The sequence below is a fragment of the Ursus arctos genome, unplaced genomic scaffold, assembly GCF_023065955.2.
Source record: "Ursus arctos isolate Adak ecotype North America unplaced genomic scaffold, UrsArc2.0 scaffold_24, whole genome shotgun sequence".
NCBI lineage: Eukaryota > Metazoa > Chordata > Mammalia > Carnivora > Ursidae > Ursus > Ursus arctos.
The window spans coordinates 3,247,930-3,369,825 of NW_026622919.1; the positions used below are offsets into that span (position 1 = coordinate 3,247,930).

The window sequence follows — 121,896 nt, forward strand, 5'->3', positions numbered from 1 at the left end:
TCACTGTGTTCTGGCACCATGAGTGCCCACCCACGGTCAAGGTCCACCCGCAGCCGCTGTCCCCTGATGCTGCTAAGCAGATGTCCCCCAGGCCTAGGCCCAGGGGGTGGGAGTGTCCCCTCCATCTCCTGGTCACCAGCGCCCAGGCCTCGCATCTCTAGAGAATACAGTGTCTCCAGCAGGGCATAGGACTTGTCCAGGGTCCAGGCGAGGCCACCCCTTCCCGCCACTTGACCCTGGCACGGAGGCTCCTCCCGGCATCAGCTCAGGCCAGCAGACCCCAGCTGAGGTCCCAGGCCCAGCAGGCTGAGCTCAGTCAGGGCACCAACAGAGGCTGGGGGTCCCTTCTGTGGGACGTCTGGGGTTTGTGGTCTGTAGTGGCAGTTCTCCTGGGTCACAGATCCTGAGTCGGGAGGTCAGGAGGGCCAAGAATCGCATTTCTAACTGCTCCCAGGCCATGGGGTGCTGCTGGCCTGCTGGCCCCACCTCCAGGACCTTACCGTGTCTAGCTGTAAAGAGCCACGTACCCTGCCGTGCATGGCCACGAACACCCAAGTGTTCTGTCCCCACCAAGTCGCCCCTCCCAGGGACACTGCATCGACCCCCAGCTCCCAAATGTCTCCAGGGAAGAAAGGACACCAAGGGGAGTCATCCCAACAGACGGATAAGCCCACAGTTCTCAAACCAGATCCCCAGTGGGTGTTTGACTGTGGGGCATATTATGTAATCTTCGTTGCCAGGAAATTTACCTTCCTAATTACATTTTGCGAATTTTCATTTGAGTATGCCTTCACAGAGCTCTCAGTAACTAGGAGAAGGGCACGTGGGAGGGAGAGGGGGACGTCTAGGACCCGAGGCCACTGGGCTCAGACCCCGGGCTACACCCAAGGGTGGGTCCTGCCCACCGCCCACACCCCTGCCTGCCCACCTCACGTCCGGGGCACTGTGCTTAATATCGTGTTCCACTTGGTACATGAAGATCATGGGCCATTAATAATGCTAATATTCCTTAATGAATATGCAGGAAACAGACCCAGGGATGCCACCGTGGGTGCAGAAGGCTTTTCCTAGAGGCGTAGGGCAGCTGCCCCAGACTGTGGAGGGGAGTGGCCAGGGGGCTGCTCGCTAACACTTGTGGTCAGCATGGGTGGGTTCTCGGTGGTACTCCTGCTGGGGGTCACCTTGACAGCTGTCCTGTAGCTCTGTCCTCCCAAGGCCCTGGGAGGGAGCTTTGGCCCAGACTGTTCTCTCCATCCCACCGAGGAGGAGCCTGGCTCGGTGAGCTCACCCCATTATAAACTCACAGCAGCATCTCAGAGGGCCTCGGGGCAGGGTGGAGGAGGAGTTGAGCAACGGAAACCACAGGGGTTAGGGATTGCTTGGAATGCTTCCTGGAGGAGGTGTTTGAACGCTTCCAGGACACGGTAGGGTGCTTCTCCACTAGGCTCCCCTGTGAAATGGGGAGAAGCCAGTGAATGGATCATCCCTGGGACACAGCACTTCCTTGGGGCCCGCACCCCACCTCCCAGCAATTGAAAGGCTCCCGGTTCCCAGAAGGGTTTGCTTTCCCAGTGCCTGTTGGAGCTGCAGGTGCCCCCTCCCAATCTGGAAGTTGCTCATCTCCAGCACCCCTTCCTTCTGCTCTCAGAGGGGGGCCCGTGAGCAGCAGTTGAGAGCCACATGGGGGCCCTTCCCACTGCTTGGGGGGAGCTGGGCAGCACCCGCACAGGGGCCCACCCAGCTGACCGATGGTAACCTTCAGTTCTGCCTCCACTCACTCCGGCGTTCCTGGTGGTCTGGCTTCATGCGCTGTCTCCTGTTGACCGTGGCCCCACCTGCCCCACAGGGGAGCGCCCGGTGCCTGCTGCCGGCTGGTCACGGCGCGTGCACACACGTGCCCAGAGCTGCGGGTCCAGAGCACGGCAGAGCCTCAGGGCATTTGTAAATAGGGTAAGGACCACTGCTCACTGGGGGCAGTCTCTCCACCCCCTTGCTACCCCCCAGGGCAGTGCTCGTCCCCCTACTGCCTGGCCTCCCACAGAGACCCCACCTGGGCTTGGTGCCTGAGGTGAGGCAGCCCCCAGCTGGTGATGGAGGGGGATCCTTTGCCAGCCCAGCTGCCTGGAGCTCTACATGGACCCAGGAGCTGGGACTGGTTGGTGCTGTTTCGTTCTGGCTTGATTGACAGTCCAGGGTGAGCCTGCTTCCCAGCACCCCCCCCCCGCCCCACCCCCTGCTTTCCAAGGCCCATCAGCCAGCCGGCTCCAGCTCCTTGCTGATTTCCCCAGGCGGGGGGGGGGGGGGGGGGGGAGCCTAGTGGAGGTGCGGCTGATGGCAGAAGGGGATTTATGGAGCCACGTTATTTATGATTTGTATGCAGTGGGTTTGGAGGGAATTAGGGCTTAATCGTGCGAAAATCCATCCCCTCGCCTGGAGCTTTTCAGTGGAGCACGTTGGGGCTGAGTCTGGACCCAGGGGCAGTGGGCTCTGGCTGCGTGGCCGGCTCCCTTCTAGGGGGTGGGTGTGTGGCATCTCTTCGCCCCTGGGTCCATCAGGGCCACAGGTTCCTACTGTTTCTTGTTCCTTGAACCCCCTTAGCACCTGGTGAGGCACTAGGACCCCTTCTCAGAAAATGGTCTTAAATGGCTACAATACATAGCCTTACAAGGGAAACGATTTTTATTAGGATGCACTTATCAAAAGAGAGAAAACTGTAAAATGCTCTCCGTGGCGTCTTTCCTACTGTGTGAAGTAACCAGGCCCAGGGCCGGTCTTGGAGTTGGGGTGAGCGCAGAGATCACCCGCTGGCGTGTCTGCCGCACGCTGGGAGGGACCCGTGGTTTCCGTTGGCGGCCAAGTTCTTGGGGAGTGCTCGGCGCAGCCACATTTCTGGACGGGGGCGGTGCCGAAGTCCAGCTACAGGATGGTGAGATGGTCGGGATTGTTCCGTCCTGAGATCTCACCCCCAGTCAGCATGCGGGCCATGCCCGGCACGCTCCCAAAGCGTGTGAAGCTTGCACGGAGCACACGGGACAGGTGCAGAGCGCACGCGGGGCACTGATGGAGCACACGAGGTGCACACACAGAAGAGGGAGCACAGAGTGTGGAACACACTGCTTTGCAGGCACCAGGCTGGCACCGCGGCAGCCCTGGGCCGGCACCACCAGCTTCCGTGGTGTGGACGCAGAAGCCTGACCTCGGCAGGGAGACCGGGACAAGTGTCTCCAGGCTCCCAAACCCCGTGCCATGTCTGTGGAGAGGCAGGGTGCCCAGGACGTCCCAGGGGGACGGGCCCTTGTGCTGAGGGCTCACTGGGAACCCAGGCAGGGCCCGTGTTCGGGGTGGGGGGGCAGAGCTCCAGGCTCAGACCTTGCGGGTTGCTAGGGTGACCTGGCCCCATCGTCCACACCACCATCGCCCACCCGTGGCCCCTGAAGTGCCAATGAGGAGGAGGCTTGAGGCCCTGCTGGGATATGAGCGGCTGCTGACAGAGGAAATGGGCCACAAAGAGGGGGAGACCCAAGATTCTGGCGGAGGGCGGGTGGCGGGGCCAGCAAGAGCCCAGCCGGGCCGGCCCCTCGCGACCCAGGGTTGGGGCAGAACTCGGATTCAGAAGTTCCCAGTGACTCAGGGTGCTGCCCATCTGTGGGGGCTCTGCCTGAATGTCTCCTGAAGTCTCTCTCGGTCCTGGGGTGCGGGAGCAGACACGGGGCATCCGGGCGGCCTGGGCTCCAGACCCCCCCGGAGAAGGAAGGAGGAAATGAGGAAGGACCTCTGAGAGCCAGTGGCTGCAGAACCCCCTGCCAAATGGTCCCTGAATGCGGTAACATGGGGTGTGACGCGCCGTCTGACAGGCCTAATTAATAAAGGGTATTAAAGTGGCCGCCAGGGGACAGAATGGATTGGATGGGGCAGGAGTGGGGAGTGCGGGGGTGGTCGCTCAGGTGAATTCAGCCTCCCTCCCTCCCAGCAAGCAGTGCTGCCCTGTTCCCTCCTTCCTTCCAGCTCCCCCACCCCACCCCGACCCCGACCTTTACTCTCCCTACCACCCCACCCCACCCCCTGCTGCATCCCCTGCCCCAGCCCTGCGCAGAGCCCCCATCACGCCTAGCGCCATGACGCTGGCCTTCCCCAGACCTCCTCTTGCATGGACGAGGAAGTGAATCCGAGCCTGAGCGGGACAGGCCCCTGCCCAGGGTTTCTCTCTTGTCCCCCAGGCAAGCCCTGCGTTCAGAGACTTCATGCTGGTAGCTTCACATCACGGGAACTGTGGACGCCGCAAAGCAGGGCTCCCTGCATCACCACCGCACACACGCCCAGAGCCAGTTGTTAAACACCAGCACACCGCCGTCTCCCCTGATGGTGGGGAGGGGAGGGCCCACCGGAGGGCAGCGTCAAGCTCAGAGGCTGGGGAGACCCTGGCTGATGGCTCCGTTAGAATGATTTCTGTGAAGCAGGGACAGCGGCAAGACAGAGCTCTGGGGTCCTGGGGTTTTGGACCCCCTTCCAGGCCGTGGGTGGACAGCACAGCCTCTTCCACTCCCATTCGGATGGCAGTCCATACGCGGCGGGCGGCATCCTGTGACCCCAGAGTCAGCCACGCCGGGGCTCAGGTCCTGGCTCTGCACAGGTCGGCTGTGTGCACAGGGGTGAGTCACTCCCACTGAGTTTCTTCCATTGGTGGAGAATGCCCATTCACAGATCGCTTGAGCGTTCCATGAGATAACGCGTTTTTACTGCTTAACACATGAGATAACGCGTTTTTACTGCTTAACACAATGCTGGGCTCTTGAAAACCCTCCACCAATGGCTGTCATTCCCCAAATCATCAGTATTGCTCAGCATTTGCTAAGCACCTGCTGTATGCCTAAACTGTGTCAGGGGGCTAGGGACTCATGAAGAAAGCCCTTGCCCTCAGAGGTGTCATGGTCTGGAACCCCACCCTCTCCCACCACCACTGAAGTTCTGGAATGTTCCGGTGGGCTCAAGCATCACCCTGCCCACCTCCATTGCCTCTAGTGTGATAGCAGCCCAGCTCTGCCCTGGGGCATACCAGCACCTTCCATACCACCCCAAAGTCTCTAGCCTTAACATGCTGGCCAGCAGGGATGCCCCCCCAGCCCCCCGTCGCACTCCTCTGGAATAACATCTTGAAGAACTTCAGGAGGGAGGCATGAGAGTGTGCAGGAGGGAAGGCTCTGTGCACCTGCAGGATGAGGTACGGGGGGCCAGGAGGGGTCTCAGATGGAGATGGGGGCTGGGCCTGCCCCAGGGTCCCAGGCTCACCTTCCCACTGCTAGGACCTGGCTTTCCCCCAGAGTGCCTGTGCTAGTTGGGGGCACTTCTGTTCCTGTCTGGCAAGGATGCTCTCGTGCCGCTGTCTGAGCCCCAAAACTTGGGGTCAGGAGCCCGTGAGCCATGACAATGGCCTGCTTCTGGGCTGAGGAAGCACCTGAGGCAGAAGGCAAGAACCTGGTCAAGGGAGAAGGCTGTGTGCTGTGGCCGTCCGCCCCTGCCTCCCGGGTCAGCGACCCCAGATGAAACCCAGAACAGCCCTTTCTTGCTCTTTGAGATGGTGGCAGGACCTCGAAAACTGTTGGGGCTGTTTATTTCTGTATTGATGCCCCCCCCCATGCATAGGGAGCCCTTCTGTGAGTCAGGAGCCGCCTCCAGACCCAGCCCCTGCTCTCAGTTGGCCACCCAGGAAATTCAAATGTTAACATGAGCCACACACCATGGAGAGGCTAAGTAGCTGCCCCTGAAAATCACATCATGCATTTCAAATTGAGTTCGTGCCCAGCGGGCGTCCACGGGGGTGCCTGCTCCCGGAGGCGGGGCTCCACGCTCCTTGGGGAGCCCCAGGCACCTAGGACCTGGCACCAAGTGGGCTCTCTGTGCATATTCGACAGTCAAATTCACGCAACCCCTGCCAGCGGAGCTGCAAGAACACCAGCCCTGCCCACACGCCCCACCAGGGTCCCTTTCTGGAATCCCGGGTGTCACGGGTCCCCTGAGAGTAGGGCCAGGCTCCACCGTCCTTGGAGACATCCAGAAAACCTGTGATACTCCTGCCAAGTGCGCCTGGAGTCACAGCAGGACGTCTTCCCCGGAGCCAAGCGTCATGTAGCAGGAACGGGAGCAGAGCCCTGGCGCGTGGGCTCGCCGGGGATGGGAGCCGGTAGGCATCCGGCCTATTCCCTGACATCACCATGGGCCTGGCTCCGACTCTGTGCCTCTCCGTAACTTCATCTTCTTTTTCCCCAAAACTTCACTCTCCAGCTGTTGGCACATTAGAAAAAAATAAGACCATCCCCTCCAATAAAGTTCTCCTCTGTGTCTCCCACTCTTCCCCCTTTCCTGCTGGTCACCCCACACATCTGCATGCTCTCCCACAGCTCTGTCCCTGCATTCTCTCGAGTGGTTCCCTCGCTCCGTGAGACTCCCTCCCGTGGCCCCCGAGCCAGCTGCCCTGGCCAGGCTCGGTCAGAGAGGGCCTCCTTCCCAGCAGGCGGGTGTCCGCCAGGCTCCCCGCACCCGAGAAAGGGAAGGCGCTGTAGCCAGGGTGACGGTTTAGAACACCGGCCTGGATTCAGATCCAAACAGAGCTGTTCACCTGCGTTTCCTCACCTGTAAGAAGGGGAACAACCATAACGCATTCCCGGACCCGCGCTGGGGCAGATCCGCGACGGGCGCGGCTGTGCTGGAGTCTTCGCTCTGTGGAGGGTCGGAAAAGGGAGAGCGAGTCCTTGGACTGCAGTTGTGCAGGCCCCAAGGCTGAGCCGGGTGCTGGGTGGAAGTTTCCGGAAGGCAGTTTCCAGCTCAGTGCGTGGAAGAGCTCTCTGGCAGAGCTCTTCGAGACCGAAGGAGGCTTTGCGTTGGTCGTGAGCAGAATCCCAGTGGGGGCGCCTGTCAGGGAGGCAGAGAGATGAGAGTGGCGGTCTGGGTTGGGTGTCATCTACGGTCAGAGGTGTGGGCCACTGGCTCATGTGTATGTGCTGGGATGGGGGGCGGTGGGACCGCCCTCCAGGCTGGGAGGTCAGAGCCATGAGGTCCCCGGGCTCAGCTGTCACTGGAGGCCCCAGGGACTTGACCACGCCTCCTGCCTGCCGGAGGTCAGCGCCCACTCAGCTTGCCTCGCCTTCCAACACTGATTCTGCACGGAACCAGGGCAGAGCTGGGGGCCGGGCCACAAATGCTCACAAAGGGCTCTCTGGACTGGTGTCTTCTGGAAGCCAGCCGTCCCGTCCTGTGAATTGTCCCATGCCGCGTGCCTCTGGACGAGCAGGCTGTAGCCCGGCCTGGGGACCTTTGGCATTTGTCTGTCCCGTCATGGCTCCAGCCACAGGGAGCGGCAGTGGCGTCTCCAAGACCCAGCCCCGGGCCCCTCTCCCCACTGGCCTCTCCCCGCGTCCATGTAACGACCACTCCATGCTGCAATGCCTCCGACCTCCTGCTCCCTTGCCACCTGGCCTGTGGCCTCTGGCCTCAGGGTCCCCTCTATGAGATGCAGCTCGTGACCCCCAACTCTTAGGTCACCAGGAGGTCGCTGGGTTTGCAGGGCACCAAGGGCAGGCCCTGATCACCACCGGCATTGGGCAGACCCTAGCCAGTTCACCTCGGTGTGTGCTGGTGCCTGGTGGCCGGGGCTCAGCAGGTGCTGGCGACAGGGAGGTACCGGTGTATGGGGCGTGGCTGTGAGGGGAGGGTCGGACATCTTAGGGCCGGGCTGTTGTACAGATCTCACCCTCACCGTTTGGTCCGTGCGCGGCTCATTCTGCCTTGCCCGCCTCCTGTGCCCTGTCTGGAAGCCGGCTCTGCCCAGAGGTGGAGAAATGGCTCATTGCCCAGCCTCTGCCGCCAGCCTCCCCACTGCGGCCTGGCCTGCGGGCCCGGGGCATGCGGCGCCCTCCTTCCTGGGGGTGAGGAGTCCAAGAGGCAATTAACCTGATTGTCCTGGAGGGACCATGAGCACGAGGAGCCAGAGGGACTGTGCGGACAGAAGGGGTGGGGCGGGACTCCATCAGCTGCCTCTCTCCCTCCCCTTCCCCCTCCCCCTCCCCCTGCTCCCCTGGCATCCCGCCAGCCCATCACTGCACCCTCACCCTGGGACCCCCACCCTGGCAGGACGGGAACACACTGGCTGAGGACCTGGGAATTCAGGCTGGGGCAGAGAATGCTTTGGGCCAGGGATGTGAGCAGACATTTGGTGGGGGGTTCTTAGCTTGAGATCTTGAAGATGAAGGGTCCTCCCACCCAGCCTGTCCTCCAGGCCAACAGGTCACACTGTCCCCCTTCCGCAGACTAAGAGGTAAGGCTGAGCCCAGTGTCACTCAGAAGTTGAGAGTCCTGGTACCAAGGGCAGGGCCGCAGAGTGCAGGGGCCAAGACAAGGCAGGGGACGAGTGGGGGATGCAGGGCACCCCTGCAGAGATGCCTGCCCTCTTGGGTCTAGGGCAGCATGAGTCCTTCCATCCTGCACCACCATGAGGATCCGAAAGGGAACAAGTGGCTCCCTCACTCCCTGGGGTAGTTCCAGGGGACTTTATTTACAGGGAGACTCTTTTCAGCCATGTCTGGACAGGGGGTGGAGGGAGCCTACCAGGGATGGTGCAGGACCCCGGAGCTGGTGGGGACAGAGCTGTTGCCACCTCCAGAAGGAGTGAGGAAGAAGCAGCAAGTAGAACCGAGGAGGGGGAGGGCCCTGGAGTGGGCCCCCTGCAGAGGAGGTCCAGTCCCTTTGGTCCAGGACGGCGCCAGCCCGAGACGGCCTCCTGGGGAATAAATACCCCAGACCCACTCTCCTCCCTCCAGACACCAGAGGGCAAGGGGTGCAGTCCACGCCAGTCACCTCTCAGACGAGGGGAGAGCCAGGCTGGCTGGACAGATGGTGGACACTAGGTGAAGTCACTCAGAAATCAGCCAAAGCCAGCCAAGTGCGACACCTGCCCTCCTGGGTTACCCTTTGCCAGATGCATGAACGTGGATCTTTCTGGAACTTACCACCTTCCAGCTTCCATTACTGCCTTCTGGGAGTGGCTGGCCCCGTGCCGGGTCAGAAACTCCTCACGGACACAGACTGTACCTGACTCCTCTTTAAGCGCGGGCTGGGAGGAGGGGCCCCATAAATATCGCCTGGGCCATCCTTAGTTCTCACTTGGCAGGGCGTCGTGTTCGGCGTTGCTGCTGTGCCCCGCCGCTGGCCCCCAGGGCACCCCGCCGGTCCCCCACGCAGAGTGATGAGAGGGTCAGGTGGCAGTGTGCTGGCGTCTAACGGCCGCCTGTCCTGGGACAGACCCAGCCCTGACGGGTAGCACTCACCAGTTCTCGGGGTGTAAATACTCCGGCTCCGGCCGATTTCACGCTGCCGCAGTGAGGTCACCAAACATGGAGCTGGAAAGAGATGCTCCCAGTCATCACTGGTGAGCCCAAAGGAGCGGGCAGCATCCAGCACAGCCGGGCCGGCCAGCGCCATCCACCTCCAGACTCACCTCGTGCTGGCCCGCCCCTGCTTCTGAAGTCGGCCCCTGCACAGTGGAGGGTGTGGGATGGGGCTGGCCCGTGTGCTCCCCTGCCCCGGGACCCAGGCAGTGCTTTGGTGTCTGTGCCTCTGTGTCCTCTCCGTAAAAATCGCCATCAAAACACCTGCCCCGCAGAACGGTGAAGGAACGGGAGATAAAGTGGCACGAGTCAGTGGGCATGGGACGGGCTGTCTGCAGTTTCCCGTGGAGTCCTGCCTCCGGGCTGTGGGGACTCTGTGCAGTGGCACTCGGGGCGCACGTAGCACCGCTGGTGACCGCTGTCATGACACATTCACTCATCCACTAGGTGCGCGTCTGTCACAGTCCTGCTGCGTGTCATCGCACTCTGGGTCCTGGAGATTTGGCAACAGGCAGACTCTGCCTGGAGATGGTGTTCTGGGGCAGGAGGCAGACAACGCATGGTGGCCACGTTGGACACTGAGATGGAGAAGGGCAGAGCTGGGTCAGGGGGTGGGCAGTGCAGAGTTTGGACACCCCAATTTTAAAGGGGCCTCCCTGAGAAGGTGACGCTGAAGGAAGGGAGACTGCCATGGGGTGTGTGGGGAACAGTGTCCCTGCAGAAGGAACAGCCCATGCAAAGCCCTTGAGGCCAGAACTGGACATTCAGGGGGCAGCAGGGACACTTGTGGCTGGCGTAGAATTCAAGGCGGGTGAAGCAGGACATGAGGGGCCAGGAGGGAGGGGGGCCAGGTCATGCAGGGCCAGGGGCCGTGTCGGCACTCTGGATTTTACTTGGAGAGGACTGGTTGTAGGGGCAGGGGCAGAAGCAGGAAGCTGGGGGAAATCATAGGGACCAGACCTAGGTGGAAGCAGTGAGTTGGCCAAGATGCTTGGGTTCTGGGTACATGTTGAAAGTGGAGCTGATGGGACTTCCTGCCTGATTGCTTGGAGTGGACAAAAAGAGAGAGCTCACCGCAGGTGTAGGGCTGAGCGCTGGGCTGTGGGTAGGGGGTGACCTCAAGAGAGGCAGATTTGATGGGGAGAACAAGGAGGGAAGCAGGAGTCCCCTTGAGTAAGTCAAGCTTGAATTATGTATTAGGTGGGCAGATGGCTGGGGGTGGTTGGAATTCGGGGGGGGGGAGAACCCCAGGATGGAGACACAACTTGGGGGTGGTCAACATGCAGATGGTATTTTTAAATTGAGACAAAGAACCTTAGTTCTAGCCACATAAGAGAGGGTGCAAAGACTGGGTTTTGGGGCCTCCAATGTCTGCAGGTTGGGGAGATGTGAGGAAACAGTAACACAGACGTAGAAGGAACTTCCAGTAAAGCAGAAGAACCAACAGTGTGTTGTGACCAAACCGAGAGAAGAAAGTGTTTCTAGAGAGAGGAGTCAGTGCTGCTGAGGGACCAGGTCCGGTGAGGTTTTCAACATGGCGGGACGTAGGAACCTGGACAAAGGTAGTTTCAGGGAATGGTACCAGGGAAGGCCGGTTTGGAGTGGGGCCAAGAAAGAGTGGAGGTAAAGGAACCGGAGACTGCAGATCAGGGCAGCTCGTTCCACAGACTTTGTTCTGTAGGGATGCAGCGAACTGGCTGCGTAGGCTGAAGGGGCCGTTGGGTCCAGGAGGTTCTCCTGCACCTGTCAGGGGAGAGGGCGCAGCGAATTGCCAGAGCTGTGAGCATAGGTTGGTGGGAAGGGCTGGGCTCTAGCGTGTGAGGCAGGCAGGCCGTCAGGTGAGCATGGACATTCTCCTGTGTTTTCTGAAGAAAACAGGAAACAATGAACCCGCTTTGGTCAGTGGTCGGTGATCTCACGTGAATCATTCAGGGTGATTTTGTGTTTTTTCCAGCAGTGTGGGCCGTGCAGTGCAGTGGGAAGAGCTGGATCTTGCCAGTTCTATCAGGAAAATGTGCTGATAGGAGGGAGGAATGTTTGTAGAGGAAGTGGAGTAATGACTACCCATCCACACATCTATCCATCTGTCTGCCCGTCCGTCTTTCCGTCCATCCACCTGTCCATCCATCCACCCATTCGTCCATCCATCCATTCATCTGCCTGTTTGTCCGTTGGTCTGTCTGTTCATTCCCCCATCCACCATCCCTCCATCCATGTCCATCTTTGCACAGAGCCACTCACCTGGTGTGCACTGAGACTCTTCGCAGTGCAGCGAAGTGCTGTGCTGAGTGCAGGCATGTGGGAGCAGAGTGAGCGAGTGGCCCTGGTGCTCTGGGAATGTCCAGTCCCCTGGGGTGCCAGACATGTCCACCAGCTGCTCTGAAACAAGGCCAGCTGAGACGAGGCCCCAGCCTAGCAGGAGTCTGTTCAGCTCCTGCTGCAGAGCCCAAGCCTCTCTTCCACTCTGGCCCCAGCAGACCGAGGAAGACGGAAGAAAAGGAACGTGACAGCACCGGCCACGCCGCCCTCTCTGGGTCAGGCACCTCATGCCCTCGGGTGCACCTGGACGCCTTGCTCTTCTGTCCAAGTCTGGTCTCCAGGCGCCCTCAGCCCGAGCTGCACAGGGGAACCTCATGGGAAACTTTGGTTGTAAATCCACTCAGTTGCTCTGGGGAGGGGTCCAGGCGTGGGATGTGCAGCCAGGGTGCGGGCCACTCACCTGACCACTGCCACCTCCAGCGTGCCTGTGGAGGAGACTCAGGCGGGGTGATGAGAGTCCCCCCCCACCCAGGACCCACCAGATCATACTTACCCAGGTTATTCTGCGCTTCCTCTGTCCGGGCACCGTGATGACCTCTGCAGACGAGGGAATTTGTTCAGAGAGGATGAGTGGTCACCCAGGGCCACCCGGTGACTAAGAGGGAGGCCTCCCCTGTGTATCGCAGACTCTAACTCTGGCCCTGGGCTGTGAAACCTCACACCCCGAACCCCCCGTGAAGGGCCACAGCCGTGCGTGCAGGAGCAGAGGTGAAGGTCTGAGAGCCAGGCAATCCGTGCTGCTATCCCGCTCCTCCCGTGTCAGCCTGACAAGTCACTCAGTCCCTGTGCCTCAGTTTGACCAGCTGTGAAATGGGGGCTGTTGATCGCCTGGTGGGTTGGAGGGCGATTCAGCGAGTTAGGGTGCAAAGCGGAGAGCACGGTGTGCTCAGATGTGCGGATTCATTATCGTGTCCCAGATGGCCCTGGATGTCCCATCTCGGAGCTGCCTCCTGCCCCACCCAGAGCCCTTCAGACCCGGGCACTCTAGCCCCAAACACACCGCCGTGTCCCACCCCTGTGTTGCAGGTTCCCTGACATCTGGGCTCAGCTCCAGCCCAGGAAGCCACTGTGGTGAGAGTGGCAGCTGTCACTAGTCCTGAGGGGACCCAGGGAAGAGGGTGCTGGGGAGGGGGAGGGGTGAGGTGAGAAGGAGCAGATGGGAGAAGAGCCCCTCCTTCCTGGGCCTTGGAGGAGGGAGGGAAGTGGCTGCACTGGGAAGATGTGAGTTAGTGAAGGCTCTAATCAAATATTTATCAGTTAATTGATCTCTCGAGGCTGCTGACAGCGCCCTCTCCCTTACCCCGGCCTGCTCTTCCTCCTCCTCCCGCCTGCTGCCCTCGCCCCTTGCCCAGCTTCCGTCCCTCCCTGGCCCCAGGGGCTCCTCCACCTCCCCCAGCCCCCCCCCTTCCTCGCCCTGCACCCTCCCCTCTCCCGCCCAGTACGTTTGCTAACAGTAGGTAGCAGGAGGGACTTTGTGGGCCACTTTGGAACAGTGGGAGCGGGGGGTCCAGCAAAGGGCGTGCACTCGTGAGTGTGTGTGATTCACACACGTGTTTCCCTCCCGCTGCCTGGAGCTCAGACGCTGCCCCAGCTTCAGTCTGTGCAGACAGAGGGTGGCATGGAACTTCCTCACGAGGCCACTGCTCACAGGGCCAGGGGTCACCCCAGGAGTTAGGGTGAGAGAGGAGGCTCGCACTGCGGGTTTCAAGGGGCTGGGGCCCCGGCAGAGAGCTGGCCTCTGGCCTCCTGCCAGCAGGTCGGTGGGGGACAGGGCCCTGGGCTGCGGGCAGAACACCCAGCCCGGGTCTCGTGCACGTTCTCCAGCGCCTTCGTGAGGCCAGGCCCCTCGGGTCACCTTGCGCTCGGGGTAGTTGTCGGCATTCACTCCCGCCCTGGATGGCAGAGCCCACGGAGGCCGGGGCTGCCCATCCGCTCCGCCGCCCGTCAGAGCCACGGGCCTAGCACCCCAACGCCCGATAAACAGTTGTGGGGCGAGTCGTAGTAAATGATGAAGAACAGAGCAGGGCCGGGCACGTTCTCTGGGAGGAGCCCCCGTCTCACCGGGGGATGGGCAAGGAAACAAACAGGCTGCCAAGGCCGGCGTGAGGGGGCAGCGCAGGGGTGTGTGGGGTTCCTCATTGGTGAGACGGCAGGAGGGCGGCCGTCCACGTCTGTACAAGGGTCCTTCCGCACTGGGGAGATACTCAAGGGAGGGATGGTACCTGTCCTTCCAGATGGTGGGGCACTCTCTCCCTTGGGGACACCCTTAGAAGGTCAGAGAGTGCCTCACCTACTCAGAGGAGCTGCTGCAAACCTGCCCTCACCACCTCCCCCAGCGTGTATCCTCAGTGGGGAGCGACAACTAGGAGAAGCCAGGACCCCATCCCTATCCCACGCCCCCGCCAGCGTGAGGACCCTTGTCCCTTCCCTGGGGCTGAGGGGCTTTCTCCCAGGGCTACATCAGGGGTTCCCACAGGTGCCCAGATTGCTGCAGGAGGTCTGGGGTGTGGGCAAGAACTTGCATTGCTGACAAGCTCCCAGGTGAGGCTCCTGGGTCCAAGCACCCCGTGGGAAGAGTCTCTGTCCTGCAGCATGGCTGGGACCCTGCCCCAGGGCCCAGGCTTCTAAAAGCCCCTGGGGCAGCAGGCCTTCAGGGACGGGGTGGGGTCTTCCAGAGATCTGCTTGGGGATCTCAAGACAGAGCTGGAACCTTCCATGCCCCACAGACAGCATGGAACCGGGTCCTGTGGTGCCAGGCTCCCAGTTCTGTGGGATCAGCTCTGATCATCTTCCCTGCAGGCGGTGATGGTGTTCTCCTTCTCCCTCTTTACCTTCGTAAGGCAGGAGGGAGGGGGGCATGGTTCTAAAGGAGACAGGAGGGACCCCATGCTGCTGGCACATTCTGTATCTTGACGGGATCGGCGTCTCCTGGTGGGAGGACTTCACTGGAGGTCACCACTGGCAGACACTGGGGAGAGGGCGCATGGGGTCACACGGTGTTATTTCTTAAATTGCACGACTTTGATGTACTCAGGTCTGACAAGGACGTGTCAGTGGTCTTGAGCCCTGGGCTCCCCAGACGACGCCATCCCAGCAGGCACCTCCAACAGCTCAGATCTGCTGCCCCGTGTCGGGGAGCCCCCCACCCAGAGGGCCTGGGCTGTGCTGCCAACAGGACAGCGTCGAAGCTGCAAGGGCTTCTGGAAACGCCCGCTCGGGCTGCGAGCTCTCAGAAGGGGGCAGGGTCCGGGCCCGCCAGCCATCTAACCAGCCGCTCTCTTTCCCTCCGCAGGGCAATCAGGACGCCACGGCTCCGCCTGAAGCGATGGCCCAGCCCTACCCCCCTGCCCAGTACCCCCCTCCGCCACAGAACGGCATCCCCGCCGAGTACGCGCCACCCCCTCCGCACCCCACGCAGGACTACTCGGGCCAGACCCCGGTCCCCCCGGAGCACGGCATGACCCTGTACACACCAGCACAGACCCACCCCGAGCAGCCGGGCACCGAGGCCAGCACACAGCCCGTCACCGGGGCCCAGACAGTGCCGGTAAGGGGCCCCGCCAGCCCCCCGCTGCAGGGAGCAGTGCCCACCCAGAGGGAGGCTCAGCGGGGCAGTGAGGGCCCGCGGGGGGGAGGGCCCGGGAGGGGCCTCTGGGATGGACAGGCAGGTCCTTCCCACCTTGGAGCCCTTTGTCTGACACCCGGCATGGGGTGGCCGGTGACCCCACCGGCTGCCCGGCCCCCTGAGCCGCAGATTCCCCTCATCTGGGAGATGGAGCCTCCTGGCTGGGCGGCTGGTGACCCGTCCCTGGGAGGTGAGGGGAACGGCGAGGCCTGGGCCCCGGGTGTCTGCGCAGGCGGGGTCAGGGCGACAGGAGAGGAGGCTCAGGGCCCCTCGTGTGTCTCGGGTGGCGGGCGCGGCGATCATTTCTAATCACTCGTAATCTACCTGCTTGGCCGCTCTCCAGTCAGAGAGCCGCACTTCTGTGGTTGTAATGCGGCTCCACGGAGAAAGCGCTGAGCTGCTCGCTTCTCAGGCTCCCTGACAGCAGAGGAGCCTGGCAAGGGGCAGCTGGCCTCGGGTGGGCGTCCCACAAGGCGGCCCCTCCTGGGGACCTGCCAGAGTGCAGCCCACTCCACCCCTTCCCCCGCCCTCCTCCCAGTCGCCTTGTCCACACGCCCACCGCTGCCACGTCTCGGGCTTTGGGCTCCTCCGGCTGTCCCCGCTGGCTGCCTCCCAGTCCTGGCTGGCCAGGCTGGGCAGCAGGCCAGCACACCCCGTGCTGCCCGGGAGCAGCCCCGCCTCGCAGCCTCCCGATGGGCGCCCTCCCCTGTGCTCCCTCAGCCCTCCCCGTGTTCCAGCCTGGCTCCCTGGGTGCCGTGTGGACCCAAATACCACCCACCCTCCCGGGGTGGGCAGCAGCACTCAGGCTGTCTGGGGAGAGAGCCCACCCAAGCTGCCCGCTGGGCCGGACCGGACCCTCATTCGGGGCCCAGCCAGTGCCCTTCTGCCCTGTGTGGAGTGCCGCCGGCTGAGCCGGACCTGTCCCCTCCCCACGTCCCAGTGTGGGGTGTCTCCCGTGGACCCCCACCCAGGGTTCGTACAGATGGAAGAGGCAAAGCCTGTGGGCCCTCGCACTGGGAGCCCAGCCGTACTTCTGGGGCCGCTCTCTTTCTGCTTCTGCTTCCTCAAACCCACGACGTGGGTGTGCTCGGACCCAGAGGGGGCTCATCCAGACCGCGTCACGGCTGGCAGACAGGGCATATCCAGCCAGACCTCCCATGACACGACCTCCTCGGAAGCGAGCACGGGAGACAAGGCGGTCAGACCGGCAGGTGCCACGAGTGGGGGCCGAGAGCGGATGCCTGTGCCACAGGAACGAGCCGGCCGGGCTCTGAGACACTGCCGAGTGCCGGGTGTGGCAGAACCGGGAAGAGCATGACGTCTTCTCCACTCGACAGACGGTTGTGGGGACCCTACGTGGGCCGCACGCTGAGCCAGCACCGGGGTACGGGGAGGAGGTGACCGGCCCTGCCCTGTGCTGGCCACCAGTTCCTGTCAGTCAAGGACGTAAAAGTCAACAAGGTGCCAGTCATGGTCTCCATGCCTACGACAGAATATGGGCCCTGGAGGGGACTCAGGAGTCCCAGAAAGGATTCGTCCCGAATGAGAGGCGGGAGTCTCCCTTCTCTGGCCAAGGGCCTCCCAAGGAAAGCGCTTGGGCCCGACAGCACCCCAAGCCTGGACAGCGGGGCCGCCTTGACCTCCCTTGTTCCAGCCCGGGTCTCTTCAAGCCCTGCAAGGGGTCAGGGTCGGTGGGTCTTCCCTCCGGGAATACAGAGGCGAGACTCTCCCTGGCCATGCCTGGAGCCAGGTGAGCCCCTGCAGGTACGGTCACTGGGGACGCAGAGGACGCGAAGATGGCAGCTGCCGCTGGACAGCGTGAGTGCTCGGGGCCTGAATGGTTATGCAAGAAGCATCTCACCTCGGAAGGAGCTGGAGAGAGCGAGCGCACCCTGTCCTGCTCCAAGACTCCAGTAGCCACCCTCTTCCCAGAGGGGCTGCCCAGCACTCCCAGCTAAAGCCTGAACACCTCCGTGCCGGGTCAGCGGTCCCACGTCCCGTCCTCGCGTGAAGGCTCCTCAGCTCACCGAAGCCTCCTCTCGCCCCTCCCCACGCAGCCTGGGGTTCGGAGGGGTAGGTACAGGCAGCCTGGGGTCCAGGCTTCAGCTTCCGTCCAGACCCGTGCTCTCTTGCATGTGGATTCTGCTTGTCGCTGCGGTGTCTCTGGCAGAAGTGGCATGGAGAGCCACGCGGGACAGGGGATGCTGATGAGTCAGGGCCTTCCTCACTACTCTGCAGGGACCCGGCTACAGGCTGGGGACCACCTCCCCAGAGTGCTCATTCACTCAGGATCGTGCAGGTCCCCTGCACGTGCTTTCCCCACCCACCTGTCCTCCCCGAATCCTGAGACAGCCAGAGGGGCTTCTGCGCTCAGAAACGACTCCCACTCTCCCTGTCTTCCTCTGTGTGGTGAACCTCACAGGGCCAGTCCCGTGGGGTCTCCCCTCCCCAGTGAGCAGGTGCCATGCTAACAGGAGCTGTGGCCTTTGGTCCCCTTTGCACTTGGCTCCTGGGGCTTTCAGCAAAGGGAAAAGGGTGGGCTGTGGCTGGAGTGCAAGGTGGAAAGGCAGATGTGTCCCCCCCAGTACCCCCTGCCCACGCCCTGCCTCCGCAGTGAGACCCAGCTGGGCGCCCCCACCCTGGCCAGGTGCAAGCAGATGCCACCCTCGGTCAGCACCAGGGCAACAGGTGCGTGGCCAGCAGAGAGCTCTTAGAATAGTCTGTCGTTCGGAGTCCGAAGTGGGAGCACACAGCTCCGCCCAAGGAGGAGGCTGCCCGTTACATTGTCATAAATAGGCCACACGTAGAGAGGGCCTCTCCCTGTGCCGAGGGAGCTTGGGGAGGCCCAGGCACAGGGGCTGGTGGGGCATGCGCTGGGCGCATCTGGGCCCTGCTCCTGGCCCACCCCCCTGGCAGGGCGGTGGGAGGCATGATGGCTAAGGTGACGCAGACAAGGAGAAGGACGCAGAAGCAAAGCCCCTGTGGCCAGCTGGGGGAGGGGAGGGGTGAGTGCGGCCCGTGGGGGGGGGGGTCACTGTTTTCTTTTTCTCTTCCTTTGAGCAATAGGACAGAGGTTGCTTTAAAAGAGAGAGAGGGGAAAGACAAGGGGAGTCCTAGGGAAAGAACTCGCGGGCTGGGGGTGCCCCCTTCCCAGCCCCGCCCCTCCCCCCCAGACTGTTAACACTGGGGGTTTCTCCACACATCTTACGATTTTATAGTCACCGAACCCGTTCATCTGCGCTGGGGGGTGAGGGGGCTCCTTCCTTGCTTGAGTCCTAGCCCCGCTCGCGATTCATTCCATAGGACCCCCAAACACCCCATTCCCCCTCCTCACCCTCAGCCGGCTCCCCTTAAGGCCTCTGTGGAGGGGTCTGGAGCAGAGCAGGGGGGGGGGCCTGGACATGGAGACTCACAGTGGGCCCAGGGCAGAAGGGAAGCCCAGGGGGGACCCAGACGCTTGCCTGGGCAGCGGCACCCATGCCCAGGGCTCCCCGGCTGCTCTGGCCACGCTGACCGCTGCCCTCTGCTGGTTGCAACCAGCATTACATGTTCCTCTCTGACTGAATTCCCAAATTCAGGGTGACTCCTTTAGTCACCGGTACCCAGGAGCCACGGAGGGCTTGCGTATGTGAAATGCACTGGGTGGGGGCATGGTGACAGAGGGCACTGACCCACCCTGACCACTGCATGGGAAGTCAAGGATGCGCGGCGGGTTCTGCTTGGATTGGGGGGCGAGGACGAGGCTCTGGAGCACGCAAGCTTGCTCTCGTCACAGAAGAGCAGGATCATGGGAGGAGGAGAACGGGGGAGCAGGTGGGGCTGTTGGGCATTGGCAGGTCCCCGCTTAGCAGGAGGAGCTCCCGGGTGTCCCTGCGGCACCTGGAGGCAGCTGCCCAGTGTTGCCTCCGCGGACCTGCCCCCCGGCCCCACCCGCCAGTGCTTCCTCCACGGGTGCTCCAGTAGCCTGGTTCCTGGGGCTGGTTGGGGACCCCCAGGCCCAGGCACTGCGTCACCTGCAGCCCCAGCCACGCACACACGCCACTCGGCAGCCCGGTAGGAGAACAACACTCGTCAGAACCGGGTGCACCCCTTAAAGGATGGCCACCCCACCGGGACAGGTACGCATGCCTCAGGTGAACAAGAGGACGGTGGCCTCCAGCCACACCGGGGACCGCACACCGTATGCTGCTGCTTAACGTAGGAGCGCAGACCTGATTGTGAGGGACCTTTGAGCAGGTGCTCAGGCTCTCTCAGCAGCCCAGGAGCTGACGATGTCCACTCCCCTCACCTCTGGCACCTGCTGCCCGGGAGCCTGGTCAGAGGCCTCCTGGATGAGCGCCGAAGTCGGGAGCGGCCCCTTCCTTCCAGAAAGGACGAACGGGTTGGCCATTGAGGGCAGCCACTCAGGAGTCCACAGACAGACGACCTGCCACGAACTGCCCCTCAGCTCCATTTCCTCGGCCTGGGGGAGGCCTCGGGCCAGCCCTGCTCACCTGTCCTAACTCTGGAGGGCATGTTGTACCCATCAGCGCTCCTTTGCTGGACTGCAAGGAAGCCCGCCAGAAAGTGGCTTAAGCAAAGCGACGGTTCTCAGAGACCTGTGGGAAGCGGCCTCCGGGCATCTCTCCTCTGCCGGCCTCTCACTGCCAGTCAGCTGCCTGTGCTCCTCGGGCCACGTGAGAGGCCACGGCCACCGGCACTTCCCCTCGTACAATCTCCAGCGTGGGCCTTAGGGGACCCTCCCCGCCCTGCTCTCTCCGGGCGTGTCAGAGACGCTCGGTGTGATGGTGCTGGAGCCAGGGCGCCCCTCATGCCTTCGGCCAAGGTCCCGCCGTCCCAGAAGCAGACCCTGGACAAGGCTCCAAGACCAAGCAGAAGGCCAGGGACAGGATCCCAAGAAAACCCCGACAGAAGAGTGGGGAACTGAGGCAGGAGAGCAAGGAGCGGGGAAAGGCATGTTTTCAGCCTGTTAGCCCCCCAGGGACATGGGGACAGAGTGGAGACCCCGGAGGAGCCCCCGGGGTGGGTGCCAGGCCGCTTGTGCACCCGCCGTGTCTGTCACCGGCTGAGGGCCGCTCTCGTACCCTCGCACTCCGATGTGCCGCGCCAGCGAGCTGAGCCAGGAGCCTTGGGGTGGCGGTGGGCGGGACTGGGGTGCCCCGTGAACGCCCGGCATCAGGCTCACGGTGAGCTGAGCGCCACCTCGGTCCATCGGGCACGGTGAGCACCCGCTGCACGCCTCTGGCATGGTGGCTCAGCGGGGACAGAACCAGGCTGACGGCCAGCCAGGTGGTGAGCTGGTGGCCGTCCCTGCAAAAATCCACCGAGGGGCCTCGTAGGCTTGTCGCCTTGGCACGCATCCCGGCCTCGTCCTCACGGGGGCTGTGGGGTCAGAGGTCCTGGCCTGTTTCCTGAGCCCCAAGTCTTTTGGATCCCCCCTGTTCACTGACTTTGGGGTCCCAGATGGGGAAGAGCACTAACGGCCTGGAAGAGAGCTACGCCTGCAGAGGCCGAGCAACAGGGGGACATGGATGGGAGGCAGCCCTGGGTGACTGCTGGGGGCCAGCACCCCACAGATGTGTGTGCCCGATGGGCCCGGAAACCTCTCTGCCTTCTCATCCGGCCTTGAAAGCCGGAAGGGTCCCCATGCTCCCAGAACTCAGGCTGTCCCGCGAAGGGCAAACCCATGCTTCTGATGATCGTAATAGTCGGTGGAGCTGAGGGACCGTTAAGGTCAGACCTCTGGACAGGGCCGAGCCAGGAACATGGAGACACCCCCAGCCCCGGAGGCCTTGCCCCGCGCTGGCGGCCGGCGCAGCTCGCGCAGAGGCCTGGCGGGGGGACCTGTGAGGATCGTGCGCCCAGACCCCCTCCCAACCCCAGCCCCAGGATGGGGAGGCCCAGGGAGTTGGGGGATCTGGCCTCCAGACCGTCCCCTCCCTGCGGGATGGGAGCTGAGAGGGGCACCTCACAGCCCGGGTCCTCTGCCCACAGCAGACAGATGAGGCGGCACAGACGGACAGCCAGCCACTCCACCCCTCCGACCCCACAGAGAAGCAGCAGCCCAAGCGGCTACACGTCTCCAACATCCCCTTCCGGTTCAGGGACCCCGACCTGCGGCAAATGTTCGGGGTGAGTGTGTGCAGCCCCCCCATCCCGCCCCCCACCCCACCCGCCTCCAGCTCCATGTCCCCGGTATCCCACTGCCTCCTGGGGCCAGCCCTGCTCTGACCTAAGCCTGCGGGATGGAAAGAAAGGAGGGAAAAGGACCCAAGCTCAGGAAGGAGCAGCGGCAGCCAGAAATCCCCCCCCCCCCCCACCGCACCCGCTGTCCTCGGGGCTTAGGGTCCCCGTGGGGCTGAGGCCAGTGCCAGTTCGGCTATTACTGTGTAGTCCCAGCAGCCTTCCCTGGGCTCCAGGGACCCCTGTGCCCTCAGAGGCCACCCGAAGGGCCAGCTAGCCCCCTGGCCTCACTCCCAGCGATGGCCCACCCCCTGCCTGTCCTGTGTGCTGCGGGCTGAGCACTCCACCTCTCTGGGCCTGTGTCCATGGGGCTCTGGGCGAGTGCTCCAACCGTGGGAAGCCAGCGCAGGCTCATTTGCTCCCTGGATTCTCCCGGTCGGTTCCCAGATTTTGTGCTTTAGGATTTCGGCCAGCTGCAGTGTGGCTGTGAGAACGTGCAGGGCAGGCCTTCCGTCCTGTGGCTGCTTTGTCCTGCCGCTTGACCTGAGCGCCACGCAGGTGCCGAGGCCCACCAGGTGCTGGGCTGCCCCGTGGGGGGCCGAGCAGGCAGCGGCCAAGCCATTCGTCCGAGAACAGTGCAGCCACGGAAGCCTCGTGTGCCTGGCCCACGTTTTTTCCCTCACCCTGAACCCTCTTCCCCACGGCCAGCACGGCACCCACCCTCACCCCTGCCACAAGCTAGGCAGGCTCTGGCCCCTGAACCCCAGCCTTGCCTTCACGCCACCCACCGCCCAAGTGGGATTTGTCAAAGGGGAGGTGCTCAGAGGGTGGCCTCAGGAGGGACCCAGCACCCACACCTTGCCCCACATAGCCACCCCCCTTCTTGGAGGCCAGGCCCCATCGCACATGGAGCTTAGACACAGGGAGGGACTGAAGGGGTTTGGAATGAGAGGGCTCAGCTCCTCTTGGCCTGGGCCAGGCTGCTGCCAGCCTCTTTGAGCCTGGAGCCCCCACTCAAAGCAGCTGCCTTACAGAGCTCGCCCTGAGCAGGACCCTCGGTCCTTATCCCTCACTTGTCCCCATGCAACGGGCACTGACTGGCGTCAGCTCGCCCGTCCCCACACCGGGGCGTCAGCTTGCCCATTTCAGCTTTCAGCAGAGTTGGGATTGCATTGCTGTCTTGTCTGTGTCACGTCACTGCTGCTTTTGACACCCAGCTCCAAGTGTTGTGGGATGCAGGGGGCACCCATCGGTTACACACACTGGAGGCCACAGGACAGGCCTCTCAGGACCCGGTTTCAGGGATTTGGTTTCACAGGTCCGTGGTCTCATGTGACAGTGAGAGAGCCGGAGCTGCCCCTGGGGGTCCTGGGCCAGTGATGGGGCAGGAAGGGCCCAACCACAGCATCTGGGCCTGCCTGGCCAGCACGTCCGAGATAGGTAGAGGAGTTTGGGGTCAGTGCTGTTCTGTATCCCACAGAGCCCAGCCCCAGACAGCACAGGCTGCTGGCAGTATGGGGTCCCTCCATGGCACTTTGTCTCTCCCAGCGGCTCCTGTGCCCCTTCCAGCACCCCACCGTTTGGGAAGGACCTATTCATAGCCCTTTACCCTTTAGTGTGAATTAGAGGTGGCCGTCAGTAACTTGGGGCAGAGTCCAGGCAGGGAGAGGAGAGGGACGCTGGGGGAGGCTGCCCCCTTCCCCGGTTCTCAGCCCCCACCTGGCCCTTGGACAGGTAGGGAACGCTTTCTCCATGAGAACCTGAGGAGGGGTCTCCTGTCCTCAGACCGTGCTACACCGAGAGCCCCCCTTCTTCCCTGCAGGAGGCTGGGTGGGGCCTGGCAGAGGGCCAGACCAGGGCAGCAGCTGAGGGTCTCCTGGGAAGCAGGCACGCAGGGTTGGGGGGCACTCCTAACCCATCCTCCCCTGTCTCCCCACCCCCCCTCTCTGTCTCTGCAGCAATTCGGAAAAATTTTAGACGTGGAGATCATTTTTAACGAGCGGGGCTCCAAGGTGGGTGCCGCCCAGAGGCCGCCACCATTACAGCGCCGCTGTAGGCCCCGCCAGGCTAACGTGTGACATGTGCGTTTCCTTCCTGGAGAGCTTCACGCCCGAGGACCCCTGAGCTACACGGGTGCTTGTATTCCCCGCTCCTCCGCCCCTCCCCGCCCCGTCCCCGCTGTCTGTGTTGTTGCCGCAGCTGCCACGCCTCTTTCTCTCGGAGCTGCCAGGACCTCTCTGTCTGCGCCCGCCCCCGCCAGCCAAGCCACTCCTCTGGGGGGCCCGCCGGCCTGGCCGGGAGCTGGCCGGAGGCTTGGGGTGCGGCTACAGGGTGGGCAGCGTGAGGGGGCCCGGCAAAGACGAGCCCTGCTCCCTGCTCAGACAAGGGAAGACCCCCCCATGCAGGCTTCTGGGGGGAAGGGATGGGGTACCCCCGGGAGGTCCTGAACCACCACCACCACCACCCCCGCCTTGCCCCCCAGGGGGCATCAGGATGATAGTCCTGGCCCCTGGCCGGGTTAGCATCTCTCTTGGAGCTTTGGCCTGTCCTCTGGGTGGTGCCAGGCGGTCAGCTCAGGCCGGACTTGGGCTAGGCCAGCAGCTGCCCCTGCCTGGGGCCCTACCCTTCCTGGGCATCCTGCCAGTGGCACCAGGGCAGGCCTCTGGGCTGCCGACCTCTCCTTCAACTCACCTGACTCAGTCCCTCTCTTTCTCTCTCTCTCTCTCTCTTTCTCTCCCCCCTTCTCTCCCCACCCCCCACTGCCCTGCCCCCCACCCCACTCCTCCTATGTTTTCCTCCCTCTCATCCTTTCTTTCCGTGTCTGTCCTTCTCCGCTCACAGGGTTTTGGGTTTGTAACTTTTGAAACTAGCTCAGATGCTGACCGAGCCCGGGAGAAGCTGAATGGGACGATCGTAGAGGGACGGAAAATTGAGGTGCTCAGATAAGTGTGCTGTGCAGGCCGCGCCCTTGAGAACCGCTACTGTGGCCCAGGCCCCTCCCCGCCCCGCGGCCACCCTGCGCAGAGTGGGGCCAGGGCCCTCCCAGGGCAGGGCCACGCCAAGGCCAGAGCCCAGCCCGTCTCCTGCCACCCCTCGCGGGCCCACCCAAGGCCCCCTCCGTCTGCTTTCTGGAGGCCCCCCAACTGCGGAAATAGGCCAGACCCTGGGAGGAGCCCCGGAAATCTTGTGTTTAAGGCTTGGCAGCTCCAAGGACCACAGCCAGCTCAGTCTGCCCCCCCCCCCCCGGGAAGTGCTGTCAATCCCCGAGCCCTCCCACCAGGGAGCCGCAGCTCCCCCTTCCCCAGCTGCCAGGAAGGGACCTAGCCCAGAGGAGCAGAGAGAGGAGGCCAGGGGCCCCCCTCAACCCCCTTTGCCCCTTTTCTGGTGGGCTGCCCATCCCCCCCACCAGTGCTGTGGCTCTGGGTGTCTGGGAACTGGGCTCCCGGACAGGCAGGGCAGTGAGGGGTGGCCAGAGAGGGGGGGGTCAGCAGCAAGTGCAGAGTCCACGGGAAGAGAAGTGGAAAGGCCTGGGGGGAGGGCTTCCGGAAGCAGAAGTACTGGACGCACTGACCTGGGCCAGGCTCTGGTTCTTGCTGGGCAGGCACCTAAAGATGTGGCCCGAGGTCCAGACACTCACACTGGGCGTGGGGCAGGCAGAATGGCCTGAACTCCTTTCCTGGGCACCACCACTGCCCTGTTCTCTACTTCCTTCCACAGAGGCCTTCCCCTGCCTTTCTACTGGTCCTCCAGGGGGAGGGTCTTAGCTGTCTGGAGATAGGAGATAGGTCCTATCTCCAGACAGCTAAGACCCACCCCCGTGGCGCCCGCCTGCCCCCTCTCCCGTCGGCCTTGCTCCCGACGGGACCCTCAGGAGCTCTCTGCTGGCCTCAGGAACAGCGTGCTGCCCCCACGAGAGGGGTGCCCGTGACGAGGAAGGCCTCTGCAGCACAGAATGTCGTGGGGGCCGGTCTGTCAGTGTGCTGAGAGCACTTTGTGGGGAGTCCACCAGCCAGCTTCTCCAGTGGCCTTGGGTTGCCGGAGAGAGACTGGGGCTTGGTTCGTGGGAGCATCGTGTGAAGGGCAAGAACCAGCGGGCCAGACATGGTGCCTGAGCCTAGGGCTGGGAGCAGTGGAGACCAAGGCGCCCTGGAGTGGGGGCCACACAGTGGAGAGGGGAGGCCTGGGAGGAGGGCAGGCCAGGGTGGGGGAGCCAGGCTGGCAGCAGAGACTGTCCTGGGCCTTCCTCCTAGCCCTCCAGCCCCCTCCGTGAGGCCGTGCGGGAGCAGTGCAGAGCAGGACCGGGGTGGCCAGAGGTCTGCAAGGAGGCTAACGCTCCCCTCACCCTCAGCTTCTCCCTCCTTCTCTCTGGGCAGGTCAATAATGCCACAGCCCGCGTCATGACCAACAAGAAGACTGCGAACCCCTACACTAACGGTAAGGGGCCCAGGACCGCGGCGAGGCTGCAGGGGCCATCGGCCCGGACACGGGCCCTCGAGGAGCCTCGGCCGCTAGAGGCCCATCTCCCTGGGTGCCAAGTGCCCCCTCGTGTCCCAGCTCTGCCGGGTCAGCAGGGGGTGGACTGGCCGAAGCGGGAGGAGGGCTGGGGCCGCCCGCGCCACCCACACAGTTGGCAAGACGCCTGGGCCTTCCCAAGCACGCAGGGCACCCAGAAACCACGTGGACAGGCTTGGGGCACAGTGGGTGTGGCCACTTCCTGGATTCTTACTTAGTTTCTAAGCAGTGAGGGAGCGCCGGGGCTGGAGGTTCTCAGTGTTCAGTGCATGTGAAGATGATGAGGCTAGTTCCCTCCCCCGCCTCGGACGCTGGAAGGTTGAGGCCCCAGGGGGAGCCTTGCGGTCCGTAATGCGATTTCCACTAAGTGGTCTCACGTGCACGCGCCGGACCCGAGCAGAAGCAGCCGGTCCTCCTTGAAGACAGAACCACGGAGGCTGAGTGGAGGGGTGGCTCTCGGCCGCTTCGTGTCTTGACTGCACCCGGCAACGCAGATGGGTTTGCATGTAGCCGGCAGCGCTCTGGGGCCTGTTCGAGCTCGTCCCATGCCAGGGAGTGACAGCCCTGCTCCCAGCGGGATGAGCCTCCCTGCGGGGCGGGCTCGGCCTCTCACCCCCAGCCCTCCTGTAACACATGGACTCAGGTGACAGGCCAGCAACGGGCAGGACGCTGGGGGGGATCTGCCACGTGACCCACCAGCAGGGCCCCCCCCATACGCCCTCCTGGAACAGGCCAGGGGTCTGGCTGAGCCCCATTTAGACTAGATTATGAGGGTTCCCATCCTCCTTTTCTAAGGACTATGAAAGCTCAAATTTTTCCTAAACATCTGGAGGCGCCTGGCTTTGCCAGCATCCCGAGCTTCCGTTGAGTGCTTGGCACGGGAAGGCGAAGTAGACAGACGTGTTTAGAGGGTCCGATGATCACCGGGAGCCAGATGACCACTTCACCCAAGAGCCACACCCCCTGCTCTCTGGGCCGGACCGAGAATGTCAGGAAGCACGGAATTCAGAATGGAGTCCACCCCTGAACCACTGCGTTCCTGCCACAGGACGGGCACGGAACCAGCACTGCTTGCACAACAAGCAACGGACAAGTGCTCACGGCAGCGGTGTCACCGAAGCATCCTCACCGGCCTGAGCAAGAGGGACAAGGGCCACAGTGGGCCGGCCCCAGGTTCTCTGTGGGTTGGCAGTGAAGCACAGCGTGTGGGCTCTGGAGGCCTGGGAGTGTGGCTTGAACACTCTAGAACACCCCAGAACACTCAGAGATTCGTCAATTGCAGGGGGCAGAAGTGTCCACCGTCAAGCTTGCCAGGTTTGACCAGGTGTTAAGACTATTTACAGAAGAAACAAAGGAGCCACCCAGGTGGGTCTCTGGCTGCCTCTGTCATCTGGGGTCCCACACAGCAGCAGGTGGAGGCACCAGGAAGCCAGAGTGATGGATAGAGACACCCAGGATTCCAGAATCGGCAGGTGGACATGCCAGGACCACCTCAAGAGAAGTTTTGCCTCCAAGAATGGACCCAGAAAAGCCACTGGGTTGGAGCCCAGGGGAGGTGGGCTGGGGTCATTGGCTCCAGGACTCTGCTTCATCATGGGTTTTCACTAAGGACTCAATTCTTGGGACTGGAGTTCTTTTTAGGAGATGAAACACGTTTTCCCTCCTGATCTGGGATTCAGAGAATGTTCCAGAGTCTCAGTAACGTTCAGACACAGACACGCCGGTCAGGTGACGGTGGACCGGGGAGGGAAGGTGGCCCACGGTCTCATGGAAAGTGTGGAGAATGGGCCCCCGGGAGGAACAAGGTCGCGGACACTCTGTCCTGAATGCCTCCCGGCCACCCGCCCAGCAGTGGGAATGTTAGAATTTGGGTATGAGACTCACGGGTAGAGTCCGACGACGCTAATGGCCTAGTCTCGCCCTTCGCCACACTCTCCAGAGGTGTCTGGCTAGCTGGCCAGTGGGCTCAGTCCCTCTTGTCCCTCCTCACAAAGTCAAGAGGGATATGGAGCTGGGCCTTGGGGCACACTGCAAACATAGGAGCAGGTACACTGGGGGGCGGGGGCGGGCTCGGTCAAGTATACCTGTGCTGTCTGAGCCAGCACTTGGAGCCAGAGCCCCCTCAAAGCCAGCTGGTGTCCACCCCCAGTGGCCTCAGACGGAAGCAGGCTTCACTCCCGCACCTGGGTCCCTGGTGGGAGAGGAAGACGGGTCCAGAAGCCGAGGGCCCAGAGCCAGCAGCTGTGAGCCGGCCCACCTGCAGAGAGGGAGAGCTGGCGGGTACAGGTGACAGCGGGGGGGCGGGGAATGGCCAGGAACGTGGGTTTGGTTGGGCTCTGGCTCTGCCACTTGCCGCTCTGGGCTGTGAGGCTGCGGCACCTCCCTGAGCCCCCACTGGCTCATCCGGAGAACGGGACGGTGTGACACCCGCCTCATCGGCTGGGTTTAGAACGGCATGGCACTCGGCGAGGCGCTCAGGAAATGTTAGTTGTTTATTATTACCTCCAATCCTGAGGCCCTTTCCTCCCCAGGAGGCCGTCCCACTGGCTGCTCTGGGCATGGCCAGGGCAGGACTGGGCAGCGGGGAAAGAGCTCCACCCCAGCACAGAAGCTTTGGGGTTGGAGGTGGCGGGAGGCTGCGGCAGCCTCCGACCCTCCTGGAAGGCAGCCAAGGCTCCCACCAGGGACAGCGCTCCGATGACGGCTCTGTCGAAGCAGGGGCGCTGCCGCACCCCTCACCCCGGCTGTGGGCCTGCAGATGTCCGTTCCTAATTCCTGCAGAGACAGCAGACTCCAGGCTGCTGGGCTGGTGCCCGGGGCAGGCTGGGGAGGGCCATAGTTTGGAAAAGAAGCACAAAGACAGCCAGACAGATGGGTCAGGAGTGACTTGGTCCCTGGAGTTTAGGGAGCAGAAGGTCAGACCCAATGAGGCAGCAGCATCCCGAGAGGAGCCAGGGTCTCTACTCACCCTGTCTGCAGAGGGAGGGGGTCTGGCCAGCAGTCTGCAGAGGCCCCGCCTTACGTGGGAGGCCCCCAGGATAGTGTGAGGTGGGGAGAGAATGGGGAAGACGGTGATTGGGGTTTTGCTTCTCTTCCAGGCTGGAAGCTCAATCCCGTGGTAGGTGCAGTCTACGGGCCTGAATTCTATGCAGGTACAGGCTGGAGCGGTCATTCTGGGTGGGAAGGGCCGGGCGGGTGGGAGGCGTGGCCTGCGCGTAGGGGCGTGGTCGTGCAGATGTGGTTGGGCGGGGCCAGGTGTGTCTGCGCCCAGGCGGGGCCTTTGGCCTGCCTTCCCTCTCACCGCCTCTTCTCTGGCCCTTTTTCCTGCAGTGACGGGGTTCCCCTACCCCACCACGGGCACAGCCGTTGCCTACAGGGGCGCGCACCTACGGGGTAGGGGCCGGGCCGTGTATAATACGTTTCGGGCTGCGCCGCCCCCGCCCCCCATCCCAGCTTACGGAGCGTGAGTACCTGGGGAGGCACGGGGAGGGAGGCATGAAGAAAGGCCCAGGGGGTGTGGGGAGGGAGGCCTTGGGCAGCCAGAGGGGCTAGGCAGTCTTTCCAGAACTGCAGGGCGGGGGGCTGTGGGAACCCCCAGACCTTCGCACTGCAGTCGCCCCCATATCTTACCCCAGCCCCACCCCGCCGTGGGGACCAAGGGTCACTGGCATTTGGGGGACATTTAAAAGCCCCAGCATCTTGCTGGATGATACAATGGGATCATGGTTGGCCCTTGAGCTCAGTCCTCCCCGGTCCATTACCCTGGGCCCAGTGCCCTCTGCCCCTGTGGGGGGGACAGCTGCCTGGGCTGGGGTGGGGGAGGGTAAGCAACGTGGGCCGAGGGGCCCCTGGCTTTGCGGGAGAAAGAAGCTGACCAGCGAGGGTGTTACTCTATTGTTATACCGAAACAGGGCCCTGGAGCAAACGCTTGTTAAAATGCCCGTCCCATGGGCAGGGCTGGCACCCTGCCCCCTCCCTCCTCAGCAGACAGCGGAGCCGGCCTACCCCACCTCTCCAGCGTTCCCACCACTCTCTTGTCCGTTTGCTTCCAGGGTCGTGTATCAGGATGGCTTTTATGGTGCTGAGATTTATGTAAGTGCAGCCCCGAGGGGGCGGGGGTAGAGGAGGGTTTGTGGTCCAGGCCTTCAGCTAAGTTCCAGGGTCTTCCCCTCCCGGCCCCCCTCCCCCACCCATCCCTCCCTATCCTTGGGACCCAGGAGGGTGAGAGTGCCCAGGACATTGGGTCCCTGGGGACCTAGGCATAGCTGAGCCTGGGCCGTCCGTGCCCACGTCTTCTCCACTCCACAGGATGCTGGGTGATGGGGGCAGGAGTGACTCTCCTGTATCCCTAACCACATTGGGGTCACTGAGTGAGCCCCCGTGGGCATCCATGTGTAGTACAGAGGCCCGGAGACAGATCAGGAGGCAGGGGTGTGTGGGGTCCTGTGGTGTTTCTTTCCCTTCACGGGGCTGCCCCTACTGCTTCCTCTAGCCTGGAGCCCCAGCTGACGACCCACCCAAGAACTTGCTTCCATCCTGGGTAGTGGTCCCTTTATGCCAGGGCCAAGATGTGATCTGAGTTTGCCCTTGGCCCTTCCCAGTATCCAGGATGGTACCCAGAGTCACCCATGGGTTCTCAGCACCCACTGGCATCAAAGTCAGGGGCTCACTGGGCTGGTGGCAGGGCTACAGGCGCCGAACGTGTGTTAAAGCCATGGACACAGCCAGACTATCACTGGTGCCCCCTGTGCGTGTCAAGTGTGTGCTCCCTGCCTCCCCTCGAACCACGCCACTGACAGTCTGTGGTCCTTAGACCTCCGTTAGACTAGAGCCAGGTGCCCCCAGGCCCCGCGCCAGCCAGTCCTCACCTGGCCACGGAGAAGGCTGAAAGGCTGTGTCCACCCCACTAAGCCCCTGTGCTGTCTCTCCCTCCCCCTTACCCTGCAGGGGGGCTATGCAGCCTACAGATACGCTCAGCCTGCGGCGGCGGCAGCGGCCTACAGCGACAGGTACGGCTGGGACAGTGGTCGGGTGAAGAGGGGCAGTAGGACTACAGGGCCCCTGAAGGGGTGGGTTCAGACGGGAAGACTTACCCGCGGCTCAGGCCTGGGGGAGCCTCCCCCTGGTAGTGCAGGGTCTGGACAGAGGGGAGCAGGTCCGAGGCCCCTGAGCCAGCGAGCCCCCGATTTCTTTAGTCACTTCCTGCTGGCGTGGCTGGGGAGGCCGCGGCACCCCCCCCCCCAGTTCAGTTCTCCTCTGATTCCCGGCCCTGGAGGTCTGACCCCCTCCCTGAGCACTGGAGGCCCCGAGTGAGCAGGGAAATTGGGCTCCTCTTCTGCCCCGGGCACACTTCTGACCCCACTCAGGGCTTCCAGGTCCGAGAGCCCTTCACGCTGAGAGAGGCAGCGAGCGTGCCCTGCTCTCGGGGGTCAGACGACACAGGTGGGCAGTGTGGCCCGGCTGCAGGCACACGCAGAGGCTGGGGGTGCTCTGGGCCGTGAGGGCAGGTCCTTGGGGCTCTCCCGGAGGTGGCCTGGCCTGGCACATGGGCACAGAACCCCTGTTTAGGGACGTGTGGGAGTCCCCGTGCCTGGCACGTGGTGGGCTCTTGCCTGCTCACCACCTCTCCCTCCCGCCCAGTGGCACCCGCGGCCCCACACCTTCCAAAGCTTCTGGCGGCATCTCACATGTGGCGGAGGGAGCTTTGGGGGTGCACAGCAGGCCCTTCCGCCCAGCCCTGTCCTACAAGAAGCTGGCATTTCACACACACCATAGAGTGAGAGGGAGGTCATCAAGGGGACACAGTGCCACTTACTTCGTGATGACCTCCCTGTGCGCCCCCACATCCTCCCATCCTGCTCTGAGCCTTTCCGAAGCCCCCTGCCCGTGTTCTTCTGGGGGTCAAAGTTTCTGTTTCCTCCAAAGCAGCTCCGTGAGGACTCCTTTCTCCTTCCCTGGGGCCCCTTGTCAGGGTCAGCAGACACTGGGAGAATTGAGAGGGTGGCCAGCTGTGTTCCAGACACTTCCTCCTAGGGGGGCAGAAAGGATGGTGAGGAGGGTGTGCGGGGGCGGGGGGGGGGCTGGAGGTGGGACCGCACTGGAGGACGCTCATGAGATGTCTGGGAGGAGGCAGGAGACCCGTTGCAGCCCCTCACCTGCCCCCATCGCCCCCCCACACACCCCCTCTCCGTCCCTGTGCTCATCCCCCCAGTTACGGCAGAGTCTACGCAGCCGCTGAGCCCTACCACCACACCATCGGCCCCGCGGCGACCTACAGCATCGGAACCATGGTAAGGAGGCGGGGGCGGCCTGGCCCTGCGCGCCAGCTGTGACAAGGAGGGCCTGGCGCCGCGGCCGGGATGGGGTGGGCAGGCCCTGAGGAGAATGGCCCAGACCTCTGACCAGTGCCCGGAAGGACCAAGGCCTAGATGGGAGTTTGGGGGAGGACTTGCCCGTTGGTGCCCTCGGGGGCTTGGAGGAAGGCAGGTCCTCCCAGACGGGCAGCTGCCCAGTAAGGACGTCTGGCCCTCTGGGGAGCACCTTGGGACGCCTGCTTTGTCCAGTTTTCCGAGGCTCCAGAGGCCAGCAGGGCCTCCGCACTGCTCGTGGGGGTGTGTCTGCTGCAGTCCTTCTGTGTTCTGTCGCCCCCTCACTGCCCTTTTCTTCACATCAAGGAGAGGGATGAGGGCTGCCCACGGCTTCCCCCCCAGACCCTTCCGTGGCACTGCGGCCAGCTCTCCCCACCCCCACGCACCCCTGGTAGGCCCGAGGCAGCCAGAGGCGTGTGGGCCGGTGTGTCTGTGTGTGTGTGTGTATGTGTGTGTGTGTGTGTGGCCAGCTGTGGACACATGCAGCCCAGCTCACTCTGTACCTGGAAATCTGCTTCCGGGGGACACCTGTCTCCTGTGCCCACGCACCCCTAGCCCCAGGGGCTGTTAGTGTCAGTTTTTAGTTAGCTTGGCGTCCAGCATCAAAGATGAACACATTTTTCCGGGGGAGGGTAAGGAGGGAGGAGGTCCAGAGCCAACAGGGACTCGTTCCTTCTCCCTTGGTTTGATTACTCCCTCCCAATTTTTGTGTTGTCTTTTTTGATTTTTAACAAGTTTCCGGCCTCCCAAGCAGCCTGCAGTGATGGCCGGCAGCCCCAGAGAACGGGGTCCTGGGGGCCGCCCCCCCTTCCCAGATGGGGGCCCCAGAAGTAGTTTGGAGGCCCCTTGGCTCCAGGGTCAGCTTGGCCCTCTGTGTGGCTTCTGGCTAGAAGTTTTCATTCATTCACAGAGGGGCCCCTCTTATGTTCTCATTTTTATTTGTAAGATTTTCTATTTTTTCCCCCAAGTTTTTTCTGTGGCACTTGCCACCTTTTTCCTTTATCTGTTGACAATGGTTGGTGGGGAGGAGTTTCCTTTGGAGACCTCCCTGGTCCAGGGCAGCCCAGGGACACAGGAGCAAGAGAGCCAAAGACCTGCCCTCCTCGGCAGGACGGAGGGCCCAGAAGAGGACCTGGGGGAGGAGCAGGGACCCCAGGGACCCCTAAAGCTCCGATCGTGGAGCCAAGGCCTGGGGAACCCTGGCAGGAGGCCCCTCTACCCTCCTGAGTCCTGCCCCACCCCCAGGCAGGCAGCCCCGCTGGGGCGCTGGGACCTCCCCCGCCCCCATTAAGGAGAAAGGGGCCAGGGAAGGGCCAGGCCTGAGCCAAGAGAGTGGCCAAGAGACATCTCCTACCTTATTGTCCAGGAGCTCTGTGGCTCATGATCCCAGCAGCCCTCTGGCCCCCATCGTCCCCCACCAGGGAAGGGACTAGGCCCAGGGTCCCCCTGCTACCAGGAGAACCGGCACCGGCTCTCCCCAAGGCAAACCTTAATAAGGGGGGCAAAAAACGGGATTTAGCGATTTCTTTTTGTTTTTCCTTATTTTTTTTTCTCTTTTTGCTTTTTCCCCCCCGACCGAAAGGCGGTACTGATTGGCTGTTTGTCATCTTTGATGTTGCAGGCTAGCCTGTGCCGAGGAGGGTACAGCCGCTTCACCCCCTACTAGCAAGAGGGCCCAGCCCCTAGCAGCATTCACACTGACTGCCCAGTACACACCAAACCCAGCAGTCCAAAACCAGGCACAGCCACCAGGAGGACAGTGCGCCCCCCCCAGTCAGCGGCACGCGACGCCAAAGCCCATAGGGTTTACCTCCAGCCAGCTGGTCTCCCTGCCCCTCACGATGGCGTGTGTGTCTTTGACCCTGGTTACCCCTGTATGTCTGAAACCTTGCTCCCTATTTTGACTTTGTTGACGTTGTGCCCCCAAGCCATTTCAGGTACGGTATGCACACAGCGGGAGGGGCTAGCCTGGGCACAAGACCCCTCCCCGAGAACTAGCAATAGAGCCCGCCAGGGCAACCCACTTCCCATCCCCTGGGGCTGCGGAGCCACAGAAGAGACCCCACAGCCACTGTCCCTTCCCTGGGGTTCAGGGAGTGAGGAGGAGCTCCAGTCCACCCGACATGGGGTTTCCAGCCAAGACAGTGCTCCCTTCCCACCTTCCCCTAGCCGATCGCAGGGGTAGCCACGTCTGCCCGCCTCACCCCCATCCAGCTGGAACCAATATTTCTGGTTCGCATTTCTTGGGGACGTTTCCTGCCAAAGCAGTCACAAGCACACGGTGCAGGCGGAGACCGCCACGGCCACGCCGGCCTCGGGCCTCCTTACTTAGCCTCTGTTGTAAGACATGAAAATGTAGGAAGAAATACCCCGCACACCCCCGCCCCAAGCCGAGGGCCCTCGGCCCGCGCGTGCTCCTTCCAGCAGCGGGCTCTCCCTTCCAGCCATGCTCCGAGGATGGCGCCTCAGTACCGCCTGACATGGGGTCCCGGCCGGCCCGGCGCCCTTCCCCTTCCCCTTCCATCAGGGTACATTTCAGAAGGGACTACAGGTGAGGCATGGGGGGAGGCCCATCGCCGGCCTTCTCGGCAAGACAGCCCTTAATGCCAGCCTCCCGTCCAGACAGGCTTGGTGCTTAGTTCGGCGGCCAGGCAGCCACCTGATGCCCAGGGCTGTACTGGGCCCTAGGGCAGGGGGCACACGCTGGCCGGGGCCTGCAGGGAATGCTTAGACAGCCCAGGTAGCCTCATGGGGGAGGCTGCCCGGGTCAGGACAGCACCCTGCCTCCGTTCCAGGTGTCTCAGGCCAGGGAAGCAACAGGTCCCCTAGCACGCCAGAGATGGGCTTTGGGTACCAGCTAGAGGGTGTGGGTCCCCCACCAGCCAGGGCACACGGGTTGTTGGCTGCTGGACCGCGCGTATCGTGGCCCAGCTGCCGGGCTCCTCACTTCCCACTGCCCGGAGCACCGCCTGCTTGCTGCCTCGTTCCAGGCCCCTCGTGGCCCGTGCCGTGCCGTCTATCCACCATGCTCTCTGTCTTCGTCCGCCCAGAGCCAGCCAGGCCCCTGCCCGCCCCGCTCAGCTCTAGGGGAGCCCACAGGCTGTGCGAGCCAGCCCGCTTCACTGGGGTTTCTGCTCCTGCCCCCCCTCCCCACCACCGGTCCCCCCTCTCTGCCCTGGAGAAGGTCTGTTTTCAGTTCAGCTCACACAGGACCATGGGTTCCCAGAAGCTGGGCCTGGGGCACAGGCTGGGGGGAGGCGCTAGGAATTCAGGGCCCGGGGGCCCGGCACCCTCCCGCCCCGCCCCTCCCGGCACCCTGTGCCCACGCCGGGCTTTCTCCGTCCTCACAGCACGCCTGGCAGTTGCTTCCGTGAAACTGCAAGTCCTGCCTTTCTGTTTCTGTTGTAGTGAAAGCTTCCACCGTTTCCTTCTTGGACCATGAAGGGCAAAAACAAAAACAAAAAAACAAAAAAAACAAAAAAAAAATCACAAAACAAAAAACAAAACAAAAAAAAGATGTTAAGATCCAAGCAACAAAAAACCAACCAAACCAAGAAGCATCCAGCACGTCCAAGTCGCGCGTGGCGCCGCACAGCGCAGCGAGGGAGCAGTCGGCAGGGCGCCGAGCCCAGGAGAGCGCCCAGGCCTTGCCCGGCCCGGCCCGTGCTGGCGGGAAGCACCCCTCCCAAGGTCGGCGGGGAGCGCAGGAGGGAAGGGGCCTCTTCTCTACCAAGTCTTCCTTTCCAGCGCCCCACTCCCAGGGCACGCGGGGCCCCGCGGAGGAACAGGCCCAGGCGTGAGCGGGGGAGAGCCGCCAGCAGGACTCGACCTTTGTTGCCCACTATGCCAGTGGAGGGGACCGCTGGGCTGAGATGGGCGTGCTGGGGGGGCGCTGTTCATTCCCGGGCTCTCTGGCTTCAGCCTGTGCCCGTCACCCTCGTGTCCGGCTGTCTGGGCCCCGCACCCCTCGTGCCGTCAACACCGTGTGCTACAAACCTGGTGAGGGAGTCTGCAGGCCACTGGAGCCTGTGCAACCAGCCGCCCTGGGGTCTGACCCCAACGCCAAGGGCTGACGCGGTTCCAGAACGATGGGGCACCCAGGCCCCCCTCGCTCCACATGAGGGGGCTCCCGGGCAGCCTGACCAGGATCACCCCTAGAACCTAAGAGCGAGCGTCGGGAGGGTGGAGGCCTTGGGGCTGAGGACCAGCTCCGACACCGACTGGCCTGTTTCCTGTTCCCTTTCTGGAGGTGGGCCTGGGCAGTGGGAGGGGAGGCCGAGCCCTCCCCACCACCGTCCTGCAGGGGAGCAGAGGGCTGACGGCCAGTCCTGAGCAAGAAGAGCGAGGAATGGGGAAAGGCCTGGAGCGGCGCCCGGGTCAGGTCCTGGGGCGGCGGGAGAGCAGAGGTAGGCAGCAGGGAGAAGCCCCCCGGCCAGGCAGGGAGAACTGGAGTAGGGGAAGCAGCAAAAAATAACAGACCTAGGCTCCCAACATGGCTCCACTGTCTCATGAAACTTAAAAAGTAAACAAAAAAACACCCCTCACTTTATATATGCAGCATCGGCTCCTGAAGCTCCTGAAATGAGCCCCTTTTCTATTCCTGTTGTACAGAGCCCCACCCGCCCGGCCTGTCCAGAGCCCCCGGCTGCTCCAGACCCTTTTCTCGCGGCAGCTCCACCCCCGGCCCTGCCCTCCCGGCCCCCCTAGGACTGCAGCCAGGCCCCAGGCTTCCTTTCTTACCATTCTGTATGCTTCCAAGGTGTGACCATTCAAATCCACAGTATTATTATTAAGATTATTAATAAAGATTTCTTTCTTCAAACCAGGACGACTCTTTATGATTTGGCAGCCCCCCGGGCCCGAGGGTGGAGGGGGGCGGGACAGCGAGCGCCTGCCAGTGCCAGCCCAGGACCAGCAGCCTGTCCCTGGATACCGCCTGCCTTCTGCCGGATGCCCAGCGGGGAGTCCGAAGACCCTTCTGGGCCAGAGACTGTGGAGTCCCAATCCTCCAGACTCCTTGACCCAGAACAGACCCAGAACAAGCAGGAGGCAGGGCTCGCGCGTTCCCCCAGCCGCCTCCGCGGCCCCGCGCCGCACTGTCGCTTGTGAAGTTGGGTGGTAGCTTCCGGGGTAGACAAGCACCCAGGCCCCTTCCCAGCCGAGCTGCGGCTACTGCACAGATGCCCGGCCGGGCCTCACGTCGTCGTGCTGCCCAGCACTGGCCTGCTCGGTGCAGGCAGGCGAGGGGACAGGGCTGGGGACGTCCTGGAGAGGAGGGCCCTCAGATCCCAGCCACACCATGGGCACTGCCACTGTGATGTGAGGTTCCTCGTGCGAGTGGGGGGCTGCTTCAAGATAAGCCCTCGGGCGTGGGTCCCCATGCCCAGAAGGCTGCGGCGGAGGGCAGCCGCCATCCCCACCAGCCCCCGGAAGAGGGAGCGGAACTGGGAAGGAAAGCAGAAGTCAGACCAAGAGCTTCAAAGCCCTGGGCTTGGCGGGGCTGGGCCAGGGCCACGATCCAACACCAAGGCAGCCCGTCCACGACGCAGCTCACCAACTTGAACTCCTCGTGTTTCACGTCAGATCCTTTATTTCAGAGCGAGTACACCCACCAGAGGGGTGCGGGCCTAAATGCCAGCATCCTCATTTTCCTGCCCACAAGCCTCTTCTCTCCGTGGGATGGGGACGGTGCTCTCGGGGAGCCGGGGAGTGGGAGCCCCCGCCGCACGCCACCCTCTGCTAACCCCCTCACCTCTCATCGCCTGCTCACTGAGGAAGTAACTGCCACTATACATTTTCCCTCCTGCTCTGCATGAACTGTTTGGGGCACTGACCCTTAAGGCCAACAGTCTTCGAGAACGGAGAGCAGCCAGCGGTACAGCTGTGCTGCCCACTTCCGGGCACCCAGCCCCGCCCAACTCCCACACAGGGAGCAAGGCCAACCCCCCACCCCCGGCACAAAACAGGAGGCTCAAAGCAAACCAATGGCCCAAACCAAGAACACGATGATGGGAGCAGCTCCAAGCGGAAGCGGCTCAGGTCCCCCCCACCCTGTCCAGGCTCACAGGGACAGGCAGGGGAGCTGGGTGACCTGAGCTTCCCAGCTGGTCAGCAGGGCATCTCCCGTCCTGCGCGAACTGTCTCCCCCTCTGCTGGGCAAACGCATTCCCCACTGGAGACCGCGCTGGCGAGTCCACGTGTGGGACCCGGAGAGTGAAATGTCCTTCTGTCCCCCTGTGAACGAGGCACCTGGGCTGGGGGATGGAGATCGAGGCAGCCCTGGAGGGACACGCCCTTTGCTGTCCTGGGGACCAGGTTTACCCAGGCCACCTGACGTGGCTGATTCCTCAATTCCGCACGGCCAGGCAGAAGCCGTGTAGCTGCACTGCCACCTGGTGGCTGCTCCCCTTCCTACAGCATAACCAGGTCCGCGGACCCGGGCCTGGACCAGAGGCCAGCCAGTAGGTGGGCCCCCCAGCTGGGAGCGTCTTGGCCCTTAGCACCACTCCACATCGCATAGCGCAGGTGGGGGGCAGAGAAATGGGCAAGTCCCCCCATCAATGGCCCTATGAGACCCTGGGGTAAGAGGCCCCCAGAACGAGGCACATAGCTCAGGCCCAGAGAGGAGCTGGGCAACGCGGCAAATCCCCAAGGCTGCGGGTGCAGAGAGCCCACCCCCAGGAGGCCAGCACGGTGGCCCAGGAGTCAACAGGAGAGCTGTGTGGCTGGAGGAGCCATCTCCAGCTCACGCACCCCCTCCCCTCCTCCCCATGCAGAGCCCCCAGCCAGCCAGAGGGAAGGAAGGTACTAGAAGACAGAGGAGGCAAGAGAGGAAGAGGGCCCAGTGGAGAGGGTCCTCAACACACCTCTGCTAACACTCAAGGGGCCTGAGCCCCGCCCCACCCTGGGAGAAGCTGGGGCGGGAGGATGTGAAGGAACGGATGGCCACAGCTCCCAGCAGAGCTGTGACAGCGAGGCTGGGCCAGGCTGCAGCCGAGGATCTTCCTGGGCCCTGCCTGGCCTCCGGGTCCCCAAGCCTGGACAGCCTCACTCCCCAGGCGGACACAGAGCAAGGCTCACAGTCTGGCTCCGTGCAAGCTTCACCAGCACCAACAGCCCGGGCCACAGGGCCGACGGGAAGCCTCCACAAATGGCTCTAGCTCATGGGGACAGTAAACTGGGACAGCCCCAACATGGGAAGGTCTGGACTAGGGTGGCCCACCTGGCCCAGGGGAGGTGCAACCTGGCACTGGCCCGGCCCTAAGGGGAAGCAGGCCAGTCCCCAGGGCACCACGTCCCAGCACCCTGCAGGCAGCCCCCAACCCCCTGCCACCCTCTGCCCTCAGTCCTCACCCTCAATCGTCTCCAGGGCCTACTCAGAGGCTTCCTGTCCCATTTAAGCCTGTCGAGCCTCAGCGGCTCTCAGCCTATTAGGAAACACCCTTCGTGGAGTTTATGGGATTGGCTTTCCCAAATCCTGTCACTTGTACCGGGGGAATCTATACTCCAGACAGAGATAAAACAGAACAGAGTTCATTATTCGTTAATCTCGGGAAATTATCAACCCAGCAGAGGGACTTCTTGGTTTTCCTGTTACCAGCACCCAGCACAGACAGCGCCAGCCCGCGGCCCCCTGGCACCCGTGGGCTTCCACACACGGCGTGGGGCCCCAGCGCAGAAGCAGCCTGAGCCTCGAGGTGGGGGGATTCCGTGCTTTAATGCTTGCTCACGTGTGGGGCATGGAGTAGAGGAGGGCCGCCCTGCCCCACTCGGCCTGCGGCACCAGAAACCCCTCCTTGGGGACGGGCTCCACCAGGAACTCCACACGGCCGTCCCCACTGGGCCCTGCGGCTGCCACCGGCAGCTCCGCTATCCGATACTGGTTGACGAAGGCCAGGCCCAGGAGTGCAGGCTTCTCCGGCCCCGGCGGCCCCCCACCAGGAGAGCCACCGCCGGTCCCCGTGCGGCAGTGGACTCGGAAGCATCGGACGGGAGAGAGGAGGTAGGACCAGTGCAGAGTGCAGCCGAGCAACAGCCGGGCAGGGGGGCCCTCCTCCTCAGGCACGGCCCGCTGCCAGCGCACGCGGGACACAGTGACGGCCTGCACCCGGGGCAGAGGGGCAAGCAGGCTCTTGGCATCCACCACCTGGCAGAAGAGAGAAGGCTCGCCCCAGTCCCGGAGCCCACCAGAGGTCCGGGGTGCCCGCCCCTGCACGGTCCCGCTCCCCGGCACCTCCACCCCACTGGCCCTCTGAGCAGAGCGAGTGTCCAGCTCCTGCGTGATGGGAGCCCTCGGCCAGCGCACTGTGCCCAGACGCCTCACCTGGATCTCCCCGAGGCGGCAGACAAAGCTCGCCTCCTCCCGGCCGCCAGGAGGCCGTGCGAAGCTAACGAGGAGGTCTCGCAGGACGCAGCCCCGCAGGCTGACCTCATAGCAGCTGGGGAGGCAACAGGGGCCGGTCACGAGGAGCCCGCCTCCACTCAGAGGCCCCGAACCATGGCGGCAAAGGCGGTCCATCCCAAAGTGGACCCTGTGGCCATGGGAAACCCCAGGCCCAAGGCATGACGATGACCGCTCCCAGCAGCGTCCTGCGCTTGTGCCCCGAGGCTGCCTGCATCCTGGGCGGGAGGGGGGTTGGCCAGGGCCCCTCCATCCCTCCAGTTCTGGGGCTTCTGAACCAAGAGCCCCTCACTCAGGAAGGAAAGGTACTCACCGCTGGACCCAGCCCCCACGGAGCTGTTGGCCGCAGTGGCCCACCCATCTGGCCAGCTTGGTGGGGGGCACCCGGAGGGGTCGGGGACTGTGCCTTGAGCTTGTTTCTGCTGGGGGAGGAGACCCGGGACTTGAGAATGCAGAGTCCGAAGGGAAGAAACCGTGCAGGGAGGTGTCCACTAAACGGGGGAGCCCCAGAGGCCATCAGACCCCCTGCTGGCGCTAGGCGCCCATGGCCTGCCCGACAGGCTGAGGACTTGGGGGGGAAGGAGAACAGGGCAGAGAGCACCCCCTGGCCCCCCATAGATGCCCTCCCTCTCAATGCCGCGGCTGGCAGAAGACCCGTTCCCCAAGTCTCTGTGGAACCAGGACCCAGTCCCACACAGCACACCGGGCTGCCCAGTGGGGGCCGCGGGCCAGAGGCTTCAGCTGACGGGTGAGTCCCCCTGTCCGGGCCGGGACCACAGCAGCACAGAGGATAGCCCCTGCACCTGTCCTCTGCCCCCCACCCAGCTCCCCCACACCCCGGTGCACTTTCTAGACTCCTCTTGCCTGAGGTGTCCCTGAAACAGAGGGGCCTACAGGAGGCCGGGGCCCTACCCCCCTCACCATTCAACGTCCAGATGCCACCAACATGGCAGCTGCCCACGTCCCCTGTGGTGAGCTCCAACGCCACCTCGACATCCGAAGGCCCTTCTAGCTTATATACCAAGGACAGGAAAACTTTGGGAGGCACGGGGACCTGCAGAGAGAATAACCTGCCGGAGGAGGGCCTGGGATGAGCGGCCAACCGGAGCTGCTGAGAAGCCCCCCGCTGGCTCCGGGCCATACCCGCCAAGCTCTCCCGCCGGAACACAACAGCCTGCCTGCAACCCTCCCGTGACTGACAAATCTCGGTCCTGGGATTCTACAGGACTCCACTTATAAGAGGCATCAGAGGTCGTCAGATCCACAGAAACAGCAGAGTGTGGTGGCTGGGGGGATGGGAGCTGTTCTGTGGGGACAGGTGAGAACGTTCTGGAGACCGGCGGCCCAGTGACGGGCAGAGAGTTAAAGCTACTGTACCACACGCTCAAAAACGCTTGACGGTAAATTGTACGTTATGTGCTTTTTACCACAATGAGAATTGCCTCGGTTCCGTCCTCGGTCCTCCTCCTGGCCACTGCTGCCCATCGGCCCAGGTGAGTGATCGACAGGGGCGAGGGGGAAGCGGACGGTCCCACAGGTGTCGCCCCCACGCACTCACCTACCTCACAGCCACGTGTCCGACCTCGGGCGGAATCTCCCCGCGGATGAGCAGGGAGCTGCCCCCGTTCCAGGCGTCCGCCAGGCAACAGTGCGTCTTCACCCAGCCCCGCCCGTCCCCTTCCCGCCTGTGCTCTGCAAACAGGGGCTGGATTTCCTGGGCGCTTGGGTGGTACCAGGGCCCCACCGCCTCCTCCTGGAGGAGAAGGCCACGTGAGGGAGGGCTGGGGGCCAACGGGGCACGGCGTACCCGGAGCGCCGGGGGGGGGGGGAGCAGCATGGCCGCCATCCCTCCCACGCCCCGAGCCCCCCACCTCTCCCAGGTGAGACCAAAGACAGAGGGAGGGCAGCCCGTGTGCTGTGATGCAGCCCCACCAGGAAGCCCACGCACCTGGCCATAGCACACTCTCCGCGTCCCCATGCCCAGGCAGAAAGAAGTGACAAAGGGCAAGGAGCAGATGCTGTGTGTGGGCAGGTAGCGTTCCAACAAAGCCCAGAACCTGCAGGGAAACGGGCAGGGGGACCCCAAAGTCACTCTCTGCAACTCGAGGCCCCTGCATCCCTCCCAGAGTGAGTGCGGCTCCCCCGCTGAATGTGTGGGAGATGCAGGTCTGCAGGGGTGGCCCTCCCCCCAGGGTCCCCAACCTCCGGCCTTCCTGCTTAACGGGTCTCCAGGACCCTCCCTCCTGGAAGCAGCCAAGATGACTGGCTTCTCTCCAGCTGAGCCCCTCATCCCACCCCATGTGCCCTGGAAAGGTCCGTGGAGAGCAAGGCCTGAGCTCCTTGGGAAACCAGAGAAACCGACGGAGCCCCCACCCGGCCAACACCAAGCCCCTGCCTGGGACGGGCAAGGCTCACTTGTCCTGGTTCTGGAAGAAATCCTTCTTCTCCAAACACTCGTACACCCAGCCTGGGGCGAAGAGAGCCGCCGAGAATCCATGCTTCCGGATCAGCTCCAGCGACTGGGGAGACAGCAGTCGGGGGGGGGGGGGGGGAAGGTGGAGCCTGGCTAGCTCCCTCCCAGCTCTGAGGGGGCTCCAACCCCAGTAACTCCTCAGCCCGCAGCGGTGGGAAGAAAGGCTGTGAGCGGCCGGGCCGGGGTCCGCGGTGGGAGCGCACAGCCTGCACGTGTCTCCCCCTCGCTGCACCTCTCATCACGTTATCAGACTCACAGCGGGCGGAGAGAATCTTCAGTTATTGGGTTAATTTATTCACTTAGAGCTTAATTAATGAGCAAGAGCATCCCCTGGCACCAGGGAAGGGGCAAGGCTGACGGCCCGGGAGACAAGCGGACTCCCTATTTATCCCGTACCAGGTGCACCGGCCCTGGCAACCCCCTCGTCTCCCCTCACTGCCGATATGACTTGCCTTGCCAGAAAAAATCTCACCACTTATTAAACCAGCAATTCCCCAAACTGGCTGTTTTACCAGGTCCTTAGCCCTGAGCTGCCCGTGAACAGACGCACCGCCAGAGCTCCCCAAGCCCACCCGATGCTTGAAACCGCCAGCTCGGGGCCCTTCAGCGCATTGCGGTCCAGAAAGACATCACAGCCAGCTAGCTCGGAGGGGGAGGGCAGGCCATCAACACCCATACGAAAAGTACCGCCTGACTGCAGGATTGGGCTGGAAGTTAGGGTTTCAGGGCACAGCCCGGCCTTGAGGCATCACCCATGTGTCTTGGGCCTCAGCTTCCCTGCTCTGGGAAGAATGCTGCCTCTCTTTGCCTTGAGTGCAGATGGCAATGGAAGGTCCACGAGAAAACCCAGCCACGGAAGGCACGCAGGCCACCACCCCCAGCTCCCCGGCCTGCAGGGCCGCCACCCACCTTGTGTGTGTGGAACTGGCCTCCGACGACATTGCCCCGGGCGAACACGTCCACCCCCACGTACACGTCGGCGCGGCGCTCCCCGGCCTGCCCCAGCATCCGCTGCAGGTGCTCCTCCCGCCAGTTATAGTTGGTGAAAAAGCCGTCACAGGAGTCGAAGAAGACCCTGCAAGGCGGCAAGGACGCGCTGTGAGGCCCAGACACGGAGGCCCGGGGGCTGCCCACCCTGGATGTCCTCCTCCTTCCCCTTCCGACACTCGCCTCCGTCCTAACCCCCAGACCAGGCCACCTCCAGGACCAGAACACAGCCGCCTCTGAAGAGCAGGGGACCAGCCGGAGCGCAAGACCTGTGGCCCTTGGCACAGCGCCCGCCGACAGCGCGCCGGTCCTCCCCGCTGGTGGCTGGCGGCTCCGACTCTGCCCTCGCCCTCTCCTACCCGGGGCGGCCGAGCACGCCAGGCCCCAGCAGACAGACCACACTGCCCCCACCCGCTCCGCCCACAAGGCTGCCCTCACCAGTTGTGCTGGTTGAGTTCGTCCTGCCACTTGAGCTGCCCGCTGCTCACCACACTGTCGTACCACAGCACCAAGCCCCCCGGCACCCGCTGATGGAGCTGAGTGGTCAGGTACCGGAGGAAATGGGGCATGTTCCCCACCGCGGCCAGCTGGAGAGGGAGGCAGAGCAGACCCTCGGTGAGGCCCAGCCGTGTCTGTCGTGAGAAGTGCCCCGCGTGGGACAGACAGGAGGGTGCTTAACCTCAGAAGCAAACACAGACTCCAAAAAGGCGCGGTCCCTGGAGCCCCCCAACCGTGCAACCACGGAGGGGAGTGTCCAGCCAGTGTCTCCCACTGTCCTTCCTTTATTTTTCTTTAAAGACTGTATTTATTTTAGAGAGAGAATCCCAAGCCGTCTCCCTGCTGAGCGCAGAGCCTGACACGGGGCTCGATCCCACGACCCTGAGCATGACCTGAACCAGAATCAAGAGTCAGACGCTCAACCCACTGAGCCCCCCAGGGGCCCCAACTGTCCTTCCTTTCCGAAGCAGGAAGGACACGGGCGCAGCAGTGAAGAAAAGATAAAACCCCATGAAAGGGGAGAGTGGCGCTGAGGGAAGCCGCACGCGCAGCCCAAGCAAAACGGACACGGGAGGAGGGAAGGGGCGCCCCGAAGGAGCAGTAAGGCGAAGCGCAGCCAACCGAGGTTTCCGGACACGTGCCGGAGAAGGTTCTGTCACGCAGGTGTCTAGGCTGGCTCTAACCAGCCCCAGCAAGGCCGCAGAGAGCAGCAGCGGAGGGACAGGGAGGCAGCAGGGCCGGGCCGGGCAAGCACCAGGAGAAGGCTATGCTCACGCTCAGAGAGTTCTCGATGTTGATCAGCCAGCCATCGAAACGGAAAAACTGGGCGATGAGGACCAGCTGATCAGCCACGGCTCGGTACGAGCTCTCGTCCCCGGCCAGAAAGGCTTCACAGAGCCGCCCACCTTCTTTCCACTCGGTGATGAAAGTCCCTGCCAGGACGGAGAGAAATGAGGTCAGGCGAACCCAGCCATGAGCAAAGGGTGGTTCCTGCAACAGCACAGCAGCCTGGCCTGCAAGCTTGTTACACGTTCGCATGCTCGGCCGTCCCGGATCTCTGGGGAGTCCAAGCCCCACAGGCCGAGCCCAGCCATCAGTGCTACACAGGCCAATAAATGATTCAGGTGCGGGCGAAGAAGGCTCGAGAAGCAACCACCGCACCCACGGACTGGCCACCTGTGGCCTGTGGGCCACATCCACCCACCTCCTATTTCATAAACATAGCCCATCTGTCCGCCTGTCATCTATGGCTGCACTGTCTTGGTTATGACAGTGACCCAGTGGCCTGGGCCCTTCCAGAAGTTTGCCCTCGCCTGTGCTAACCTATCAAGGCAGCCCCAGGTGAGCTCTTCTCCCTCTGTAGCAGACAAAGGCCTTCTCGTCACTGGGTCACCTGGCAGGTGTGCTAACGAGGGTGCGTGGGAGGCGAGCCCCGGGGTCTTACCCAGCACACAGACCCCATGCCGATGGGCAGCGTTGGTCCAGCCCACGGGGGGGATGGTCACGGTGTGGTGGCTGAAGTACACGAAGACGTCGATGGACTGCCAGTGGTAGAAGCAGTAGGGGCTGCGCGCTGTCGAGCCCTGAATAAACCTGTGTGGGACACGGCGCGGTTGGGACCCCGCACACGGGGACCCGGGCGAAGCTTCTCCAGTCCCAGCCAGCGATGCTAACGGAAGCTCGCCACGCAGCAGGCGCGGCGCAGGCACTGGGTGGAGCGAGAAGTAGGACTACACCTTGGCCCTGCGGTCCAGAGGTCTTAAGGGAAACATGTGCACCAGGCCGGGCGGGCAGTCACCACTGGACCAGACGTTGTCAGCCTCAACAGACAAAGACAAGACAGGAGAGAAGAGAAGTGGCAGGCTCATGCAAAAGCTCCAGGCGCCTGGTGTCCCCGCGCTGTCCCCTGAGCAGTGGCTCCAGGACCATCTCCGTACATGTAAGGCTGGGCTGATAACCACGAGCTGCGCCTAAGATGCCACCACCTGCCTCTGCCTGTCCCTTGGTGGCCGGCTCGGACTAAGCCTTCCCATCTATCGTCCCATCCAAGACTGTTTTACAGACGTTTAAGACCTCTGAGAGACCGCGCAACTCTGGAGGAAGTGTCCCCTGGCTGGGAGGGACGCAGGAGTGTCAAGCCGGGTACCCGGAGCCAATGGGCCAAGGACGGAGTCAGAGCTCGAGGGGTTAGGTGAGGACCACGGATCCGGGCCCAGGAGTGTGAAGACGGTGCCTGCTTCTGTACCCGCCCCGCCTCCCACATGTCAAGGGCACGCAGTCCCCGGAAGCAAATGGTGTCAGGGCTGCCAGAGGCACCAGCTTTCACCCAACCCACGTCCTCTTACAGATGAAACAGGAGGCCTGGGCGCCTCACCCAGTCAGGTCAGTCTGGTCCAGAGGCCCGTCTCCTGACTGCCTCCCACCCAGTGCTCTCTGCCACATGGCTCTCACTCTCCCTGCCTCCTTCTCCTCCATCCCCGTCCCAGGCAAGGGAAACAGGCAACAGAATTAACATCGGCAATGTTCTCGCGATGCCTCACTTGTCATCCAGATACCCGCCCATCATGTCATGGCACAGCAAGGTCCGGGGCCTCTGACTGCTCAGGGGGGGCTGCCGACACTCGGAGGGCTCCAAGGCCACGTTGAAGCTGTCCTCCACGTCGGGCGTCCATGCCAGGAGTTCCTCCAGCGAAGAGAAGTAAAAACTGATGGGTTTGGTGGTGTCCTTGTCATAATATCTAGCTGGTCAGAGGAGGGAACAATGAGGAACCGATGGAAAGTATGGGATCCCCAGAGATGCTCTGACAATAACCGAGGGAGAAAAACTAGACCAGGAAGGGGCGGGTCTGCCCCGAAGCCCCAAGAGTGAGCGCGGAGACAGCGTTCAGAGCCTCCGACCGTCTCACCTGGCAAAGGGTCCGCGGTAAAACTGACCACTTCACGGAAGACAGTTACTTCTTGCTCCTCCTCAATTCTAAGCAATGAGGAAGTTAAAAAAAAAATTTTTTTTAATAAAAGCATGAAGAAAAAGAACACTAACAACCAAATGGACTAGGCCCCCCCTAGACACACGAAGGGGAGGGAACGCTATTCTCGGACTTACATTTTGAATGCAAACTATGGAAAAATGCATCAAACCGAAGGGGCTGGGGGGCGCTGACCTTCCTAAAGCAGCCTGTGTTAGCACCACAGCCGGCCCTCCGCCTGGACACACAACAGCTCCTCCTCTCCTATGTATAAGCGCCTAACCCCTGTACCCACCCCCGGTCACCCTGCAGAGACCAGTTAGACTTCACAGGGTCCACAGGTTCTGCTTTGGACAAGGGGTCGGAAAACTCACAGAACTAGAGAGTTTCAGGGCCCAAGAGAGCAGGGCCATGCTTTCTCCCCAGTCCACATTTCCGTGGGTGTGTTCTGTGGAACCCACACTAACTCCCCAGCTGTCGTGGAGGAGTCTAACCTTTGGCACACAGAGCTGGAAAACCCTGGATAAATCCAGATTAGCTTTTAAAAAAAAACAATTGTCGTCATTAGAACGTGAGAAGACGCAGTGGCTGCCATTAGTGGCCACGGGCTTCAAAGTAGAAATTCTCTAAATCTCCCCACATCCACGGCCACTTCCTTATAACTTTCTTAGGGGACCCTGAAACCACCTGGGTGGGTGGAGGGAATGAGACATTCAAGTGTCACGAAAGCGCAAGTACTATGGAAAATCACGCCTTTAGAATTTCGTTCCACACCCCGCTCTTTCCCCTTCATGATTTCTCTATCCTTCAACTCCCCCAACCCCCGCACCTATCAGAACACCTGTCGGTCGGTACCAGATAACCTTTACCACCTGTTATTCCTCCATTAAGAGGGAGCGAGACGTCTCAACATTCTCCTCCAAAACATCTTCCCCACCAGCCGGCAGCCACTCCTTTGCCATCCCTGTCCAGTCTGAAACACCCCAGTCTCACTCTTTGGGGTTTAAAACAAAGCTAGGGATGCTGTTTCCAAGAAGGCCATATGGGTGCTGCTAACTTCCCCCAGGTGAGCAAATGCCCCGACAAGGAACCATGGGCTCAAAAGAACGCGTCCACCCCTTTCGTGCCTCTGAGCCTTTGCGCACTCCGTTCCTTCGACTGGAACACCCTCCCTCCCGTTCGCCACGCGCTCCCTAAAGACCCAGTTCAGATGGTCCCGCTCCAGGCACGACCCCCTTCCGGTCCAGCAAGGGCACCAATGCCACCAGCCGGCCCCCTCCGCGTGGACCCGCGGCGGGCGGCGGGGGTTTCACCACCCCGTCTCACGGGCGAGGACGCCGAGGCTCCCCGCCCACGACTGCGGTCCCCGCCGGTCCCCCACCCACCTCCTCCGCGGTCGCCGCCGCCCCGGCCGCCGCTCCCGCTGCTCCTCTGGGATCGTGGGCGCCCTCTTCCGCGCCGCCGCCCGGGTCACCGGCCCAGCAGCCTCCATCACGGTGCCGCTCCCTCCGCCCCCGCCTGCCGCCGGCCAATCGCAGGCCTGAGCCCGTCCCCGCCTCCGGCCGCCGGCCAATCACAGACTTGGGCCCGCCCCCACCCAATGGAGGGACTGCGCGGACCGGCTGTCCCGCCCCGCCCGGCCTGACGGACTCCTGCCCGCACTCTGGGCTTCGCCGGGGTGGCGGGGACTTTGTAGCTGGAGGAAAGCCTTGGGGGCGGGGCCGCGGCGGGGGCGGGGCCGCGGCTGCGCGGAGCCCTGGGGTCGGAAGCTCAGTGTACCTGTCCCCACGAATCCCCTTTTGCAGGAGAGCAATGCCCCGGAGGTCATAAAGTCGGTGAGCTGTAGCAGTTAGAGCTGAGCTCGGTTCGTCTAACCCTATTCAAAGGTAATTTTCAGGAAAAGATGAAATCCTAATTCTCATTCGGGTGTAAATATGGACGAGAGATAAAGGCTTTATTCTACTCCTTAATCAGGGAAGCTATCAGACAGATGTTAGAACCAGTTCAAAGAAAATGAAAAGCAGACCTGTTTATAGATGATGAGCATTGAAATGAGTATCTAAGTTGAGGCAGAACTAGCTTTTCTGCAGGGTGGGGGTGGGGAGATCACTGAACCCCTGGAGAGACCATCTGTACCCAGTAAAAGAGACAGAGGCTGGAGTCACGTAACAGCAACAAGGACCTTTGGTAGACAATGCATCGTGTTCCACTGAGGCACAGATTCTTTTTTCTACACCCCAAACCCGCGCTCCAGTGTCTGCAGTGTCCGCAGGCTCACAGGGCCTGAGGCATCTCACAGATGGCCCGTCCCCAGCATCCTGGGTACAGTTCACAGTAAATGTGAAGGAAGGAGGCAGGCAGGGAGGAGAAGTGTAGTGGGGCGCAATGGTGCACGAGCACCTGGCTCCTGAGGTCCCAAACAGACCAGGCTCGGCCTCACGCCGCTGACAAAATCCGAAGGCAGAGAGATGAGTGGTGGGGAAATGAGAAGGGAATTTATTTCAGTGAGGCCAGCACCGGGAAGACAGCGTCTCAAAGACCATCTCCAAAATGCTGGAAACACTTCCAGGTTTACATAAGGACAGTGTGGGACAAAGGTGAGTGGGTACGTGCAGGTGGGCAGCGAAGGTCAGGCTGATCATTGTCTTGGGGTTAATCACATGGGGTCTTGTGGGCTGGGGCAGTCCTTATAGCCTAAGGGGTAGTTTAGGTTCCCACCACGGGATGCTATGCCCGCAGGGTCTTTTGCGGGAGTTAAGAGATAAGCTGCAAGGAAGAATTTAATGAGAAAGTACTAACCGAGGTCAGAATGGAGGTGGTTGACATTCCTTTTCAGAAGCAGGGAGTCCAAGGAGGCCAGAGGCAGGGCTGGGGCCCCAGGGCCAGGCTTGGGCCAGCCTGAGGCTCTCCTCACCCTGCCACCGAAACCCCTTTATGCAGCTGGGAGCGTCCAGCGCTGGGCTGCGGCTGCTTCTCAAGCCGAGGTGAGTGGGCCTCTTTACTATGGTGGCAGACTTTGAACTTTATGAGGCCCCGAGCTTCCGTGAGCCCCAAGCGTGGGGTGATGACTAAGGCTGTGGAATATGAGCGTCAGCCACGCTGCAGGGGAGACAGGCCACTGTGGAGCAGGAGACAGCGGTCCACAGGGAGGACAGAGATCACCAAGCCCTGGGAAGTTGGCCAAGAGAAGGGGGGCAGGGCCACAAAGCTCACTCCAGCTATAATCAGGTGAGCACGGAAGATGTGAAGTACTGATCTGGTCTGTACTTAACCAGCTTTTTCCAAGCGCTTACCTGCAGCTTCCTGATTACTAAATAAACAAACTTTTCATCCTAACAATCAAAACATAGTTCTTAAAGATATACTAAACAGCCCTTAGGAAATGCTCAGTCTCTGGGGGCAAAAAATATGCCCAGGTCTCTCCTTTCTGTTCCTCTGCACAGCGATGCCTCCAGTCTAGGGGGACAGGTCTTGTGGCCCCCGTGTTGGCTCCCGCTTGCTGCCTTCCTGGCAGACCCTTGTGGCTCCTGGTCTCCCTGGGGATCAGGACTAGAGGTCCCCCTGTCTGCCTTGAGGTCACATTGGTCCCTGCTGGGCCTCCAGCCCCCTCTGAGATCTGGCTGGGCCCCCTAAAACCTTAACCTTGTAGGATTTCCAGATAAAATCTAGGACGTGCTCCCCTGCACACTGCCTGCTTGTGTGGCTCGGTCCGTGGACTTGCGCTCACTGCCTGATAGTAAAGTGGCAAACGTGGGATGCCTGCCCTTGCCCAGTCCCTGCACACACAGTACATGCATTTTCTCCTTCTGGAAACGTGGAGTGCTGCTGAGAAAGCTAATGTTCCTTTTAACCCACCACCCTGCTAGCTTCCCTGCCTCCTGTCCATCAGAGATGCCTCTGTGTTTCACCAATTTCATTAGTCGGGCCTGTATCCTTGCAGATGTTGTGAAGTCCTTTCACACACACGTATGCATCTGGAACCTGGGGTGTGGCTTATAAAAATAGTATCATGGTGTGCAGACTGCTCCGTCCGTATCTTGCCTTCCCCCCTCCCAGCCACATTCTTGAAATGGAGCCATGCTGATCTGTGTGGCTCCAATACGTTCATTTTTACTGTGGTTAAATACCTTGCCTCTTGAACGCATCGGCTTTGGCTACCCCTCTACCCGTCGGTGCCCATTTCCACGGCAAGCATGTGTTTGCTTGCATTTTTTAAATGTTAAAATGGATGTCTTCGTATAAACCTTCTTGGGCACCCACAGGGTTTTGTTTTTTTTTCTTTTTCAGATACAGACACAGGAGTTGCTAACAGTGATCCTGTGCGCATTTCCAGACCCCACAGTCCCGAGAGGCCCGCGCGTTGACGCTCTTCCCGGCACCGGTGAGTCTGTGCCCCCGCAAGGCGCTCCGCGCTGCTGCTGCTTACCTTCCAGGTTCGGGCTCCCCTGGTGGGTGCGCGTCGTTGGTTGGCTGTTTTAACGTGAGGCTGCACAGCTTTTCTAATGCTGGCTGGCCGTCTGGAAATGAATTCTTCCTCCTGAGACAATCCTGCTGGGGTCGTTGCCCGTTGCTGCTGGGGGAGTGTGTCCCATGTCCCGGATACTTTCATCTTGCTTCCTATACGTGTCAATGGAGCATATCTGTGCGCTGCGTGCCTTTTTTTTTTTTTAAGTTTTATTAATTGATTTGAGAGAGAGAGAGGGAGCGCACTCACAAGCAGGGGGAACGGCAGAGGCAGAGGGAGAAGCAGACTCACCCCTGAGCAGGGAGCCTGACATGGGGCTCGGTCCCAGGACCCTGGGATCACGACGCGAGCCGAAGGAAGACGCTTCCCTGCCTGAGCCCCCCAGGTGCCCTATGTGCTGTGTTTCTTTTGAACTCTTCCAAGGTGTCTCGTAGGATTGGCATTTCAGATCCAAGATGGTCAAATCACTAACATCATTTTACGTACGACCTGGCTGTTTCCTGCTACTGAGGAGGGCTGTCCCGGCTTTAAGGGCAGGAAGATGTTCTCCCCGCTTGTCAGCCGGTAACTGGCACATTTAGGGGCCGGTGCGTGTAGTTTGAACACAGAACTTCCAGATGCCTCTGGAGGTGGGTCTTAAACATGTCATCTCCCTTTTTTGGTTTTTGGCCTCTTCAGATTTCTCTTTCTTCCTGGGCCCATTTTGCTAATAAATGTTTTCCTAGAAAAGTGTCCATTTCATTGAGGTTTTCGAATGTGGGTATTAAGTCCTTCCTGATCATAGTTCTATCTCTTGGCGATGCCCCCTCTTCAATTCCAACGTGTTTGTGTCGTCGTCTTTTTCTTCCTTGCCGCGTTCTGCTGCCGATTGTCTCTGTGATTCGTCTTCTCAAAACAGCAGCCCTTGGGGTTGTTCTATTTTGGGGTTTGTTTTCTGTTTCCCTAACCTCCGCTTTTATTTTCTTTCCTCTTATTTTCTTTGGATTTATTCTCTTGTTCTTTTTCTGGTTTCAAAAGTGGACAGTTTGGTTCGCTCCTCTGTAAATCTTTCTTGTTTTTGTACACGTGCAGCAGGGGAACCCGTGTCTCCCCGAGAAGGACTCACACCGTGTCTCCCAGGTTTCCACAGGCAGCACTGACATTTCCACCAAGTCCTAAATACTTCACAAATTCTGTTAGCTCCTCTCTGCGCCATCCAGAACGGCCCTTGACTTCGCTGCAGGAGAATTCGTCAGTCTTGTCTGTTAGGATTGGTCCTTTCGTGTCTTTTTCAAAATGTATTTCCCTACCCCAAAGACATGAACATATGGAATGCTCCATCCGGTTTTCTAGAAGTGCTGCTGTCTTGCCTTTCCCCTTCAGATCCTCAGCTCAGCTGGAGTCATTTTTGTTTACGACGTGAGGGAGGACGGCCCATTTTATTTTTCATCATACGGATCCCCAGTCATTCTGTGGTTTTTGGAAAGTCTCCCCTTCATCCCGTGCTCCGCAGGGCTCCTTTCTGGAAAATCAGTGTCCATACGTGCTTGAGTCTGTTTGGGGCTCTCTGATGTTGTGATTTGATAATAAGAAATGTATACTTGGGGGGTGCCTGGGTGGTTCCATCGGTGAAGCGCAGTATGCCTTTGGCTCAGGTCATGATCGCAGGGTCCTGGGATCGAGCCCCGGGGTTGAGCTCCCTGCTTATGGGGAGTCTGCTTTTCCCTCTCTCTCTGCCCCTCCCCCTCTCCCTTCCCTCCCTCCTTCTCTCTCTCTCTCCCCCTCTTCTCTCAAATAAATAAATAAAATCTTGAAAGAAAGAAAGAGAGAGAGAGAAAGAAAGAAAGAAAGAAAGAAAAGAAAGAAAGAAAAAAAAGAAAAGAGAAAAGAAAAGAAAAGAAAAGAAAAGAAAGAAAAGAAAAAAGAAAAGAAAAGAAAAGAAATGTATATTCGGTCATTGTTTCTGTCACAGAGCTCCTAAACCCTTGGAATTTCCTAAGTGATAAAAGAGCCATAAAGGTGTCTCTTGTTAATTGTTAGCCCCTTTCTACCACACCAGAGTTTATGTCAGGGAATCTGACTTCCCAGACTTCTGGAAAGCCCCTAAACATGGGGGCTGGTTTGACCTGGAACCAACCTCGATGAGAGGGTTGGAACTTTTGGGACCACCCCCACCACCTCCTGGGAGGGGAAAGGGACTGACCCTGAGTTCACTGCCACCGGCCAATGATTCAGTCAACCGTGCCCGTGCAGTGAAGCCTCTGTGCAGATCCCTGAGCGGCAGGGTTGGGAGAGCTTCTGGGCTGGTGAGCCCATGGAGGTGCTGGGAGGGTGGTACACCCCCCCACCCCTGCCCAGAGGGCTCGTGGAACGTCCACACCCCTTCCCACATCTCTTCCATCCGGCTGTTCCTGGCTATAAACTCGTACAAGTCTCATGCACATCCAGTCCTGCCTTGATGTTTGCTTCTCGGAGGACAAGACCCGCACACCGTCCACAGGTTTGGATTTTATGCTGAATGATGTTCCGTAGTTCTCCGCACAGACATCCTACACACCTGCTGTTAGATTTACTCCAATAGGTAAAGACGTGCGTAAGTGGCATCTCTGATGGGTTAGATATGGCTGCAAATTCTCTTCCCCTCCTCCCAACAAAGGATGGAGTCTATTACCCACTTCTCTGGGCTGACTGGGGGAATATGGCCAAAGGCGCTGTGGTGGGACTTGTGAGTCTAGGTCTCAGAAAGCCGTGCAGCTTCTGCCCCTGTCCCCTTGGTCCCCTGTGCTGAGAGCGCCATGCTGTAAAGAAGGAGTGCAGGGGATGGGATGGAGGACACTTGGAGAGCGAGCCCCACAGGCCCCGGCCATGCTCGTGAGCCCGACGTCGGCCACCTGCCCCAGCCCCACTGCAGACCCAGCGAGGGAGCCCAGCGAGGCCAGCAGAAAGAAGCACCCAGCCACCCTCCAGACTCAGGAGAAACAATGAGGTGTGGGTCTGTTTGAGATACTGAGCATTTTAAGTGGTTTGTTACGTGACAAATGATAACGAATTCAGGGTTTGTTTTCAGATCTCATTTTCTGTCTGTTGCTGGTGCGGCGGTTTTGTACGTTGACCGTACATCCGTCAATCACTATCAGATCTCATCTTCTGCCTGTTGCTGGTGCGGCGGTTTTGTACGTTGACTGTACATTGGTCATTCACCAATTATCCGCACGTTCTTTTGGGTGTTCTGTGTAACGCATCAGCTGCGGATAACGGCAGTTTTATTTCCTCCTTTTCTAAATCCTCACATCTTGCCTTAACTTTCCCTTCCCTACCGCACAGGCAGAGACCTGCGAAGCAACGCCGGAGGAGTGTCCTCGCAGCGTCCTTGCCTTGCCCCCAGTCCGCGAGAGACAGCTAGCCGCACTTCGCCTGTAGTTCTGGTGTTTGCTGGTGGTGTTTCCGCAGATGTGCTTTATTAGGCAAGGGACCCTCGCCCATAGCAGGTGTACCGAGACTCTTCCATCCTGAATGGTAACTGAGTCTCATCAAACATGTTCGCTGTGAGTCACTGTTAATGTGATAAAACCCATGGACTTTACGATATTATCCAAGCCTGTCTTCCCACAATAAACCCAGTCTGCTTGAGACGCGTCGTCTTCCCTCCTCCTGCTGGCTTCATGGCTGTTGAGCTTTCTCCCTCCTCTGTCTGAGCAAGAGAGGGACCGGCCGCACTCCCCTCTCCCCGCAGCGCTCTCCCTAACATTATGATCGTCTCCTAGAACAGGTGGGGAATAGGCCCTTTTCTCTTTTCGGGGAGAGTCTGGGCAAGATGAAGGTTGCTTGTCCACAAACATTTGGTAAGAGGTGACTCATAAAACAATCTGAGCCCACAAGTTGATTCTGTTAAAAGCTTTTTAATTACAGATTCTATCCGATTCCTTTACGACTCTTCAGATCTTCCCTTTCCTCCCGCATCACTGTCAGGAGTTGTGTTTTTTGGAAACAGGAAAGTGCTCGTTTCATCTCGTTTTCCAGATGTGTCGCCGTCACATTGTCCCCAATATTCAGGCACTGTTTTCCGTGTCTGTAGCATCTGGAGTGATGTTCCCTTTGTTTCTCTTCCTATTTCCTTGTTTTTTCCTTTCATCTTTGTTGTCTCCTTCCTCTTCCTTTCCTTGGGTTCATTTGATGCTCTTTCCCTAAGTTCTTGAAGGTTGAAGGCTCGTTTCATTGATTCTCAGCCGTTCTTCGTCTCCGATACTTGGGTGAAGGCAGCGTGTTGAGTGTGGCTTGAGTATAGCCCACAGGTTATGATACATCGTGGGGTATTTTTTTTTTCATTTTAATTAATTTCAAAATATTTTCTAATTTTCTTGTTTTTTTTTAAGATTTTATTTATTTATTTGACACAGAGAGAGACGGCGAGAGAGGGGACACAAGTAGGGGCAGAGGGAGAGGGAGAAGCAGGCTTCCCGATGCGGGGCTCGATCCCAGGCCCCTGGGATCATGACCTGAGCCGAAGGCAGACGCTTAATGACTGAGCCACCCAGGCGCCCCGTCGTGATTTGTTTTTTAATCCATGGGTTATTTCGAAGTATATTTCCTAACTCCCAAACATATGGGGATCACTGAATTGTATTTAGCATCCCTGAATTATATACTTGAGTGTACAACTGAATATACTCAGAGAAAATACCCCGTATGATTCAGTCCTTCAAAAGTAAAACTTGCCTTCTGGCTAACACCGGGTCAATTTTCTAAAAATTAGGCCACGCTTGCCTGAAAAGATAGTGTATTTTGCGGTCGATGTTCTGTAAATGACCATTAAGTTAGATCTTCTTACCATATTTCTCAAATCCTCTATTTATTGATTTTTTTAAGAATATGATTATTCGAAGGGGCACCTGGGTGGCTCAGTCATCTGAGCGTCCGACTCCTGGTTTGGGCTCAGGTCATGATCCCAGGGTTATGGAATCGAGCCCCAGTCTGGCTCTATGCTCAGCACAGAGTCTGCTTGAGACCCTCTCTTTTCTCCTTCTCCCTCTGCCCCTCCCTCTGCTTGCACAGGCACTCGCACTCTCTCTCTTTCTAAAATAAATAACTAAATCTTAAAAAAAAAAAAAGAATATGATTATTCTATCGGTTACTGAGAGGGGTGTGGTAAAATTTCCCACTAGGATTGTGCGTTTGTTTTTTCCCGTTCATTTGCCTCTATGTATTTTGAGTCTGTGTTATTAGGTGCATGTAGACTTTAAATTTACCTTCTCTTTTCCTGGTGAATTGACTGAGCAATCATCATGAAATGACCACCTTGGTTCCTAGTAACGCTTTATGCATTAATGTCTACTTTGTCTGATGTGATAGTTTTGTGGGTTTTTTTTTTTTTTAGAGAGCTAGAGAGAAGGCAGGCACACATGCATGAGTGAGGTAGGGAGGGGCAGAGGGAGAGAGAGAATCTTAAGCAGGCTTCACGCTCAGCGTGGAGCCAGACCAGGGCTCAATCTCAGACTCTGAGATCATGACTTGAGCCGAAATCAGGAGTCAAACGCTGAACGGACTGAGCCACCCAGGCTCCCATACCAGCTTGCTGCTAATTCACACTGGCAAGGTATCTCCTTCCACTGTTTTCCTCTCAGTCTTTCTAGAGTCCTATATTTTAGCTTTTCCCCTATAAATGTAGTTGGATTTTTTTAAATCCAGTATAATAATCTTTGCCTTTTAATTAGAGCAATTAGTCCATTGACATCTAATGTAATCACATATGTATTTGGTTTTATTTAATTTTTTTAAAGATTGTATTTATTTATTTGACAGAGAGACAGCCAGCGAGAGAGGGAACACAAGCAGGGGGAGTGGGAGAGGAAGACGCAGGCTCCCAGCGGAGGAGCCTGACATGGGGCTCGATCCCAGAACACCGGGATCACGCCCTGAGGCAAAGGCAGACTCTTAACAACTGAGCCACCCAGGTGCCCCTGTATTTGGTTTTAAACCTACCATTTTACTAAGTGTTTTATATTTTTCCTCCCTAGTCTACATTCTTGTTTTTCTCCTTTCTTGCCATTTTTAAATTGATGGAGTGCTTTTTAAAATTTCGTCCCCTCCCCCATCAGCTTGGATGTTATACCCCCTTTTACTATTATTTATTGGTTACTCCAGAAACTACTGCTTGCACCCTCCACTTATCAAAGTCAAATGTTATTTGTTACTTTTACTTATTGCCAAGACAGGGTATGCATGACGGGATGCCTGAACCCCGTGTACCCCTAGACCCATTATTTGTGCATGATAAAGCAAACTAAGCTAGTTCAACAATCATCTTCTTATCACACTCAGATTCTGTGGGTTTTCGGAACTTGGAAAGGGCACAGAGGGGCCCTCTTGCCTCTACGGTCATACAGGAAACTCTGTTTAACTTGCTGACTTCCAGACTGTTTCCCAAGATGTATTTTTTTTTTAAGATTTTGTTTATTTTATTTCAGAGAGAGAGAGACTGAGAGAACAAGTGGGAGGAGGGACAGAGGGAGAAGCAGACTCCCCGTGGAGCAGGGAGCCCGATGCGGGACTCGATCCCACGACCCTGGGATCATGACCTGAGCGGAAGGCAGACGCTGCACTGACTGAGCCACCCAGATGCCCCCAAGACGTATTTTTGACTATATCCCGGCGCTGTTTGTTTAGAATTACCACCCAGTGTACCATTTTGTCGTTCACGTCGGCGTTCCTGACCTTCCCTCTGGGGTCACGCTCACTTTGTGCAGGGCTGCCGTCGGCAATGGCTCCCAAGTTTTGTTTGCTTGAAACTGTCTTTATTTTTTTTTTTTAAGATTTTATTTATTTATTTGACAGAGAGAGAGAGAGCCAGCGAGAGAGGGAACACAGCAGGGGGAGTGGGAGAGGAAGAAGCAGGCTCATAGCAGAGGAGCCCGATGTGGGGCTCGATCCCAGTACGCCGGGATCACGCCCTGAGCCGAAGGCAGACGCTTTAACGACTGCGCCACCCAGGCGCCCCTGTCTTTATTTTTTATACTGTCGTTGGGAATGGGACTTTATTTAGGTCACAACTATGACTTTTCAGTCCTTCACACATGCCATCCCACTCTCACTCGGCTTCCACCCCTTCTGTCCGAGGTCAGCTGTCAGGCTCATTACTGCTCCTGGGGAAGAAAACATTTCCCCCTTCCTGTGGTCCAGCTTTCCTCCTTGTCTTGGTGTGTAACGGTTTCCCCACCGCGTCCCTGCGGGCTGCGCCCATGCTTTCATTCTGCGGCTGGTGATTCGCGGAGTTTCTTGAGCCTGTGCCTCCGTGACTTCCATCCGTCAGGTGAAATTCTCAGCCGCTTTCTTCTCAGATACCGTTTCTGTGGCATTCTTCTGTTTTCCCTTCCGGGACGCCGGCCACCCACACGTTGGGCTTTCTCCCTGTGTGGATATGGTCTCCGCTCTGTATTTCCCCTCCCTTCATCTCTCCATGCTCCTTTCTGAATATCTTCTGATTTATCTTCTAGGCCACTGATTTTTCCCTTCAGCTCTGTACAACGTGCTGGCACGCTCCTCCGTGTCTCTCGTTCCGTTTCTCACTCCTGGGCGTTCCCTTTGATTTATTATTATTCATGAGTGTAAGTTTCAAGTTCTCCGCCACAATCGTGTCTTACTTTTATCTCCTCAAATGTAGCAAGCATCGCGGTGCTAACGCTTGATTGTGATAATGCTGCTGTGGGTCCCCCCCCCCCCCACGGCAAGGATGCAATACACACTTGTTGGATATTTTTAGTGAGGAGGCTCTGGGACCGAATGGCTGGCTCACTTGGTGGCTATCTCAATTGAACGGTTGGAATGTTTTCTTATCTTTAAGCAGGGAGATTTCCGAGTTGTCTAGAGTATACAAACTTCTACCCTTATTTGTGAAAATCTCTAACGTGGAAATTTCTTGTCCTCGCCTGACCATCTGCATAAAGAGAAGTGGGCTCTGCTCCATTCTGCCCTGGGAGGAGCTGGTTACCAGGGCCGGCTGATGCAGGGCATCTGAGGTCACTTCGCCTTTCCAAGCCCTCCTGCAGCTGTGTGGGGACATCAGAGAGAAAGGCATGGTCCTCAATTAGCTGTTCCTTCTGGAATGCTTCCCTTGGCACCTGAGTCAGCCTCCTGCGTTTGTGTGATCTCATCCAACAGTTGGTTTCCAAAATGCTTGTTAAATAATGCTCTTGGAAGAACTGAGCCTGGCGATCCCACCCCACCTCACTGAACCCTGGACCCTGACCCCCCCCCCCCGAGCCACGCCCAGAATAATGAGACTGGCTCTGAAGATCTCCTGTCTGGAGCTCCGGGACTCCCCAGGCCTCAACAGAGAAGGGCAAGGCATTCTAGTATGTGTGTGAGCATGTGTGTTTGTAATACTGAGATACAATTTACACAACATACCATTTGCCCATTTCAAGTGTGCAGTCCATGGTTTTAGTATATTCTCACAGTCACGTGACCACCCCACCACCCATTTTAGAACATTTTCGTCACTCCAAAAAGAAAACCCTGTCCCTGTTAGCACTCACTCCCCTCCCCCAAACCTCACCCCTGGAAACCTCTAATCTACTTTCTGTCTTTATGGATTTTCCAGTTCAGGACATTTCACATAAATGGAATCATGCACTATGTGGTCTTTTGTGACTGGCTGCTTTCCCTTGGCTTCGTGGGTCTGAGGCCCATCGGTGCTGGAGCAGGCGTCCATACTTTCTTTACAGCTGAGTACCGTTCTCTCGTACGGACAGACCACGTTTTTTCATTTATTCATCACCCGATGGACATTTGGATTGTTTCCTCTTTTTTACTATGAATAATGCTGCCGAGGACATTTATCTACAATGGTTTCATTTCTTTTGGGGATACACCTAGCAGTGGAATCGCCGGGTCACCTGTAGCTCTGTTTAATATTCTGAGGAAGCATGAGACTGTTTTCCAAAGTGGCTGCACCATTTTAGATTCCTGCCAGCCAAGTCTGAGGGTGACAACCTCTCTCCATCCTTGCCAACATTTGTCGTTTTGAAAACAGCCATCCTGTTCGTTGTGAAGTTGTATCTCACTGTGGTTTTGACTTGCATTTCCCTGGTGGCTGATGAAACAGCCTCTTTGCATGTGCTTATCGGTCATTTGTCAATCTTCTTTGAGAAATGTTTATGGAGACCCTTTGCCTATTTGTAATTTGGGATTTTTAACTATTGAGTTGCAAGAGTTCTTAATATACTCTAGATATAAGTCCCTTGTCAGATCTATGATTTACAAATATTTTCTCCCATTCCATGCTGTCCCTTCACTTTCTCAGTCATGTCCTTTGAAGCCCAGAATTTTATATTTTGGCGGTGTCTGATTTATCTGTTTTCCCTTGCGTTACTTGGGGTTTGGTGTCGCATCTAGGAAACTACCGCCTGATACAGGACGTGAAGATTTATAGCCATACTTTATCTAGGAATTTTGTACTTTTAGCCCTTCTAATGGGAACTTTGATCCACTCTGAGATAATTTTTGTATACGGTGTAAGGTAGGGATCCAGCTCCACGCTTTTGCATCTGGAGGTATCTTGTTTTATTTATTGTTTTCTGTTACCTTTTTGTTGTTGTTGTTGTTTTTCATGATCTGGGAGAAGGTCTCATTTTATTCTCATTACTATGGCCCCAAAAACCCAGTTTGCCATCATACTGTTGTGTTCTCGCCCATGTGGGCACACACACACCAAAACCCGTAGGATGGGGAGTGCACGCCTCACCATTCCCACCCCTGGCCACGGAGCCTCCTGAAAGTTGTAGCGTCAACAGTTCTCTCCTTCGGCTGAGTCATCGGCTGTTTCTAAGCCCTTTTGCTAAAACACTAGTATTTGTTTTGCAACTGAGTTTATCAGGTCTTTTCCAGAAATGGTTAGTCAAATCCTTACTAGCGAGGTCAGGGCACAGGGAAAGGGGCCTACGCAGAGTAAACAGTTTGGTGGGGGGGGGGGTCAAATGGAGCAGACAACTAGGTGCCACGTGTGCAGTTCTTCCGAGAAGCCTACGTCCATGTCAGACTGCAGTTAACATCCCTGAAAACTCCTCTGGAAGGCAAGTACCCCACCTCAGTTGCCGTGATGCCCCCAGCACCTAGCACCACAAAGCAGGAGCAGGGTAAATATTTGGAGAGTGAGAAATGCAATCGGGGAGGGAGTGGGAAGACAGTGGCAGGAAGGACTGGGCATGGGGAGAGCTCAAAGCGCGAGAGAGGACATTGTGTGGGCTCTGGAGCGGGTGCCGCCTCGTCCCCCATGGTGACGTGGCGGGCGATAGAACAGGTGTTACGATGTCTCTGTGACTGTACCCCGAGGCAGTAGGCCCTCGCCTGAAGCTGACCCTTTCCTTCCATGCGTCTTTGGGAGATACCCTCAGCCCCTCCTCCCCGCTGCGCAGAAGGCACTTCCTTCCATGGACGGCCGCGGCTCTGTCTGTGGTGCTTGCTCTTTGTCTTACGGAGGGCAGAATTGCAGTGTCTGCCTGTTCCTGCCTGGCCCCAGCCCAAGGCTGAGCACCGGCTGATCCTAGAACCAGGGAAAAGGAGGACACCAGTTGTTGCCAGCCTCCCGGCCATCGGGCAAGGGCCCTGGCCGCTAACCCAGTTGGCAGGCCGTGGAGAGAAGAGAAAGAAACATCTGCTCGTCACTGCTTGAGCATACAGGAAGCTGTTGGTGGGTGTATTCAAGCCTGTAGGTCATTGTAGTAGGTTGAATTGTATCCGCCCAAAAGGTATGTCCAAGTCCTCACCCCCGAGACCCGTGACTGTGACCTTACTTGGAAATGAGGTCTGTGCCGATGTAATTAAGTGAAGGATCTTGAGAGGAGATCGTCCTGGATTTAGGATGGGCCTTAAATCCAATGTCAGGTGTCTTATTAAGGGAAAGGAGAGGGAGGTCTGACAGGCATGAGAAAAAAGGCCACGTGAAGACAGAGATAGGCAGAGATCAGAGAGACTCAGCCACCAACCACGGAACACCGGGGCCACTGGAAGCTGAAAGAAGCAAGGAAGACTCCTTCGCTACAGACTTGGGAGGAAACATGGCCCTGTCAACACCTCAGTTTAGAACTTCGGGACTCTAAAGCTGCGAGAGAGTAAATGTGTGTTGTTTCGAGCCATCGGCTTGTGGCGGTGTGTTACGGCAGCCCCAGGACGCAGGCACCCTCGCCCAAGCCCTACCTCCTGCCCGCCGCTCACCGACTCCGCTAAGCACAGGGCGCCCAACGCAACCACGTCCAGCTGAGCCTGTAAAACGTGTTCCCGTGAGGAACAAAGCAGTTCGGGGCCCAGCCTGTACCCGCTGGCTATCTATGTTCCCAGGAGCCAGGCTGCGGGCCCCCAGGCTTCCAACAGGCAGTCGGTGGGGTGCGGGGATGGGGAGAGGAAGGAGGAGGATTTGGTTCAAGGAGGAAACTGAGGAGGCCGTGATGCTGAGACACGTGGTTCGGAGTTTAATGTTTTCTGAAAGAGCATTGGGACAGCACGAAGCAGCAGGCGGGCACTCTGCTCACCAGCACGCCAGAAACACCATTTTTCAAGTCTGACCAGCAGAAGTCCTTCAGAGGGAAGGATGGTGCAGACCCCAGACCCGGTGGCCAGGCCCAGGGAGAGCAGAGGGATGGGTCAAGACCAAGGGTCACCAGGCAGTGGGAAGGAAGGTTCCTGTAGGGGCTTAGGGGCCCAAGCAGGTAGGAGAGGGACCCTGGCCTTGGGCATGAATGGAGAGAGGCAAGAAGGGCCCCCGGCCAAAGCCAGCCACAGGCTAGAGCACCAATTCCAGGCAGCAGCCACTTTGGGCACATCTACACCCCACCTCGGAGAGAGAGTTCTGACTCCAGTGGTTGAGACATGTCTTCTCTCCTAGTCAGAGGGATGGTGCCCCACGGGGGCTCTGAGACAGGTAGAGGGGGAGCCTTCCAGCCCCTTCCGGCTCTGCCCTGCTCTGGGGCCCAGAGGAAGCCCCTCCCGTGTTGTCTTAGGCTGCTGGTCAAAGAGGCCTGGGGGAGAGCACTGGGGCTGCCGAGTGTTGACCCCTCTGGGAAACAGGACTCTGAGATGGTGTGCAAGGAGGTTTTGTAGAAAATATTATATAACCGTGACCCTGCTACAAAACGAAGGCCCCAGTGCCTTCCGTAGCTGACCCGTCTAGGAGGAGGAGCAACGGGCGAACGCCAGGGCGTCAGCGTGAAGGCCCCGCGCGGGGCTCCTGGGCAGTATGGGGGAGTGGAGCAGAGCCAGGCCAGGATGGAGGGCTGGGCCGTGGTTGTACTGAGCTTTGCTCCTCATAGAAACATCTGCAGATCCAGGGGCTCCTGAGGCCCCCTGCTGCTGTCAGGAGTCTGTGGGTTCCAGCAAGCAGCCTGCTTCTCTCAGCCCAGAGACCAGGGCCGAGGGCTGAGAGCTGACATTCACTACCCCAACCCAAACCCCCTCGCCGTTGTGGCTCCGAAAGACCCGCTGAACCCGTGGGCGAGGCCGTGACTTCCCCACAATATGGATGGCAGTCCAGCTGTTGCCCAAGAAGGCTCATACATGGCCTAAGAGGGTCCCCACGCCCTGCACCCCTTCCCCGGTGGCCCACAGCATCTGTCTACCTCAGGTCTTCTGGAACATGCAAGCTCATTCGAGAACAGCCTCCCTGGGGAGCCAGTGCTGCTGGAGGAGAGGCAAAATTAACACCTCCCTTTTCCCACATGGCTTACTTTGCTCCTTTCACAAACTTTAGAATTTCCCTAATTATTTCCAGCCGTGGGAGCAAGGATGACTCTGGGACACCCTGCTGTGTGGCGGCCTGCCCGCGGGGTCGCCTAAGGATATGCGCACGGAGGGGAGCTGGAGGCCCGTCCTCGCAGGTGCCAGCCCGAGAGCCCGCCCAGGAGCCACGTGGCCGGGAGCACAGCCGCTCTCGCTTCCCCTCCCGTGCAGGGCGTCGTGCGGAAGGCCAAAGCTGGGGCGGTGGGGCAGGGAAGCCAGGCCCGGGGAAGGGCTGCCACGGGGCCGCCGGGCTAGGGCTCAGCCGCGGGCTTGACCAGGTAGCCGCTGAAGGTGATGTAGGTGTCAAACTCGTCGCTGAAGATGGCGTTCTCCCGCTCGCCCTTGAAGAGCCGCACCCAGACCTCGTCCTGGTCCTGCAGCTCCAGCATCAGGCTCTGACTCTGCATGATGCTGCGGTCGCTCACCTGCGCATACAGAATCACCACCTGCTCCCCGTTCCTCATGACGTGCAGGTACGTCTCCTTCTGGTTCCAGGTGTGCACGTTGAGGCTGAAGAAGTAGACGCCCGGCACGTAGCAGTAGAACTTGCCCGTGAACATGTTGAAGTGGCCGTAGAGGTTCACGAACTCCGTGTCGAAGATCACGGTCTGGTAGTAGTCGTTGCTGTGCAGGGGCTTCTTGCGGCCCACCGAGAAGGCGGCGTAGTGGCTCTTGCAGCGGTCCCCGGGAGCCCCCACGGACCCCTTCTGCCCTTTGGGGCCCACGTGCCCCCTGGCGCCCGCGGAGCCCGTCTTGCCGTATTTCCCTTGCAAGCCGCGGTCTCCCCGGTCACCCTTCTCACCTAAAGGGACAGGAAAACACGCGGTGTCGGGCAAGCTGACCCAACCATAAGGACTGTTCTGTTTTCATCCAGAAGCTATCATTTTTTTTCCCCTCTGGAAAGTCCTGGCAAAGAAAAGGGAACATATGGGTTTGTCCAAAAGCAGCAGGCGCTGCGGCCAGGCCCACGGCTGACTCGGAGCAAATGCACTGCAGATGTCGGGCCGGCCCCCGAGCTCCCCAGTCAGACCTCATGGGGCCGCGCGGGGTTATCTGGGCCGCGGGGCCCAGGGCCGCGGGCGGAGGGCGCGGGGCCTACCCAGCCTCTAAACAAACGTTGCAGGGGCTCAGGCGCAGCCCCAGGGTGAGACCCTCCTCCTGTCCTGGTCGTGCGGGCCTCTCTCCAGCCTCTCCTCTTGGCAAGGGGGCAGAGCCTCGGGTGGGACTTGCTTCTCCTCGCCCTCCGGAGGCCAGCCCGCCGTTGCACCCGGCCCTGCGGGAGCCATTGTGCCCCGGCCTCATGCACCCTGACCCGGGCCTCTCCTCCCCGCTCAGAACAGAGCACCCCCCCCCCAGGGGCAGGTCCCCTTGGTGGCTTTGCGGCCGTCTGACCTTTCAAGATGGTGATGTTGATCTGTGGCACGGGGACGGCCTGGTACACGGGGGCGCCCGGGTCACAGCAGCGAAAGCACTGGGAAGCCGGGGCCTCCTCGCCCTGCCTGTGGCTGTACTTTTCATGGCTTTCTTCAGCCCTGAGGGAATAAAGGCGTTACAAGGAAAGCCGTGAGCTCTCGGAGCTGGGACCTCCTCTCTCTCCTGCTGCCAGACGGTCTGGTGTCCCTGCACTGGTCCACCTCGGTCCTGGGCGGGCCAGATTGTCTGCTTTCCCTGGGCACGGGCAGCCTTGGCTCTGGGCGAATTCTGGGACCCCACGTGAAGCTTCGGGAAGAGCTCCTCTGCCTTCTGGTCACAGCAGTACTTGGAATGGAAACAGTGGCTACAAAAACAGCGATGATTGGAGGGCCCCGCGAGACAGAGGCTGCCTGGAGAGATCTGCCCCTCCGGGAGGGATTTCAGATACTGTGTGACGGAGCTGTGGATCCCCTTCATGCAACTGTGATTCTAGAAGATCCGACACTGAGCTCACTCATTTCTATATGAAGGGGCTCGGCTAGACCTTCAGGATTCCTTTGAGCGGCGGCCTCTGGAGACGCCACTGTACTGTTCACTAGCGACCCTTGAAGGACCGCTGGGCGGGGTGGCCGCTGACGGCTCCATGCTGCCACCTTGTGGCACCGGGATGCGCCGCACGTGCTCTTGCTGGCTTCCGCTCTTTGCTCCAGACTCCAGAGCTATGACATCTCAGAGACGGTCCCACCATCTCAATGGCCGTTTCCTTCTCGACCTCTGCTCCTGCTTATAAGCCCCAGATAACCCAGGAATTTAGGACCCCCTAAATTCAGGCCCCACAAACCCCAGACTCCCGTGGACCCCCACCTCTAGCCGGAAGTCTCAGCCTAGGGTCAGAAGGCCCCACAAAGGTGGTATGTCCAAAAGTGTCGGTTGGCCCGTCACTCTGCCCCCGGAACCTTCTCTTTCCAAACCCTCTTCACGGCACCATCACCGGTCGCCCAGAATGGAATCTCAAGCTCATTCAGGAGGCCTCTCTGGCCTCGCCACCACATTCTGAGAATCACAGGATCCTGAGCAGTCAGTCCCCCCCACCAAGGTACCTGCAGAAGCTGGGCCCTCAGGCCTCCCCATCTCTGGGGGACCGTTACCATTCTGACCACTCTCCTGGAATCCGCCTCTCTGCACACCTCCCATTCATCCTGTTCTCTGCCTCCTCCAGCGTTCTTTCTGGAAAGTCGTCACATTGAAACCTCTCCATGATGTCCCTACCCCTGCCATGATAATCCCTCATGACTCCCTGTAGGATTAAGTTCAGAAGAGACCCTTCCCCATCAGGCTCATCTCCCCTCCCCTTCCCACCCTCTGGCACCAACTCCACGACCCAAACCCACCTGGCATGGCCACGCCCTCCTTCTGCACTTGGGATGCTCCCCAGGCCCAGGTACCCTTCAAGATGCGGTCACTCCTTTGCTTAGTCTCTCCCCTCCCCCACCACCCCCAGCATTGTAGGCACACCTGTACCGACAGCCTACTCCCTGCTGTGGTCGTGTGTGTGAGGCCAGAACTGTCACTCGTGCATGTCCCCCAGTGCCTAGCAAATGGCCAGGTCAGTGGTAGGCACTCAGTGTTCATTGAATGAAAAGTGAGGAGAGGAGGAGGGGAAAGAGGAGGAGGGGGAGGGGCAGGGGGCGAAGGGGGAGGAGATGGACGTCCACATCGCACTCTGAAGATAGCCTGAAGCCTTGGGTATCAAGTCAGCCCAAAACTCAAAATAATGAAGCAATTCAAAGCATCAGTTTATCTCCCAGGTGTCTAGGACCTCACATTTGATGAATGACAGTTTCACGAGCAATCCTAAGCATTTTGTGCATCCCTACAAAATATTCCAAATAGCCTGAAGTCTCTATATTATCGAAGGTCATATCCATGAAGACGCCATTCAGGAGAAACTCATGAGTTTCTGAGAAGAGCCACCACCAGCAATCCTCTCCCATCGGCAGCCTGATCAGATGGTCAGGGTCCCCAGACCAGCTCACGGCAGCGTCCCTGCCTCCTACCTGCTGGTAGCACTCAGAGCCCTGGAAGATACTCTCGAAGGACAAAGCTAGAACAGAAGGACAAATGGAGGGCCAGGGTTGGGGTTTGGGGAAAGTCTTTACCTAAGGATGTGGCTGCGAAACCTTACAGAAACCCAATCCCTTTGGGGTTAGAACAAGGTGGGTCACTGTCCTCAGTTTCAGATAAGGCCTGGGGGTCACTGAAAGGAGAAATGGCTGGTCTGTCCTCCGGGACCAGTGTCTGCAAGGACCCTTCCTCAGCCTTGGCTGTGGCTCTTTTGCATCCAGCCCCAAAAGAGCCCCCTGGGGTGCCCTGGACCCCAGGCTCAACCCAGCGAGCCCGAGCTCCTGCTCTGCCCCTCCCCGTCTCTCACCTCTCAGCGTGGTCCAGAAGCGGCTCCTCGGTCCCCTCCTGCTCCTGCAGGTCACGTGGCACACGGCCCAGCGCCGGGCCACAGGCGAAGGCCAGCAGCAGGCAGCACGCCAGCACCAGTCTCAGTCCCCGGGAGCCCATCTTCCCGCCGGTCCCTGCTGGAAACACACGGGAAGGGCTCGGGCTGGAGCGGGCCCTGCAGAGAAGCAAGCCCGAGCTGTGGCCAGACCCACGAAACCAGAACGCTCCAGCCACGGCAGCTTCTGGGAGGGCGACCCCACACACCTACACTCACACTCACACACTCCCGCACCTTCTCCGCACGCTCATCCACGTCCGCTCACGTCTGCTCGCGCTACACACACGCGCATGTATGCTCAGTACTCGTGCGCGGTAGTGCACACGTACACTCACACACTCTCACACGTGACTCACTCACGTGAATGCACCTACTCTTGCACTTACACGTTTGCACCATCCTAACAGATTCGCTCATACACACTCGTACACCTCAGTGCATGGTCACACACCCTGTGTACATACTCTCACCCGCTCGACACACTCGCGCGCTCCCACGTGCATTCCGCACACTCGGCACCTGTATATGCACACACTCGCATAGTCACACACTCACACTCACATGTACACACTCTCACACCTGCACGCTCGCGCACAGCCACGCGTGCACACCCTCGCGTGCGCGCACGCACTCTGCCCCTGGAGCCTCAGCCGCTGGACTGGCGCCGGACCTCGCAGGTGAAAGCTCTGGACAGCTCCTCGGCCAGTATTGAGAACAGTCCTTCCAGAAAGATATGTCCACTGTGGGTCCCCAGTGAGCCCATTAGGGGGCAGTGCTTGGACTTAAAATAGGCAAAACATCCCATCCCTTTCCACCCTTAGAGGCCTCTCCCCCAGCTAACTCAGGGAGCCTTTTCCACAGTCTGGAGTCAGAAGTCCCGCATGCCTGGCTGCTTCTGGCGGGTGGGGAAACCTCCCCCCCGGCAGGAGTGAGCAACTGGTCACTCCCAACCCGCCTTGGTTCACCAAGACATACAAGTCAACACCTCGAAGGCCAGTGAGGACAGCCAGTTCAACCCTTCCAGTTGCCCAGTGAGAAACGGAGGTCTGGGGGTAAGAACCACCCACCCCTTGAAGCCAAGTTACGAGTGGGATCCAGGTCGCTACTGAGAGGCAAACCTCCCATATCTGATTTTTCTTTAATTCCTCTTTTATGTTTAAGGATAATTAAATCCCGAGACAGAGTCCTTTTTTTGTCAGTAATCATCTACGTAGATGAATGCTCCTTTTGTGGGCAGGGGGAGGCCATGGGCTTCCCTCAAACACCCCATTGCTCAGAGGCCTTCTAGCTGGCGGGGCATGACCTCATAGCTGGTAGGTCGACTTTTGGGCTTTGTTCTTTACTCTGCATGTTGGTGGGCTCGCTGTTACAGCTCTGAAGAGAGACTGCTCTGGGAGCCCCTACTGCTGGAGCCCCTAAGCCAAATCAAGAGAACATGGGGGAGGCAGAGAGCTGGGAACCAGAGCCAGGAACCAGAAACAGCAGGAGCTAGAGGCTGTCTGGATGGATCCTCAGAGATGTGATGAGCCTCTGAGCTGGGGAGGCTGCCTCCCCAGAGTGCCCTCCTCCCTTGTCACCCACACCTCCGCTAGGTCCTCAGTTCTCGTCATGACTCCCCGCTTCATCCACTGCCGTGGATCAGCTGGGCCTCCCCACCTCCAAGTTCTCTCCCAACCGACCCTCCCTCCCAAGCATCGGGGCCCAAGACCTGCCCAGTGGCAAAGAGACTACTTGGGCCAGCCCCCCACTCAGAATCCTTACTGTATGTGTTTATGTGAATTTATAAAATACGTATTAAAATTATCTACCTATCCATCCACCCATCCATCCATTTGTCCGTCCATCCATCCATCCATCCATCCACCCATCCATCCATCATTTCTCCTTGGCAGGGCATGCATGACACCCCAGTCTGTCCCCACTCTTTGGTCGCATTGTACAGCACACCTCATCCTGTGCTCAAGCTCCCTGCTTTGCAAATTTTCATGTACACACATACCACCTGTGAAATCTGGTTAAAATGCAGATTCTGATTCAGCGGGTCTGGGACAGGGCCTCGAGCATCTGCATTTACAAAAAGCCCCAGGTGCAGCCAGTGCTCCTCAGCCTCGGACCATACTTTAGAATCCCAGCTTCCAGCCACTCCCCTCAACTCCTAGCATCCTCCACCTGCACACCTCCTGTTCCCCTGGCCAGGAGTTCCCATTCTCCTCCTCTCTTCTATTAAAAACCAGCCTCATAGGACCAACAGCTGCCCCAGGTGCTATGCTGAGTATCCAGGCATCTCATTTGATCCTTCTGACCTTGTAAGTCAGGGCTGGGTCTGAGAACACTTCCTCATTAGTCATTCTTACCCCACCAGCGGCCTCAGAGGGGCCTGCAGTGAATCCTCCAAGGAGAAATTATTCATTCATTATTATACCAAACTTACAAACAAGGAAACAGAGATGTAGAGAAGTTGATTAGCCTCAGACCGCCCAACCTTCAAACAGGGGCCGGAGGGGGACAGTGGATTTGATCTCATCAGGCTGCCTTCAGATCACGTCATCTCCTACCCGGTCCCCAAGACCCAACTCCAGCGCCTCCTCTTCCACCCGAGGCTTTCCCAGACCCTCCGCTGGCAAAACGTCTCTGTCCTCTTTTCAGATTTTGTTTTTCCTGTTGTCTCATTCTACAGAGTTTTGCTTGGCCTGGAAGATTCTGCAGAGCAGACCCTGACCTCCCGGTCTTGTTCCTCTTGGACCGGCCGAGCATCCTGCGGCACCCTAAACTTGATCGCTACCCCACAAATGTTTGTGAAATGGGATTTTCTAAAGTTGTTTATTTCCCCTTTTCTGTGTTTCCTCTGTTTTTCCTTGGCACCTCAATAATTACTCTTTTCCCCCCCTCCTTTAAATGCCAAGTTTGCATCATTGAAAGGAAAAGAGGTTTTCCTTTCTTCCAAAAATTTTTTTCTGGATCCAAAGTAATATATATCCCTTTTGGAAACGTCAGGAAATAACAACAAACACACATAATAAGCTACCTCGGGTTCTTTCGTCCCCAGGGTTTCTCGGCCTCAGCACTGTAGCCATTTGGGGCTGACTCGCTCTGGGTTGGAGGAGGTTCTGGGCATTTCCAAGATATTTATCAGTGTCCCTGGGCTCCCGGCGCTCGATTCTGCGGACACCCCCCACTCCCAGTTGTGACAGCCAAAAACGTCTCCAGACTTCGCCGCGCGTACCCTGGGAAGGCAGACCTCTCCCCCTCAGCGAAGGATCAGTGCTCTACCCCCAATGGGGGCGCCATTTGGCCCGTTGGTATGTCTCTTCCTCGTCTGGAGAAGGGATTTTCTGGACCTTGATCAGAAGAGATGTGGTGCGGGATGCAGCCGCCTTTGGGTGGTGATACTGGTGGGGACGGAGCCTGCAAGGGGTCGGAGGCACCAGGCTGACAACGCAAAGGGCAGCAGAGGTGGCGGTTCTCCTGAAGAGCCTCGCCTTTGGGGCCAAAGCAAACCCTGAATGAAATCTTCCCTTCTTCAAAAATATCTTCAGAGCCATTTTACCAAGGCCCACAGAAAAGTCAGCATCATGACATCATGACCATTTTAGTCACTTTTGGGCAAAAACAGTATTGCCCAATATCCAACCAAACTTGGCTCCAAATTACTTTTAGCAATTTCCAGTGAAGTGAAGTCACCTACAGAGGGTGAGGCTTTGCCCCCGGGAAGACCAGGCTGTTTCCCGCGAGGGCGGGGCCGGGAAGTGGCCCCCGGGGCTTCGCGGCCAGTGGTGTGTAGCCCTCACCCTCTGGCCCGGTCTCCAGGCTGCCTTGCAGTCAAGGCATCTGAGGCCAATTGCAACGTGACTCAAGTTCCTAACTTGCCTTTCTCAAATGCTGTGAAGAAATCCGTTTGCCAAATCCCATGGCAACTCCACGAACACCTTTTTCCTCCTACTCCCTGCCCTCGAAGGCCCGTGGCTCCTCCGCTGCTCTCCCCTCAGCCCTCCTGTCTAGCTCCAGCTTAACCTCCCCCCAACAAGGAAGAACCCCCTTTGCAGGAGTGGGGGTGCACAAGGGGGATCTGGGCCACTTACGGGGTCCGAGAACACTTCCTCGTTAATAATTTCCATCCCTTCTCAGACCTTTTATGGACGCGGGGTGAATCCTTCAAGGAGCCAGTCTTCAGACCCGCACTGAAGTTTCCCGGTGTCTGTTTAAGATCCGTCCCACCCCCCCTCCATGCCGCCCTGCCTGGGATCTGACGGGAAACTCCCAGGGCCCGGGCGCCACATGTTTGCGTTTGGCCATGATGCCACACCCAGCCCAGTACCATCTGACAAAAGCATTTATAAACATGGTTTTCCCCCTTCCTTAGTCCTCAGCGGGTGACCAGCTGTTCTGGGAGGCGAGAAGCCTAGGATCTCCCTGGATTAGAAGATTAGAAGACAAGACATTGTCTCCCTCTCAGCAGAAAATCTCTCACAGGCCTGGCTCGTTGAAGGCCCACGATGTGCCCAGCCTCGTGTCAGAGCTCGGGAGAGAGCGGTCCTACCATAAGTTAAATTCCCTCCCTGACCTTGAGAAGATTACAGTCCAGTGAAGGGGACAGACGTGCACTCAACTGTGGCCCAAGACAGAATGGCGAACGTGGGATCAGTGGGTAACGAAGGTTCGAGGCCTGCGCGGTCTGGGGCGACGTGCGGGTATTTCATTTTAAACTAATGAAATAAAATTAAATAAAATTCGGAGTTCAGTTCCTCGGCACGCTAGCTGCACTCCGAGCCGCCCGTAGCTACATGTCGCTGGTAGCCACCACGCGGGACGGCACAGAACAGAGCGTTCCGATCACGGCAGGAAGTGCTATCGGACCAGACGGTGTCAGTGGGGGGGAGGAAGCAGGACGAAGAACAAGCAGCCGGCCAGAAATCTGGGAGTCATTTGGGCGCCTTCCTCTCTTGCATCCGCCACATCAAGTCAGTCACCCACCCCCTTTAATATCTCCTGAAGGTCTCTCCTCCTTTCTGCCATTCGCCTCTACGTGATGCTTTCCAGGAGCTCGGGCTGGGGCCCAGACCTCAAAACACCCAAGACAAATATCTTTGTCTGGCTTTTCTAGGGCCTGGACATCACCCCAAAATCTTACACGCGGCTCCCGAGGAAGCTTGGCATAAGACGGGACTTTCTCCCACACCTAATGGCTTCTAGGCCAAGACAGCAACTTAGCGGGGCATGCAATCACTCCTCGTTTCAATGTGGCGTCAACCATGCTTCCGCCGCCGCGGGCCCCTCCACACATCTGCTCCTGCCACCTCCCGCTCCCCGGCATCCTCCCAACCAGAGAGGAAGCCCTGAGGCCGCCCCTCTCTGCCTTGACATCTGCTGGAACTCTCCCACCGAGGAGCTCAGAGCTCTCCAGCTGCTGGAGGAAGCCTGCGCGATTTAGATCCTGGGGTGCCCAGGAAGGAGAGCGCGCCGTGTTGGGGTGTCCCTCTGGCCCTGATGACCATCCCGTGACCCCTGCTTTCCTTCCCCAGAAGACATTCATCACGCGAACTTTCCTCTTACCAAACTCCTCTGGTGATGGGAAGGAGGGAGGCAGAGTGACTTCCAGGTGACGCACATTTGCTCATCAATTCCAGAAGCCCATTGACTATCTAAGGGCGGCCCAGCTGGCCCCAGACCCTGCCTGCCTGCCTATAAAGGAGGCAGTGGTGGGGGCATGAGGACCCCTTATTTAAGGGACTTCGGTCGGTTCCATGCCCCTCGCTGAATCTCTCTCTTCCCTTCTCCAAGGAGCTGCTCTCTGGCTTGGAGAAGTAGGGTTTACTTTTTAAGGTTTTGGGGTTTATTTGGTGACCTCCAAAGCACATGGCCAGGGATGGAGATGGGGTTGTTTGGGGCTACCTACTGGTTAATAAGCAAGGGCTCCCTCTTCCCCGCATTGCAGAGAGGCCTGGCTCGGGACAAAAAGTAAAGTAAAGAGAAGGCAAGAGGTCCCCCCATCCTAAAACGTCTCCGTCTCTCCTGGGGCAACGGTGCCTCGGCAAGGAAAGGCTCACCTGGCACCGAGAGTGGGCATGGGCTTCTGCCAGGCCCCGCAAACAGCAAGACCACGTGGGCAGCAGGCGTCGGGCCTCCGGGGGCACCTGGCCAGCCCAGCCTCCCCAGCTCCGAGCCCGTCCCAGTGCAAACAAAGACCTCCTTGACTAGAGCACTGTCCTTAGATCACCTCCCAGCTGTCAGGCCTTGAGCTGCAGGCTCGCCCCTGCTTTGAGAACTGCATGAGAGAGAGGAGCCCCCGACAGCTCGTGCCCTGCCGTGAGCCTGCGCCGCAGGTGGCCTGGCCCAGGGCCCGCTTCCCCACAGTGGGGACGCCCTTGGGGTCTGACTGCTCTGGGGGGGGGGGCGGGGCGGGGCTGGGATGCCAGGACCCGTGCCCCACCACTCCCGCCCCTTTATAAGCAGTACGAATGTCTTCCGTTCTTCCGGGGCCTAGACATCACCCCAACATCTCACAGACACCTCTGTGACTTCTAGGTCACGAATATAATTCAGCTCGGCGTGCAAACAGTGCAGGGCCAGCCACCTCCTCTTCTGTCCCTGCTCCGGCTCAGTCTGTCTCCCAGCATCTGTCCTTCACTGTCCCCCCCCTCAGAGACAGGTGTCTCCCAGGCTATGGCCTCGGCCGTCAGCTCCTCTCCCTCGAAACACACTTTTATGTCACTGTCTACAGTGACAGCTCTCCAGTCCTTGTCCCCACAACGGCCTGGCCAAGGAGCTCTCAGCCCGCGCCTCCAGAGCAGCGGCCACTAGACCCTGGGGCCAGTTAAATTCATAAAATTAAGCAAAATGAAGAATTTCATTCTCAGCGGCACCAAGACGTTTTAGGCGGCCGCCCTCTTGGACAGCACAGCTGAGAGAACATTTCCTTGATGGCAGAAGCTTCTATAGGACAGCTCCAGGTGTCTGTCTTCAAAGCACCTGCTCTCTGCTCTGCCCCTGCTCTCCACCTCCAACCCCCAGTTAACTCTGTTCCTGTCCCCACCATACCTGCTTCTGAAGCTACAGCCACCGCTCACACGGGGGCCCCGGGCCAGAAATCTGGGGGCCATGCAAACCCTGCCTCTCACGCACCTGTCACCTCTCATCCATCAGCCAGCCTCCCGAAGGCCTCCGGTCCTCTCCTCCCCAGCCCATCACCTCTTCTTTCTTAGCCCCCCACTGCTCTGTCTCTCCTCCGTCTTCCCACCTGCTCACCAGAGGTACCGTGCAGAACTTCCAATTCGAATTCCACCCTGGGCTTAAAAGGCTTCCCGTGAAAATAAGGAAAATGTTTAAACCTGGAGCTTCACCACCTGGCTCCTGCCTCGCCTCCGGCCGTGTCGCCGCCCAGCTCCAGCCATCTGGAGCTCTGCTCGCAGACCCAACCCCAGCCGCGGGCTCTCCGCTGTCTGTCCCTTCCCCCACCACCTTCTCCATCCGCCCCACCACGTGTTCTGCAGAGCAAGCCTGAGGGCACTCCTCCAGCAAGGCACTCCCTAGCATCCTGTAGGGTCTACCCCCTCGGACCAGGAGCCCGTCCCAGGGAGCCGTGTCTCCTCCCACGTGCACCCCCAGTGTCTCCTGTCTGATGTCTGATCTTCTACCCTGATTGAACTCCACGCTCTCCTTCCTGCAGAGCCAACATGCAAACAGGACTCCGGGATCCCCCACTTCTTTCTAGGGCCTCAGGGCGTTCAAATCTCTCTCTAGCTCTGGGTGGGACTATTTGGGGAGAGAGGAGGGAAGGGGGGAGCGTGTCCCGGGTGGGCTCTGGAGTGCCATCCTGGCGTGGCCATCCATCCACCCATCTTTCCCTCAGGTGCTTCTCTTATCTGCGCTCAGAAAATCTCCTGCTTCATAAGCGCTATGACCCCTTGCCTCCATTACCAAGGTCACAAGCCACCTAACCGGGAGATGTGTGCTTCGTGGAAAGGCCAGTAAATAAATAAATAAATAAACAAGTGGGGGCAGGGGCCCCTTCAGCAGCCGCGCTAATTAGCGACCTCTGTAAACAGATGACTCTTTGCTGAGGCGGAGAGATGTTCCTGATGAGTGAAGGTTGGGTTGAAAAGAGACACACATCAGTGCACGTCCGTGCGCTCAGCCGCGGAGATCTGAAGGCCACCCACCTGGCTGCTAACAACAATTCTCTCTGGGTGATGAAAATAGGGATGTTTGCCATTTTCTTCTTTTGGCTTCTCCGATTTTTTTCCTCTCTAACAGGCACATATTTTTTTACAATAAGTACACATGATTTTCCGCTTAGAACAATGACAAGTAAACCCCACCCGGGGGACTCAGAGAGCGTTTTGTGTATTCCAGGGGACTTGGCTCTAAGCAAAGAGAAGGACAACGAAGGAGGGGCTCGGGGACAGGCAGGTCCCCGTGGCGTATAAACCGACCCAGGGCTCAAGTTCCGAGGTCCTACACCAGCATGTACTGAGCCGGATTTCAGGGACACCGTGCAACAGGAAGGAGATATAGCCCCGCTGCACCCCCCCCCCCCGGGAGCAGAACCCCCAGAGTTACCGTGGATACAGGTTAGGCCAGGGAAGGGCCACCTGACTTGGACCAGAGTCAGGCCTGGTAGAGAGACCCCATTTTCTAGGAGGGGGATTTGTTCTGTCCTTGACACGCCTCTCGCTGGTGGTACTTGGTACTGAGGCCATGGAACAAAGGAAGCCAAATCCTTGAGCCCATCCTTAGGAATTCTGTGCAGGAGCCGGCAAGTTAATGCACCCAGGAGCAGCCCCGTCATTTAACAGAGGTTCCTCTAGCAAAGCCCTACGACCGCTGACTAAGCGAGCGCCTTCTGCGTGGTGGGCTCTGGCCACAGTGCTTTCTGGGTACCACTCACCCCCACAACGCACCTCAATTTCTCAGATGAGCAAATGGGCTCAGAGTGAAGGAGCCACTCACCCCAGGCCCCACGGTGGGGAGGTGTGTCTGACAGCAAAGTGCCTCAAGGGGCCTCCAGAAAGATGCCGGGTAGGCAGGCTCGTCCTGCGAAACCACAGTCCAGCGGGCACTCCCGCCTTTCTGGGAGAGCTGGGACGGCAGCAGCGGCGTTCAGCCCTGAGGAACATATCATCCACCCGCTGAGCCCTTCCAGTCATTCATTCATTCTGCAGATTATCAAGCACCTGTGTCAGGCATGGTGCGGGGCACGGGGGTCCGTGACGAGCATTGTCACTCAAGCCGTGTGCTAAGATCTCCCTGTTGCCAGGCTGCCACCTTAAAACCCACCATTGAGTTGAATTCCTTTGGATTTAGGCACAGAGTCACCAGGAACCTCGCCCCACTATCACCACCCCATACCTCAAAATGTCAGCGCTGTGGGAAGTGTGGCCCATTGAATGTGCATTTTTAGAGCCTTGCTTTTGCAAGGTAGAGAGAAACAGCCCGTTGGGGAGCTCTGAAAAGGAGAAGGGGGGGAAGACCACATCGAGCAGGGATGGCAAATGGTCTCACGCACCCCCCACCTTGTGCTTTCGGATGAAGAGAAGCCGACTAGAACACTGGGTTGCAAAGGCACCTGCGGCCAAGTGCAGCTAGCAGGAACCGATGGTATAAGGAATTGACGTTGTGGCGGAGAGCAGCATGGGTGCCCTGTGTCTGCCCACCCCTGGGGGTGCTGCCTGGGGATCGGGCTTGGGTGGAGCCCCCAGCGGAGGCTTCTACAGAGAGGGAGCTGAAGCAGGAGAACGTGGAGCAGAGAACGGAACCAAAAGGGGAAGGTGGGCGTCAGGCTCCAGCTCACCTCCCCAGCTGCCCGGTCTGGCTCTGCCGGCTGTGTGGTTTCATTCTCAGGGGCTCCTCAAGCCGAGCCCTATGGCCACTTTACAGAACCATGGATCTTGTTCTCATAGCCACACCTTCATGGGCAAGGAGGGTGTCCTGAATGCCAAAAGATCTGAGAGCCCCAGGGCCTCCCCCAAACCCACCCTGACCCACCCATCTCTCACCAGAACCCACTTTTAGACTCCTCACACAGAGAAAGGGCCCAAGTGTTTCCGAGCACGCCCCATTCCGCACCTCTACAGACCAGCCCCAGACACCTGCAGGGCAAAGTTGCAGGGCCCAGCCCAACTTCTGGCCTGCACCCGCCTGCAAATCCAGCAGGGCTGGCAGCTGTCCCAGGCAAGGTCCTTTTCCTTCCCTGGTCCCCAGTGTAGAGGGCGGCTGGTAACCAGATGGCCCCACTTGGGATGGGGGTGCAAACCCAGGCAAAGGGTTTGGGGCATTCCCCAAGTATGGCTTTACCCGTGGCCAGCAGCAGCCTTTGACCAAGCCCCAGGCACCAAGAACGTGACTTCCCCACTCCCCCAGCTCCCCCACTGCCTGCCCCGCCTGTCTGCCTCTTTTCCCATCCTCCCTTCCCATCCAGCCTCCCTGCCCGCAGTCTCCAGCTCTGCTCCGTCTTGTTTCAAGGAAAATTCCTACAGGAGCCAGGGAGATGGTCAGACACTGAGGCCCAGCCTGGCGCACAGCCATCCTGACAGCCATCCTGGACAGGGCGGGACGCCCCAGGAGGACGGTGCCAGTCCCGTCCACAGCTGGAGAAGCTGCTGACTCCAGGGGCCTCCAGGGCAGGCCGGAGACACCCCGGTGGGCAGGAGGGGGCCTCTGTGCCTCTGCCCACAGCCATCCCACATGGAGCCCGGTCCTGGAAAGAAGTGTGGGCAAGAACGAGTGGCTGAAAAGGATGCTGGGAGCTCTTGTCTCCTGCTCCCAGGACGGCTCCGTTGCAACCCTGATGAGAAGCCAGAGATAAAGATGCCCCCTGATGAAGGCTCGAGAGCTCCTCTCCTGCCCACAGCCCTGAGCCCCTCCCCTGAGGCGGGAAGATGAGGGTCAGAGGATGCGGGCTGCCACAGCAGAAGCCCACAGCAGGCTTGCAGAGCAGGAAGAGAGCCGGCGAGCCCCCTTCCGCACGTCTGCTTGAGTGCAGGACTGACCCTGCCGGGCCAAGGACCCAGGCACAGATCCCTTGGCAGGGCCCCGAGAATCACGAATCCCAGGCTCACTGGGCTGCCCCGAGAGACTGGGCGGAAGCGCCTTGCGCACGCTTTGATGATTCTGTTCCAAACTGTTCTCCCAGTGGGCAGACCGGGTGTGGAGTCAGGGAGATACCCCCGGTCTTGTCCTGGGGACTGCCTTGTCTCACTTGACTTTAAGAGACTCAGGCAGATTTCAGCAGGTAAAAACAGGAAAAAAATTAATAACCCTAGGCCCACGCAGTAGTTACGCCACCAAGACGAAGCGCCTGGGGGGAGGGGGGGACATCACCCCCACCTTAATATCTGTGGGCTCTCAGGGCAGGGAGGCGAGGCTGAAACACCCATTTTCCTCTCCAGTGGCTCCACAGAGTTGCCTTAGGCACGAGGACCTTTCTATTCTTCCTTTGCTTTGTGACCTACCACTGCCACCCAGCCCTAGGGCCCTGGAGTCTTGGCCACCCCCAGTTCCAGAACAGGGTCCCCCACACAGGGCCAGCCCCGGAAGACAAAGCCCCAGTGGCAAGCTTATGTCCGGTGAGGACGCCCAGCAGCACGACTGTATCTACAAAATTCTTTTCATCTTTGTTTTGATGGGTGAAGTTCAGTGCCAGAATACTTGGTTTATGAGTCATGCTAATTACAGCTTGGGGGGAGGAGGGCCGGAGGCACCAGGAAGAAAACAGAAAGAAGCATGTTCTGAAAAAATTATGCTGTGCTGGTTGCCCTGAATAGGGAGGTTTACACCCTAGGAACAAAGAGGGAGCTGGCTGTGCGTCTTTCTGGGACCACGTCAGCTTCTCACCACCCACCTGTGAGGGTGGCCCTCACTGGCTGGCTGCACCTGTCCCTGACGGGCAGCGACATCCTCTGGCCGGGGGAAGCCCCACCCAAGACCTCCTGCACCCGCGTTTCTCTGTCTCCCTGACCTCTTGCTCACTGGGAGCACTTCCCTTGGCATCACAAGAGGCTCAAGATGGGAGAGGGAGGAGGGAGAGAATAGGAGGAGAGGGTGGGGTTCCTGGCAAACAGAACCTGGCTGCGTCCTTCCTGCCCCTGGGCACTTTCTCCATAGACAGCTGGGAGGCGGATATTTGCAAACTTGGGAAGCTCAGGTCCCAGTCTCAGCTTGGAGAGCTGTGCACCCTTGAGCAAGTTACACCCCTTCTCTGGGCACAGAGATGCAGGTCCTCCAAGGGGTCCTCCATCTACTGCGTGTGGGCAAGTCCTGAGCCTCTCTGAGCTCTTCAGGGGTGAGAGTGCCATTGATAGAATCGGTGGGAATCCACATCTGCTCAGTGCCTGCCATGCAGGACACACACACGTGCACGCGTGCACATGGCTGCCATTTAACCTAAGCTCCTCTCAGCTCTCAGGTCAGGAGGGAGAGTGAGGAAGGGAGATGGGACAGGATAACTCAAGCCTCGGCCCCCATCTCCCCTTCCCCCGTATTTCTCCCCTCTTCTCATTGATGGGGACATCGGGCAGGCCTCTCCCTGCAGCAAGCACAACAGTCAAGTGCATCTGTTAGCGACCTTGCACGTGGGGCTGACTGCGTGCTTTTCCTGCACTATAAAAAGCAAAGGCCTAGCAGCCTTGGAGGACCTCACATCCTCCCCCAGGGACCCAGGATGTAGGGAGTGGTTGAGAAAACTCAGTTTCTCAGGACACGCCTCATGTTCCAAGCTCGGAAGGAAGCAGCTCCGGTGCCCCAAACTGCCTCCATTCCTGGAAACTCCGTGAGACTGAAGAGACAGACGAGTCACAGAGGGAGGCCGCTTCCTCCCTCCCTTCCAAGTGGACCGGGAGGGCCCCTGTGTCCCCACAGAGGACACGGGGCTGCCCAGGAGTCAGCGCGCTAGGAACCAGGCTAACGCGATGTGGGTACCCAGGGCAGGTGGGGCTCACACCTGTCCCCGTGGAATGCCTAGAAGAACAGGGTGGTACGTGGGCTTTCGACACAGAGAGGCGTGGGAAGTCCAGAGGTTTAATGGCAGCTGGGTGACTCGGCCCCAGGCCAGCGATGGTTCTGAGTGGTACAGGCAGCTCCAGAGGGTCCCCAGGGAAAGGGACATGACTTTCCCCTGTTCACACTGAATCCCTTCCAGGAGCACCAAGGCCATTAGATGCAGGGGCCAAAGTCAGCATTTCCTGTTCTGTGTGGGGTCCAAACTGGCCACTGGCATGGCTGGGCAAACCTGTCTCTCAGGTGATCCAGGCACTATTGGGGTGGGGGGCTCCCCACTTGGTACAGAGGGGACTTGGATACCATTCCTTTTTCTCTCACGCCTAGAGAAGTGTGAAGCAAGATAAACAGCCCACAAAGAAGAGGCAGGCACCATCATTCCTGACTGCATCCGGCGGCCACAGAGCCCCTGCTCCCTCGTCCCAGCGGGAGACCGAGCCCCGGCTGGCTCTCCACTACCCTTCCAGCCCCGCAGCTCCCGGTCTTCCTGCCCCTTGCCACAACTGCCACCCTGGCCCCTCCCACTCCGCTCTGGCAACCACCACGCCGCGAAGAAGCCGTGGAGCAGGAGCGGAGCAGCACTGAGTCCTGTCCCGCCCGCCAGCTGCCACCTACCTCCAGCCGGAGTCCTGCTGCGGCCTCTCGGGCTTAGAGCATCTCCCAGCGGCAGGGCCTCCTCCCAGCCAGGTTGGGGGAAGAACAGACTTGTCAGAGTAGAGAGCCAGGAGGAAGGAAAAAGTCTTCGGGGAAGAAGGTGCAGAAAGGGGGGCGGGTGCAGGCAACAGCCGTCCCTGCCTTCCCGGCACCTTGACCTCCTCCGTTCCAAGGTCTCTCTGGCCAGAAGCGGAAGCACGGTTTCTCGAAAGTAAAGGAAGAGATGAAGAAAGCGGGGCAGACTCGTAAAGAGCAAACCCCAGCCAGATGTGAGCGGCCGCGGAGCCTCCAACGCTCCCAGCGCATATTATCCAAACAGCAGCCGCCGAGGATTAACTGTGTGTGTGCCCGGCAGGCAAGGGAGAGCCAGCACTGCCCTCCTCCTGGCCACTCTGGGGAGCCCGCCCAGGCTGGGGGGCACAGGTGACCTCTTCCAACGTCTGGAAGTCCCTCCAGGTGTGGGGGCAGCTGGGAGCCCAGGACAAAGAGGGTGGGGGACCCCGAGTTGCTGGGTGGTAGGGGATGGGTTCCAGGGAGCCCAGGGGGCACTTGTTGCCAACCCTGGGGGGTCAAGTCCCCAAACGGTGGCAGACCCCAGACATACGTTCAGTCAGAGGCTCCCTGCTGGGGTCCAGGGACCACAGACAGGTTTTGGAGAATCTGTGACAGCCCCCCCCACCAAAAAATAGTGCAAAGCTGTGTGTGCGTGCACGTGTTCTTGGTGGGACAGGGATGGTCTATTGCTTTGATCCGATTCTTAGAGAGCTCTGTGAGCCAAAGGTTAGGAACCCCTGGCTGGGGGTGCACATTTTCCAGAGGACAGTGTGGTCAGGGTAGGGCCAGGAGGGACGTCAGCATTCCTCAGTCTCTATTGGCCTCTGGGTCCTTGATATGAAAAACAGGCCTTTCCCTCAACTTAGATGCAAGCTCTGAACAGGCTCCTCCGGCCCCGCCTCGCACCCTGAGAGCTGCTCTGGGCTTTTGGGGAGCTGCCCCGGTCAGGCTGGTCTCCGTCCCCAGACTGAGTCAGAACGGTTAGTTCTGGCATCTTATCATATCGCGAGAAGAGGAAGGATCTGGCCAGAGTAATGACGCTCTGCTGTGGTGATAACGGTTTGCTTGCTTGCTTCTTTCTGAACCCTGTTCCCACGTTCCCCCCAATCAGCTGGGATGTCACACCTGCAACTTGTTTGTCATCACCGCTCCCTCCCAAGGGCCTCTCTCTCTGGCCATGTGCGGACAGGAGATGCAGAAACAGGGCTGCTGGTTTGGGATGCTCCGGGCAAAGCACCGAGACAGCACCCTATTCTCTCTGGCCTTGGAGATTCCTTCCTGCTGCTGCTCCCCACGTGTCTGCCTGAAGGGCTGAGAAACCAAGAGGCAAGAGGGGGTGGAGCGTGCAAGCCTCACACCCAGCAGGCACACCTTCGAGCCCGCAGAGTGGAGAACGTGCAGATGAAAGAAGAGTGCTGCTTCTGGGCGGCAAAGCCAGGAGGGCCCAGCAACCGCGCCACAGAGACACGGGCAGTCCGCCGGCTCCTGTGGGAACAAAGGAAGGATGCCCTGATCCTTGAGTGGCCACGGAGAACTTCAAGGACACTACGGCAGGATCACGTAAACGTGTCTCCGTTGGAGGTGGGGTTTCGGCTGGCGTTACAACACTCGGGAATCGTTCATGATCTTTGGCATGTGCCTTATGCTTGGCAAAACTCACATCCCTGCTTGCTTATCGGCACAGGAAACCCAGAGATAAGCTCGTCTTCGTTCCTACATGCTTTCCTGGCCAACAGGACCCAGGCCCAGTACGCTGGCTGACCTTCCCCTAGTGGCTCTGTCCTCAGCTGGCCTTCGCAGCAGGGATGCCCGGGGGAGACACACAAGAAAAGCAGGAGAGACAAGGAAGCCACGTCTCCATGCAGCCCCTGCCAGGCTCCCTGCCAGGGAGTCCTAGATCCACACCAGGACTGTGGACACAAGAAGCTGGGCACGTGGCTTGGAAGAGAAACAGATGCAGAGATTTGTCCCCTTTCTTTATCCCATCTGAGATGGCTTTAGTGTTGAAAAACTGAGAGACAGCTACCTTTTTTTTTTTTAAGACTTTTTATTTATTCATTTGAGAGAGAGACAGAGACAGAGAGAGCACAAGCAGGGGCAGAGGGAGAAGCAGACTCCTGCTGAGCAGGGAGCCCAACGTGGGGCTGGATCCCAGGACCTGGAGATCATGACCTGAGCTGAAGGCAGACGCTTCACCAATTGAGCCACCCAGGTGCCCCTGAAAGACAGTTATCTTAAAGGTAATTCCAAGACGGGAATCCAGAGGCCCAATAGAGAGCAGAGCTCTAGAAATACAGCCAGTTCATGACTGTCTTCCAGCAGCAGCTGCTCGTTCTAGCCGAAGGCCTTAAGTCCTGAGCCTGGGACGCTGCCCCACCTCAGGGGGCCTTAGTTTCGGTATCTATAAAGCAGAGATGGGTCCAGGGTCTCCTACCCGGAACCCATGCAGTCAGATGTGTTCCGAGTAAGATGCAGACGTCCTTCAGCGCCTCTCTCCCAGCCGGGCTCTGGGGCAGGGCCCCCCCACCCGACGCCCGCACCCTCACAACGCTGCGGGTCACACTGTTCTGCCAACGTCCTTCACGCCAGCCTCAGGGGTGAAAGCCACGTTTTCAGAGCTTTTGGTATTTTGTGGGCTTGGGGTAAAGGACTGTGACTCTGTAATTGTCACATGGCCGATGAAAGGCCTGACGGAGCAGATACAAAGCATGAGAATGTTCAGGATAACTGTCATTACGGGAAGTATAATCTTCTTCCTTCCCTCTTCTTGGGTCGAGCCCCCGCGTCTCCCAGGAGGTTAGAAAAGGATTACTCATATCTCTTGAGGCAGAAACCAGGAGGCTGAGGGGCACTGATACGAAATGTAGCAACACGTACCTGGAATTTCCCAAGATATCCGCATGGGACAGAAGGCTCAGAGGCGTGGAAAGTTCCAGAAAAAAGGGAACTACAGTCTGAGCATATCTCGGGCATCACGGCTCCCAGCTCAAGCCAACAGGCAAATGGGCAAAGATTCACAAGGACAGTTCAGCCCTCAATGAAAGAAACAAGGTCTGTCACCCAAACGCAGAGCTGGCCAGGTGCCCTAATGCTCTCTGTCACTCACTTCATCACCACTTTAAAACTGTAAGTAGGAAAGCGACACTGGGCAAGCCCAGGATGGTCTTGCAGACCACCTGATTGTTGGTCCTCCGTTAAGGCCATAGTGTCCTCCTGCAAGCAGGGCAGACTGCTCCCAGTTCAGCAAATATCTTCCTGTTGGAAAGTCCTGGCCAGAACTAAGGACAAGAGGGGCGCCTGGGTGGCACAGCGGTTAAGCGTCTGCCTTCGGCTCAGGGCGTGATCCCGGCGTTATGGGATCGAGCCCACATCAGGCTCCTCTACTGGGAGCCTGCTTCTTCCTCTCCCACTCCCCCTGCTTGTGTTCCCTCTCTCGCTGGCTGTCTCTATCTCTGTCGAATAAATAAATAAAATCTTTAAAAAAAAAAAAAGAATTAAGGACAAGAGTCATGGCAAAAAATAAAAATAAAAATAATAACAAACCAGAACCCAAAGCCAGCAGCAGTGCCTGAGGGAGATTTCATCAGCCCCGTGATGGGTCAGAGGACAGGGCCAACCAGAATGATGAGCACCCCCCCCCCCAAGGTCTCTCTCTTCAGTTCCCAAGTGAGTTATAGGTCACGCCCATCCTGGAATTCCCTAGGAGCTCACACCTCCCACACAAGGATGTCTGGGCCAAACACTTAAGGGCTTCCTGAACCTTCCCAAGTGGCCCCATATCCTCAGACAAGGGCAGCTCATGGGACCTTAAGTCCAGAGACTCACGGGGGTAGAGAACATTCCCAGGAGGCAGCATTCTATGTCCTTCCCTGTTTGGCAATCCCTTCTCTCTCTCCGGGCATATCACTGCTGCTTATTGTGTCTGTTTTCTCATCCCTAGAAAAAACTATGTGACCTCGGTTAACGTCTGTAAGACGCTGGGTTCCAGATAAGCACAGCCTGTCATTAGCAACACTGTGATTTTTTTCCCACTGTGGCCCCAACATTCTGCCTGTCCCAGCTATTTTGGGCCAGGCTGCCCAGCCATCCCACAAGGGCAGAGAGCAGCACTGCGAACTTCTGCATTCTGTTCGGAAGGGGAGCCACAAGCAGGCTCAGATGGTGGCGTCCCACTGCCAAAGGGTGGGGGCGCGGGAGTCTCCGTGGAGATTTGGAAGAGATGGAAACTTGGCGGCCAGACCCAGCCTCCCTGGCCGCTGGCCCATGCTCCTTGCTCCTGGATGGCAGTGCCTGCCTTCTGGAAGCCTGGGGGCAGGTGGGGATCAGGACCGGCAGCTGCAAGGACAGAAGGATCATCTGCTGCGTCACCGGCCCTCACGCCCGGAGAAGACTTCTGTGTAAGGAGGACAAGCCTTTCCCTGGAAGCCCCCCTGGACTGGACGCAAAGACGAACCGTCAGGGACAGGAAATCACATTTGCGGTCTGCCTTTTGCCACGTGCTTTCTGGCTCTCACCAGGCACTAACTGCCCCATGCCGCAGTTTCTCCATCTCTTGCTGTTTATGTCCCTGTCGTGGGAATTCCTTTTTGGCACTTTCAGAGAGAACACGGAGCTGTCACCATCCCGCAGCATTTTCCTTGATAAATAAAATGGGAGGGCCCCCTGGTGGACTGCTCCATTTTAAGCCTTAACTATGAAATGAGTGAGCCGGGATGTTAAGTAAGCACACGATGGAAGATTAAAGTGAAGATTTTTTAGTCTTTCAGGTAGAGCCACAGAAACAAAAGGGGGAGAAGAGTTCTCGACGAAGGCCAAGGTGGTGTCGCCAAGCATGCAAAGGAAGTAAGGAGACTTTAAACCACAGGAACACCTGGGTGCACGTGAAGAGCACTTCCGGGGCACGGCCTCTCCGGAAGGCAGGAAGGCCGCGTCTAGAGGATGTGAACTAGAGGATGTGAACGCCCTTTGACCTAGTAATCTTCCTTCCAGCAATTTATGCTACAGATAGACACAGCTGTGCTCCAACACGCGAGTTGGAGGATTTGCCCTGAAGCATTGCTGTAATGCAAGAAGATCACACATATCCTAGAAGGACAGCATTAGGGGCCTGGCAAAAGAAATAACAGGACATGCACACCGTGGAGTACTATGCAGCTGTGCAGAGAAGGAAACACGCGTCTACATAACCACACAGCTTGTTAGCTGTGCTGCGGAGTGAAAAATGTTTGAAAAACATTAACGGAGACCAAAGTAAATGGAAAGGCAAACTGTGCTCTTGGGTAGAAGGCTTAACATCGTAAAACTCCCAAGTCTCTCCGAATTAATCTGTAGATTTAAAGCAACTCCATTCAAAACCCCAAAAGTTAGGGGTGGATGGGATGTAGGAGGGGGCTGAGGGGGAATTATCCTACAACATATGGAGGTTTATTATAAAGAGGTAAGCGTGAGGACTGTGGTATTGGAGCAGACAAGAGCAATGATACCCATACGACATATTAGAGAGCCCCTAACAGACCCATGTATATATGGAAACTTGATCTGTGACAAAAGATGGCATTGCATATATACCAATGGGGAAAGGATGGATTATTTCCCCAAAATGACACTGAGATGTCGGTGCATCTGCAGAAGAAAAAATCTACATGGCCAAAAAACATAAGAAAGATACACAACTTCTCAGTAATCGGGCAATGAGAAGATATCTCATCCCATCAGATTGGCAAAATGAACACGCCTGATGATATCTGTGGAGCAACGGGATAGCCCACCCATCGCATACAATTTTATTTCATTTTTGTACAAGTTATAATATGCATATATATTGTTGAGGGATACATACCTATTTGCTAAAATTATAACATAAAGCATGAGAGTGATTCAAGATTGCACTCACTTCCTGGGGTGGGAGGGGGTTTGGAAGGGGGAGAAGTATGGAGAACTTTCAAGAGAGCAGGACTAGCCTTTTCTTTCTCAAGCTGGGAGGCATATATACATATCTTCGCAAATAAAAGTTCAAATAATTTAAAATAATAGTAATATGTGGTATATAGTTAGAGCTCAGTTTCACATAACGAGAAACAAATAAATTCAAGAAGGGTTTGTCCCCTTTCCACCGGCCAAAAATGCCGAACCGAGTGTTTAGCAAATTTCCATTTGGTTTTTTAAAAAGGTAATTTCATATATGCCTTTATGATTTGTTTGCATGTCACAAAATCTCTCTAACAATAACCACAAGAAACTAGTAATAGTGACTGCCTCTGGGCAGGGAATGCGGAACAGGGACGGGAGGGTTATTTTTCACTGGACACCATTTACATAATTTGAATTTTTCTGTTGTGCATCTGTTACCTAATGGAAGGCTCCTGGGAGGCCCTGGGGTGATTGCGGGCACGCCAAGCTGCAGACCCGCAGAGCGCCAACCCTTGCCTGGCTCTCATGTAACACTTCACTGCTACCAGGCTTTTCTCTTGATTTCTAAAATGGGCAATTTTGCAGGACTTGGGGGTGGAGAGCAGGGATGCCTCTTAATATATTCCATTAAAATAGCTCAGAGACCGGGGAGGGGACTGGAGAAACGGGGCGAACTGGATACCCTTATTTGGAGGACATTCTTTGACAGTAAATCAAGGGCAGGGAACCACCCCCACCCCCACCCCCAGCACGCTCCCCCCGCCAGGACACTGCAAGCCTGTAGACCTGCGCCCTGATCTTTGCTCTGGAAACTGATCAGCTTTCCGAAGTGGCCCATCAGAAGAGCCGAGGAGAGGGGCTCTCTGATAATGAGGGTGGCATAAAGGGGTCCCCGTTTCCCCGGCTCCCGGGAGACCACAGGGGTCAACAGCGCCAGGCAAGACGTCCTAAAATCTCAGCTCGAGAAATGATCCCCGCCTCCCGCTTTTGTGGGGACAGCGTTCCGGGACAAAGCGGTGGAAGGGGCCTGCGGGGCGGTCCCGGCGCACGTTTGCACCCCTCCCTCTCGTCCCGGCCCCCGTAGGGGCTCGCCGAGCAGTAAAAACTACAATTCCCAGCAGTCCCGCCCGCGCCGGCGCGCAGCCGCGGAGCAGAGGCTGCCGGGAGCGCGTCCCGGAGAGCGGGCGAGTGCGCCGGGCGGAAGTCGGCTGCCCGCTGGGTCCCGGCCTTGTTGCAGGGAGGCCCCGCCGCCCGCGGGCCCCGGAGCCAGCCTGCACCGGGTGAGTGACGGCTGCACCCGTGGCCGCCGCGCCCTGCCTCGCGACGGGCCCGCGCCGCCGCCCTCCTACCCCGCCACGTCCCGCCCCGGCCCTCAGACTCCCAAGAAACTGTCTCCTTCGTCTGACGGGCGGCGGACACCTCCCCCTCTGACTTGAGAGACACCTACCTTGGCTGACTTACAGGACTCTCACTGGCTCTGACTGGTGTGGGACACCCGCCCCCTCTGACTACTGGGGGACACCTACTCCTCTGACTAGTGCGGGACACCTCCCCCCTCTGACTGGTGTAGGACACCTCCCTCCTCTGACTGGTGCGGGACACCTCCCTCCTCTGACTGGTGTGGGGCACCTCCCCCCTCTGACTGGTGCGGGACACCCCCCCCCCGACTGATGTGGGACACCCGCCCCCTCTGACTACTGGGGGACACCTACTCCTCTGACTAGTGCGGGACACCTCCCCCCTCTGACTGGTGTAGGACACCCCCCCCCCCCGACTGGTGTGGGACACCTCCCCCCTCTGACTGGTGCGGGACACCTCCCCCCTCTGGTGCGGGGCACCTCCCCCCTCTGACTGGTGCGGGGCACCTCCCCCCTCTGACTGGTGCGGGACACCTACTCCTCTGACTGGTGCGGGACACCTGTCCCTCTGACTGGTGCGGGACACCTACTCCTCTGACTGGTGCGGGACACCCCCCCCCCCCCGACTGATGTGGGACACCCGCCCCCTCTGACTAGTGGGGGACACCTACTCCTCTGGACTAGTGCAGGACACCTCCCCCCTCTGACTGGTGTAGGACACCTCCCCCCTCTGACTGGTGCGGGACACCTCCCTCCTCTGACTGGTGCGGGACTCCCAACCCCCTCTGACTGGTGCGGGACACCTCCCTCCTCTGACTGGTGCGGGACTCCCAACCCCCTCTGACTGGTGCGGGACACCTCCCTCCTCTGACTGGTGTGGGACACCTCCCCCCCTGACTGGTGCGGGACACCTCCCCCCTCTGACTGGTGCGGGACACCCACCCCCTCTGACTGGTGCGGGACACCTCCCCCCTCTGACTGGTGCGGGACACCCACCCCCTCTGACTGGTGCGGGACACCTCCCCTTCTGACTGGTGCAGGACACCTACTCCTCTGACTGGCATAGGACACCTGCCCTTCTGACTAGTGCGGGACTCCCACCCCCTCTGACTACTATGGGACACCTACCCCTCTCCTACTCAGGGGACCCCTGCCCTGCTCTGACTCTTCCCCGCCTCTGCCTGTTGTGGGACAGCTTTGGACCCTGGAGGACTCATTCCTTTCCTGACTCACTGGGACAGCTGTCCCTGAGTCCAGTCCTTTCCTGCCCCTCCCCACCATGATTTTTCTCTGATTGCCGGGCCTCTCCTCTCCCGCTAGGGAGCCCTCCCCTCTCAGACTGTTACTTTGTCATACCCGCAGCAGGCCAGCCTCCCCCGACCCAGGCCTTACTTTCCTTCCTTTTGCACCCAAACTGTCCACCCTCCTCCCGCTCTTCCATCTGGCCTGGTCCTCTCATCCTGGGGTCGTGGCGCCTCCTCCTCCATCCTTGTTACTTGGTGCCTTCCCTTTGCCCTGTGTGTCCCCAGGCTTGGCGGGCCCCCAGCACTCTCAGTCACTCTCCTGTCTGCCAGATCCAGCTTTTGCCCCAGGGAAACCAGGGTCTCTTAGCACAGCACCCCCACTTTTCACTGTTGTCCCAGAGTGTATGCTTGACGTCTTTCCCTAGTGCATTTTCCACAGAGCGTAGGTTTGGGACCATGCGTCTGCTGATGTCAGCTGCCTCTTGCTGGCTCCTCAGTGTAAGGACCAAAACTTGGCAAAAGCATGGGGTCACAGGAGGGTTTGTGAAGAGGAAGCAGGTGCTGCAGCCTCTCCTTCCTCTCCCTTTTCAGAGATGTATTGGGACAGATCTCCCCCCAGTTCCCAGCCCCACCCCACAGGCCTCTGAGCAGGACGGTCCAGCCTGGGCCTGTGGGCGCAGCAGCCAGCAGCCTCCCCAGGGCCCCTCCCCAACAGCCTCAATGAGCCCTCTATTCTGGCCTCCAGGGCCCTCCTGAAAGATACATTGATGGGCCAGGCTTCTCCCCTCTGGACTTGGGCGGGTGTCTCATCCTGGGCAGTGGGGGGGACTCCGGTGAAGCATGCGTTTGTTCAGGCAGTGGCCTGGAGGCTGAGTAGTCTTGGTGTTCTCACTGGACCTGATCACAGAAGGCGTGTTACGCCCCAGGGCGGTGGAGAAAGTCCTAGACTTGCAAGTGTATATGAGCCACTTTGTGTCCCCTATGATCCCTCAGCTGAGGTGTCCGTCTGAGCATTTGATGCCTTCTGTAGCTAAAGCCTTCTTCCCCCTAAAACTGTACCCCGCTGTGGTTCCTGCCACACTTGCACAGCCACAGCCGTGTAGTGAACGTGTTGGTTTCAGCTGTTGGTGCAACTGTGCACCTCACCTGCTGTGCTTCCTTGAGCCACAGAGGTGGTGCGGACAGACCCAGAGTGTGACAGGAGCAGGCTTCGTTCTGGTGGTGTGTCCCCCCCAGCCCCCGCCCACGTGTGGCCTCTGAGGTGGGCTCGTGCAGGCTCACAAGTACACGGCCCCTTTCATCTGAGTCTTAAGACCCTCTGGGCAGCTGTGTGGCAGTCCTCACGGCAGCCGTTGGGAGTCGCTCTGCAGATACTCGAGTGTTTCCTCTTTCAAAAACAGCGTCTCAGATCTGAGAGAGCAGGCCAGCATCCTGAATTGGGTCAGCACCGTGACAGGGACGTCATTTCTTTATCTTGTAGACATTTGTGGAATGGTACCTGGGACACTGGAGAGAAAATTTAGCAAGTGCTCTTTTCCTTTCACTAATACTCGGGACTGTGGCTTTAGGAATTTTATGTGGATTTTCCTTCTCATGAGACCAAGACAATTACTTAGACAAAACATCCTGATAATAGGGAAATCTGGGAAGAGATTCAGTTTTTCTTTTTGTCTCTGTTTCTTTTGACTCCTGCTTGTTTATCTGTAACAAGTGCAGTCACTCCCTGGAACTCACAGCTTGGGGTTCCCAAGGAGAGCGTTCCTGCGTCTGTGTTCACCCGGGGACATGCCATAGGGAACGAGGCATGGTGCAGACACTGAGTGCCAGTGCGGAAGTGTCAGATCCCCACGCGTCCAGAACGGCTGCAGCGGGTCCAGCCGGGCTGCGTGCCTCCTGCGGTGCTGACTGCTGTGTCCGGGGAGCCGGCCCTAGGGAGAACAGGACAGAAGATGGGTTCGGTCAGGGGCAACCCCACTGATTTGGGTGGATGGTGAAATTTTAATTGCGCCCCCTTATTTTCAGGCTTTCAGGAAAACAACCCTGATAATGGGAAGTGTTTTTTGGAATGTGGCTTTCGAATGGAAGGGTAACTTTTTGCTGAACGTCCTCCTGACGTATAACCTTGACGATACAGCTTCAGCACACACAGCCGTCCTGTGATGTAATGAACGCAGACGGTGCCGGGCTCCGGAGCTGGGCTGCCCGCACCGTGGACAGAGCGGTGTGTGGATGGCCCCGGCCCCTGGGAAAGCTGGACGTCTTTTCCCTGTCTCCCTTCCTGTGGTCGGCAGAAAAACGGCCCCCCAGGATGTCCACATCCTAACCCCCAGAACCTGCAAGTATGTGACGTGGTAAGGGGGGGGGGACAAAGGTAGCAGATGGAAGGAAGGGTGCTGATCAGCTGACCTTGAACTAGGAACCGCATCCTGGGTTATCCAGGTGGGCCACGTAATCACGGCCGGAGGAAGCAGAAGACAAGAGGCAGAAGAGCAGGGGTGGGGGTAGCGGAGAAGCAGAGATGCAGTGTTGCTGCTTGGAAGGTGAGGAGGGGCTGCAAGTCAAGCAACGCTGGCACCTCTAGAAGCGGGACCGTCTGGGAGGAGGGTTCTCCGCAGGAGCCTCTGCGGGAATGCAGCCCTTGATCTTAGCCCAGTGGGGCCCATCCTGCAGGGCTGTGAACAGGTGTGTGGTGTCAGGCCGCCGCATCTGCTCGGAGTCCACACAGCAGCAGTAATAGAAATCCCACTTCTCTCGGGTGGTTGGCTTATAAACAAAAATGGCTGAAAAAGAAGTTATCGTGAGTTGTGTTTAACTTGCTTCAGGAAGCCGTCGTGAGTGCCTGCTGTATGCAGAGTAAGGGGGTGGGAGGTGTGGAGTCGCAGCCTTAAGGAAATTGCTGTCTGGGAGGAGGGCCTCAGTTAGTCCCTGAAGGACACACTTGGCTACTGTGACTTGTTCCTTCCTTGTTTCCTTCTGCTGCTCACCCCATTCAAATTCGAAATGAAATTTTCAAGTACAATACAGCTTTGGTGAGTCCAAAGTGGGAGAATGCCTTGAATCGGGTAACATTTTCGCAGAGCCTGGCCCCCAGCGGGTGTTTGATGTTCACTCCCCTGAGACACACCAGCACTTTCTGAGACTCTGAAGCCCTGGGCCTCTGTGTCACTCTGCGTCACTCTGACAAGTGCAGGGTCAACAGGCTGAGCTCTTTCCTCTCCAGCCAGGAAGTGCACATAGGCAGCGAGCAGAGCGGGGACTCTGAGACCTGCCAGCTCTCTGGACATGAGCTCTGGAGAACCGTTCAGTTCATAGACTGTGGTGGGGAAGGGGAAGCTGCTGTGCAGGACGGAAGGCCTGAGGGGCATAGGCACAGTCTGAGGGGGGAGGCAGAGCCTGAGTGGGGAGGCAGAGGAGGCCTCCTTATCTCGGGGCTGCGCTCTTGCTTCCTGCCCCTCCTAGATCCTGGAAGGGAGGAGTTTTGCTCTGGCAGCTGCAGTTAAACCTGTTTGTTCTGCCACCTGCCACACACCTGAAGGAAAAGGAGAATGAGACCCTCTGGGCTGTGGGCTGTGTCAGGAGTGGCTGCCACCTTTCTTCCGAGCCTTCTGTAGAGTCCCGTGGCAGGCCCAAGGATGATCTGAGAAGGTAGGGTGGCCGCTCCCTCTGGGGCCCAGGACAGGAGCGTCTCCCTGGCAGTGCCACTCCCCTTGGAGTCCAGGGACCCACTTAGGAGTGGAAAGACACAGGGTTACACCTTGCTGTTTCAGGCCTGTGTTATAAGGAAGTACTGGTGACAGAAACCAGAAATGTAGGGGTGCCGGTGAGCCATTCTTGACACCTGTCTGAAAAAGAGGGGCTGGAGAAGAAAGTTGGGCCTGGAGCAGCCTGGGTGGTGGTAGTGGTTCTTCTGGATGGCTCTTTCCAAGGATCTTGCCCTGCAGCACGGCTGGTACAGGAGAAAGGAGCCAGTGGGGTGCGATCCCCGGGGGTTTCTGAACAGGAGAGAACTGGTTGCAGGCCCACCCCGACAGGTGAGCACGGCCAACCAAGGAACCCGTGGCGTTTTACTGGGGCGGTGTGGTTCTGATTTTCCTGGTGGTATGAAATCAGCCCATTAGGCTGCAGAAGGTGGGGCTACCAACCTTCTTGTCACAATACAGCAAGTATTTAAACTGCTTAGTGCTTTGAGGGCTATGGGCAAGGGAGAGCTTCACACAGGCCCCTCCTCTAGGAGCAGCTTTGTCCATTTAACACTCACCTTCACTGGCCAATTTCTGTCGGTGTTCATAGCTGGAAGTTTGGGGGGGGGTGTTTTTGTTCTTGTTTTTAAATAAAAACAAGCTCTCGTTCTGCACAAGATAGGCAGCTCGCCGTCAGTTCTGGGTGTGAGCCATCCTGGGGTTGTGGAGAACAAATGGAAAAGCATCTGATTTTATTCTACAAAACGGAAGTAATTCCTAGGGTCTTAATGGAGGGATGAGGATCAAGGTTGGGTTTTGATGCAAAGAAAAATGGTTCCAGCGGTGAAAAGGAATGTTCTGAAAGACAAACAGAGTTCCACTCCATTATCACTGGAAGTGGTCATTCTCTTATTAACAAAAGGTGACGGGGCCCCAGGTGCTCTGCCCGTTGGTTAGGTCTTGGGAACCAGCCTGATAAGGCAGAGCCCCTGCCCTCCAGGAGCCCAGAGTCAGGCAGGACAGGTGGTGGCAGTACGGTGTGGTCCGCGTTGTAGCCAAGCCGCGCCCCAGAAGGAGGAGGCACAAAGGACAGTGTGTGAGGAGGTGCATTTGTTCCCAGGGCTGCCGTGGCAAGTTTCCACAGACGTGGTGGCTGGAAACCACACGCACGTGTTCTTAGTGCCGACGCCAGAAATCCAGTCTCTGTGTCACTGGGCTGAAATCAAGGTGTCAGCGGGTTTGTGTTCCCTTTGAAGGCTCTAGGGGGCAGTCTGTCCTTGCCTCTTCCAGCTTCTGGGGGCTCCAGGCGCTTCTGGGCTGTGGCCACATCACTCCCCTCTCTGCCTTTGTGGTCATGTGGCCTCTTCCATCACTGTCTAATGTCCCTCTGCCTGCCTTTTATAAGGACACTCGGGGTTGCATCTAGGGCTCCCTTGGATCATCTCCTCATCTCATGATCCTTAACTGAGTCACATCTGCACAATCATTATCAACATATAAGGGGACACTCAGGTTCAGGGGTGAGGCCTGGACGGGTGTCCACAGGAGGGAAGCTCACTGGTGGTGGAGGAGGTCCTTCACTGTAGACATAGGGCAGGAGGGGAAAGGGGCAGCAGAAGCATCACTATCATGGCACAGCCAGGGACTTCCAGATCGTTCACTGTGGTCAGGGAGATTGTCATCCCAGGTGGCAGAAGCATCACGCACAGGGGCTTGACTGTGGGCTATGGAATTGTAAAAAGCCCAGCATTGGGGGTGTGTGTGAGGGGGAGCTGAGGAGTTTGTCCTTTAGTGGGACAGCTTTGGGATCTAGCAAAGAACTTTAGTCTGGATTCAGTTTTTAGAAAAAGCATTCTCTCAGTTGTGTGGAGGATGGATTTGAGAGTGTCTAGACCAGGGTCACGCACACTTTCTGTGGTAGTCCCTTTGTTTATCTTTGCGGGCTGTAGAGTCCTTCACGTCGCTGCTATGCTCAGTACTTACAGGATGGCCCAGCCACTTCTCATCAGGTTTACTTATCAAGCTGGGCCCTCCGGGCAGTTGGGCGCAGGTGCTAGCAAAGTGACGAGGGTGGCAGGCAGACAGGAGCGGGCGATCTGTGCCGAGTCCTGCAGCGTCTGACTCAGCCAGCAGCGCGACTCTTGTACTGTTCTGTCACAGTTTACCTGCAAAGGAGCTGAGGCCTAGGGGTGCCAGGTCGAGCAGCTGGTGAATGGCAGTGCAGGTTGGACCTGGATGGTCTAGATCACCAGGAGGCCACGGTGAGATGGGACCCAAGTCTGGAGCCGGGGTACAGACCAGACCAGCGAGGGGGCCTGGTGCCTGCTGGGATGTGAGGAGGCAAGAAGGTGATCCGGCTGTTCCCCAGGATGACCTCTGAGGTCTGGGAGAGCCCTCGGCTGGTCAGTAAATTCCTGAGGGAGCCCGTTCAGGTGCCCGCCGGCAGACGAGGCTCAGCAGCTGGGCCTGCTGGGCCTGGAATTCAGGGGACAGGTGCAGGCTAGGAAGGCGCAGGGAGCCCTCACTGTAGTGCTTGTGGCCCTGGAGACTGAGGTCATCTCAGGGAAGAGGCAGAAGAAGAGTTGGGTGGTAGGGAAGGAGCTACAGCCCCAGGGCCTGGGGAGAGGCAGGAGGAGCAGGACCTGGGAGAGTGTCACCGTGCAGTCTCACCGTCCCTGCTGGCAGGAGGTTTAGCCATAGGACATGGAGCACCCTTAAGAGACTGAGGGGTGGTTCTCTTCTATGGTGTTCAGGGACGGGGAGGGAGCAGGGTGTCACAGGGCTGGGAGGGGTCTCTCTCCATTCATTCAGAATTGGGGATTCACCATCGCTCTTCAGGATGGTGAGGGACAGGGAGGGACCAAAGTGTTAGGGGTTGGGGGTGGTTCTCTGCTCACTCACGGATAATCATTCATCCACAATATTTATTGGGTGCTTTCGGCATACCTGAGGGTGTAATCTGTAATCTGGAGATCAAATGGCCACTCAGGTGGCAGATTTGGACATGTTTGTAGAAGGTGAAGGAACCAGAAGAGCAGGCATAGCTAAACTGTCCCCAAACAGTGGGACGGGGCTCTTTTTCCCTGGAACCCCTGGAGCAGGGCCAGGCAGCCTGGTGCATGAGATGTGTGGCCATCGGGGCTCCACCCTGGCCCCCTACGTCCTCTGTGGGAAGCCAGCGGGCAGGAGATGTGACAAGATGACCAGTGGCAGGATGGCGACTCAGGAATGGAGAGGGGGCAGACCAGGGCCCAGTAGGATGACACATCACAATGGTGACACCAGGCTACCCCTCAGTGTGACAGCCAGGGGCCGGATACAGGGCTGTGGATTTGCAGTCTGACCAAGGGGGCGAACGGGTCTGGAGCTGATGGGCTGTTGAAGGTGTGGGCGTATTTGTCATTCCTTCCGCAAATGCGTGCGGAGTTTCCACTGTTGGCCCCGCCATGGACCAGGGGTGTAAGCTCGCGGTGGGCCAGCCCCTGCCCTGTGGCGCTAAGGCTGAGCAAAGGTAATTACACAAGTTGCAGGGGGCGGTGAAGAGAAGGAGCAGGCTGCCGAGCTGGCGAGTGGGCAGACACACGGGGCAGACACACGGGGCAGCTCGGTGGGGGGGGGGGGGGCGGGGGGGGGAGCTGGATGTCCCTTTTGCCGAGTCTTCCTAAGGGACATCCAGAAAAGAAAGTGAGCTAGCCGTGCAGAGGCAGGAGTGGCCCAGGCAGGGGTGCATGAGGGCCGTGGTGGCTGGTGGGCCGCAGAGGAGCCGGCTCTGGGGGGCGAGGTCCCGGCAGGGGCCCCGTAGTAGTGAGGGTTTACTCCTGCAGCACACGGTGATATGGTCTGATCTGCTCGTGGGGGTGCAGGGGTCACTGGTTGCGGGGGGGGGGGGCAAGTAGGTCAGCAGGGAGGGGTGTGGCAGCAGGTGGGTGCAGGGGTGGGGCTGGGGGGTGACCGAATCGACAAGCTTGCTGTCGGAGCAGCTGCTGTGAAAGGAGAGTGGGGGCCACACCTAGAGGGCTCCAGACGCTCGTGGTTCAGAACTTCTGGTCACAGTATAATCTCGTGCAGAAAAGGGCATCTCCCAGGGTTTCAGGGAAAGTTTTGCCCCAGGCAGCTGTGAATGTGGTGGCTCCCCCATCACCAGCACTATTTCTGAGGGAGGAGTTGGGGGCAACGAGGTTTGAGGAGAGGGAGTAAGACTTACTTGGAAATCCTAAGTTCCAAATGCGTTAGGAATCCAGGCAGAATTTGGAACAAGAGGTGAGATGTGGGAGTTGAGAGCTCAGCGGCCACGTCATGCAGAAGAGCGATGCCGGGTGGCTTGGGCCCAGCCGTAGTTTGTGAAGGCCTGGGGTTGGGTGCAGCAGAAGGGGGGGGCAGCGGCTGGGACCCCTGTTTCCCAGCTGAGAAGGCTCAGCCACTGGCTCTGTGGCCACAACGGACCTACTTCTTGGGGAGGAGGGAGTCCTCGCCCAGGAGGGAAGCCTGGGACCAGCACCTGAGGTGAGGAGCGGGAGGGCTTCCCAAGCCTGCCGCCCACCCCCCACCCCGCACGGCACCCTCCTGGCACCTTGCTTGCTCCTTAGAGGTCCCTTTTCTGCACCTGATCCTATGGGCAAAACCTAAACATTGGTCCAAAAGCAAGAGAAGGAAAGGGCTGGCTTCCACGTGGAACCATTGCCATGTTTTTCCACTCTCTGCGCCAGCGGCCTGTGGCGTGGACAGGAGCTCGTCAGTGGCCCCTGCACAAGGGCTGCATGGACTGGGTTGCAGGGGAGGGGCCCCAGTGGTGCGGCACTCCCCAGTCCCCACCCTTCCCGCTGCCACCTGGCAGTGAGAGGAGCATCTGCCCCTGAAGTCCCGTTGTTGGTTTATTTGGGGGCAGGCGGCAGAAATGTCCAGCCGGGGGACTGTCCCAGGCCGGGACATATTGAGTCACAACTGAAGACAGAGCCTGAGCGCCGCAGCCCGGGGCTGACGCTCTGCTGGTTCTGCTCCCCCAGCTTGGCAGCTGCCCTGAGACAGATGCTGGCCTGGCGCCGCCGTGGCCATGCCGACCAGGCTACGTGGTTTGTGCTGGGGACGTAAGCTGGGGGCAGGTGGTGAAAAACTGCACTTCCTGGCCGCTGCCACCCAGCTGTCCTGCTGCACTCGGGAGCGGGCCAGGGTCCCAGGCCAAGCCAGGCCCCAGGTGAAGCCAGCTGTCCCTTGGGGCCAGTGTGCTGATGCTGGGCTCCAGGCCATGAGGGCCAGTCAGATGCTGGTCCCTGTGTCATTTACATTAATCGAAGGGCGCCAGAGGAAAGACTTTGCCAATTTCTGTTTAGCCTAAATCTGTTTTATATATACATTAATATTACAGAAACCTTGCCCAGGAGGAAGTCAAGACTCGCTGGGTGAGCATACGTCTGCTCTGTGCGCTATCCTAGGAGCGCGGGACACAGTTGGACAAACACACTGATAGCTGTGTAACATGGTGTTGGGGGGTGGCAGAAGCCAAGGGGGGTGCTGTTGGGAGCAGAGCCCTCAGGGAGAGCTTCTCAAACGAGGTGACATTCGATGAGCGTACACATCTGGACCCTGTGCTGCCCTGTCCTGCCCAGACCCCTCAGCACCCCCACTCCCTCCCTCCCCACTGCTGCGCCCTCTTTCTGAGCTGGTAAAGCACCAGCCTACACAGAGCTTGCCCTCACTGAGCTTTTTTCTTGCCAGTTGAGACAGAGGAGATGGAATAACTTTGCTTTGAAAAGACTTCTCATCCTGCTGAGTAAGAGTAAATAGAGATGGTGCTGGAGTCAGGGTTTAATTAAGCCAAGGAAGTAGTAATGGCCACAAAGTCGTGATGGTGCCATTCTGGATAAGGCAGCCTTCAGGCTCTGCACCCTCAAGTAATTGGGAAGCCTCTGTGCTTTGCAGGTCGCTGACCCCTGTCCTCTCTGTCTGGGTGTCCAGGTCCCGCCTGCCCTTCAGTCTGATGCCCGTCCAGCCCTCCAACCACCTGGAATGGAATGAGCCTATGCACGCCCTCCGGATAAGTGTAGGGGGCCTTCCGGTGCTGGCGTCCATGACCAAGGCAGCGGACCCCCGCTTCCGCCCCCGCTGGAAAGTGATCCTGCCGTCCTTTGTGGGCGTTGCCGTCCTCTGGCTGCTCTACTCCCACCGCCCACCCCCAGGCAGGCCCCTTGTGCCCAACGCCCACAACTGGAGGCTCAGCCAGGCAGCTGCTGACCGGTACAATGACACCTACCCCCTGTCTGCCCCCCAGAGGACGCCGGGCGGGACTCGGTACCGAATTGCAGTTATTGCCGACTTGGACACAGAGTCTAGAGCCCAAGAGGAAAATACCTGGTTTAGTTACCTGAGGAAGGGCTATCTGACCCTCTCAGACAGCGGGGACAAGGTGGCTGTGGAATGGGACAAAGGCCACGGGGTCCTAGAGTCCCATCTGGCTGAGAAGGGGCGGGGCATGGAGCTGTCTGAGCTGATCGTCTTCAACGGGAGACTCTACTCTGTGGACGACCGGACAGGAGTCATCTACCAGATCGAGGGCACCAAAGCCGTGCCATGGGTGATTCTGTCCGATGGCGATGGAACGGTGGGGAAAGGTAGGTCGGACCATCTCCGTCTCCCGGCTTTGCCTGGGGTGTTAGGGGACAGGTTTCGGTTGACTGCCAGTTTGGTTTGTGTACATGCGTGGTAGAGCATTCACGCAACCAGGAGGAGGGAACACCAGGTAGAGCCATCTCCCTCCTGCTTCTGACCCACGGCCGCCCCATCCCAGAGCAGGCCTTACACCGAAACAGGCCCTCCAGTAGGAGCGGGTCCTTTCCAGGACAAGTTTGTGCGCCCTGTCCGCTGCTGCTCTCGGCACTTCCGGGAATGAGTCCCTTCTTGTATCTTCAAAGGTGTCTTCAGAGCACGTGGCAATGACAGCCTCCAAGCATCTTACCTTTAAAGCCATGGTGTCAGATTGCTCCCATTTTGAACTGAGACTGTATTGGAAAGGCAAACTGCGCTGTGTAGCACTCCTTTCTGAACATACAGCAGGAGGAGTGTCTGTGCGTGCGTGGCAGTGACTGCACTTGAGTGGGATCCGAGCTTGGAAATCCTCTGTGACCCACTGCTCTGCCGTGTGCTGGAAAGGAGTTACGGCTTTTAGGCGGCGGGGAGCACAGAGCTTCGAGAGGGAGCCGGAGTGGCCCAGAGCCCCAGACGGGCAAGGGGCAGGGAGGCTCTGGGCACGAGCGGGAGAGTTGACGAAAGCCTCCATGCTTGCCTGTGCTCCCCACGTGGGTCTGCACCCTTCAGGGAGCTAAACGCTGCAGGCCCCTCTCAGGTCAGAGGAGTGGCAGCAACTAGCGGGGCCTGTGGGGCACGCGCTGTCTGCCAGCCCTCCATGCAATGATGAGACCCCTTCAGTGCTCGCCCACGCCTGGGGCCAGGGGCAGGGGACCGTCCGGACGTAGGGTTCAGAGAAGACATTGGTTGCCCGATTCCTGCCTTAGTCTGTCAGCGTTTATGCGCAGCCGTTGTAGGTCTGTTCTTCCCCGTTGGGTCAGGAGGAAAGTAGAGCCTCGGGTTGTCTGTGGTTGGGTCATCAGAAAGGATGGAAGGCCTGGTAAACGGAGAGGCTCTTTTCTCAGAAGTGACCCAGGGAAGCTGGTGAGGCCCCCGGGACCACAGGAACTCAGCAGGTCCCTGCAGAGCCACCTGCAGAAAAGCATTCTGCAGCCTGCTGCCATTTCTCGGGGTGGGCCGCAGCCCTGGGTCCTCAGGGCCAGCAAGAAGCTTGCAAAACATCTGGGAGAGCAAGCACAATTTAGAACGCAGGGTGCATGGGGATTAGCGTCCCACACAGCCTGAGTGCACTCAGCCTTCCAGGTGGGCTCACAGCAAGTAAACTGTCTAAGAAGGTAAACACACTGATTGGAGTGGACTCTGAGCCCCCACCAGCCCCTCTTAGCTCTGGCTCCTGGCGCTTCCCCTCCTCTCAGTGGGCGCCAGGCACCGTTGTGAGGACCCACTCTCTGCCGTGATAATAACCCCAAGCGCTTCCTCTTGCCTGGGGTTGGAGGTGGTCGTGAGGTTGGGGTGTACAGCTTGAGAAACAGAGCTTGGGGATCAGAGGAGATTGACCAGTGGCCGGCTGGGCCTTGGAGAGTGGAGGGGCAGGTGCAGCGCCAGTGGCAGGAGCCATCTGAATCCGTTTAGGAGAGGCTGTCCCAGCAGCGGGTTCCTGGATTGAGTGGCTGAAGAGAATGTGACAGGTCCTAGAGGGTGGGGAGGGGGGAGAATAGAAGGCAGAGGGCAGGTGCCCAAATGCTGACCCTCTGGGAATGGAACCCTGAGCCAGACTGTCCTGCCCTCTGCTCTCTCATCATTGCCTCGCGGGAGGTCCAGCACGGGTGACCTCTGATGCCCAAGGCTGCCGGACCCCGCAAGAACCTGGGGAGCAGAGGCGTGGCTGTCACCTCAGGCACGCTCCCTCATCTCCTTGTCCCCAGGCTTCAAAGCCGAGTGGCTGGCTGTGAAGGACGAGCATCTGTATGTGGGCGGCCTGGGCAAGGAGTGGACCACCAGCACGGGGGAAGTGATGAATGAAAACCCAGAGTGGGTGAAGGTGGTGGGCTGCAGGGGCAGCGTGGACCACGAGAACTGGGTGTCCAGCTACAACGCTCTGCGGGCCGCTGCAGGGATCCAGCCTCCAGGTAAGGGACCAGTCCCGCCGGCGGGGGGCCTCCGACGGATGCTGGTGTGCTGCACGTGCGCTTCCTCCGACCATTTGCTTCCGAACTCAGCAGTGTCGTTTCAGGCTGTTTTGATGATTTCTGTCTGTGATGGCTGCTTCTAGCTGGGGACAAATGAGCCATTTGTTCTTCACTCTCCCCGGCAGATTGCCTCCCGCTGTCTCAGACTGCAGCCCCCTCCCACCCGAGCTCTCTGGCTGTTCGCTAAGGGCAGGGCTTGGGCCTCACTTCTGACCCAGTAGAAGCAAGGTGGACAGAGCTTGGGCTCTTCGCCTCACCTTCCAAGAGCTGTTGTGGTGTGTGGTGGGAAGTCATGGTTCTTGGAGCGGCCAGGGAGCTCTAGGCTTAGGGAGCATGACACTGAGGACATTGCCCCCAGATAGAGGGCATGCTACTTCCTTTTCAACTTCAAGGCAGCCTCTCCCCCAACCCCGATCTCTGCCTCACAAATCAAACCTGCTTGTTTATTTCGCTCCCTTCCCCGGCCCCGCTCTCCGTGCTCCTTGGCACCAAGGAATCAGAAATGCAGACAGAACTCATGGCCACAGGTGTCCAGAGATGGGGCATCAGGGACAGAATGGCCTGCGTTGTCTTTGTTACTCTGGTAATCGAGAACAAGGGCAGCTGGAAAGGCCTGTAGGACAGAGGGAGGTCTGAAGAAGATCGAGCAGGCACGCTGCCCCAGCGGACGGGACAGGCCACCTCGCAGCGTCGGCAGCGGGAAGCCCGTGCAGGGAAGGAGGCCCCACGGGCACGCTCCTGTGTGGTGGACAGTCCTGCCCGCATGGGGCGGGGCCAGGCCACCGGGTGGTCTGGTGACCTGTGGGTCTGTCGTGTGTCCCCAGGCTACCTCATTCACGAGTCTGCTTGCTGGAGTGACACGCTGCAGCGGTGGTTCTTCCTGCCGCGCCGGGCCAGCCACGAGCGGTACAGCGAGAAGGACGACGAGCACAAGGGCACCAACCTGCTTCTGAGCGCCGCCCAGGACTTCGGTGACATCTCCGTCAGCCACGTGGGGGAGGTGGTCCCCACACATGGCTTCTCCTCCTTCAAGTTCATCCCCAACACCGATGACCAGATCATTGTGGCCCTCAAGTCTGAGGAGGACAGGGGCAAGATCGCCACCTACATCATGGCCTTCACGCTGGACGGGCGCTTCCTGCTGCCAGAGACCAAGATCGGCAACGTGAAGTATGAAGGAATAGAGTTTATTTAAATTTACAAAACTCAGACCAGCAAGGCCCAGAGGTGGACAGTTTTCAGCTCCATCAGGACTCAAATTTTATAAAAACCAGATGGCTGCACTTTTCTGTGGTGTTTTATGTTGCTTTTTTTTCCTTTTTGGAGGAGGTGTGCCTGGTTCAAGGAGTTCAGTCAGCCCCAGGGTCCTGGAGCTGCGGAGCCTGGAGTCCTCAGCCCTGGGAAAGGGGCCTGGTGCCCAGGGTGTGCTGACCGGTGTGTGCTCTGCCATCTGGTGGTGGGAGCTGGCCCCTGCAGGCATCCTAACCTGGGGGCCCTCTGTAACCTGGCTTCGCACTTCCATCCGACCTCCCTTTCTCCTCTGTTTGTTCTTCCCTTCAGTAAATGTTTCTTGAGCTCCTTCTGTGCGTCAAGGCTTGTGCCCCTTCTAGGAGCTAAACAGCGAGTCCGAAGTGGACCTGCCTGTCAGGAACTCCCAGGCCAGCTCCTTTTCTTCCTTCTTCGTGAACCTCGTGCATTAAATCCACTTCTCCGGGTTCCTGGAAAAGAATGTGTCTATACTGCAGAGAATTACAGGGATGTGTGGGTGAGGGCAGACCTCCAGGGACATATCTGCCCAAATTCTGCAGGAAAGGACACAAGCTCGCTCGTTTGTTCTCAGCCTCACATCAGACAATCTCCACTTCATGTGACCGACTCCAGTTTTTCCCTTCAGGAAAATTCTGTGGCAATGCAGCGCTTTGAAGTTGTAATTATTAACTTATTTTAATTAAACCAATTTCCTTTCTCGGCATCACCATCTGATCACACAGAGCGAGTCTCATAGTTAACTTCATTCCTGGCAGTGGAGGAGTTTGGAATTAAGTTCTCACAGTTGGTCGGACAAGTTTTTAAGCGTTTCCGAGTCCTTGGTCAAAAGATACAAAGATAAAACATTGCTTTTTATGAACAACTATCAGAAGTTGTCATGCCTTTAAAGACTTCCACAAATGATTATCTTTTACTACTGACCCTACATTCGCCACACCCACCCTGGGTCCCAGGCGCTGGGCTCAGTGCTTGAGATGTCAGCGAGGATTCGCATCTGGTCCCATGGCTTCTGTCCGCTGACCTTTTATTCCCCCTTCACGGGGGGCTTTGCAGTCTCTTCTCTGGAAACTTCGCACAAACCCTGCTTGTCTGCATCCCTTGGCCTCTTCTCCATGCTCCAGGGCAGAGGCAGAGAGAGGGTTTAGGACAGGTCAGCCAGGATTGGAGCCAAGTAGGACCCCACCATCAGCCCACAGCGCCCCTGCCCTGAAGCAGCGCCCCTCTCCCCTCAGGAGGTTGTGGGGTACCGTGATGGCCCAGGAAGGGCCATCAGACTTTTCTCAGACTCTAATACAGCTGCTAGGAAGGAACCCAGTGAGGATCCCTCTTGCGCTGCTGTGTGTTTCTTCCACTATAAAACATCTATCGAAAGAATGTGACACGTTTCTCTGGAACTCAGCTCCCGCTGGACATACCGTGGAAGACCCAAGTCTTTTCTGACTTTGCCTGGCCGGACTCCCCGACTCACTTTCTTGATAAATGTCACTGATGTTGGGGCTCTCTGAGTTTTTAAGACAGAGATGAAATTAGGACAGTCAGAGGACTTGGGACAGTCACTAAGTTGAGACCTTTCTGATGGCATCTCAGCCTAGGTGCCCTGAAGAGCATTTTCACCGTCAGTGATTTTTGACTCTTTGAAAGGTAGACATTTTTTTGTTTCTGTATCTGCTGCTGTCAGCATAATGATTGTTCCTTCCAACAGGAGCCATTGTTTTGTAAACAATAAAGTGCCAGAGGGGCTGTGAGCTCTCTTTGTCTCCTGGTCTGTGTTGGCTGGGGGCCAAGGGCCTGGCAGAAATGCCAGAGCCCTGGTGATTCACACGACAGCTCCCCAAAGGGTGTGCTCTGTCCTTCTGTTTTGGGGCTGGGGTCTGATATGCCATGGGAGTTCATGGGACAGGCACCATTCCAGATGGGGAAAGACTTTTCTGAAAATGAATTATCCAGTCCCAACTTTTCCTGAACCTGGAGAAACTCTTTTGGTCATGGTGGTTAAGAATATAGACTGTGAAGTCACTCGCAGACTCCAGTCTTGGCCCCAACATTGGCGCTGTGTGACCTGGGACACTACCTAACTTCTCTGTCCTTTGGTTCCTCATCTGTGAAGGGAAGTTGCTCTCGTGAGTAGCCCCTGACACTTGCTTAGTGTGCACTCGTGCACTCCGTGGCTGCCCGTGCAGTGGAGCGCTCCGGATTGGGTGATGAGGAAGATCCCAGGAAAGAGGTCTAGACCCGTTAGGGCTTCGTTAGTGTGGCTGTGAAGCTGCAGGGATGAGACTGTTCCCAAGGGCGTGCAGGATCCCAGGATGCTCTACGTTGAAGCCTTGGGAGCACTGGAAAAGGAGGGGCTGATGAAGAAGAGAAGCCTGAACTGGAGTAGGAAAGATCACGAGAGTGTCATGTCTTAAAGCCAAGTGTGCCCGCAGTTCCTTTTGTGTCTTCAGACCCTCCCTGCCCCTTCCTCTCCCCGCCCTGCTCTGATCCCCAGAGGCTGACCTGAGTGAGCCTCATCTGAGCCCTCTGCGATGACCCTGACTGGCAGGAGGGAGGAGGATGAGCTGGGGGGTCCCCGATTCCCTCCTGCAGGGTTGCCTCCCGCACAGTCTCACAAGGCGGGTCCCTCTACTCTCTCAGCCTACGCTCCAGTGACTGCTCCCTGCTTCGCCCCTTCTGGCCTGAGAGTGGTCTGAGCTCCAGATACCACTCTACCCCTTGTGGTGTCCCTACCCTGCTCACTCACACCCTGTAAATAGCCCCTTTCTTAAAGCCTCCTTAGTGACCCCAGTTTGAAGCCGTTTGTTTCCTGCAGGGAGCCGGACCCATCAAATACCACAGGGAGGTCAAGTAAGGAGGTCTGGAAGTATCTGTGAACTGAGCAATAGGAGGACCTGGCGTTCTTGGCAATCCTGGCGAGAACCATTCCAGGAGAGCCGTGAAGGAGACTCCAGAGTGCGTCAGCCTGGGGCGGGACCAGACAGGGAATTGCAAATGGAGGAGCAAGGAGCTGAAAACCAGCCCTTGGCCCTTTGAGCCTCCGGACTCACACAGGTGGTGACTTTGGTCTATAGGGTATTCTCATCTGTTCAGCACATAACTGATCAGCAGAAAGAAAACTCCCGAAAGCCACGTTGGAACTGAGTGAAAGAAAGTGACACTAATTTCTTCCCAAATGTTAATCCTGTCATGTGCACTTTAAATTGGTAAGTTTCGAGGCAGATTATACCTTAATAAAATTGTTCTAAAAAATCTAAATAAAACAAAAATAAAATGCCTTCACACAAAGAAAATTCTGACCACAGATGGTTTTACTGGTGAATTGTACCAAAGATTTAAAGAAGAAATGATACCAAGCCCACACAAAATTTTCCATGATTTTGGACACTTCCCCACTCCTTTTAGGCTTCCCACTATCCTGATACCAAAACCAGAGAAATATATTACAAGAAAAGAAAAATCTAGACCAGTTCCCTCATGAACATAGATGCAAAAATATTTGGCAAAAGTTTAGCCGGTTGAATCCAGCTGTATATAAAAGTGAAAATAACTCATGAGAAAGCATGGTTTACTCCAGGAATGCAAGGTTGGTTTAATATTCTAAAATCAATGTAATCCACCACATTAACAGACTAAAAAGAAAAACCATATGATCATCTTCAAAGATAGAGAAAAAGCATTTGACAAAATTCACTACCCATTCATGATTTAAAAAGAAAACTCTTAGCAAACTTGGCAAAAAAGGAATGTCTCTAACCTGATAAAGTGTGTCTGCAAAAAACCTACAGCTGATGTCATACTTTGTGCTGAAAGACTGAATGTGTCGCTCATACATCTGGGAACAAGGCAAGAGTGGCCACTTTCACCACTCCCCCCCCACTTAACTTCTTATACTGAAGTCATTTTAAACCACACAGATATTGTAAAACTCAGATAGTGTAGCTCTGTTCCCTTCATGCAGGCTTCTTGGTGCTAACACCTTACAGTTGTCACGACTAAGCACAGTGATCAGACCCCGGAAACTGACATTGCTCTCATCACTTTTATTTGCAGTCATCTGATGGGGTATCCCAGACAGTATAATTAGGCAAGGGAAAGAAAGTCATTCAGACTGGAAGAGAAAGAGTAAAACTGTCTTTATTTTTATTTGCCAATGACAAGATTGACTAGATAGAAAAGCCTAAGAAATCTTCAAAAAATAGCTCCCAGAACTAAGTTGAGTTTAGCAAAGCTAAAGGATGCAGAGCGCCCATACAGAAATTAGCTTATTTCTACGTAGCTACAGTGAACAATTGGAAACTGTGAAATTGATATAAATACGTGCAAGATCTGTAGACCGAAACTGCACAACACGGATGAAATCAAAGGAGACCCAAATAAATGGAACAATACACTCTTGTTGGATGGGAATATTCAATTCTGAGAAAGAAGAAGTCGAAGGATTTATACTATCTGGCTTCTAGACTTAAGATGTATTAAGCTATAAGCAGTCAAAGCTGTTGTATTGGCGGAAGAACAATAGACGTGTAAATCAAAGGAACAGAAAAAAGTCCATAAATAGACGCATATGTGTGTGGTCCGTGGATTTTGGGCCAAAGTGCCAGGGTAGTTCAGTGGGGGAAAGACTGTTTTTGCTAAAGTGATGTTGGGACAAGTCTAATCTCTATGGAAACAAATGATTGAAACCCTTAACTCCCACCATTCACAAAATTACCTCAGAATAGATCATAGGACCAAATGCAAGAGCTAACACTAAAAAATTCCAGAAGACAGCGGACTTTGGGTCAGGCAGAAACGTCTTCAACACGGCACGAGAGAGAATGAGACTTTGAGCTTCATCTACACCTGAAACCTTGGTCATTCAGAAGACGCTGCTAAGATGAAAAGGCATGAAAAGATAAAAACAAAATTTGTGGATCCTATCTGCTAAAGGACTTGCCTCCCGAGAACGTAAAGACTGTGTGTACAACTCAGTAATAAGATAAACAGCCCGATTTAAAATGTGCCTGAGCTCTAAACAGGCACTTCACCGAAGAGGACGGCTGACAAGCAAGCCTATGAGGAGGTGCCCAGCAGCGTTAGCCATTAACAGCACGATGAGACCCCGCTGCGTCCCCACCAGAATGATGCCTTGAAAAAGACTGGTAACGCCAAGTTTTGGTGAGGATTTATAGCCGCCAGGACACTCAGACAATGGCCAGTAGGGATGCTGAAGAGTCGGGCCACTGTGGGAAACAGTGTGATAGTTTCTTAAAAAGTCAAACATCTAGGGGCGCCTGGGTGGCTCAGTGGGTTAAGCTTCCGACTCTTTTTTTTTTTTTTTTAAGATTTTATTTATTCATTTGACAGACAGAGAGACAGCCAGCGAGAGAGGGAACACAAGCAGGGGGAGTGGGAGAGGAGAGGAAGAAGCAGGCTTCCCAGCAGAGCAGGGAGCCCGATGAGGGGCTAGATCCCAGGACTCCGGGATCACGCCCTGAGCCGAAGGCAGACACTTAACGACTGAGCCACCCAGGAGCCCCAAGCTTCCGACTCTTGATCTCAGCTCAGGTCTTGATCTTAGAGTTGTGAGTTCAAGCCCCACACTGGGCATGGAACCTACTTTAAAAAGGGGGGGGCACCTGGGTGGCTCAGTCGTTAAGCATCTGCCTTCGGCTCAGGGCGTGATCCCAGAGTCCTGGGATCGAGCCCCACATCAGGCTCCTCTGCTGGGAGCCTGCTTCTTCCTCTCCCATCCCCCCTGCTTGTGTTCCCTCTCTCGCTGGCTGTCTCTCTCTCTCTCTCTATCAAATAAATAAAAAAAAATCTTAAAAAAAAAAATAAGTTAAACATCTATCACATGACCCGGTAATCCTTTCCCTAGGTATTTTACACAAAAGAAAGCAAAGCTTGTGTTCACACCAAGTCTGCTCCCCAAACGGTCCTAAGAGCTTTATTCATAACAGTCACAACCTGGGAACGTCCCAAATGCCCATCAACGCAGAAATGCATAAGCAAACTGTAGTCCGTCTATATGGGGGGCTAGAGCGGAGAACAAAAATGAACCAGTTACTGGTATCTGCTGACATCAGTGAATCTGAAAGCATCGTGCTAAGTCAGAGGAGCTGGATACAATACATTACATATTGTATGTTTCTATTCATACGAAATTCTAGAACACAAAAAGATCGGTGGTTGCTGGGGACGGGGGCTGCTGTAGGGGTCTGACTGCAAAGGGACATAAGTGCACTTTTGGGGTGATGAAATGTTCTCTATATCGTGGTTGTGGTCATGGTTGCCGTCTGCATCTTTGTCAAAACTCATTCAATCCATGCATTTTATTATATGTACATTGTATCTCAACCCAATTTTTTAAAAAGAGAAGCAGGTGTTGCCTGAGCGGGTGATCACTGAGCAGATGTTGCCTCGCCGCACCTCTGTTTTCTCACCTACAAAGGGGGCTGAGAGGAGCAGCTGCTTCCCATCGCGGTTTGAGTATTATGCATGTGGAGGTCCGCGGCAGTGCCTAGCTGCTTGGACATCGGGCGAGGGGGTGGGATAGCCTACAAGCCAGCTGAGCGTTCTCTCCTGCCTCGGTGGCAGTGGCTCCTTGGTGACGGCAGCGTCATGCACACCATCACAGCTGGGCCCAGGTGTCCGTGGTGTCCGGGGCTTTCAGTCTCCTTCTCAGAGCTGAGCCCCTCCTCTCTGGAGCAGATCATCTCAAGCTCTGGTTCCAGTCGGCTCGCGGAAAGCCCCGGGGAGGAGATACCCATACTCTGATTCCACGAAGAGGTCTCAGTCTTATATTTTACTCCCTTTGACTTGAAGGACTTCTCAGGACTTTGGGGCTAAAGATTCAGCAACTTGAATTTTAAACTCAAGTTTTCAACACTGTGAACATTAAGAAAAGGGAAGCTCAGTTAGAATGGAGTGGGGCGGCCGGCAGGGGGAGCTCTCACTGCAGTGCTGTTGCCAGCTGCCGACCCTGCAGGAAGAGAGCACCGTGCACCTGGACGCCACTTGACTACCCCACCTGGAGGAAGGAAGGTTTCTTCCTCCCCCGCAACAGCCCAGCCAGTGAGACGCCCCCATTCTTTCAACTCCCAGTTCACTGCAGGGGGCTTTCTGTTTCTAATAACACCCCCCCCCATAAAAGAGCCTCCTCTTCTTTGTTTGGTGGACCTGCCTGTGGTTCTGCCATTGGTTGCGTATTCCAGGTTGCAATTCTCTGCTCTTCCTGAATAAACCGATTTCTGCCGGTAGGATAATTGGGGCAGTTTTATTTGTAAGGTTAATGCCACCAACACCTCCCAAAGGACTTCCTTTGTCTGCTTTTCCTGACGGGCAGCTTGTTTGGGCAGAAGTCAGTGGAAACTATGTGAAGGAAGGTTCTGGAGGTTCTGTGCCAACAAACCCGAAGCTCCTTCAGTGGATGGGATTTTAAAACTCACTACGGTCTCTTGGCCAGTGCTATTTCCAGATGCTTCTCCCCTGACTATCTGCAGTTTCGTTGGAGGGAGCTAGGTGAACCATGCCACTCCCTAAGACCTCCCGTCTTGGGCAAATAGCCATTAAATGCTTGACCTCGGGCCTCACTCTCTGGAACCGCAGGGTGCCAGGGAAACTGTCTGCCAGCGGCTCTCAGCCCTGGCTGCACACGGCAGCCACCTGGAAGGCTTTAAAATGCCAGCGCCTGTCCCCACTCCAGAGATGGTGACTGAGCTGACCTAAGCATCAGAAATTGGTAAAATTCCCACATGATTCTCATGTGCAAACCAGGTTGGGGGCCACTAGGCTAAAGAGACCTGGGGACATTCCAAGGGACAGCTCTCATCCCGAACCTTGGGATGCAGGTGACCAAAACAATAGAGGGCGTTGATTGCCTCATTGAACTGCAAATCCCAGGACTTGACCTTGACTTCAGGCCAGGGGGAGCCAGGGGCGCAGATCACAGCGTCAGACCTACTGCCTCCACATTCTGGCTCTGCCTGCACATCCCCTAGAGGGTCCCTCCGAGAGCCAGAAGCTGACTCTCCACGCGCTGGCTGCCATCACGGCCCCTCGCTGACACCATCCCTGTGGCAAGGGGCCTGAAGGGCTCTGAGCTGCCAGCTCTGGGTCAGACTCCGGGGCAGCCTGGGGTCCTCAGACACAGGCTGGGAGGGAGAGTGCGTGCTTCCCCAAGGGAAAACCGCGGTGGTGCTTTCTCTTGGAGGCCAGGGATGGCTGGGAGGTGGGCTCAGCACTTTCCAGCCACTCCAGAGGCTGCGTCCCCTGCCCTGCAGGGGGTGAGACGCCGGGAGAACAGTAGGCATGGGGGGTGTGGCGTCCTCTGCTGGTGACCAGAGCAGGCTCTGGGGGTCACTGCTGCGTGTGGGGCCCAGCTCTTCCAGTTGCTGGCTGTGTACCTGGGCATGTTGTCTCATGTCTCGGGGCCTCCCTCCCACCGTCAGGGGGACCACTCCATATGGCCTCGCAGAGGGGGAGCCTCTCTGGGAGGTCAGGCATGCCAAGCACTCAGGCCGGGCAGACCCATAATGAGCGGTCTCCACCCTGCTGGCATTGTGCCAGACTCAGGACAGGGCTCAGAGCATTCCGTGGGAGCCCACAGTCATGCCGGCAGGTGCAGACCCTGCCTGTCTGCGCCTACCCTCACTCTTCCTCCTGCTGCTCCCCCGCCCCCGCTTCCCCTCCAAGCCTCCCCCAACGCCAGCCCTGGGGGCCCGTCCAGCTTGGAAGATGTAAACATTCCCCTGTAGCTGTTGGCCGTCTTGCTCTGCTTATGGTCAGCTACGCTGCTACCTCGGGCCACCGCCGCCCGGACAGCCACAGTCAGAGCTGAGTGGAGGGAGGGGCCCCGGGAGCCTTGTCGGCAGCCAACCCCAGAAGAAACCCAAGTCAGGTGGTTTCTAGAAATCGAAACTAGACTGTTTTCTCTGGTATTTCCTGGGACCAGCCTGACCACACTCCACACTGGGAGGGTTTTCTGGGTCGAAGCACAGCCTGCAGAGGGATCCTGCAGCAGAAAACTGAGAGGCTCCAGGGCAGCTATCAGTAGTTGGTTGCCTCAGGCAGGTAAGCTCATGCCTCCTGCTCTCAGGTGGGTGTCCCTGTCTCTACCCAATGTCACCTAGAGGGTATAATCTCCCTGTTTTTACCCAAATGGGGATCTGGTGTCCTTCCTCAGCCCAGGGACCATCATTCCCTCTCCCAGATCCATAGGGTCTCTGTATGTATAGTTGCCCAGGTTGCTCACTGCACAAGGACAAAGGGGCAAGCAGGCTTGGAATTCAGCCCAGGGTGCTTTCACCATTTTTTGCATTTCGGCCCAGGCCTACATCTGTCCAAAGGAAGAGTATCTTTTTCTAATTTGCAAAAGGCACCAGCAGGCAGCCCTATCCCAACTTCTCATACAAGGGAGTCAGGCTACAAGAGGTGGCCATGGCCACCCCAAGGGCAGCCACATTTGCATACAATACGCCAGGTGCATGATTGGCCATTGTTAATGCAGAACCGGGGTGCTGCCTCGGGGTCACCAGGCGCTGACCTGTAGGGGTGCGCACAACAGCTGCCTCGTGCTGCACTTCCTGGGCCTAGGAGTGGTGCGGGGGCCACGGGGTTCTCATGAACCAGAGAGACAATGACTGGCTCCTCCACATTCGGTACATGGGGGAGACAGCAGGTGGGGAGCAGGTTGGGGATGAAGATGAAAAGCGTGCCCCCAAAATTCTAGAGAAGCAAGAACTCCAGGCAAAAGTTGGAAGAGCTGGGCCTCCCATGCCCTCTGTGCCCTACCCAGGCGGACTGTGTGGCCTTGGTGGCCCCAGCCTCTCGAAGCCTCTGTTTCTTGGGGACACTGACCTGAGGCAGGTCCCCACCCAGCCATCCGCTCAGCATTTCCTTCCCACCCTGCTCCCCCAGCCCCTCTCCAGCTGCAGAGTCAGTCCCAGACCTCAGCCCTGATCCCCCTCCTCCCCCCTCCCAGCCACTTCCTCTGGCCCTCTTTGTCACTCCTGCCTGCCTTTCTGTGGCCTCCTGATGTGTCCCCTCCCTTCAGGGGCTCACAGACAGCTCTCCAGGCACTCCCACAGGGGTCCAACTGCCTGAAGATAAAGCCCTACCCTTAGCGAGACCCGCCAGGCCTCTCCTGATCTGGACACCGCGTGCCCCCCCGCCTCCTCCCTCCCACCATTCCCACCCAGCCCTGCTGAGGGCCACGCCCAGGGCCTGGTTTTCTGAGATGGGCTTTTGTTCCCACTGTCCTGCTGCTTAGAGACCTCTCCCAGGCCCCCTCCCCTTTGTCTGGGCAAGTCTTACTCCTCCTTAGAGGACCACCCCCCGCCCCCGGAGGGGTGAGGGACCCCAGTCACGAACTCACAGCTCAGAGGAGCCTGCCTGCTGTCCTCCACACAGAGGGTCTAAAGGGTTCTGGACAGACAGGGCATGGTCCCGAGGGCTGTCCAGCTCTGCTGTCTGACTCTGCTGCTTCTTTCCCCCGCAGAACGAGGGCCTCCTCTCCCAGGAAAGTCCATGGCCATCCCACCGCTCCTCTGGATGTGGCTGCTGGTTGCAGGGACTCAAGGTGAGCTGCGCCCCAGGAATGCTGAAAGTGGCAGTCTGAGAAGCTGCCACTCCCCGTTCTGTGGCATCGAGCCCTCCTTGTAGAAAATCGAGGCGATGTTCTGCTCGGTGCCTGGGTCACTGGGGTCAGCCCAGGTCTTCTCTCCTGCTTGAAGCCCTGGTTATCCCAAGTGATGGTGGCTTATAGGTTCTGGGGGATACCAAGAGATTCTCCATTCCATCCCGTGGGAGCCAGAAGGACTGAGTGGTAGGAGCCCGTCAGACAGGCCAAATGTGGGGGGTGGGAGGGTCATGAGTCCGGGCCCTTCCTCACAGTCAGACTTCCGGAGTTCTAGACGCTGTTCCTCATGCTCTCTGCACCTCGGGCTGGTCCTGGTGACCCTATGGAGGCTGGCTACACCCCCAGCTGCGAACTGCCCTCCAACATGGCGCCCAGCTCCTTCCCGACCCTGTCCCAGAACAAGCCCACTTTCTCTCTGCACCCGGCTCATTCTGCCAGTGTTTCTGGGGGTCCCTAGGCCTGCTGCCCCAGGACTTGCCCCACAGCCCTCCCAGTGGTCCTTGCTGTGATGTGCATGGTGCACCCCAAGCCCCAGACACCCTCAGGGGGGTCAGCATGGGCCCCTCCTCCCCCCTTCTTCCCCGGGGTCCTACCTCCCCTACCCTCAGGTGCTGGGGCTCCAGTTGCCCCTTCTGCCCCTTCTCCATCCATAGAGGAAGGACTCAGACCTCAAAGACAAGAAAAGGCGCTTTACCCTCGGGGGGGGGGGGGGCACGTCTTCCACTCCTCCCCAGTGGGTGAGGCCTCGAGGATGGATGGGGGGCTTTAAAGCTCATGGTGCAGTGGGCACTCCCTTGGGGAGAACTTGACAAGTGACCCTCCCAGTTGGGGGAAGTAAGGGGCGGGGTGGTGCTTCCCCGCTGGGACGGAGGCCCAGCTGCGAGGCCTTCATCCCTGCTGATCTCTGTTCCCTCGGAGCTCTGTAGGTGTGGAAGATGGGGACATGCGGCTGGCCGATGGGAACACCGCCAATGAGGGCCGCGTGGAGATCTTCTACAGAGGCCAGTGGGGGACCGTGTGTGACAACCTGTGGGACCTGATGGATGCCATCGTCGTCTGCAGGGCCCTGGGGTTTGCGAATGCTACTGAGGCTCTGGGCGGAGCCGCCTTTGGGCCAGGTAGGCCTGCCTGTCCCCAGGTCCTCCAAAGCTGAGACTCACTGCCATGCAGACCCCCAGGAAGGGACCTTCAGCTAAGACACACACATGGCCTTCCTACTCACGGAGCACTGGCAAACATGTGAAATAGTGCCGCGGAGGCTCGGACGGGCCATCCTGTTCCCTCACGGTGCGTCCCTTCCTGAAACAGTCCCCCCGAGAAGAGTCTGGTGCAGGGAGATCTCCACCAATGCAGCCGTGATTCTGACAACAGGGAAATAGTGCAACTCCTTGGCGATGGGGGCGGGGAGGGGACAGAGACTGCTTCGTGGCACAGTGCTCCCAGCATACTCCGCTCGGACAGCCCCAGGTTCTAGCCGGTGGTGGATGGCGTGGGGGGCATGAGGGAGCGTGAGGTCACGCATCAGGAGGCCTGCAGACCGCTTCTCCCACGGCCACTCTCCTGCCTTTGCAAGGCTTCTGGGGGAGCAGCCCCGGTGCACAGGCCCTTACCCCTGGGACAGAGGGCTCCGGCACCCCCCTCCCAGCCCCCATCCTCCTTGCTGTGCCACCAGGCGCGGGCCCGATCATGCTGGACGAGGTGGAGTGCACGGGGACGGAGCCGTCGCTGGCTGAGTGCAGGTCCCTGGGCTGGCTGAAGAGCCATTGCAAGCACCGTCAGGACGCCAGTGTGATCTGCACCAATGGTGAGCCCTGGGCATGTGCTCCCTCTGCCCGGAGCTCCTCTGTGATGCCCCCTGGCTGGGAGGGGACAGAAGAGCCTCCAGAGCCCACCCCTCACAGCAGCGGTCCCAAACCGCCCCCCACAGCGGCTCAGAAACGCTGCGTTCCCCCCCCCCCCCCGGTGCCCGTGGGCCACCTGCACTGCACGGCTCCTGGTGCCTCTTCAAACCCCAGCCTCTCACGGTCGTCAGTCCTCGTTCTGAAACGTGGAAGGCAGCGCCCACGTGCCTCGACAGCAAGCTGAACGTCCCTTCAACCAGCCCCATGGCGGGAGCCCGCCCTCCCCCCCTTCCCTGCCCCTGCCACGTGTGCTGACCTTACCCGGTGCCCCGTCTGCTTCGGTCCCTGGATCTGGCTTTATTGTTGTCCACTTGTCCTTCTTGGTGGGTTTCACCCGGGGCCTGGGAGCGCGTCAGAGCACTGACACAAGGATAGGGCAGCCGTGTGGAGGGCTCGCAGGGGCGGGAGGAAGGTGACGCACCGGCACCTGGGGTGCAAGGCAGGGAGCAGTCCTGGCGGGGAGCCCATGGTGGGAGTGGGGGCCAGAGGAATGGGGGGCTGAACCCACCTGGCTGACATGTCAGGACTGATTCAAACCTATTCATGGCAAAGAAAGACCAAGTGGGATTTAGTTCCCAGCTAGGCTTTGGGACTGTCAGGGGCAGGAGTTGCTTCTTTAGGCCTCAGTCCCTGAGGGAGGCTGCTAGGGACCCCTAAGCTCTAAACTGAGTTTCCATAAGACCCCCACTCTTCAGACCGTCAAGCCAGGGAGAAGGATTGGGTTTTTAGAAGGTGCCGCCTGAGTGATTGCTTGATGGGTGGGGATTTTAAATGGGTGGGGCCTTGGGCTCTGGAAGTCAGCGGGGGTGCTGCCTGATTGTGGGGGAGCAGAGGAGCTGACCAGGGGTGTTCGATGGGGGTGGGGAGGCTCTGGGCCACAGAGGAGAACGGCACCCTCGTCTTCCCCGAGCCTTCCTGAGTGGACAGGGCCGGAAGGAGCCGGAGTCCATAGAGGGGAAGTGTTCTCGGTGACATCGCCTGACCTAACCATGTGCTCCCCTCTGCCCCTTGTAGAAACCCGAGGCGGCCACACCCTTGACCTGTCGGATGAGCTCCCCGCAGCGCTTGAGCAGATCTTTGACAGCCAGAGGGGCTGTGACCTGTCCATCAGGGTGAAGGTGAGGGACCAGGAGGAGGAGGGCCTGGACTTGTGTGCTCACAGGCTGATCCTGTCTACCAACCCCGAGGCCCAGGCCCTATGGAAGGAGCCGGGCCCAACGGTCACCATGGAGGTGGATGCGGAGTGCCTGCCTGTCGTCAGAGACTTTATCAGGTGACCACCCTCGGGATGGGGCTACCAGGGCCTGGGCACCTCCCTCCAACAACAAACCATAGGGCTATGGCAACGAGCACATCGGTGCTTTCACGAACACAAGCGTGTGCACGACACACACATACACGCACACTCTCACCCCCACACATACCTGCCTGCACCCACATTCACTCGTGCACACGTGCACACTTGTGGGTGCACATTTGGGCCCACAGTCGTGTGCATGCCACACTCACGTACATACACACTCTTCTACACACTCTTGCTGCCATACTTGTGTACACACACACATTCATTCATATGCTCCTGCGTATACTTGCATACTCTCCACTGATACCCGCACTGTCACGCACACACAGATATACCGACTTCCACAAAACATTGCATCAGAAATCTCCCGGGGTAACTGCCACTATTAGAAGAGGTTTCAAATGCTCTGTGGGTTAGGAATTCACTAGGAACAAGATGCCTGGCCTGCAGTGGTGAGAGGTTGCTACAGGGCCGGGGGCAGAGCTGGGTAGGGGCCCCAAGTGTCTCCCAGAGCAAGAGGCTCCTTGCACACTCGAGGCTGGGCCACCTGCCCTGCAACACCACATCACACAGCCTCTGGGAGGCCCAAACATGCGTGTAGCAGGGAAGAAATCAGGGGGCCCAGAAACACACATACATACACTCCTACCTCGTAGGTAACACAAGGATACAGTGTAAGAGTTCCAAGAACCTACAACCTAGTTATGAATTCTTTCTCCCTCTCCTCACATACTGGCCTTGCTTGTGTGAAAGGTAGAACCCCTGTGAACCCAAACCCATCACAAAGTCTTACCCGGGCCTTTGCACACGGCTGTGCCGTGCACGCGGTGGGCTCGGCAGCACGAACAAGCCAGTGCCCCAGATAAGGAAACTGAGACACAGGGGGGCCAGCCTGTCCTGGGCCTGGGCCGTCACCCCTCCTGCCAGGCCTCCCTGCTGGGGCCTCCCAGGGGGTGGTGTTCAGAAAGCATCCATTTAAAAAGAACTGTTCCTTTCCGTTCTTAAGACCTAAGCTTTATATAGCGGAAGTGACATTTAAGAGAAAACAGCGAACGGCAATTAAAAGAGAGAAAATGGTTTCTTTCCAGCCAAGTATGAGAAGCTAGCCTGCGCCGCTCCCAGTGGGGTCGATTTCTGTGATATGTTCAAGGACAAGGGCAGGCACCCATCCCCCTCTTCCTGGGCCCAGCTGGAGTTGTGCCCAGGGTCACTGGGAGCGGGGGCGGGGGGTGGGGCAGACGGGGCAGCCGGAGGTGATGCCTGTGTCGTGGGGGCATGAGACAGGTGCTTGGACAGAGGGGGTCCAGCGCAGGGTGTGCCTCCAGAAAGGAAGAGGCGGTGCTGCGCCGCTGCTCCTGGCGCAGCGTCCGGCCAAAGGGACGGCAGTGGCGTTGAAGGCAGAGAGCAGGAGGTGGCAGGGGTGAGGGACGGAGCGTCATGCTCCAGGACCCTGGGATCTGCCTGCTTGTCTGTGTACGTGGCTCTGAGCTAACCTGAGAGTGGAACGTGGATTGACCTGAAAGATCAGTGCACGCGGCACGGAGTGCCCCTCGCGATGGCTGGCACCCTGGGGGTGTCCGTGTGGGTCAGTGGCAAACACGTGGTCGACGGTGGTGTCGGAGAGGCAGGCCCGGCACACGCCCGGGCACCCTGTTGTCCTGCAGGGGCAGAGTGCCCCAGGGGCTCAGCTCTCGCTCCCCTCCCAGGTACTTCTACTCCCGAAGGCTGAACGTCTCCCTGACGTCCGTGAAGTGCGTCCACAAGCTCGCCTCTGCCTACGGGGCCGAGCAGCTGCAGAGCTTCTGCGCCAGCCTCTTCGCCATCCTCCTCCCCGAGGACCCCTCTTTCCAGACGCCGCTGGACCTCTATGCCTATGCGCTGGCCACCCAGGACCCCGTGCTGGAGGAGCTGTGCGTGCAGTTCCTGGCCTGGAACTTCAAGGCCCTGACACAGGCCGAGGCCTGGCCGGCCGTGCCCACAGCCCTGCTGCGGGTCCTGCTCTCCAGGAGTGAGCTGGCCGTGCCCAGCGAGCTGGCCCTGCTCACAGCCTTGGACGTGTGGAGCCAGGAGAAGCAGCCGTCCCACAGGGAGGTGGAAAGCCTGGTGGAGAAGATCCGGTTCCCCATGATACTGCCCGAGGACCTGTTCGAGCTGCAGTTTAACCTGTCCCTGTTCTGGAGCCACGAGGCGCTGTTCCAGAAGAAGATCCTGCAGGCGCTGGAATTCCACACTGTGCCCTTGCGCCTGCTGGCCCAGTACAGAGGCCTGAACCTCACCGAGGACGCCTACCAGCCCCGGCTGTACACCTCGCCCACCTGGAGCGCCTCTGTCTCCAGCAATTCCCGGGCCCTGTCCCGCTACTGGAACGACCCCTACCGCTCCTTCCAGACCCCACAGCACCCCAGCTTCCTATTCCAGACCATGCGCATCTCCTGGTCTCTGGTCTACCTTCCCACGGTCCAGAGCTGCTGGAACTATGGGTTCTCGTGCTCCTCGGACGAGGTCCCCCTCCTGGGCCTCTCCAAGTCTGGCTACTCGGATCCCACCATCGGCTATGAAAACAAAGCTCTCATGCTCTGTGGGGGGCGCTTCGTGGCCGACGTCACCGAGTTTGAGGGACAGAAGGCCATGATCCCCGGTGCCCTGGGCACCAACAGTTCCAAGAGCGCTTCCCTCTTCCCCTGCCCGGCCGGCTCCTTCAGCAGCTTCCAGGTGGTCATCCGGCCCTTCTACCTGACCAACTCCTCAGGCGTGGACTAGACAGGAGCTGGAGAAGCCAGGGGCCTCCCAGGGCTCCTCCCCTCCACCCCACCCAGCTGCTTCCTGTCCGCAGCCACCCCCAACAGCGGCCACCAGAGGGCCCTCCTGCTTTCACTGATCTCTCTGAACTTAGAGAAAGTACTGGAAGGTTTCAACTAATGCTCACCACTGTGCCCTGAAGTCCCCGTACCCCCCACCGCCCGGCTGGTTTCCAGGTGGAGAAGCAGGGGGACCTGGGCGGGGCAGCTGTTGGATTTTCCACACAGACTTTCCCTTCCCTGTCCTCTGCCGTCCCCCATCTGAGATCACTAAAATTGCGTTGTGATTCCCAGTTCCTGCGTTCGTTCGTGCGGAGCCATGAGTCCATTCTGCACTCGGATGTTGGGTGTGCTGGGCCCTGGGGCATGGAATGAGCAGACACAGTCCCTGTCCTCATGAAGCTACAGTCTGGGGGTCAGGACCCAAGTAGACAAACACGGGGGCGTTAAAATTGGAATAACACGTGATGGAAACCCAGGGAGGTGCGGGACAAGGCGCAGGCTGGACC

General features: G+C 58.4%; 4 protein-coding genes and 1 long non-coding RNA gene across 16 annotated transcripts; 3 read left to right on the top strand and 2 right to left on the bottom strand.

Annotated features, from left to right (window-relative positions):
- The first annotated feature begins 14,998 nt into the window (after positions 1 to 14,998).
- On the top strand, positions 14,999 to 37,183 carry RBFOX3 (RNA binding fox-1 homolog 3). Its single transcript, XM_057317808.1, has 12 exons — positions 14,999 to 15,243; positions 21,316 to 21,453; positions 23,463 to 23,516; positions 24,346 to 24,438; positions 25,878 to 25,938; positions 27,596 to 27,613; positions 29,115 to 29,168; positions 29,347 to 29,479; positions 30,069 to 30,108; positions 30,964 to 31,025; positions 32,228 to 32,306; positions 35,793 to 37,183. The coding sequence occupies exons 1-12, from the start codon at positions 15,022 to 15,024 to the stop codon at positions 35,793 to 35,795; spliced, it is 957 nt and encodes a 318-aa protein (XP_057173791.1). The 5' UTR covers positions 14,999 to 15,021; the 3' UTR covers positions 35,796 to 37,183.
- Positions 37,184 to 39,901: 2,718 nt separating this feature from the next.
- Positions 39,902 to 50,619, bottom strand: ENGASE (endo-beta-N-acetylglucosaminidase). 5 transcript variants are annotated; one of them, XM_026483986.4, is made up of 14 exons: positions 50,509 to 50,619; positions 47,650 to 47,717; positions 47,284 to 47,481; positions 46,188 to 46,336; positions 45,518 to 45,675; positions 44,684 to 44,832; positions 44,168 to 44,333; positions 43,201 to 43,304; positions 42,734 to 42,842; positions 42,348 to 42,538; positions 41,707 to 41,855; positions 41,099 to 41,207; positions 40,708 to 40,822; positions 39,902 to 40,530 (listed from the first exon to the last, which is right to left on the bottom strand). In XM_026483986.4, the coding sequence occupies exons 3-14, from the start codon at positions 47,307 to 47,309 to the stop codon at positions 40,111 to 40,113; spliced, it is 1,845 nt and encodes a 614-aa protein (XP_026339771.1). In that variant the 5' UTR covers positions 47,310 to 47,481; positions 47,650 to 47,717; positions 50,509 to 50,619; the 3' UTR covers positions 39,902 to 40,110. The 5 variants fall into 5 exon arrangements, with proteins under 5 accessions (XP_026339771.1, XP_048082681.1, XP_026339770.1 ...); XM_048226724.2 differs by having other exon boundaries at positions 47,284 to 47,485; XM_026483985.4 differs by lacking the exon at positions 50,509 to 50,619 and adding an exon at positions 49,095 to 49,236 and having other exon boundaries at positions 41,099 to 41,204; positions 47,284 to 47,485.
- Positions 49,440 to 73,564, top strand: LOC113244554 (uncharacterized). 3 transcript variants are annotated; one of them, XR_008961198.1, is made up of 4 exons: positions 49,453 to 49,595; positions 50,650 to 50,937; positions 51,997 to 52,090; positions 73,201 to 73,564. It is a non-coding gene; the product is annotated as an uncharacterized LOC113244554 (long non-coding RNA). The 3 variants fall into 3 exon arrangements; XR_006408189.3 differs by lacking the exon at positions 73,201 to 73,564 and adding an exon at positions 71,518 to 71,731; XR_007191740.2 differs by lacking the exons at positions 50,650 to 50,937; positions 73,201 to 73,564 and adding an exon at positions 71,518 to 71,731 and having other exon boundaries at positions 49,440 to 49,595.
- On the bottom strand, positions 63,593 to 83,105 carry C1QTNF1 (C1q and TNF related 1). 3 transcript variants are annotated; one of them, XM_026483996.4, is made up of 4 exons: positions 82,446 to 83,105; positions 68,763 to 68,957; positions 66,311 to 66,450; positions 63,593 to 65,720 (listed from the first exon to the last, which is right to left on the bottom strand). In XM_026483996.4, the coding sequence occupies exons 2-4, from the start codon at positions 68,900 to 68,902 to the stop codon at positions 65,170 to 65,172; spliced, it is 831 nt and encodes a 276-aa protein (XP_026339781.1). In that variant the 5' UTR covers positions 68,903 to 68,957; positions 82,446 to 83,105; the 3' UTR covers positions 63,593 to 65,169. The 3 variants fall into 3 exon arrangements, with proteins under 3 accessions (XP_026339781.1, XP_026339780.1, XP_026339782.1); XM_026483995.4 differs by having other exon boundaries at positions 68,763 to 68,919; positions 82,446 to 82,814; XM_026483997.4 differs by having other exon boundaries at positions 68,763 to 68,916; positions 82,446 to 82,805.
- A 6,495-nt stretch (positions 83,106 to 89,600) lies between these two features.
- Positions 89,601 to 121,680, top strand: LOC113244552 (soluble calcium-activated nucleotidase 1). Of its 4 annotated transcripts, XM_026483990.4 has the most exons (8): positions 89,613 to 89,728; positions 100,683 to 101,335; positions 103,235 to 103,438; positions 115,245 to 115,325; positions 116,312 to 116,503; positions 117,058 to 117,189; positions 118,301 to 118,559; positions 120,296 to 121,680. In XM_026483990.4, exons 2-8 carry the CDS (start codon positions 100,705 to 100,707, stop codon positions 121,347 to 121,349), a joined length of 2,553 nt encoding a protein of 850 aa, XP_026339775.1. In that variant the 5' UTR covers positions 89,613 to 89,728; positions 100,683 to 100,704; the 3' UTR covers positions 121,350 to 121,680. The 4 variants fall into 4 exon arrangements, with proteins under 4 accessions (XP_026339778.1, XP_026339775.1, XP_026339776.1 ...); XM_026483991.4 differs by lacking the exon at positions 103,235 to 103,438 and having other exon boundaries at positions 89,614 to 89,728; XM_026483992.4 differs by lacking the exons at positions 89,613 to 89,728; positions 100,683 to 101,335; positions 103,235 to 103,438 and adding an exon at positions 113,656 to 113,818.
- Positions 121,681 to 121,896: the final 216 nt, after the last annotated feature.

Excerpts from the sequence above, each read along its gene's own strand:
- RBFOX3 (XM_057317808.1), top strand. The coding sequence starts at position 15,022 with ATGGCCCAGCCCTACCCCCCTGCCCAGTACCCCCCTCCGCCACAGAAC. Across the intron at positions 21,454-23,462 it reads ACCTGCGGCAAATGTTCGGG|CAATTCGGAAAAATTTTAGA; the intron begins GTGAGTGTGTGC and ends CTGTCTCTGCAG. Across the intron at positions 29,480-30,068 it reads CCCATCCCAGCTTACGGAGC|GGTCGTGTATCAGGATGGCT; the intron begins GTGAGTACCTGG and ends GTTTGCTTCCAG.
- ENGASE (XM_026483983.4), bottom strand. The coding sequence starts at position 49,201 with ATGGAGGCTGCTGGGCCGGTGACCCGGGCGGCGGCGCGGAAGAGGGCG. Across the intron at positions 44,334-44,683 it reads GAACTCAACCAGCACAACTG|GGTCTTCTTCGACTCCTGTG; the intron begins GTGAGGGCAGCC and ends GCCGCCTTGCAG. Across the intron at positions 41,856-42,347 it reads GTCGGACACGTGGCTGTGAG|GTTATTCTCTCTGCAGGTCC; the intron begins GTAGGTGAGTGC and ends CTCCTCCGGCAG.
- C1QTNF1 (XM_026483996.4), bottom strand. The coding sequence starts at position 68,902 with ATGGGCTCCCGGGGACTGAGACTGGTGCTGGCGTGCTGCCTGCTGCTG. Across the intron at positions 66,451-68,762 it reads CTTCTGGACCACGCTGAGAG|GGCTGAAGAAAGCCATGAAA; the intron begins GTGAGAGACGGG and ends TTATTCCCTCAG. Across the intron at positions 65,721-66,310 it reads CAACATCACCATCTTGAAAG|GTGAGAAGGGTGACCGGGGA; the intron begins GTCAGACGGCCG and ends CTGTCCCTTTAG.
- LOC113244552 (XM_026483990.4), top strand. The coding sequence starts at position 100,705 with ATGCCCGTCCAGCCCTCCAACCACCTGGAATGGAATGAGCCTATGCAC. Across the intron at positions 101,336-103,234 it reads CGATGGAACGGTGGGGAAAG|GCTTCAAAGCCGAGTGGCTG; the intron begins GTAGGTCGGACC and ends CCTTGTCCCCAG. Across the intron at positions 117,190-118,300 it reads CAGTGTGATCTGCACCAATG|AAACCCGAGGCGGCCACACC; the intron begins GTGAGCCCTGGG and ends TGCCCCTTGTAG.